Raw genomic sequence first — 144179 nt, 5'->3', positions numbered from 1 at the left:
AACCTTAGTATAAAATCCCAACAGAAACCATGCAAACTATTAAGTATGGACTGGATGCCAAAGGTTCTACAGCAATTTGTTGTTTGAAAGAATGTACCCATATAATTATAAAAGTCGCAACTAACCATCTGTTTCCATATCCTGGCATCATGTTGTTGGTCAGCATCATAAAAATGAACATCTTGTTGTTTTTGATGAGCTCCATTTAGGTTTATCCAAACATATGAAACACTAATGGTAATTTAATTCAACATTTATTGTGTGTTTAGAATGTGAACAGCATGGTAATAGACGGAGCAAGAAGGGGGTAGAGGGTGGGGGGAGGGAAGAGTTCCTATTCTCAAAGCCTTTGCGGGCCAGCAAAGGAGACAAAGAATGCATGTTGCATGCTCTCAGAGAAGCTGCAATGGGGTTAATTACCTAAGATGTTATTGAATGTCTGTGGTGGGAAGAGACAGGGCTTTGGACAGTTACAATGCATTGTTCTAAATACTATCACAGAGAAAAACTCAGGGGTATGCTGACTCACAGGGAAGGTGATCCTACCGTATCCTACTGTGGGAGCATCAGGAAAGGCCACCCAAAGAGTTGACAACTGGGCTGAGCTTTTGCTGCTTGCATGGCATGCAGAAATTCCTGGACCCAGGGGTTGAATCCATGCCACAATGGCGACCTGAGCAGCTGCAGTGACAATGCCAAATCCTTAACCCATTGAGTCACACAGTAATTCCTGGGCTGAGCTTTTTAACGTTGAGCATTTATTCACTGTTTCTTTGGACACATATGGATTGACTATCGCCCTCTTTTGGGCACTGTTCTAGGCACAGGGGATCTGGAACAAAAACACAGCTGAGGTCCCTGGTTTCATGGAGCCTATTTTCTAGGTGCGGGGAAGAAACAATATGTGAGAAAAATAAGCTATCAGCTGCTAAAACTGCTTGAAATGTTAAATTCTATGGGGACAAAACTGAGAAATGTATTTTAACACTGAATCATCTTAATAGTTGAAAAAAGTTAAATTCAAATATTTTCATTGATCTGCTGAGTTACAAACACACGGTCTCAAGACAGCAATGATCTGTTCAGAGTCAGTGTATCTAACTCATCTAGTTAGATGAGCCATAAAGGGGTAAGATGGGAGAGAGATATACCAGAACATTGAATACAAAATAATAGAACAAAATATCCCATTAGCAAGTCATAGACATAAAACAGTGTGATGTCCTCAAGAAAGTGCAAACATACTAATGGGACCAGTGTGCAGAGGAAGATGCAGCAAGAGATGGAATGGGAAAGTTGAGCATGGACCGGATCATGCAGCCCTGCCTGCCAGATGGAGGCACTTGGGTTTCATCCTCAAGGAAGATTTTAATTGTGTCACTGAGATAATCAAATGTTTCTATTAGAAAGAAATTTTGCAGTGGCGTAGAGAATAGTTGGAGAAAGGGCAAAGCTGGAGATGGGGGTTAATTAAAAGGTTGCTGTAATAATCCAGGAGAGAAAAGATGAGGGTCTGAGCTAAGGCAGAGTCAGTGTGGATAGATGCAAGCTAAATTGAGGGAGGCAGAATCCTTAGGATCTGGTCATGGATAGGGGAAATTGGCTCTGTCAGATGTGTCCATGGGAATAGTGCTCATCCCCAAGATGAGACCAGGAGAGATATTTAAGCAGTCAGATTATGAGCTTGGTCTTGAACCTGGAGCATTCGAGATATCTGAGGGACAGTTAAGCAGGTATGTCCAAGAGGCAGGTGAATATCTGAGTTGAGGGCTCAGCAGAGAGGCTGGGACTGGGGAAGAACTGAGTTAGGAGCAGTTTGGATGACTGAAGAAGTGATGGGGGTATCTGAGGGCACAGAGGTGGCCCCATGGGGAGAGAAGCAGGAACTGGTGAGAAAAGAGGGAGAAGAGACCACGCTGCCCACCCCCCCAAAGAAAACCCCCCAAAAAACCAAAGAAGGAGTTGCAGGGATGGAGAGAAAAGGGTGTCCTGGAGAACCAAGTGAGTTGTAAGCAAGAGAAAGTAGGTGACTGTCAGTCATAACAAAAGGTTGTGATATGGAGACTGAAAACTGTCAGCTATTTAGTGAAGATGAAGTGAGTGGCCAGTTTCACCAGAGATGTTTCAGTAGAATGTGTGGGGGATGGGGATGAGGGTGAGGGCCGTGTATGGGGATAAAGAAGTAGGAAATTACGTAGGATTAAAGAATAAATGAGAGGAGTTCCTGTTGTGGCTCGGTGGTTAATGAACCTGACTAGAACCCGGGAGGACGCAGGTTCAATCCCTGGCCTCGCTCGGTGGGTTAACGATCCAGCATTGTGGTGAGCTGTGGTGTAGGTCACAGATGCAGCTTGGATCCTGTGTTGCTGTGGCTGTGGCGTGGGCAGACGGCTATAGCTCTGATTGGACCCCTAGCCTGGGAACCTCCATATGCTGCGGGTACAGCCCTAAAATGCCGGGGAAAAAAAAAAAAGAGTAAATGAGGGATTCAAAGTGGAAAGAACTCTTTCAAGAACATTGACTCTGAAAAGAAGAGTGAGCAGAGTAGAGAGAGAATCCAGAAGGGTCCTCTCATCTATCAGTGTGAGAGGATTCAGGTTATTATTTTAAGAGAGGGAAAGAAGGTGGGATAGGGGAGAAATTTCAGAGAAAAGGGGACTCTGGATCCCAGAGGTGGGGGGCTGTGGATCCAAAGTGAGACGGGGTGGCTTTAAATTGAAGACAACAAGCTGTGCTATGGAAATGGAGTTAAGGACATATGGTAATTTCTTGTGTCAACTTGACCAGGCTAAGGGGTGCTCAGAGAGCTGGTAAAGGGCACGTGGCTGTAAGATGTCTCTGCAGGAGAAGAGCACCGAGTCAGGAGAGGAGTAAAGAAGATGGTCCTCACCAAGACTGGTGGGCATCATCTAATTTGTGAGGGATCCGACGCAAACAAAAAGGCCGAAAAAAGAATTTACTCTCAGCTTGAATGGAGACATCCATCTCTCCTGCCCTCAGACATCACTGCTCCGGGTGCTCAAGGTTGCTGACTCAGACTGGGGCTTACTTTGGCCCCATTCTCAGGCCTTCAGATGGGGACTGAATGATACTACTGGTTTTCCTGGTGCTCCAGACTTCAAAGGGAAGATCAGGGGACATCTCACACTCCATAACTGTGTGAGTTAGTTCCTACAACATCCATCCATCCATCCATCCATCCATCCATCCATCTATCTATCTATCTATCTATCTATCTATCTATCTATCATCTATCATCTATCTACATCGTATTGGCTCTCTGCCTCTGTGGAACACTGACTAATGCAGGAGGTCAGCTGAATTTCTTGCATCACAGATACAAAGTGTGTTTAGGGGCTGGGAAGCTTGATTCCAACAGAACTCAATGCTCATGGGTTCCATTTTCTCTATGAAATAAGTGGAAAGGCCAGATACTGAGTAAGGATAATATGTAATGTTAAGCTTGGAAGAGAAGGGGAAAAAAGTGAACAGCCAAAAAAGGGATGAAAGTAATTCTGCCTAATGGATAGGATAAAGTTTTGTGAAGGAGGTGGTATTGGATTTGGCCCTAATGTGGACAAGATTTAGGAAAATGGAGAGGGAGAAGTAAGTTCCAGGAAGAGGACTGGCCCAAGCAGAAGCAAAACAAACCGAAGAATGAAGGTCATATCAAGGTCACCAACTCACAAAAGGGAAACTGTTGGTTAGATAACACGAAATTAAACAGATATAATGATTCAAAAATGTGTATTTGTCTCTGCATCTCTAGGAGCAAACGTGATTCCTGGCACAAATAGGGATTCTCAATCAATATGTGTTACAGAATGAAAGCAACTTCATTTGATCTATAGCAAATTATAAAAATTAAAATAAACACCCAGGGGCAAGCATGAATAGGAATTTCTTTTTTTAAAAAATAGCAAAACATCATTACTTCTCACTTTTCATCCATATAGGTACTCCAGCCACTAGTGCTACATAACGAACTGTCCTTAAACTTAGTGGGTTAAAAGAGCAGGCTTTTTAAAAATTAAATGTCACAAACTCTGCAGGCAAGGAATTCAGACAGGGTTTGCATGGCTGGGTAATTCTTCTGCTTCTAGTGACATCGACTGAGATGACTCAGTGGTACTCAGCTGGCAGATGGACCGCACTGAGGGACCAGAATGGCTCCACTCACAAACCTAGCACCCTGGTGAGGGTGGTTGCCAGGCTGGGCTCTGACTGGTACTGTTCACTGGGGCACTTACATGTGACATCCCCTGCATGGTGGTCTTGAATAATTTGAGCTTCCTCAGCATTGACTGGCTTGCCATAGAACAAAGGTTCTGGGCAGGAGTTGAACATGCCCTCCCAGGGAACAGTTGGCAGTATGATCTGGAGATAATTTCAGTGTGACAACTGGGCTAGGAAGGTACTGCTCTCATCTAATGGGTGGAAGCCAGGGGTTTGTTAAGCAACCTGAATGTATAGACAAATATGTACCTGAATCTAGCCATTGCACAGAATCATGAACAAATATGTGGGTGACATTTTAAGTTACTAAGGTTGGGGACTGGTACATCAGTGGAAGACACGCCTATGACTATCTGAAATTAGATATGATATTTACTTATTTGTTGCCTTCCCTTCTAGGAATTAAGCCTCGTGAAGCTTAGACCTTTGTCTTGTTTGCACTGTGGTCACCAAGCCTGGAACAGAGTCTGGAAACTACCCACAGAAGCCCTCAGGAAATATTTATTGAATGAATAAACCATCTCTCAACAGACTTCATCTGTTCTTCATTTTTAGGGAAGGGCAGGAAAGAGGGAAAAAAGAGGGAAGAGAAGGAAGGATGTTAGGAGAAGTGAGAAGGTTATAAACCTAGGGTCTACAGTAAAGAACATTTGAAATTTTTTTTAAGAGCAGAAAATTTTGGAGTTCCTGCTGTGGTACAGTAAGTTAAGAATCTTACTGCAACGGCTTGGGTCATTGAAGAGGCATGAGTTGGATCCCCAAGCCAGAGCAGTGGATTAAAGGATCTAGCATTTGCTGTACCTGTGGCTCAGATTCAACCCCTGGTCTGGGAAATTCCATACACCATGGTGTAGCCATTAAAAAAAAATTGTGGCAAATTTCACCCTACGCAAAGGTAGAGAGACAGATTTAATGAACTTCTTCCAAAATTTAATTCTGGCTTCAATAATTATTTTTCATTTATTTTGACTTAAAATATTTCTGAGTTATCTGGACAGGCCCACTCCATTAAATATAATGTGTATGTGTGTTTTTTAACTCAACTGAGAGAGAAAAATGACTTGAAGGCCTTTAATTTTTTTCCTAAATACAATATTACAAAAGAAGCAGTCACTCATAAAACTCAATCCTGTCAAAATCTTGGCATATTATTCTAAAGACCACTATGGATTAACTGTACATTATGAACTCAGTCCAGCCATCTTAATAAAGAGAAAACTCCCACTTGGATGAAAAATGCAATAAATTTAACTGGCTAAAAGGAAGAACTGAAAGAAAATGCAAACTTAAGTACAAGACATATATATATATGTGTATGTGTGTATATATATATGTATATATACATACATACATACACACATATATATATATATATATATATATATATGGAATCATCAAGGTGAAATTATTTCAAAGATCAAAGGCCTCATAGTTGGCAAGGAAGCTAAAGAATGTTCCTTATGTGTCCTGCGGATCTACACATATGCCAACATGTGGGCCTACATCCTTCTGCCTGACAAGGTTTTTTAAAATGTTGTTTCCTCAAGTTCTGAATCAATATTAATTTCAAAGGACCAACATTTGAGCATTGGCTCTTATTCTTCAAAGCTATTTTACTATCTAATGAATTCACTGACAAGATAGCTCTGCAAATAATTTTGTCTCCATTATTTTTTTTTAAATTAGCCTTTATTTGGTTTATGAAATTGAATCTTAGGATCAAAAGTCGTATTATTCCTGCCTCAATTTTTACCGTTAAAATACACAAGCAGAAGAGTTGAAACATTAGTACTTAAAAAATGTTGGCAACAGTATTACGTAACCTCATAAAGACTTTATTATTATTTGAAATCATGTGTATGGTCTAATATCAAATGTTACAGAAGGTATAGAGTAAAAAGTAGCTCTATATCCCACCCTTGCTCACCTGTCCCACAGTGCAGTTTCTAAGAGTCAACCATATCATTTATTTCTTGTATCACTTTAGAGCTATTCTAATACATGTCTAGCATTTAGGTAGGTGCTTCCTTTTTATTTCTCTCAGGTGATAACTTGATATTAAAAATAACACAGGACTTTGTTTTCCTTCCTATTATTTCCAACATATCTTGGCAATTATTCTAGTTTTGAATGACCAGAGTTACCTCTGGTGTTTTCAGTGTTGCATAGTATTCCACTGTGCAATGTCCTATAATTTATCATTCACCTATTGATGAAAATTTCAGTTCTTTTAATCTTTCGCTGCTATAGAAACTGCCACAATTAATAGTCTAGAACATTTTCTTTAAGCATACAGGTAAGTGTACCTACAGGTACCAAGTGGAATTGCTGAGGTAAAAGTTGCGTGCATTGAAAAAAATTTTTTTCCTCCCTGTCATAGATGACTTCCAGGAGTGGGTTACAAAAGACTTACCTCCCAGAGTTTTCTGGTGGCTCAGTGGGTTAAGGACCCACTGTTGTCACTGCTGTGATGCAGTTTGATCCCTGTCCCTGGAACTTCTGCATGCCAAAAGAAAGAAAGAAAGAAAGAAAGAAAAAGAATGGCTTCCCTTTTGCTGAATTCTCTCTTTCTGGTTCTTCTCACTTGCTCAGTTGATGAAACAAGCTGCCCACCTGGCAAGAGACTGAACATACTCCAGGGCAGCAGCCAGGGAGGGATGGAGGCCCTCACATCAACATCCTTTGGAAAAATGGAATTGTGCCAACAACCCCATGAGTGAGCAGGTTCTTCTTCAGTGCAATCCTGAGGTAGTTTAATCCTGGCTGACACCCTGCATGCAGCCTGATTCTGAAGCAGGACATTCAGATGAGTCCTGCCCAATTTCCTGACTTAAATAAATGGTGAGATCTTATATGTCGTCATCCTAACCCACTAAGTTTTAGAAAATCTGTTATATAGTGATAGCCAAAAACAAAACCCAACATACTTCTTAATGATTAAGTCAAGAGTTAATCAAAACTAAAATTCTTTTTTTATATGTACTATTTGATCTTTATTTGTATTTGTATGTTTTTTATTACTCAATGAATTTATTACATTTATAGTTGTACAATGATCATCACAATCCAGTTTTATAGGATTTCCATCCCACAACCTCAGTGAATCCCCCCACTCCCAAATCGTCTCCTTTGGAAACCATAAATTTTTCAAAGTCTGTGAGACAGTATCTGTTCTGCAAAGAAGTTAATTGTGTCCTTTTTTCAGATTCCACATGTCAGTGAAAGCATTTGATGTTGGTGTCTCATTGTCTGACTGACTTCATTCAACATGATAATTTCTAGGTCCATCCATGTTGCTAAAAATACCAGTATTTCGTTCATTTTAATGGCTGAGTAGTATTCCACTGTGTATATGTACCACATATTCTTGATCCACTCCTCTGTTGATGGGCATTTAGGTTGTTTCTAGGTCTTGGCTATTGAAAATAGTGCTGCAATGAATATCAGAGTACATGTGTCTTTGCGAGTCATGGTTTTCTCTGGATAGATGCCCAGGAGTGGGATTGCCGGATCAAATGGTAGTTCTATTTTTAGTTTCCTGAGGAATCTCCATACTGTTTTCCACTAAACTAAAATTCTTAATTATTTAGGGGAAAATAGCACTGAGAAAAAAATCACAAATCAAAACATAGGTGAGCTTTCACTTATGACTTCAGTGGTATGGTTTGCAGTAATAAATGCCTCAGTGAGAACAACCAGAAAAGCTAGATATATTGACAAAAGGATTCTGTCTGAAGGCCTCAGGGACAGCTTAAGCAGCTTGGACTTGAGGGGCCGGAGTCCTGGAGATAAAGGAGTTTATCGGATTGGATTTCTTCCAAGGCTGGGAATTGGGGAGCTAATGTCCCCGAGAGAAAGCAGAAGATGGAAACTGGTGAAGTAGTTCCCCCTCCTCACCAAAGAATGTGCTGTTCTTCCCCATTCCTTTTACCCCCTTCTCAAGATGGTCTGGAGGTGCCATTGGCCTTGCTGCTCAGGGCTTGCTGCTCAGTGCTGGGCTTGGCATGAGCACAGTCCTTCCTGCTCCTGGGAATGGAAATTCCTAATAAGTAATAGCTCATAAGCCCTCTGTCTGAGGCTTTGTTCAGCAGTGAAACTAGATTCAAAGTAAATAAACAGAAACCAAAACATTTTTAAGACACCAGTGATGGCTAATTAGGAAGCATAATGGAAAAAGCATCCCCTTAAGTTTTATAAGGTTGTGTTTTCATTATCAATTCAAAATATTTTCTTGTTTCCATTGGGAGTTCTCCTTCTGAACCATAGATTAATATATGTGAAGTGCTTAAAAAGTACGTGGTAAGCGCTATATAAGTGCTAGCTTTTATTACTGCAAAGCATAAAGATACATTACACACACTCCTAAATCTACACACCAATAAACATACAGTATTCCAAGTAAAAGACAGCTTTTACAATATATTTAACAGAAAAATAATAACAGCAGCTAGCTCTTATAAAGTATCCTAAACAGGTTCTCTATTTGCAACTCTTAGTCCTACTATCCACATTTTGCAAATAAGGAAACCAAGGCACAGTAATTTGTCCAGTTCATACAGCTAAATGGAGCCTCATTTTGAGCACAGGGAAACTTATTACACAAAGAACTTTCAAATTCTGGTCAAGTTTACATAATGAGAGGAACAGTTATCACTTTACCTTCTCAAACCTTCTTAAAATATAATAAGGAACATCTAAGTAAATACGTAAGATATTGAAAAGCCAGTAGGGGTGCCAGTAGCTTAATAAAACCAAAAATTTTGTAACATACAAAGCAGATGGTAATTGATGGATAGCAAAGGCCAATGGAGCGGAGAAACAATATTACTACACTGTGGCTTGAGGTCCAAAGAATTAGCAGGACTGGGAGAAAGCGTAGGTACTGAAGAAAGCATGGGTAGCTGTCTCGGCCAGATGCTGAAAAGATGACAGCCTAGGGAGAGAGTTTTTTTTTTTTTCCTCCAGCTCTACCTATAGCAAGAAGCTGCCTCTGGACTTAATTCCCAGATCACTGCCTCTGGATTGTGAAAGAGAAGTTCTGACATGGGAAGCCTTGGGAATGGACCCAAGATGCAAGTTTCCTTAGAATTTCAGGCCCCAAAGGCATGAGGAGGAATGTGGGCTCTTGCATTCAGAAATATGGAATTTAGCTAATATTTTATAATAATTTTAAATGGAATATAATCTGTAAGAATGTCAAATTGCTATGTTATACACCTGAAACTAATATTGTAAATCATCTCTATTTCAATTAAAAGAAAGAAAGAATAAGTCTAGGGTGTGGGCTGGACCAAGGGACTTCTAACAAACAGAATATAATAAAAATGATGGACAGACTTGTGGTTGCCAAGGGGGAAGGGGGAGGGAGATGGATGGACCGGGAGTTTGGGGTTAGTAGCGGCAAACTATTCTATTTAGAATGGATAGGCAATGAGGTCTTACTATACAGCACAGGGGCTAAATCCAGTCTCTTGGGATAGACCTTGATGGAAGATAACATAAGAAAGGGAATGTATTTATATGTATAACCGGATCACTCTGCTATAGCAGAAATGGGCACAGCACTGTAAATCAACTATACTTTAATAAAAACAATTTAACTAAAAAAAAAATTAAAGTGATAGAATATCCCTTTCAACAGAAGTTTGCAAAAGACTGACTTCCCGCTTGCTGGATTCTCTCTCTGCCTCTTCTCACTTGGTCAGTGGATGAAGCAAGCTGCCATGTTGAGCTGTTCCACGTGGATCCAGCTTTAGATACCTACCTAGTCTGGGGGGAAGCCAAGATCAAGGACCTATCTCAACAAGCACAGCCAGCAGCTGCTGAGAATCTCAAAGTTCAAGGCAGAGCCGTCTGGAATGTTCAAGGAAAGTTCAGACTCCTGTTGCATGAGAGGAGAGTGAAGAGGAGGAAGTTAATGAAACAGATGTGGACCTTAAGGACATAATGGACCTGGTCATGTCACAGGCAAATGCGTTAAAAGTGGCCCGAGCCCTGCAGGGCAGCAGTAACGGCATTGTAAGTGCTATTATGGAACTAACAATGTAACTATCTGAAAATGAGATAGTTATTTATTTGGGTGTTTCCAAAAAGAAACTGCAGCTTGGCTTTGCATTTGTATTGTTTCCATCATTTACACCCTTATGGCTTCAGTTTTATACTGCTTGGCCCATAGGTTCTACTTTGGTGATTTTCTTTACAAAATAATCAGAAAAAACAAAGAAAAATTTCTGTACTCATATATATATACAAACGTTTTTGATAACAGCCCTTGCCTTTCCTTCTCCCATACAAACCAAAAACCAAACACAAAAGCAATCAAAAACTAAAAAAAAAGAGAAAAGAATAGGCAATTACCAAAATATCCTAGGAAGGAATAAATAAATGAGGTATTCATGTAATACATGGTGCCATCTCTCCTTCAAAAAGTATATTTTAGAAGGATATGAAAAAAAAATGATCAAAATATACTCTCTGTATAGTAGAATTCCTTTAGCTGAGCCATAATGTTTGGAAGGACTAGAGAGTTTAGTTAACTGAAGGAAATATTTTTGATAGTGTGCCTTCCCACAGACTAGCTTATAGAGACTTCTGCTATTAAGGGTGTTCTCATTATGTTAAGGGTATTCTTGGTCCTGGCCTCTCTCTCTGGGTCTCAACCCCCAACCCCACACCAAGGTCACTGAAGTCTTCAGCTAGTCAGTTGGTACCTTCCAGTTTTCCTCCCACCCTCCCCCACCCCCAGGTGGAACTGAGCAGAAAGATATCTCCGGGTCTTTCAGAGAGAAATCCTGATGAAACAGAAAGAAAGCCTTTGCATACTAACTTTCCCTCTGCTGCGTTATTATTTTAGAGGACACTGTGGCTCTTTTCCTCCTCCTACTAAAGACCTCCCTCCTAGAAAGCAGTTTCTAGAGTGAAGAGAAAGGACCCTTTGCTGCAAATGCACTTGTTTGTTATTCCTGGGTGGTAGGGATAGGAATGGAGTAGGACGTTTACACTGGTAGTTGTATTAGTCCCAGTAAGGGACCATTGTTAGAAGGGGGAGAGCTGGGGAACTTTGGGTGATAACCGCGTGTTAATAATTGCTCAAGAGGTCCATCACAATGGAGGCAGTCTCGCCTGACTAGTGGAAGCACGATATTTGCCTCGGGTCATTGGGTGGGGGATAGGGTGAGGCCTGCATTCAGGTTCAGACCAAGGGCAGGAGTTCAGACCAAGGGCAGCAGGACCACCCTTCTGCTGATTTGAATAAGCATGCTGACAGTCCCAGTTTAACCTTATAGGGTCAAATACTCTCTTACCGGATACTGAGACGGAGCTACTACTTAAAGAGCAAGCGGCAGTCTTTTCCCACCCCCACTCCCCTTGGATGGTAAAACCAGCCCAACTGATACTCAGGGCAGAGCCTCTTTGCCTGCCCACTTGGGTCTCTCACGAGCATCCTATCTTAATCTATTTCTTGCCTCTCATTTTATCTCTTGCTGAATTTCTTCTGCGCTGAGGCACAAAGAACCTGAACCTCAGTAAGTCCAGACACCTGGTGAGTGATTCTAATTTAAAACTGTGAGTTCAAGTCCCAATCTTGGTTTAGGCTGGATTCGAGTCCCAGGATGTGGGTTCAAGTCAAGTCATAAGTGCTGTCAGTTTCAGTAGCATTAGGAGTCATTGTTTTCTTTTTCTATTTGGTTTTCTGTGTTTTTCAAAATTTGAACAAATAACATATGTAGGGGAGAAAAGTAATTTTCTCTCTACCCTTTTAGGTTCTTGGCTGAGAACTGTTAGTAAAAGACAGATTAAAAGGAGAAGAACAAACAGTTTAATGACATGTATACCTCCTGTAGACATTTAAAATACCCAGGAAAACTCTGCAACTCCCTGAAATAGCCCAAGCCACTTAAATGCCATTTTCAACTAAAGAGAAAAGAGATGTGGGGGAGGGGTACAGTTATGAGAAGTGCCCAGGAAAAGCCCAGTAAACAAGGGTAAGGTTGTTTTGCTGACTTGGGGCTTTGCCTTCTCTAGTGACAAGAGTTTCTAGAGATTTAGAATCTTTCTTCTCTTCCTAGTTCAGAGAGGAAAACATGCTTGCAAGGACAGAATTTTTCCTATATGTGTAATCACATCTACAAGCTTAACTGAAAGTCTCTTTTTTATTTCCTTCCCCTTTTTAAAATAGGAGTTTTCTTTCTCTTTTCCTGATGGTTGTCTACAGGGGATGCTGGTGGTAATTATATTCACAGTTTAGGCTAAGAAGGCAGGATCCTGAGAAGCCTGCCCCCAAATGGGGAAACACTCTTACAAAGGGAGATTTCCCTCATAAATGTAAATAGCCCTTACAAACAGTAACTTCTTGGTTTTTCAGAGCTTTTCCTGAGTCTGCTGTTTCTTAACAATAATCAGCTCAAGATAATCCTTATGCCAAAGAGACATAAATTGGGGTGGCATGTTCTGCTCCTCTTCCTATATAAATGCTAAAATCTGAAAAAATGCAATTAATGTCATATTAAATATTTTCATTTTGTCCATTTAAGAGTTACTAACATGATCTCTTTAATGATTGAGGATTTCTTTTGTGTATTGGTTTTAAACTCACTTTATTAGGCTAACACTTTACTACTTGGGTTTTTTCTTAGTATCACTAACACCTCTCCTAGAAATACAGGCACCATCCCCATTGCTATTATCAAAATATTTATTGTTGTTTAGCAGCATGTCCTTTTTTAAATTTTATTTTAGGAGTTTCAAAAATCTAAACTACCAAGAGTCAAAATTTTTTCCAGTCTAATTTTTAGCTTTCATAAAGCTAATCTCAGAACCAAAATAGCCTTTGAAATCAGTGGGAAATCTGCTTACTGAGCATTGGAAAAGATGAAAAATAAGCTGAAAGAAAGTAACTCTCACCAGTTTGTGATGAGATACCTCATGCACATGCATTACTTTAATCTATTTTAAATTAGCATTTTACTTTAAGCATGTGTTCTTGTATTATGTGTAGCCTAGTCATAGTCTTTGGACATTGTCCTTTTCCCCTAATTGTTTCTACTTCTTTCAAGATTTAAAAAAATCTAATTTTAACTTCTCATTTTTTTATTCTGAAAAAAACTTTTTAGAGTATCCTCCTTTTACAGTTTATCATTTCCTTGTTAGCATCACTTTAAAAATTTTTAAGTGTTTCTCCTTTACTCAGACCTTGGGGACAATTCTGTTCTTATTCAGTGAGGGAGTTCTCTATCTTGTCACTAGTAAAGTTCGGGGCCAGATAATTTTTTGCTGTAGGAGTGGTTCCGGTTACTGCAGACTGTTCAGTTGCATCTCTGGCCTCCACCCAACTCCAGTCCAAAAGTAGTACCCCTCTAGTTGTGACAACCAAAAATGTCTCCGCTCATGGACAAAAGTTCCCTGGAGAAGGGGATGGGAGGGGGCAACACGGCTCCTTGTTGAGAAACAGGGTGTTTTAAGTTCGTGTTTCTACTTTCTACCATGATTTATAGACAAACGATTCACTGAAGCATTAAAGTGAATACCCCTTCTAGAGTAGGATTTTTTTTTTTTTCCTTTCAGTCAGTACACAGAGAGGGGTGTGTAAGTTAATAAAGGGAAACTTCATTAAAATGGAGTTTGGAGACCAGAAGGGAGAGCTATACCACTGGATATCAGTCAATATAGATCCCAATAGGTAGAGACGTACCTGCACCTTCCGCAAGAAGTGGCTCTACTACCAACTGCAGGAGGAAGAAAGATTTTCTCTTTGCGTCTCAACAGCTCAGCCAATGAGAGACTGCCACAACTCAGCCAATGAAAAGCTTCGATATTTCAAATTCCTAGTTTTCTCCAATGAACTATTTCTTTATAATTGCCCCTCCTAGCTTGTCTTTCTCTTCTATACAAGGATTTCCGTTCCTTTGCTTTATCAGACTTCACTTGCTTTCCCCTATTTGCATATCCTGAATTGCAATTCTTTGCTGCTCCCAAATAAACGCTGGTAAAATAACTGGTGGTTGACTTTACACCAGGAAATGTCATACTTATTCAACTCGATGTCCCTCCACTCTTGATATTTTCTCTCTGCCAGTAGCATAAAAATTTTTTTTTGAAAAACTTATGGCACTTTATGCCGTCATTCTTTAAAGGTCAGGTATATCACTTTCCCTGCTACTCAGGAGCAAAAACGTGAAAATGTAGATGAAAGTCAAGTTTACCTCTGTTAAAAGCAAGACAGCACTCTCAAGACAGTTACTTACACTAAGCACCATGTCACCAATTGGAGACAATTACAGCTCTTCCAGAAATGAAATTTTAAACCATCCATTCAGGAATCATCTGATTGGCACTGATTAGGTAATCTGCCTGAGAGCCTCCTGCTATCCACTAAAGAAAAATAAGCTTGCAGTAACCAACCCACTTTTTAAACTGCTATAACTTCATTGTTCCTGCTCCCTTCAGCTTATAAAATCTTTCATCTTGTACCGAATCTTAAAGCTTCTTTCTTTTCTGTCAGATTGGATACTGCCTCCTTTGAATCCATTTTTATTCAAACTCTTAAAAATTTCAATATGCTTCAGTTTTTCTTCTAACACTGCACTCTCATGTCCACTGCAGCATTATTCATAACAGCCAAAATATGTAAACCACCTAAGTGTCCGTCACTGGATGAATGGAATAAGACAATATCATTTACATTTAAAATGGAATATTATTTAGCCTTAAAAAAGAAATCCTGCCATCTGCAGCAACATGAATGAAGCTTTATGAAGTTATGTTAAATGAACAAAACAGTGAAAGATGAAAAATGTATGATCTCATTTATGTATGGAATCTAAAAAAGTTGAATTTTCAGAAGCAGAGGGTAGGAAAAAAAAAAAACTAAGGTTCCCCCTAACCCCTCTGCCTCAAACTGGTAAAGATTCATTGATGATCTTAGCCACCTCTAGAAGTACAGGTTTCTTTTTGGATCTGCAATAAATTAGGTACCACAGGAAGCATGTAACATTGGTTAAAGGCACAGAATTGGGAGACAGACTTCCTGGGTATGAAGCCCTCTCTCACCAGCTGCCTGAATGGCCACAACTCATTTTCCCTGCCTTCTCACTTTCCTCATCATGAGTGTAGTAGTACCTGTTTCAAAGACTGAGGTGAGGATGAAATAAATTAACACATTTGAAGTGCTTGGACCAGTGCCTGACCCAGTAAATGATGGATCAATTTTAGTTTTCACTGATTAAGTGCAAAAGAATTGTTCATGTAATTAATGGTTCATTTCTTTTTAATGCAAATCTTTTTGTTTGTTTGTTTGTTTTTGTTGTTTTTTTTTTTTGTTTGTTTGTTTTTTTAGGGCTGCCCCGGGGGCATATGAAAGTTCCCAAGCTAGGGGACCAATTGGAGCTGTAGCTGCCAGCCACATCCACAGCCACAGATCCAAGCGGAACCTACAACCTTCACCACAGTTCACAGCAACCAACGCAGGATCTTTAATGCACTGAGCAGGGCCGGGGATCGAACCCATGTCCTCATGGATAGTAGTGGGGTTTTTTTCCCACTGAGTCACAACGGGAACTCCTAATGTAAATCTTCTTTAAGAGTGTTACCAAAACTTCATTTTTCTCTTGTTCACTATATAAAGTATTTTGAATATTTGAGTATGCGTTAGGTACCAGTGCATTTGTATGAAGCGCTGGGGACAAACGGTACATTTCATATGAATATAAATTATCTGGCCTCAAATAACTTGCGATCCGCTGGTGGAGAGTTGGTGCGTAGCGGGGGCGAGGGTGAGGGTGAGTGGGGGGCGGAGGCATTCGCTGCTGGTGCATGCTCACAAGGCCACTGTATTGCCGGTGGAGGCGCAGAGGGCTGCCTTGAGAATAGAAAGGAAACTTTTTAATTCGGTTATTTTAAATGGTAAAATTTTGTAACTAGCCATATTGAAAGGGAATCTTATGAACACATGTTTCATCATGCTTTACAGATTAATCAACATACATGGCCCAGGCTGTAAACTTTTCATGGATATTCACACCCTCCATTAAAATTACCAGTGGTTGTTCAAGTCTAAAAGGCAAACAGACCTCCAGTGGCTTCCTACACGGTGTAGAGAGCTGTTTGATTTTAAGCAAACTCTTAACTGTGGAGAGTTTTAAATTACTGGGTCTACATTTTCCAGAGGAGGGCTGGCTTATTAGCTGTTGTTCCCTGAAGCTGCTACTCGCTTACATTTCCAAGAATATTTTTTTGTAATTTGCTGTAGACAGGGAAATTAGATGAGTGTATTTATTAGGAATATATTTAAAATCAAATAACAGATCTGGTAGTTTCACCTGACAGGAAAGTGGAAGCATTTGTAAATGAAGTTTTATGCAGTTGTGTGTGAGGTGAACTGGAGTGGCTTTTGGAGGCTGATTTGCTTATTTCCTGGTTCTTATAGGTGGTTCTGGTTCCATTTGATGGGATAGTGACTGCTTGGCAAAAAAGGGTCTAAATTCTGCTTATAGTGATATTTTTCCAACAGAAGGTGTGCTTCTCTTCTAATATTTTAATATGTAGCCTACTTATCACTGCCTTCATTTTTTATGACCTTGAATCATATCCTCTCTTATCCTTTCTTGTCTTTATAGTCCTCATGCTTAATATCTTTAGCGATTTCTTCATCCTCTTGAGTAAGTTACTGAGATGGAGCACACCTGGCACACTCCTATCAAGCTTTCAAAATCCAGTTCAAATTACCCACTCTGAGAAACTTTTTCTTAGGATGAATTGTCTTTCTCATGCAGAATTGCTTATATTTGTAGTTCCATAACACTTTTAACCCTATTATGACTCTTTATGTAACATGTTTATACCTATTTGCCTATCTCCTTTGATGGATTATGGATTTTTTGAGGTCAAGTCCATTCATCTCTCAGAGTGCATCACCAAAAAATTGTCACTTTTTAATTATTGATTGCACAAAAAGATGTTTTATGGTTTGCACTCAATTTCTTTCTGATGATACTCATTGTGAACCCCCTTACCCCATCATCCACTTGTCCACGTACCACATAGACTTGGGGGTGCATGCGAGCACGCGCACGCACACACACAGACACACACACACCCAACATGCTGAACTCAATGCTTATAATATCGAAGGTTATTTTTGTTTGTTTTGCTAGGTCCACTTATTTAAAACTTCTTGCATTTAATAAGCCTTGCTTAAAAGCTGCAATTTATAACACAGTTTTGCATTTCTTTATCTTTTGGAGGGCAGTTTGATATTGTTAGGTTAGCTGGGAGGGGTAGGTTCAGGAATTCAGCTGCAGGAGGAAGGAGCTGACAAGTACTGTAAATTGAATGGGCTAGATGTTAAATTCCACCATGTGGGGATAGTTGGCATCTACTTGTATCTGTCAAGCACTCATTCCCCTGGAAACATTTCGCTTCCTTTATGGAGTTGCTGTTTACCCATAACCTGTAATTCTGTAACTGGTCAGCAGCTCATCATCCAGACTGAGTCACTCATAGTCCTTTCCTGAAAACTGAAGTATGGAGAAGGGCTCGATAAAAGTAGAATTGCGGGGGGGGGGTATGAAATTTGTGACCTGGTATAAACATGGAATTGCCTCCTCTTCTTGTCTGAATAAGGATCTAAGACAGAGGGAACAGACCAGTGATCCCAGTCTAGGTGGAGGTTCTGTGAAAAAGGCAGAGACCCCAGGATTCCATGGGTAGAGAAACTAGGATTCGGGCCAGCACCCCATCAAAGCCAAGCTCCAGCATATCATCCTTACGTGTTTTTCTGCTTCATTTCAGCTCTTCTCAGAATAGTGATGAACCCAGTCAGGCCCTAGGTGAGTGAGCTAAGTATCCTGGGGCAAAGCGGGCAGGGGAAGGGAGAAGACAAGGGATAAACAAGTGTTTCACTTTACTTCTTCATCTTGGATTGATGCATATGGACCCTGAATTCTTTACGCATACAAATGTTTGTCTCTGTCTAGCAAATTCTCTGTTTATTATATTAACTAAGGTACTGCACTTCATCCAAACATCACAGAAGCATAGGTATCTTTAAGTTGTTATTTGTATGAAACTCTATCAGTAACTTTTAACAAGTAAGTAATTGTTCTTTTGAATTAAGATTTCTGTTAACATTTACTTATTTAGTGCACATTTATTGAGCTCCCACTAATGTCAGCCATCATGGAATATGCAGATTAGAAGTTCATTTAAATAGATAGGCTCAAACCCAAATTGCTTACAATCTAGCACACCAGGAAAAAAGAAAACACAGATAAGGCAAGGCAAAATACAATAGAGGTCATAAAAATCACATTTAAGGTGTGAATTTAGTAGAAAAATAGATGGTTTTTAGCTGAGGGGAGTTGGGACCAGATTTATTCAAGATCTTTGTAAAGCTTGGGTGGCCCTATTGGGTCATGCTGATTCAATTGCATTCCAGATGTCAGTGAGGTTTAGAATATCCAGTGTACAGAGTGATTCAACATATTTCTGTGCCTTCAACCTGTCAGGTAAAAAGCCCTTCTGCATATCTAAGTTTCAAGGTAGGGAGACAAAGGGAGAAAATAATTCTTGCTTATTTTTGGTCTTTACAAATCAAACATGCCTTTAAGATACTATTTGTTTAGAAGGTCTCAAAGCATTTTGAGGGAGCTTGAAGGAAGTGTTTTTGGTAGGAATTGGGAAGCTAATTATTCCACAGCTTTGATGGTACCTGTGTGCAGAGTTTAAATATGAGTGGGCTTTCAGAAAAGATACCAAGTTCTTGGAGAAACTCCAGGGCAAAGGAAGTTCATGAGGATCAAAGTACCCAGTAAAGATAGAGAGAAGACTGATTGGTTGGCTTAGCTTTGGAAGCCTTTATGAGTGGATGAGCTAAGCAGAGACAGGGAGCAATGGAGAAAGGCAAGAGGCAAAGATAGAAATATTGAAGAGAAGTATGGTATCAGACTTACTTGTAGAATTGACAAATGTTAGAGGCAGTGTAGTATAAAATCAAATGAGGAGCATGATGGAAAATCAATGAGATTGGTCAGACATGGAGACCATCCATCCACAATCTTCACTTTCCCTTAATACCAATGGTGTGCCTTTTCAAATTCCTGATGTATTCATTGAACATGACATCATGGCCAACCAAGGCTTTGACTTCACTTATACATGATGGCAAATGACAAATCAGGCAGCAAATATACATTACTAAGAGAATAGAATAATTTTAGGTTATTTGATTAAGCTATGAAAAAAAAATGGCATCACATGGTGTGGCCAAAATGCAATGACTACATCCTTCCTTGTCCTGCAGGTTGCATTTTCACCTGGAAACTGTAGTTTAACCAGCACAGAAGCTGATTAATAATTACCTGCTTGATTGCTTGAGTTCTTCATATAATTGTTCAAGTACTGGCTGAGCACTCCTCTGGCCAGGCACTGTACTAGGTACAGGGGTCAGAGCAGTGAAAAAAATAGTTTGCAATGGAGCCAGTATTCCAGTGGAAGAAGTCAGATGAGAGGGAAAAAAAAGCAAACAAAATGCACACAACATGTAAATATATAACATTGAGTAGTAAATTGATATGAAAAAGACTAAAACTGGGCAAAAGTTAAAGTTAAAATGGGAGTGGAGGATTCTATTTCAGATAGGAAGGTTAAGGATGGCCTTTTTGATGAGTTGACTCTGAAGTGAACCATGATAACTGGAGGAAGAGTGAGGAGGAAGTACATGGGAAGTAGCAAGGTCAGGGTGGTAGAAATGAATAATAGGGACCAGGAGAGGGTGGTGGAGAAGACATGGAGATGGATATCTTCAGAGCCATAGCCAGGAGCTGAGGATTTGCAGGGCATGCTAAGATTTTTGACTTGGCAAAAGTGTGATGGGAAGCCATTGGTGGGTCCTGAGCAGGGGGATGATATGTATGGATGCACATTTGAAGAGAATCATCCTGGCTGCTGTTGGGGACAGATTCAAGAATTAGAAGCAGGATGACAAGGAGCTATTTTGATAATCCTGGTGTACTACGATGATTTGAACTGGAATGGTGGAAGTGAGGGTGGAAAGCAGTAGTGAAATTTGAAGTGTATTTTGAAAGTACATCTGAAAGAATTTTTTGATACACTGAATATATGATGTGAACAATTAAAGTCAAGGGATGACTCCAAGGATTTTGGCTTTAGTAACTGGATGAATGAACAAATGGTTTACTGGCATAATGAAAATCAGGAAAAGAGCATGCTTGAGGGTATTGTTTCCTTTGGGACAGGTGAGTTTGAAACAGCTCTTAGGCATCTAAGTAGAGTAGTCATAGAAGTGATTTGACACAGAAGTCCGGAATTCAATAGAGGTTAGAAGAGGAGATATAAATTGTGGACTTTCATGCATGTGGCATTGTGTCATACAGTGCTGACACTGCTTCAGCTGTGGTGAAGCTATACTCAATACCAAGTACTCTACACCAAGTATACTCTACACAAAGTATACTCTATACAAAGCTATACTCTACACCAAGTACTCGCAATACACAGATTGTACTTCACCATTCTCTTTAAAAGTCACCCTCCCACTCACACAACATAACCTTGTTACTTGCTCTATAACACAGAGTTCTTAATTTTCTTGGTCTCAGATATTTGAAGATAATTGTGAATTTTGTGTTCTACTTAGTGAACACAGAGATAAACAAAGGCACTCCAAAAGTGGCAACTGAATAATTTGGAACATCTCTAATGATTAAACTTCAAGATAACTGAAAGTCAATTATTAATTTTTATTTTTTAATTGAAGTAGAGTCGATAATGCAGTTTTTCAGGTGTACAGCAAGGTGATTCAGTTATACATACATAATTATAGATCTTTTCAGGTTTTTTTCCACTATAGTTTATTACAAGTTTTTTTTTTTTTTTTTTTTTTTTGTCTTTTGGTGGCATATGGAGGTTCCCAGGCTAGGGGTCTAATCAGAGCTGTAGCTGCCGGCTTATGCCACAGCCACAGCAACTTGGGATCTGAGTTTCATCTGCAAACTACACCACAGGTCACGGCAATACCAGATCCATAACCTACTGTGCAAGGCCAGGGATTGAACCTGCAATGTCATGGTTCCTAGTTGGATTCGTTAACCACTGAGCCAAGACAGGAACTCCATTATTACAAGATATTGAATATAGTTCCCTGTGCTACACAGTAGCTTCCTGTTTATCTATTTTATATATAGTAGTTTGTATCTGTTAATCCAAAACTCCTAATTCATCACTCCATGCCCTCCTCTTCCCCCTTTGGTAACCATAAGTTTGTTTTGTCTGTGAGATTCTTTCTGTTTTGTAAGTAAATTCATTTGTATCTTGTTTTAAGATTCCACATATAAGTGGTATTATATGATATTTGTCTTTCTCTGACTGATTTACTTCACTTAGTATGATAATCTCTAAGTTCATCTGAAAGACAGTTTTAAAGAGCTCTCCAGGTTAACTCTCCTTTGTTAACCCTATTAGAGGACACATCAAGGTCATCACACCTAATCTAGCTTCAAGGTCATTCTGAAACAACTCTGAGCTAGTATAGAGTTGTTTTCTACCTAATATCTCGAGGTGACTTCAGGGGACACCTCTAGGATGTAGTCAATGAGGGAAGTTCAAAGAGAATAACACCAAATAAATTTAGGGGACATACTTGTCTGGGGCCCTTCTACCAACCCTCCATCCTTGGATTCAATTCAACAGACTCCTGATGTCAAAAGAGTTTTCATGTTCATAATGAAAGACTTCTTTTGGTGAAGGGTATGAGTGGTTGGAGTGGGGAGAAGAGACATAAGAATGGAGGCTTTTCAAGCATTTATTGTATTATTTATATCTTTCTCCTCATTGATAAAGTTTGAAACAGGTTGGATGTGCCTTTTAGCATTTGCTCAAATTGGTAGAATTGCCTCAACCCTCATCCATTTTTCAGTTGGTAGATACATGTTGACAACTGTGTGGCTTTCAGTGGCTGTGGGTGCCCTGTTGTTCTTTATGTCTGTGCCTCTCTGTCATTTCTTCCACTTGGGTGCCTACAGCTGAGCATGGTTCATCCTTTCCATGCTCCCAACTGTTTTATATTTTTAAGGCAGAGGATGCAGTCAAGGTTACAAAGGTGTTTTTCCTTGATCCACTGAAGACTCACTGAGTTAACTGAAGATCATGAGCAAGTTTCCCTTTTCAGGGAGAAGTCAGCTTTGGAAGTCATAGACGTTAGGAAATAATGTTTTTATGTGGCTACTCACCATATCAGGTAAGTTCATTTTCCCTTACTGCAGTTATTTTTTTGGAAATAATCAACTGAGAGGACACATCTCGCATTGTGGCCTTTTCCTCTTCTATCTGTATTACTTTGCTATCTGAGTCATTGCGCATTGTTTGTCCAAATGCACAGCCTTTATGCTGTCCTTCAAATAATAACTAACTTTATCATACTTGGTAGAAATGTATTAGTCCTAAATTGAATTATTTAGGGGATTATTAAAAACCCATTTAGACACTTTTTAATTCAGGAATTTAGGATCAAGGCTTATGATTATCTTAAGTCTTTGGCAAAATACAATCTTGTACAGTGTCATTTTGACAGGTGAAGACTGAAAATGAAACGTTATCTACAACCACATTTCTTCAGTGTGATAAGTTCCTAGGGCATTTAGGGATTATTATTTAAAAAAAAAAATGTGCCTGCTGCCTGCCACTCTGCTACCAAAAATAAGCTAGTCTGAGGGGGCTAAGTGTTAGAGGACATTCCTGGGAACTATTTCATCTGGGACCATTTGTGACAGAGCATTCTTGACTTCTTTTTTACTTTCCAATCAAACCAATATATGTTAAAAGAGCTGGACCTTTTTTTTTTTTAAACCAAATATCATTATTACCGCCAAAATGTACAGTGGAAAAATTAATTTAAGCTGATAGTTTATCTCAACCATTTAAGAACATTTAACTATTAGTGGGAGTCAGTGCCACCAAACATACCATGTGCAACAATATTGTTTTAGGAGGCAGGAGAGAGAATTGGGGAAAAAAATCACTCAGAATTTGAGCCGGAAAATCTGGAGTCACGGAGCTCAAAAGTTCTTTGTTAATAGTTCTGTGACCTTGAATAAGTTACTTTGCCTATCTGATCCTGGCTCTTCAGCTATGAAATGCAGCCAAAAATGACTGCCCGAAGAGTGGGAGAGTGAGTCCAACATCAAAGTGTTACTAGTGAATATCACCATGCTTTGGAGGGACACATTGCAGATCTAATGCTTTATGATTTCACACTACGAATTTGGAAACTACAGCATGTGCATGGTTTTCCGCCTAATTCCCTGCAGGTAAGGTAGTTTATTTTCAAAAAAGAACTGAGGGGACTCTTGCTCTGCCGGAAGATGGGTCCCAGAGAGGTTTTGCGGAGGGGAGTTACAGAGAAATTGGCCGTTTTCCGGCTGCGTAAAATCGATATCCAAGGTTACATTAACTTCTGCAGGAGAGGTGTCATTTGAGTTCTTTTTATGGCAAGGGTGAGAGACCACGCACCACAGATCGTGGCACCAGGTTTCACTAGGAGAAACTATTCCAGTAAGTGATATACACAATGTCACCAGAATATTTTCAAATCAACCCGGATACACTGCAAGAGGGAGAGGGCAAGGAGGGCAGAGGGAGGATGCTGATTCCAGAGACGTCTGTTTTTAGGGCTCTGGAGGATCAGTCAGAGCGCCCTTGAGAGAGAAGGCTCAGAGGGCTGGAAGCGTTTAACTGGGAGCGTCAGTTAGTCCCCAGGGCCCCACGCGCCCTTTCTCTCGCACCTGCTTAGCCGGCTCCGGGGCGCCTGGGGCATTCGACTCGCGAGCCCCGACTCCCACGCGGGTCTCAGGTTCGATCATCCTGGCCCCATCCAGTCCAGCGCCGCGGCATCCCACTTGCTCATCCGGTAACGGTTTCGGGACTTGCAGCTTCCGACCCCTCCCCCCACCCCATCTCCCAGTCCTGAGCCGCAGTGCCGCGCGGTTTGGAGAGGGGTAATCCGCCCCGGAACAGACGTGAGCGGCACAGGGGCGGGGTCGGCGGAGGCGACTGAGGGATTCTGCCCAGCCCCCCCTGCCCCCCAATTCCAGCTGGTCTTCTCTGCACTTCGTCTCTATATCCCCCTCCCCCTGCCCATCCCCTCCGTTGCGCTGTTCCTCCCCCATTCCTCCGTTTCCTAGTACGCCCCCACCGCCCCCGCCATCCCCCCTCCCCGGCGGCTCCGCTCTCACGCGCCGCCGAATTCGGCACCGCCTCCATCAGAGCCGAGCCCCGGCTCAGCGGAGCAGCAGCCGCCTCCGCCGCCGCCGCCGCCGCCGGGCCCTCCGCTTTCCCTCCCCGTCCCGCCCCTCAGCCCCTGGAGCCCCAGTCCCCACCCTCCCTCTCCCTCCTTCCCTCCCTCTTCCCCCCCGCCCCCTTCTCCCTTCTCCAGCAGCCTGAGCCCGGCCCGCTAGCCGGGCTGGCAGGAGGGCGGCGGCGGCACCACCATGAGCTCTGAGGGCGGCCACAGCGGCAGTCGGCGCCGCGGGGCGGAGAGCAGGGACGCCGAGCCTCCCCCGCCGCCGCCGCCGCCGCCGCCGCCGCCGCCGGGAGAGCCAGCCTCGGTCCCCGCGCCTCCGCGCTACCTGCCGCCGCTGCCTGCGCCGCCCTGGTCCCCCGAGCGCTCTGCGGGGCCCGACGAGCAGCCAGCGGAGGTGGTCCAGCGGCGCGAGGGCGCAGAAGAGCTGCCGCTGCCGCCGCCACTGGGGCCCCTGTCGCCCGCAGGGCAGGAGGTTTCGGTGGCTGGCGACTCCGGGGAAGGTCCGAGGCGCCCTCCGGAGGCGACGGTCCCTGAGGAGGCGGCTGGAAAGGGCGGCCCCGGGGAACCCGAGGCCGGCGCAGGTGGGGAGGGCGACCGGCGGGGAGCCGGGGACCAGCCCGAGACGCGCTCGGTCTGTAGCAGCCGCAGTAGCAGCAGTGGCGGCGGTGATCAGCGCGCCGGGCACCAGCACCAGCACCACCAGCCCATTTGCAAGATCTGCTTCCAGGGGGCCGAGCAGGTAAGGCCCGGCGGGACCCAGGGGCAGCTGGCGGTGGGCTCTGAAAGGGCTGGGCTGGCTCCCGCCCCTGGCGGCAGATCTTTCAGCACCACGGACAGCGCCCGCCCCTCGGTTCTCGGGCTGAGCGATTGAGTGGCGACTACTGTGTGTTCCCCTTTTTCTTAACTATGAAGGCAAAAACTGTCCCAATGGCGAATAAAATGTTTAATTTGTCTACACTTTCTTCCCACGTGGTGTTGCAGTTACAAATTCCTCAGGTGTTTTAATGATAATGCCATAAGTATCTCTTTTGTGAATTACTAAAGGGGTTTTAGTTTATCCAGAGAAACAAATCTATATTCCTTCAACTACAAGTAAGGCAGACGGTCTTAGAGTACAAACTGGGGGTGAATCAGGTCAAACCCAAAAAGAAAAGGGTCTTTCCGTACTGCAAATTTTTGTGATTGTCTCATTGATGTGAAAATCATGTTATAGTTTTTATAAGACAAAAATGTACTTTACCCTTGTTCAAGAAAGCCTATTTAACCAACAATGTACTTTATATTTTATTGGAAACACAATTCTAAAATTATAAACTCCATTAGAGATGCATGCAAACTTCTTTGTGGGTAATCATGGAGATAACAGAGTAATACAAAACGTGTGGCCTGAGAAAACATTAGGTTTAGTATTTTTTAAAGTAAGGAAATTGCATAAGAATATGCAGGCTTTCAGGAATATAGTGCCCTAAGTCAATATTTATGATGCTACATTTAGAAAAATAAAAGCATAATGCTATTGTAAGCTACTTTCTGGGATGGCATGCATTTCTTCTTTAGCAATGATTAAGAATAACTGCAGAGGAAATGCATCTGACCATCCACTTAAAAGTTATTAAAGAGATTTAATAGTACAGCTTTTCCCCAAGGGTAGTGGGAGCTATATCTTACAGACATTTTGTATGTTAGTAGAACATTTATGTCATAACTCTAAGTAATATCTTTGAAAAGGTTTTAAGACTTTAGTTTCATTCCCATCAGAGGTATAAAAATTTAATTCCATTTTCTAGAATAGAGTTTGATGCTTATATCCTTCTGGGTAAATGGCTTTGAAAGAAAAGAAAGCAAGTGTTGGATTTTTAAAACAGAGACACAAATATAAATATTCATTCTAAGTTGTTTTCTTTTTAGGGGGAGCTGTTAAACCCCTGCCGATGTGATGGGTCGGTTCGATATACACATCAGCTATGCTTGCTAAAGTGGATCAGTGAGAGGGGTTCCTGGACCTGTGAGCTCTGCTGTTACAGATACCATGTCATAGCCATTAAAATGAAACAACCTTGCCAGGTAAACATATGTGACATTTTTCCCCCCCTAGTTCATATTTTTGCTAAGTATGAGCACACTTGAGTTTAGTTATTGCTAAGGATATTTGCTTTGCTACTTAAGACATTTTATGTAAATCACAGTAAAACCAAGATTTAGAATTTGTAAAGATATGCTTTGAGAAGTCCGTGACATTTTTATCTGAGAAACTCAAAAGCCATTTTTATTCAAATGGTTTCCTTTTTTAATTTGCTGTTTATTGATAAAATTATACCCATCCTTGTTTCTAAAAGGGCGCTGTTGTAAAATGTCATACTCCAATTAAAACAATGTTATTAATTAGAAATGTTACACAAATTAGTGACATTGTGTTAATTTAAGCATTGAAGCCTTAAATGGGCTCCATTTATGGAAAGTAGATGCAAGTGAAACAAGACTTTACTAGTCTGGAAACTTTCGTTGAGCCAATTTTAATCTGAGCATTCTTTTCACTTAACCAAGCTTTCTTTTTTATGAGCTTTTTTTTTCCCCCCAGAGTTAAATTTTGGCTACTTACAGTTGTTGCTCTGTTCAACTAGATGGTAGATGCAAAAATATTCCCAACAGTTACTCCCAGTTATACTACTGAAGTTATATATATTCTTAAAACTTTTTGCATATAACCACATAATAACATGATGCCTATAACCCTACAAAAACCCTTGGAAAAATAGGCTTTTTTTTTTTGTATATTGGAACAGATTCAGATTTTTGGAATAAAACTGATGGGATGCAATAAACAAATATTGAAAATGGTATCTTAAAGCTGAGTAGTATGTAAATGATGAGATCTGATAGTGACACAGGGCTGAAATTTAGCAGATATAGAAGAATAGCATCAAAACACAGAGACAAAGGAGGTAATGGAAGGAAAAGGAAGTGAGGCTGAAAGTTAGGAAGGGAAGAAAGTAATAATGTCTAATATTCCTTGTTTCTCTTTAAATTACCAAGTTTAGTTTGCATTGCTCAATATAAAATAGGTGAAATTGTTAGTGATTGCAGGAAGAACCTGGAAGCTGAATTAATAATTTAAATTTCATAGTTTTGAATTTGTGCGTCCTTCATATAGTTTACAATTAATTTGTATTTGTGACATCTAATGATAGTCACCATTTAAGGCATGATTCGCTGGCATGAAGTGAAAGTATGACTTTTCTCAAGCTGACCTAAATAACTTGGAAGGAAGATGAATAACTAATGTGGATGCATGATGTTATCATGGTAAAGATAGGTACAAATCTGACCTTTTCTCAGAACCACTACTTGATTGTACTCCTTGGGTATCAGTTTATACTGATACCCATCATAGTGGTCTTGAAAAATAGAGGGAACCACGTCCAAACACCAGGATATGAGTAGTATAGTTGAATCTATAATAATTTTATAAATAGAAATATGTAGAGATGAGAAATGGAGAGCTTCAGGACTCCATTGAGGCTATGGTCAGATTTTCAAGAGCTGAAATAGGTTGCTAAGTATTTTTAAAAATTTATGTTATGGCCACTGTATATTAATTCACTTGGGATGGTTAATTCTGAAGTAAGTAGAAATTGATGAAATTTTAAAATAGAGAAGAGACAAAGCATTGGGGTAAAAAAGTACTGTTTACTAATTCTAACCCTATAGCAAAATGAATTGATTATTACTGTATTTTGCTTCATTTAAAAAAAGCAAATATTATTTTAGCAAAAGCAATTCTCTAAAGTGTGTATATGATATGACTGAAAAATCAGAGAAAACAAAAAATTAGCCCCAAACCAATAACTAACTTGGTATTTTATTATGACATATGTGTATACCGCCATAATCTGTACCCTGATCTGTTAGTTCCAGTGAACTACAAAATAATATTTAGAAACAAAATGTATGTGAGGGTAATGATGATAGTTCAGATCATCCCCGAGAACCTAACTTTCCATGACTACGTTATATATTTAGGATGCTCAATTCTCTTCATGAACAAAAATCAGTTTCAAACTTCCCAAAGTGGATTATTATACCTAGGAGTAGTTTATTCTCAGCTCAAGTTTGACCTTATGTCTACATTTCTGTTATTGACAACCCACAAACTGAGCATTTACTTTTATTTATTTATCTATTTATTTTTCCCTTGCTGGTGTGAGGCCAGATTTGTTTAGCACTTATCGCATTCATGCTTTTACAGTGTGGCAGAGGTCCATTTCCTCATGGTGCAGGGTTAAACAGGAACCTTGTCATGGTCCTCTCCTTCACTTTACATATCCCTTTGTCCTAAGCATAGAGCCCTCCCAGAGCTGTGAGCAGGCGGTTCCTTGGATGTAGGACTATTCTGTTCTAAAGACTAAATAATAATATTAAGAGAAAAATTTACTGAACAGTTACATTGTGCCAGGCACTGTTCTAAGTGCTTTACACATAGTGATACTGTTATTTAATCTTCAAAACAAATCTATGAGGTAGAGAATATTATTATCTCTATTTTATACAAAGGGAAACTGAGGCACAGAATAGTTATGTAACTTCTACTAGGTATATATTTAGAAAAAGGCAAAGTCAGGATTCAAACTTAGTCTGGCTCCAAGGTCCATAGTCTTAACCACTGTGGCCCATTTGGAAAGTGTTCTCAACTACATCATAGCCATCCTGGTGTTTCTGGGTCTATCATGACTTAACCCATGTTATGCTGAAACAAGCAGGAACTGGTTTCAGCCTGTCTTTATGATGGTCTAGAAAACTTTGATTATCTATTGCTGTATAACAATAGATAATCAAGCAGTATTTTAAACACAACCGTCATTTATTATCTCTTAAGAGTCTGTGGGTTGCCTGAGATCAGTTGAAAGGTTCTTTTCCACATGTGGCATCATTCTCAAGTTAAGATCCCTAGAGGTTTGATTGAATTAGAATATCGAGGATGGTTCACTCATTTGACTTGTTGTTTGTGCTGGCTGTTGGTTGGAAGCTCAGTTGGGGCTGTCAACTGGTGCCTCACTTCTCTTTCCTCACACTGTGATGACTGGATTCCCAGGGTATAAAAATGGAAATTGCAGATCTATTAAGGCTTAGTCTTGGAGGTGATATGCTTTTATGTCTGCTTGCAGTCCCTTGATCAAACAAATCGTAGGACCAATCAGATTTAAGAGAAGGAAAAACAGACCCCACCTCTGGAGTCTGGCCTTCTTTTAAAGAGAGTGGACATCTTTAATCCACCACAGGCGATAGCTTCTAAAACGGTGCTATCTACCTACCCTGGGCTTTGCATTTGGTCCTCATCAGGTCCAAATGGGTTAACAGGCACCACCATAACTTCCTTCTCAGGGCTCAGAAATAAAGAAGGTTTAAAAAATGCATGAGAGTTGGACTCTATCAGTGGTGCTTTATGCATACACTCAAGCACTTTCAGAAATGATTATTATCATGAGGTATTTCCTGGTGCTCAGAGGGACATGAGGACAGAGAAGGAAAAAACAGCTAACCAGGAAACAGGTGTGTGTGAATGAAACATGTAGCAATGAATCTAAAACCCTAGTTTTACTTGTTTTTCTCATTGTGGTAAGAATTCTTTGAGAATTTTGGTCTAAACCTCCCATTTTATGAGATTTTAGTGATGCTCAGCAACATGACCCAATAACAAACTGATATATCCTCTATGATATATTTAAACCTTAATTACTGTATCATTAGCAATAAGAGTTAATTAGGACATTAGAAGTAATTAACATGCATTTACATTCTACCTACCTGCAGAATCTCTTTTATTGATTAACATATTCAAGATGATGCATTGATGATATTTTAAGAGTAAAAACTAATTCTGTTTTGAATCTCATAGTATGGTATAAAATTAGTGCAATCTAAGAACGTACAAGATCAAATTTATTTTGAGATGTTGGTGATATTATAAACCAATTAAGCTAGTGTATTCAAGTTTATGAGTGCTTTCAGTACTTTTTAAAGAAATGAAAATTTATGAAGAGATCACATTTACTAGATAAAATGTTGTATGGGAAACTTTAAATTTGCTATAAGAGATGGACTATAAACATAGAAAATAATAGCTATCTTACCTTGTGAGAGTTACTTAACTATTAGTGCCTCAGTTAATTCATCTTTAAAACATAATAATGACACTATTTTACACATATTTTGAGAATTAAATACCTATATACCTGTAAAGTGCTTAGAGTAGCATTAGCACATAGTAGGTACCATTTCATTGTTGTTGATTATTTTTGCTTGTTCAGTCAGCTAACACAGGGGGCTCTTCATTTGCTCACAGCAACAGTGCTCCCAGGTCCTTGATGTTTCCTTCAATTTCTTGCCACCAAAATGAAGTTAATGACTCTTCTTTCTGTATCATTCTTTATCCCTGGATGTTTACTCCCTGCTTTTTCTAGGAGCTCCCACCTTGGTTTCTGATCAAACTTGTTATTGTGAATAAAGAAGCATTTAAAAATCAGATGTGAGATACAATGATCTCAGCATATGGGAGCCGATTTACTTTCCAGCTATTCCTTTCCATTGGTCTTAAATCAGAATTATGAGATGCTTTTACATGTGGCCAGGCATAGGGCAGTGCTCTTCATCATCGTTGGGCACCAGTGTGTGTTCATGCTTTGGAAAGGCCCATGTTGGTTGGGGTGTGTGTGAGTAAGTAGGAGGTTGAAGAAGCCCCAGAGATTCCGTGGGGGGAGTCACAAAGGGCGAAGGCAGGTGGCTCAGTGTCAGTCATACCCCATCGTGGTATCCATCACCTCTCCTTCCTCCTCAGTTACATGGAACACCAGAGCAAAGGACTGCCCAAGGACTTGCAGAGTAGAATTGAGACATGCACGTGGGCCATCTGCCTTTGTGGGTAATAGAGACCTGGCCGTCTTTACTGGCCTCTAACATTTGTATTAGCCTTCCTCTTGCTGCTCTTCCTTTCAACTCTTATAATGGGCTGTCAGCACAAGTCTTCTTAACAGCAGTGAGAATGGCTGGAGAGTCTCCTGGAAGGAGAGTATTTTTCATTTTTATCCACATTCTTATCATGATGGGATTCATTGTGATAGTTTTGAATTACGGAGGAAAGTGGAACCAGCTAGGTTCATCTTGGCTGCCATTCTAAGGTACAGCTTCTGGACTTGTCTGTAGAGCACTTATAGAACTTGAATGAACTTGAGGCCCCTGTGATCATTACTTTCCTAAATAGGGCTCTGTCATGAAAGGGGTATTTCCTCCTTTGGAAGTGATTAAGTTGCTCTCATGATGTGGCTGATGCACTAGGAGAAGCTGACAAGTTATCATTGAAAATGGAGTGTGATTCTGAAAATGCATTAAGAAAACGTCAGAGCATGAACTTCATCGGCGTTGCATGCTGTCATTTGAAATAATTCCAGGCATTTGCATTTTTATGGATTAAAAATGTCTGCATACATACAGTCTGGTGAAATGGTTAAGGCCCCACTTTTCTTTTACTTTTTCTCTGTTGCTCTTATTAACATTCTTTGTAGGTTTAATAGCAAATGACAAGCAGAGAGGAGGCTTTTTACTACCGTGCCTGAATAACTGAGAAACAGTGTTAAAATGTAATATTTAAATGCATGTACTGGCATATTTTTAGGTAATTTAAAATATCAAAATAAACACAGAACACATTTGAGTCAATTCCCTGGCCTTTGAAATGATTTTTGTTTCATTTGCTTCCTAAAACACTCGCATCTGCATTTGACTCACTAGAACAGATGAATGATCTTCTGGTGAATACAGTATGTAAATTATACTTTATGTACTACTGTAGCCATCTCATTTACTGCATAGGCCATGTGTACAGCACTTTTACATTTTTTTTTAAACTGGATGGTTCTGAGGCAGAAGTTAAAAAAAAGATGGAGACCATTTAGGGCATTGTGGACTGCTGTTTGCTTTTACCCTTTATGGATGGAAGATTGGGATGATGTGGTTCTGATGGGTGATGTTCTCCAGAACCTTCTTCTCCACACCTGTTTGCTCTTCTTCCTTCTTCCTAGTTCTTCTTAAGTGTATTTTCCTTTTGACACCATTTTCTTCTTTGCTCTCTTGGCCCCTCTATTCAGCCGCCTGTATGAGAAAGAACATTCTGAGTAGGACAGATTTTAGAAAAAATTATGTAACACTGCTCATTGTGGCTTGACAGTCATTTTCTTGGTCACTCTGTGGACATTTGGTGAATATTCGAGGTATGAATAAATGAATGAATACATGTGTGCATGTTTTAGGGAGGTAGAGAAAATCATGGGGTTATGGTCCTGCTTCTGCAGGGAAGATATGACTTAAGGAAGTCAAGCTGCATTTACAACTTACACATTAGCCATCCACTGGCTGTCAGTTTTTAACTTGCTCCTAAATTGATCTGATAATCCTATTCTGAATATGCCTGTGAAAATTGTTCAATCCTTCAGACCACAGGAAAATGTCCTTAGAGTAGGGTCTGTTTTTAAAAATCTAGAATAAAAAAAATGTTTCCAATGAGACATATCTGCTCTTTTCAAAAAATAAAATGTCATGAAAAAGGACTCAGCGAATGTGAAATTACCCATGTGTGGCACACTTGCTTTCTTGAGGTTGTCACTGGTTGAAGGATTTCATCCAGCATTTGTTCAGAGAATTTGAATAATTTGCTGGAAATTTTACTGTATGATCGTGGGTATAGATGAATTGCTAAGAATGTCTACTGGGTATAATATTTTTGGTGTGAAATCTGCCACCCGGCTGAAAACGAGATGACTTTTTGTTTTGTTTTTGTTTTTGTTTAATGAGCAGTTTGTACAGTTGTAACATAACTTCAGAAGTGATTTTCCACTGGTGAGTGCAATACTCCAATACAGGGAGATACAGCAAGAGAACAGACTATTTCTCCCTTACTCATTTCTTGCTTTGTCTTGGCCTGTGGCTTTGCTGTGATGTGACTGATGTTTGCTGAAGGGATTGGAACAAAGGAAACTCCGCTTCCTTCTATTTTCGGATCTTCTAAGGGTAGAGCAGGATGACTCTGAGGGCCAAGCTAGAGTGCTTCCGACCCTTTGGAGTGGCAGGGAGTAGACTAGATAATCGCCTACAATTACAAGTAAATGGATGGCAGACACTGAGGACTCAGCCAAGAAAAGCTGCCCTGTGGCTTTCTGTATCCTTGGCTATTTGACAGCATCTTCTCTGTGCCCATAACTCTTAATTCAACAGCTGTTCTTATGATTCAGCCAAATGAAGTCCCACAAAAGTAGAGGTGGGCTGGAAGCAGTCCTGTGGGGCGGTAGGGCAAGGAGCTGGGAGCATTTCCCTGTAGGTAAAGTCAGTAAAGGAACTTATTGGGGAGATAATTCTTGTTTGTTTAGGGCCGCACCCATGGCACATGAAAGCTCCCAGGCTAGGGGTCAAATTGGAGCTGTTGCTGCCGGCTTACATCACAGCCACAGCAACTTGGGATCCAAGCCACATCTGCGAACTACACCACAACTCACAGCAACACCGGATTCTTAACCCACTGAGCGAGGCCAGGGATTGAACCTGCATCCTCATGGGTACTAGTCAGGTTCATTACCACTGAGCCACAATGGGAACTCCAAAGGGAGCTATTTCTTATTCACCCCTTCCTTTAGGTGTATATGCTGTGAAAGCTACTGTCTGAAAAACCTGTTTTTTCCCCTGTTTCCATCTCTTTGACATAGTTCATTTTGATTGGTGACACCTGGGCAATGGATTCTCAACATAGTAACAGAGTTCCATTGCCCGCACGTGTCTGTTGGTTTTGATTCTCATTTTGGTATGCTGATTATGTGCAAGTGGCCGAGGCTTAATTTGGGCACAGGGGAATGAGTGGGGTGGGGACCCTCCCCATGTGCATCGAGCTCTTATTTCAGGAACCCTCTGGGCACTCCTTTGTTATATATGGACTTGCACTTGTGCCCTGACACTTAGGTGTCATGACTCTGAGGTACAAAGTTGTTCGAATAAACGAGGAACTATTTCAAGAAATTTGTACAGGCTCACTTTAGTTTTTTCAGCCTTTTTTTTGTTTGTTTGTTTTTTCTTTTAAGGATTTTAAGAAGGATGGCATCTCTCAGAAAAATTAGGTGACTTTCCTTATATTCTTGTGAAAGAATATTCCAGAAGCCACAGAAAATGCTTTTGCTCTTTTCTCCCCAACCCCAGTATTCATTTCTTTTCTGTGCTACACTTGCGGATTTTAATATAAGTATATATGTAAATGTCCTCTCTAATCATTTAAAGAAAAAAATCAAGAAAATAAGAAGCTTTACCATATTTTGGTGAAGTTAGTTGTAATCTTGAGAGTTGAATAGTAAAGAGCACAGGATTTGCCAGGCATGCATTGAGCATTTAGTAAATATTTCCCTTATCCCCCTTCCATCTCTTTCTTCCTTATCTTGACAACCTCTTACTTTGTCTTTTTAGTGGGAGCACATAGATGGGAAGTTCCCAGGGAAACCTCCAGTTCTTTGGAGAGAAAGACAGAGTGAGTAAGGGTGACAACCCTTGTCTGCATTGTGTTCTCTAGGACCAACCAGCACACCCACTCTCCAACCTGGAAGCTGAAAGAAAATCTTAAATGCAGAACCACCTTTCAGTCCTCTCCCAAGCTATCTTCCTTTAGCTTTCAAATCGCATTGGCTTCTATGAAAGGCATTTTCAGATCTAGACAAGACTTCTTAGCAGTTTGAGATGTGGTCGAAAGAAGTTGAAAAATGATAAGCCAACAAAATTCCAAATGTGTTGGGTAGCTTTGAGTGACACATGGTCCTTAGACTATGGGGAAGGACACTGAAAGCTCCTTGGGTTGTATGGTGAAACATGTAAAGATGAAAGAGGAATCTCCCTACCTCTTGTCTGCCCCCTCTCGCTGACCTATGCCCTACTAAGGCTGAAGGGAGTATATGTTACATAGAAGGAAATCTGAGCTAGAAATATGTTCCTTGCATTTTGGACATATTTTGGACATGATTAAACTACAGTCAGCTTCAGGGGAAAATCATCACACATTCCTTGAATTGCTTGTGGGGAAAAATTTCAATGTCAAATGATGATGAATGCATGGAGATTATTAATATAAAGGGCATAGCATTGAATTAATATGTGCTTATTTTTCCTTTAGAAGGGGATCTGACTCATGTCAAGGGATAGCCTCAAAATATTTCATCTTTTTTTCTACTGTTAATTACATAATCCATGCTTCCTTATTGATTATTTTTCACTCATTCAAGTAAGTAGCCATTTTGCAGGCACTGTTCTAGGTTCTAGAGCTACATAGTTTGTTAAAACAGGCAATACTTCTGCTTCTAAATTTAAATTCTCAATGATGAGGGACAAACAATAAACAATAGGTAAATAGGTAATTTTAGCATATGTTAATAATTACAATGGAAAAAAACTGGGTGATTAAAAAATGTTTGACTGCAACGAACCATGTGGTACTGGATTAAGAGTTGGAAACATTGGTATAAACTCAGGTTTTGCTTAATGTAGATTGATTACATATGGAAATATTTATAATATATGCTTATGCATGAGTTAGTATACACACATCCATTTCCTAGCTCTGTCTGTTGAGTGGGCCTAATAGTAACACCCTAGTAATACTAAGTTTATGTAGCACCAAACCTTGGTTTCCAATATCATTCCCCAATAAAGGGAATTAGTCTCATACAAGATGCTATTCTTATACAAGATGAGATTGGAGTATCTTTTTCTAGAAAGTAAAGTGCTCAAAAACAAACAAACGAAAGGATGGGGCATAGCAAAGGGACATAAGAACCAACCTGAAAGAGTCCCCAGTAGCTAAATCTGGAACAATTTGAACAATGAAATAAATAATATACTATTGGATTATAAGCTAAACTGCACTGTGAACATCCGTGAGTGCATATTGTTATAAATAAATGACTGAATGAATAAATGAATGGGGGGGGGAGACAAATCTCCCCTACTGAAGAATTCCAAATTATTGATTTATATATGGTCCCCTCCAGGAGATAGAGTTCAACTCCCCCCTCGCCCTTGAGGGTGGGTTGTACTTAGTAACTTGTTTCCGAAGAGCAGACTGGTTACAGAGTGGAACGGGGGAGAAGGGAAGTAACTTTACAGTGGAGAAACCTGGCAAGTGCTACCTAAGCCAGGTGGCCAAGTTGAACATGATCTGTTGATAACCTAAGCCCTTGATATGATGTAATGAGACTATTTTGCCTCTTGGTCTTCCTCCTCCTAAAAACCCATAATCCTAGTTTAACCATGAGAAAAACAGCAGACTTAATCAAACTGGGGGACAGTCTGCAAGAGGTCAGACCAGTACTCTTCAATGCTATGAAGAAAAAGGGAAAGTCTGAGAAACTGGAGGAAGCTGAGGAGATGTGATGACTAAATGTAAGGTGGTGTCTTGGATGGATTCCTGGAAGAGAAAAAGAACTTTAGGGAAGAACTAGTGAAATCCTAGTAAAGTATGGAACTTAGTTAATAGCAGTGTACCAGTGTTGGTTTACTAGCTGTGACAGATGTACCATAGTAATGTAAGATGTTGACAATAAGGGGAGTTCCTGGCGTGGCGCAGAGGATCCGACTAGGAACCATGAGGTTGTGGGTTCGATCCCTGGCCTTGCTCAGTGGGTTAAGGATCTAGCATTGTCATGAGCTTCGGTGTAGGTCTCAGACGTGGCTCAGATCTGGCATTGCTGTGGCTGTGACATAGGCTGGCAGCTATAGCTTTGAATGACTCCTAGCCTGGGAACCTCCATATGCTGTGGGTGGGGCCCTAAAAAGACAACAAATATAAGATGTTGACAATAAGGAAAACCATGCAGCATATATGGGAACTCTTTGTACTATCTTTGCAACTTTTATGTACATCTAGAGCTACTTATTTTTTTTTTTTAGGGCCACACCCTCATCATCTGGAGGTTCCCAGGCTAGGCATCCATTCAGAGCTAGAACTGCCTGCCTACCCCATAGCCACAGCAACTCGGGATCCAAGCCAGGATCCAAGCCATGTCTGTGACCTACACCACAGCTCATGGCAACACCAGATCCTTAACCCACTGAACAGTCCAGGGGTCGAACCCGTGTCGTCATGGATACTAGTTGGGTTCATTAACTACTGAGCCATGATGGGAACTCCCTAAAGCTACTTCAAAATTCATTTTTTTTTTTTAAGTATGGGGAAGGTTAACTGTATCTTGATAGAAGAGGTAGGGAAATTCTTTCTGAGGAGGTGACATCTTAGCCTACACCTAAAGATAGATGATGATGGTCTTCTTTGAAAAAACTCTTTGAAGAGCCTCTGGAAGGGGCAGAAGCTAGACCAAAGACTCTAAGTAGGAAAAAGCTTGCTGTGTTGGCAGAAATAAAGAGGACCATGAGTGAGGAGGAGTAGGTGTTGGGGGTGTAGGAATGCATTTTACTATGTAGGCCGTTGTGAGGAATTTGTGTTTCATTCTAAGAGCAGTGGGAAGACATTGTACCGTCCCAAGCAGAGGAGTAATATATAAGAGTTCAGAAGCTTTCAGCTGGTTTTAAAAGACTGGATTAGAGGGAACCTGGGCCGAGAGCAGGGATGCTATTACAATGCTCCCTGATGGATGGGAGGACATAACAGAGGCTCATATAGGATTATAGCAGCAGAGATGAAGAAAAGTGGATCCATATGAAAAATACTTTGAAAGTAGATGGAAGAATTAAATTTTCTTTTTCTTTTTCTGGTAATTTGGTGAGAAAACATCTTCCAAACTGACTTAAAACTGTGTATAGCCTTTATCTCAAGTAGTGTCAATTTTTTAATATTTTGCTATAGAAATATTGTGATTGGTTACAGAATGTTGACCTAGATCCTGCTGAGTATGTGGGAAATTACATTATATAATGAAAAGGCATCATATCGTATTTTAAAAATCTGGACAATTTGGAATTTTGAAACACATATAGCCCAATGTGTTCTGGGTGAGGATTTTGGTCTAACATATGGTCTATCCTGGAGAACATTCCACGTGCTCTTGAGAAAAGTGTATTCTACTGTTGTCAAGTGGTGAATTCCATAAGTTCTGTTTGATGTAGTTAATTTATGGTGTTGTTCATGTCTTTTATTTCCTTGTTGACCTTCTGTCTAGTTGAAAGTTGTATTGAAGTCTTCAAATATTATATTGAATTGTCTGTTTTTCTCTTAAAATCTCTCAGTTTTTGCATTGTGCATTTTGGGGACTCTGTTATTAAATACAGATATGTTTATAATTGTTACATTTTCTTGATGGATCAGCTTTTTTATCATGATAAAATGTCTTTGGTCTCTAGTAACAGTTTTTATTTTTAAGATATTGAGTAGCCACTCCAGCCCTCTTTTGGCTACTATTTGTGTGATGTATATACTTTTTCATTCTTTTGCTTTCAATCTATTTGGTTTTTGAGTCTAAAGTGTGTCCCTATAGACAGCATATAGTTGGATTATTGGGTAATGAGTTTGGACCTGTATATAGTGATGCTCAAAATAAAGGCTTATGGAAACCAACAAATATTGTTGAGATTGCTTTCTTTGTGAAGTTATCAGTTTAGGAGGGTCTGTTATTCTGCAATCATGGTGATTATGTGCTGTATGAAATTGTGTATTTTGCATTTCCAATTGAATATTCTGTTAACCTGAGTTTTTAATACAGTTGCCCTCTCCTACAATTTGTGGAGGAACTGTGTGATTTTTCTCTATCCCTTTCAACCCCGTCACCTGAGACTTGGTGTGAGTAATTGAGGAGTTGTGGAACCTTAGGCTTTCCTACTAAGTAGGATATTCTTATTGCCATTCATAACAGCTCAATTGCTTCTTACAAAGCTGCAAAGCCCCAGGTATTAGTGAGTGCATTTTGACCCATTTAGCCTTGGGAATTTAAGACCATTCTTTTGTGCATTTATTACATATCTTCTAGAGGGGTTGAGATTATAGTATAATGGAAAAAACATGGACTTTAGCAATATGCAGACCAGGTCTAAATTTTAGCTTAGCCACATACTAAATTGTGTGTATGATAGTAATACATACGTATTAATTCCTTAATGCTGTTGGGAAAGTTAAATCAAGTAATATTTTCAAAGTTCTTGGCATGTGATGATGTTTTATTAATTCAAGTCTCCTAACTTGTTCACAACAAAAGTTGGAACACATACAGGTCTGCCAGGTTTTGGATTTATTGTTTGCTGATTTATTTATTCTTCCATTTAATAACCCAACAAATATTTATTAGTTGTTTACTAGATGCCAGGCACTGTTCTAGAAACTGGAGATAAACAAAAGAGTAAACCAAAGAAATAAATTCCCTGCCTTCAGGGGGCATACATTCTAGACAGAGGGATTGATAATATACAAGTAAAAATTCTAAGTAAAAGGATTAATAATTTAATTAATGGCAAATGCTAAAGAGAAAACCTTGGACAAAGAAGGAGATATGAATGTTGAGAAGGGTGGTTAAAATTTTACATGAGGTGGTTGGAGAAGGTTACCAAGCATGATCTTTGACATTAATTGAAAGAAAATTTTCATATATATGGCTTTCTAGAACGATTATATACTAGTGAATGTTTACCATGATTAGTTTTCTTACTGAAGTACATTTCATTCTGCGTTTTAGTTTACCATGAGTGAACTGGAGATTTCAATATTTTACAACCTATAATTTTATAATTTGCATCAATATATTAAAAGCCTTGGGAGTTCCCATTGTGGCTCAGCGGAAAAGAATCTGACTAGCATCCATGAGGACGCAGGTTCCATCCCGAGCCTTGCTCAGTGGGTTAAGGATCCAGCATTACCATGAGCTGTGGTGTAGGTTGCAGACACGGCTTGGATCTGGCATTGCCGTGTCTGTGGTATAGGCCTGCAGCTATAGCTCCATTTCGACCCCTAGCCTGGGAACCTCCATAAGCCACGGGTGCAGCTCTAACATTAAATAAATAGATAGATAGATAGATAGATGTCTTAATAGTGGCCCGATTTCCTTGGTCCATTGTATTATCTTGGATATTGTAATGACTATTCGAGACATTGGTTTTAAAAGCAAGGAAAAAAAAAAGTACAATCAGAGTTTAAGTGTAAAAGAGTGGTGAAAAATGTATACTAGATTCTAAGAATCACAGATGCTCAATTTGCTCTTCCTGAGGCATTTAAAATATTTATTTATCTTGCCACATTCACTTTTCAATCTACAGAGTTATTGAGGGGTCAGGACCTTCATTAAAAGCCATTGGATGTAAGAAACACATGAGAAGTCCAGCCTATTTGGTTTATAATTATTTTTAATACTGATTTTTATAAATAAATTGTAGAAATATAGTAATACTAAAATACTCTTCTCGAATAAAAACATTTTTTTTTTTCTGTTGAAGAACACACATTTACTGATGTGGATTGTTTTGAAGCGAGCTCCCTCAGTTCATTGAATGCCATCTAGGAAACTTGGCTAGTTGGAGAATGAATGTGTGAGGCTGTAATTTTCAAGATAATATAATTGGGAACTGTTGATGTGTCTTGTACATGATTTGGCCACAGTGAAAGTCATATAGTGACTGAAGAACAGGAAATGACTCTTTATGCTGTTCCTGGAGCTCCAGAAGTTGACATTTGGGCTTCTAAAATTCACCTGAAATAAATGGCTTCCATTAATCAGTGCAATGGAACACTGGGCAGCCCTATCATTTTTGGACCTCTGCCATTGATGGAGAATGAATACAAAGGACTTTTAAAGGTTGAACACTCCTTGCTCCTCTTCAGAAAACTTTTGCTAATACGGAGACATTTTGTTTGAGCTTATGATACTTAGTCAACCAAAATGAAATAATCTGTTCCCCAAATTTGAAGGGATAGTCAGCTGTAACCTAACCCCCCCTAGCTTTCAAAGACATAAGCATAAGTGGGTTATTAACAATCTTTTATTCAGGAGAAAAGTGATGGTCATTTCATGGGCAGTGAGATGTTAATAGTTATGAACAAGTGCAGGGGGGAAGGTTGATCGTCCTCAGGACAAGTATCATCCATGGAGCTCCAGTCTGGGTTTGCTGTGTTTGACGTTAGTGGACTAGTGTAAAAGGTTTAAAAGCTTTCAAGATAAGTCAGTATCTTAAGGGTTTCTATATAAAGAGCCAGCTTCTCATTGTTGGTATCCCTTCCCCCAATAGATGTCAGAAGAGCTTCACTGTGCAACTCCGCCCTCTAGTGTTTCCTGATAACTACAGTCAGATTCTTGAAAATTGACTGCTGTCCAGAATTCCTTAGGTTCAAGAAAGGTCTACATTTTTTTCCCCCATCTTGTTTGAAAATAAATTTGGCCCAGGTTAGATTTACTGTTGCTCTTTACCTAATTTATTTCAGAAAAGGCACCCTACCCCCATTTTATTAGATTATGATTAAATCAAACATTTTTCTGTTCATTCCACTTTGTGGTTTCAGGGGTTAAATTTTAGTCTGTTCATAGATTTTTGGAATACCAAATTCTTAAACAGTTTAGGAATATAAAGCATGTGAACTCAAGCAGAATGTTAAATCCACTTAAAGTTATTTTAGGGAGTGTATTCACATTTGATAGCCCATTGAATATCTGGGTACATCAACTTTAAATAGAAGATAATTATGACATTTAGTACCTCTGCCAAAATATTGTAATATATTGAAAATCAAGTATTTTAAATATTTTTGCCAATAAGCAAAAAGAATATCCCTTATTTGGATGCATGTATCTAAGAACAACTATTGACTGAATATTGGGGCTGTTTTATGATTTGAAAGAGAAACTGATTGCATTTCAGCTTCTTTTGTTCAGCTTTAGTTTTTTTCTAAGAGGGCCTTTTATTTTGCTTAGGGCAACATTTTAAAAGAATTAGATGAGAAGCAGTTTTCATGATGTAAAACTTATGAACTATATGTGAAAATGAGGTTTTTAATTACTGCTGATCGTTTTACTAATGGTAAGCCATATTGCTTGAGGGAGAAAATTTATCCAAGAGCTTTCAGTTCTTAGTTAACACCAGTGGAACTTTAATTAAGCAGTTACTTTTGAGGCCCTGCCCATCTCCTGGGTCCAGCACTGGGAGGAGAAATTAGGATCACAGACAGTGAGTGTTTCTGTCTGGTTGTGAGTTCCCAGGAAAGCCTCTATACCCTGGAAATAAAAAGGAATAGAGGAAGGAAAAAGGAAAGATAAATAGAATTTGCTTTTCCTAAACGGGAAATACAATTTTAGAGAGTTCCCACTGTGGTGCTGTGGAAATGAAACTGACTAGTATCTATGAAGATGCGGGTTCAATCCCTGGCCTCGCTCAGTGGGTTGGGGATCTGGCATTATGATGAGCTATGGTGTAGGTCATGAATGTGGCTCAGATCCTGCATTGCTGTGGCTGTGGCTAGGCCAGCAGCTGTAGCTCCGATTCAACCCCTGGCCTGGAAACTTCCATATGCCATGGGCAAGGCCCTAAAAAGCCAAAAAAAAAAAAAAGGAAATACAATTTTTTTTTATTTTTTATGAAATTTTTTTATTTTTTACAGAATAAAATACATACATTTAAACACAATTACATTCACACAGATTATTAAATCATGGATCTTAAGAAACAGATTAAGTGACTCCCACTGGAGAAGTGGAATGGAAAATATGCTGAGACAAATAGGAAATTTATTCTATACTTTATCCCAATTTTATGGTTTTCATCTTTACTACTTAGTTTTATCTATTACATTTCAATTTTTCTTTAAAAATTAGCATTATATTAAAATTGTTATATTATGCAACTAAAATTTATAAAGAAGAAAGCCTTATATACCATTAAATATTTTACATAGCATAATAAAAAGAATGACTTAACTGGTAAGAATAACAAAAATAATACACCCTCTGAAAATAAGTAAAATATAAAATGCATAAATTGGTTAGAAAACAGTGTAACTATATAAATATGTCCTCACAATTTGTTACATCTTATTGATTCTTCAATATAGGCATTACACCATTCTAGGTGATGTGATAAACAAGACATTATAGACCTTACATTGTACCATGGAGAGAGATGGTTATTGATAATACAATTGTAGAACGTATTATTTAATTGTACAGTTGCATTAATTAATTATAATTATCATAAATTCTTTGATGGAGAGGAAATCAGAATCAGATCTAAGAAGACTTCAGTATTCCAAGAATGATGTCAAATGACCCCCTTTGTGGTGGATTATGCACTTATTTACTATGAGATATATTTCTTCTCCAGAGATTCCTTGTTTGTGTATCAATTGTAGATTTTTGGTTAGCAGTTATTCTGAAGTTTTGATGTAAGAGTCTATATGTATATGAGATTGTTTTAAGTTGTTGGTCTCTTAATTGAAAGTTCATCTCCAGTGTCCTGCATCTGTACCCACCTCTTCTCATGATTTCTGATTTTGGTGGTATAATTGTGCATGGATGATTTCGTACCTTTACTGTATATAAACCTTTACTGGTGAGCCTTGTCATTTGTGGCATCTTTGTTTCCTGTTGCTGTCTTTAGTTTCCTGCCTAGAGAAGTTCCTTTAGTGTTTGTTGTAAGGGTGGTTTAGTGTTGCTGAATTCTCTCAGCTTTTGCTTATCTGAGAAGGTTTTGATTTCTCCTTCAAATCTGAATGAGAGCCTTGCTGGGTAGAGTAATCTTGGTTGGAGGTTTTTTCCTTTCATCATGTTAAGTATATCATGCCACTCCTTTCTGGCCTGCAGAGTTTCTGCTGAAAAATCTGCCAGTAACCTTATTGGGGGTTCCCTTGTATGTTACTTGTTTCTTTTCCCTAGCTGCTTTCATGATTTTCTCTTTGTCTTTAATTTTGGTCAGTTTGATTAATATGTGTCTCAGTGTATTCCTCCTTGGGTTTATTTTATATGGTACTCGTTGTGCCTCCTGGATTTGAGTGAGTGGTTCCTTTCCCATGTTAGGGAAATTTTCGGCTATTATCTCTTGGAATATTTTTTCTGTCCCCTTCTCTCTCTCTTCTTCTGGCACCCCTATAATACGGATGTTGGTGAGTTTAACATTGTCCCAGAGTTTTTTGAGACTCTCTTCATTTGTTTTCAACCTTTTTTCTCTTTTTTGTTCTGCATCTGTAATTTCCACTAATCTGTCCTCCACCTTGTTTATTTGTTCTTCTGCCTCCTGTATTCTGCTGTTAGCTGCTTCTAGTGCATTTTTTTATTTCTGTTATTGTATTTTGCATCTCTTCTTGTTTAAGTTTTACATCTTGTATCTCTTTGCTCAGTGTTTCCTCTAAGTTATCCATCTTTGCCTCCAGTTTATTTCCAATGTCTTGCATCATCTTCAGCATCAACAATCTAAAGTCTTTTTCCTGGAGGCTGAGAATCTCCTTGTTGCTTAGCTGATTTTCTGGGGTTTTTCCTTTCTCCCTCATCTGAGCTATAGTTCTCATTTTTATAGGTTTTTGGTGTGGTGACCTTTTTATAGATAATAGAGCTGTAGCCTCTCTTACTTCTGATGTCTGCCCCCCTTGTGGCTGAAGTCAGTATGGGGGGCTTGCTGTAGGCTTCCTGATGGGAGGGGCTGATGCCTGCCCACTGGTAGGTGGAGCCAGTTCTAATCCCTCTGGTGGGTGGGGCTTAGTCTCTGGATGGGATTAGAGACAGCTGTGTGCCTGAGGGGTCTTTAGGTAGCCTGTTTACTGAGGGGTGGGGCTGTGATCCCACCTGGATTGTTGTTTGGCCTGGGGCTTCTCAGGGCCTGACTGACAGGTGGGGCCAGATTTTCCCAAAATGGCCACCTCCAGAGAAAGGCAACTGCTGAATATTCCTGAGAGCTTTGCCTTCAATGTTCCTCCCTCACAACAAGCCACATTCACCCTTGTTTTCCCAGGATGTCCTCCAAGAATTGCAGTCAGGTTTGACCTAGGTTCCTGTGGAGACCTCGCTCTGCACTGGGACCTAGTGCACATGAAAGTCTGTGTGCGCCTTTTAAGAAGGGGGTCTCTGTTTCCCCCAGTACTGTGGAGCTCCTTCGTACAAGCCCCGCTGGTCTTCAATGCCAGATGCTCCAGGGGCTCTTTCTCCCAGTTCTGGATCCCAGCATGTGAGGGTTTGATGTGGGGCTCAGAACTCTCACTCCTGTAGGTGAGTCTCTGTGAACCAGTTAGTTTTCAGTCTATGGAGCTTCCCACCCAGGAGGTATGGGGTTGTTTATATCGTGAAATCACCCCTCCTACATGTTGATGTGGCCTCCTCTTTTTCTTCTGGAGTAGGGTATCACAATTTTATTTTAGAGGTACAAAGCATTTCAAGAAATGTTAATAGTGGGTATCAGGTTAAGAACCTGACATGGAGTTGTGAGGATATGAGTTCGATCCCTCGCCTTGCTCGCTGGCTTAAGGATCTGGTGCTGCAAGCTGCACAGGTAGGGTGATTATGTGGCTCAGATCTGGTTTTACTGTGGCTGTGGCGTAGGCCTCAGCTGCAGCTCTAATTCGACCCCTAGCCCAGGAACTTTCATAAGCCACAGGTATGGCCTTAAAAAAGGAAAAGAAAAAATAATAGTGGGTATCAGACAAACAGATTATTTGTCTGGAAGCACATGCGTATCCTTTCCAGATACATGAGTGCACAGTCACTCCTGGCTTGATACTCAGAAAGTATGACCTGTTAATTACTGAAAATGGACAGTAGGCGACTAGCTCAAACAACTTGGTTTTTAGCATTGTCCCTGCCTTCTTGGTGGAGTAACTCATTTATCAAGAAGTACTGAAAAGCATGGTAAAAGATAGACAGAATGGCAGAGAAAACGCTGTGGTTTCCAGGGTCGTAGGCAAAGCTGAGGTTGTAGGATTATGAAGCTTCTGATTGATGATGACATTGGCATAACATTCATTAAACATATTTTAAATAGAGATAAAGTGAGGGGGATTTTAAGTGAGTAGATAAATATGTAAAACAAATACATTGCCTTTTACACAAAGATGCACCTGTAGTACTTTTGCCTTTTCAAACATTGAAAGGTATTTTGAGGCCAACATAGATTTCAGAGAATATTTAAAAAGCTAAACATGATAATAATTGCATAAATTAGCATCGTTAATTTATAGTGAGATATCTTGGTAGTGTGTTTGCACGACTAGAAAAATGTTCTTCATCTGATTTTCATACGGTAAGAAAAATGGCTTATGTTACTTAGTAAATGCCTCTTTCTCTGAGTAGCTAACCACAGGTGCTAAATGAAATGAAACATATAGTTAATTAAAATTATTTTGCAAGGATAATAACATGTTTTCAGCAGTTAAGTCTTTAGCAAAATGCAGAGTGTATTATTAATTTTTATGGTGCTATTACAGGAAAGTGTTGATAGAAAATTAGGAGTTTTCAATGAAATAGCATGAAGTTTCATTGAGAGTAAGGAGAGAGATTCTTATGTCTGTAACGTATCTGCATTACATATTCTGTATTAAAACTAATTCAGTTAGCCATTATCTAGCAGCTCTGTTGACATAAGCCTAGTATTTCCATAAAGAACTAAGAGAACATTGGCCTTTGTTGAAGGCAGTGTTAGTTTATAGTTTTAAGACAAGGGCCTTACTTCAGATAAGGTGCTAATTATGTATGGATGACAGTTCCATGATAGGAAAAGTAACATAGAACTCCTTATCAATTGTGAGTCAGAATTTGGCCAGCACTTTAGAAGTAAAGAGAGCTCATTCTCCTGTGGTATCAGAGTCTGATACTGGAATTTCTTCTAGATGTATGATCAAAACCAAACAGTGCCAGCAAAGTGACTTTACAGTGAATAAATTGTACATTTATTATCTTTTGAGTATCTTTAAATCCATTCAGAACTCAGTACAAAAAGTATATTGCCTTCTATGCTTAGCGATATTTATGAATTCAAAAGAACCTGATTGCCTAGCAAGCAGCAGTGGAAAGTGATGTTGATTAGACAAGCATTTACTTTAAGCAAATCCCAATATGTCATTTCCAGGACGGAAAATATTTCTTAAGTGTGGTTGAGAGCAATCTGGCGTAGGAGGATTAGAGTCTGTTTGGGCATCTCTCCTTGTACATGCTTTCTCAGGCTGACTGAGGCGTAGCCTTTGACGATGAGCTTGGAAAATAAACACATTTATTGTAAAGTTTGTGTCACTCTTCAAGGACTACAGATAGAGATTCTTACTGGTAATAATAATAGCTGCTCTTATGTGCCAGGCACCTTGCAAAGTGCTTCAGAGGCATTGCCTCATTTAACTCTCAAAAATGCTATAAGAACGAGCCTCTAGAAAAGTATCTTATTTAGAAGAGCTTCAGTTTAAGTTGTGTACGCATTTACAGGATCAATCAAATGCTCTGGAGTTCAGAAAAGTTTAAATCCATTTGGGAAAATGGAAAAATACTTTTGAATCAGTTAAGGAGCCTGAATACTAGTTATCACACATCACTATGGGTTTTTGGGTAAATCTAATAATTTACTGAACTGTTTTTAAATTATGCAAGTGATTCAGGAAAACAAATATTGTTAAAAAGTATGTTAAAATTTAAATAATTCAGATAACATAGAAATCAGCAAAAATGTATAATCCCTCTCTTTATTTACCTCTAAGGCCCCATCCAAATCCATTACCCCAGTCTGGGTAATCACTATTAAAACACTGGTTCATAACCTTCTAGTACCTTTTTTTTTTTTTTTTTTTTTGTCTTTTTGCTATTTCTAGGGCCGCTCCCGCGGCATATGGAGGTTCCCAGGCTAGGGGTCTAATCGGAGCTGTAGCCACCGGCCTACGCCAGAGCCACAGCAACGCGGGATCTGAACCATGTACCCACTGAGCAAGGGCAGGGACCGAACCCGCAACCTCATGGTTCCTAGTCGGATTCGTTAACCACTGCGCCACGACGGGAACTCCCCTTCTAGTACTTTTTGAAGAATGCATTTACATGTATATACATATATGCCTATGCTTTTAGTATTTCCCCTCATTTCCTGCCTTATTCTTTAGTCTCTTTCATTTGAAAGCAATGTCATTACATATGACTATTATTTTTTAGGCTAATACATTAACAATATTCTTCATGATGAATCTAACAGTTTATTTAACAGTTTTCCTATTGAGGGATACTCAGGTGGTCTATAATTTTTCACTGTTATAAAAATGCTACAGATAACTCTATACACACACTGGGTACATTACTGTAGTAATGGCTGAGCCAATTACTGTAGGTTTGGGTTGTGGAGTCTGTGCCATTAAATTTTTGATAGACACTTCCAAATTGACCACCATCAGGACGGGATGAATAAGATTTTCCATCAGTTGTGTAGGACAGTGGCCATTTCTCCTATCTTCACTGACAGTGGAAATCATCAATTATAAATTTTTGATAAGTTGAATTATTAATGCTTTGTAAAAGTAATACCTTGGTTATTTTAGGTTGCATTTTTAAAATTATTAGTGAGGTAGAAGACTGCTTTCCATGTTTACTGACCATTGGCATTTCCATGTGCGTGTGCAGATTACATGTTCATATCCTTTGCCTGTTTTTGATTGAGATAGAGTTTATTAATTTTAAAAATTTATGTTTACATCATCCCCAATTTTTTCCCCTTTTCTTGGCCAGCTTGATCTGTCAGTTCCCCTCATGTAACTTAGAATCTAATTGGAATATAGACATCAACATCATGCAATTAATTTTTAAACATGAGAATTATCTTTGTGTTACTGATTTCTAACTAAATAGCCTTGTGATTAGGAAACATACTCAATATGAATTCATTCTTTCAGTATTTGCTGAGACTTGAATTTTGGCCAAGTATATGGCTAATTTCTGTAAATGTGTAATATGTGTTTGAAAAGAATGTTTTCTTCTGTTATTGGAGGCAATTTCTCAAATTTAATTAGGTATTCCAGTATGGCTTGCTCCATGCCTTACAGAATTCTTGAGTTGCTAAGGTGAAGCTGGCACATTTGTTGGACATGTAGCTACAGAAATCCCCTTGCATCATTTTCCCAACCATGTCAGATAGATGGCAATGATGAATATCCAAAATATCTGAAGCTCAGAAAAGATCAGAATTACTCTCTTTCTTTCATAAAAGTGGCAGGTAAGGTACCCCAGGGCTGTGCAGGTGCTCCACGTGTCAGTGTCCATGCTCTTCCTCTCTTGTTCAGATACATGGGACCTCCATCCCAAGTTCATCTTTTTGCCAAAAATGGCTGCTTCTGCTCCAGACATTATATTTATGTTCCAGGAGGAAGCAAAAAGAAGGGAAAGCCATTTCCCAGAAGTGGTGCACAGCACTTGTATCTCCTGGGCTATGCCATAGTTGTACGATCTCATGTAACAGCAAAGCAATCTAGGAAGTGTTTGGTCTTTATTCTGGTTAGTCTTTGACTGGCCAAATTTTGGGAGTTCTTCAACAAAAGGGATGAATAAGTATTGAACAACAGTTAGCAGTCTCTGCACAACCAGTTCTATCAGTAGGCACATCTATCAATTAATAATTTATTGAATACAAGTGTCTTAAAGTGTAAAGAATACCAGACTTTGTGTGCAGTTTTGTTAAAATATTTATAATTCCACCTTTTCTACATCCTAAACACAATTCTGAGCATGCTGTACTCTTTCTTAAGAGCCTCTTCAGCAGCGCCCAGTTGCCTACAGAGTCTCTTGCATGTTGGTCAAAATCTTAATTGAGCTTGCCCTATTTGAAGTTACCAAACATTACGCCCACCTTCTGTGCTTCTTGTAGCTTGTTATCCTGTCAAACAATTCTTGTTTTCCCAGCACCCTGAATCATGAATGCTGCTTTAGTTCCTGTGCTGATGGCACTCCTTTGTCATCTAGGAATGTGCTTTCTCTATTTTCTATAAGGAGAAATCTCCTCTTGCTTTTCAAGTCCAATCCCAAAGCCACTTGTCCATTGAGACATCTCTGATCTCACTCTTCCTGAGAAATGTGCTTAATCTTCCTGTTGGAACCACCACGACACTTCATCTTTTCTGTGCTTCTTCAATTGCATACACATTTAGTCTCTCCACTACACCAGGAAGCACTCAAGGACAGAACTGGTGCCTGAGTTAGTTTTCCATCCTCTGTGCCCGACCATGCATATAGCATTGGACAATAATCCATCAATAAAGGAGGTTAAATAAAGTGAACGATTGATTGCTTGTAAAACATGTGTGTTTAGTGTGTCATAGTATTTATTTTATATAAATCTATAGTATTGTATTAGATTAACATAATTTATTTTCTGCATGGTCCAATGACATTGTTGGTGCTTGATCTCAGTAATAAGCAAAGAGATGCTTTTAGTTCAAAGACAGCATAACTAGCTGGAGGTGGTGAGAGAAAAGATGATAGCACTGACTGGTGTATCTTAATATTTTAACAGATTTGTTCTTAGCCAAATAGAAGAAGCAGGATTTAGGAACAATGCCATTTCCTGAAACTGGATTCTTCAGGGGGCACTTTATTTCATAAACTTGGGGGAAAGAGGGATGAAACTTGGGCTCCATTTGTGTGCCTGATTGAGGGGTAGAAATGGATGTTTGATTTTGCTGTGAAAGCTGTTCGTAGGTACTCTTTTCCTATGGTTTTATGTCTAGTCTCAAACAGGATTTCTGGATCGGCCCAAAATTTGGCTTACTTTCTCTAAGATAAATTAAAAAAGAGGACTTGATGTAGTTTGTGACATGGATCTTGATAAACTGCTATTACTTTTACATTGTACGTATTTTTAGGATGTGTGTTTTAACTACATTTTTGCAGGTTGTTCTGAAAACTTGGAACAATGCTCATGTTTGGACAGAAACTGGGAAAGTTCTTAGACAGATGGGTAGGCAGGTAGACACTGGTTTATATCACACCCTCGTAAGGATTCATCTTGATAGATACACAAGTGCATTTGGTAAAAGTCATTTAATCATAATAGAGCTGTGTGTGAAATATAAATAAAAATATAAAGCTCAACTGAAACCTTTTTCACGCTTAATGACTAAGATGCTAGAAATACAGCCACTAATGTCAGGATCAGAACTTGAGTGCCTGCTATCACCACAGCTGTTCAAAGTTGTTCTAGAAGTGCTAGCTAACATAATTATGAACGAAAAGCAAAAAATAGACATGTGTCTTTTCCCTACACTTGCATCAACAGAGAATATTACTCTTTACCTTCACCCCTAAATAACAGCAAAAACAAGAAAACAAAATTAGAACTGTCATTATTACTTTAAAACCAATCCTTTGGTTAGTGGAGAGACTGAGTATCTTTTTATGTTTATTGGCAATGTTAAGAGTGAGAGTTGAGATGTTTACTTGTGGCAATAACTAGAGATATGGAAGCAAGAATTCTGATTGACCTCATCTGTCAATAGCTCCTAACACACACACACACACACACATACACACACACACACACACTCTTAAGGCAAAGATGCAAGATTAAGCTGCCAGGTTTCTGTCCTTCTAGGAGACAGGATAATTATTCAGTCTCAAAGAGTGGGCTTTGTTGGAGGAGTGGTTCTGGGAAAAGGATTTGGTGCCTGTAAACTGATACTGTGTTTTTGGACAGTGATCTAGAAATGTTTATCTAAATATAAAATCGTTAACTCTTTTGACTCGGCAATCATACCTCAAGAGGTTTACTCTGAGGATATTCAAGTTCAACGTGATGTATGTACTAGGATATTGACTTCTGGCTTGTTTGTGATAGAGAAATATTGGAAAAGACCTGAATGCTCCTCCATAAGGGCTGGTGAATGCTTGTGTAAATGATGGCACCTCCATCCAGGGGAGTCCTATGAAGCCAACGAAATGTATTGACTTGGAGAGATTGCTACAACCTATTTTGAGGGCAAAAATGAGGTTCCAGACCACATGTACACTCTAATTCTACTTAGAAGTTGAATAGGTTGGTAGATTCATATTTATTTATCTAAACTTGCCTATGAATGTAGAGAGAGAGAGTTAGAAAAAACATTTGCTAAAGTATTGATATTAATCATTAGAATCTGTGAAGAGAGAGGCAAACTTGAAGCTGTTGGGAATAATTAGAAATACTTAAATTAATTCTTAAGGTCTTGGGGTGCCAGAGAAGGGGAAGTTCAGTGTCGCAAGAGAGGTCAAAGAGAGTCTCACACAGTGTGAAGCCCTTGAACTGATTCATTTTTCCGAGTTAGGGTTTAAATGGGTGGAGAGGCAGGCACAGCATCTAGTTTACCAAATGGTACAGTCATGCTTAACTTTGTGTAGCCTAGTGGAGAATAGAAATGCATAAATTACCATCCATTGTGGAAAATGTATCTCTAAAGATGTGCCCAGGGCACTGTGAGAGTACCTACCTAAGCCTAGGGTATGGTGAATGGGGTGGTGGAGGGGAAGGGGCCACACAGAGGAACTTTCCAGGAGAGGCAAGCGTGAGCTGAAACTCAGAAGGTGAGTTAGCTTTTTGGGGAGGAAATAACACCAGAAATAAACGTAAACGGTAACCTCATACCTGATCATTACAGGGATAGGAAAGACTGCCTTCAACTCACCAACAGGTAATTCGTGGAACTCTTGTGGAAAGAGCAGTGCTTTCTCTTTCTCCCTTGCAGACTCAGTGTAGCTTTGCAGGCTTGCCTGTGGTGGCCAGTCAGCCTGTATGTCCAGGAGTACCACATACTGTGCTTCTCAGGTGAAGTGGTTTCTGGATTTGAGGGGGCAGGAAACACATTTCTCCTCATCTCTACTCTTTCCAACTGTGTATGGAGAATCCTGGCCTAGAAAATCAAACTTCTCTCCCTCCTCTGGTTCTGAGCTGTGCAGCTTCCTTCCCTTGATGCAACAGGGATCAGTTCTCATAGCTTCCTGCTGTCCCCAAACACAAAAGCCCTCTAAAGTCTAAGAGTTATAAAATTTAGTTGTAATAATCTACTCTTTCATGGAAAAATGACTCATAGAGGATGAAGTGCACAAATCTGTGTACACCTGTGTAACCACCATCCAGATCAATCCCTGCTGGGCTGCCCTGGTCTCACTCCTGGCAGATAGTGCCTCAAAGGTAAGCATGATTCTAACATTTGTTAAACTAGATTGGTATTATCTGTTTATGGACTTCATAGATGTGAAATCTTTTGGCATTTACTGTTTGTCTTAGGCTTCTTTAGCTTATCATTACAACTGTGAGATTTGTGTGCTTCAGCAGCAGTTAACTCTTCTTTATGGCTGTATAGTATTCTGTCAGATGGCCATTCCACAGATGCACATCCATTGGTCATCTATGCTACTCTTTTTTTCCTTGGAGCACTGGACATATTGTTTTTAGGGACAGGAGACATGTTGGTTTAGGCACAAGAAAACATGACAAAGCATACTGATTATAGTTAGATGTTGGTGCCAGGGGTAGGAGAAGCTGGCCAAAATGTTAGAGTGTCTGTATAGGCCAGTGAGGAAAGAAGGAAAGAGGAGAGGCAAATTCCATGTAACCACTTGAATCCGGCCAATTTCTGGGTAGCCACTGTTTGGTAAGGGGTATGGAAAATGACCTGAACGTGGGACCATGAAGTAGTATTACATTTATAATATGTATGTACTTTGACCCATTGTATATATACCTATAATTTTTCCATAAATTTAATCTTACAGGTTGTTTTCCTTTTGAACAAAAAATAACTTCATGTCCTCTGCTTACTAATAGTATACTTACTTCATACTCTGAACATTCATTAAATGCATATGATGGTGAATGCAACTTCCCCACAATTTTTCTTTAAAGTTTCCTAAATCATGCAATATTTTAGGGGCAGAAGATGAAGAAAAACACACTTTATAGAAATTTCCTCATGACATATTAGTGCCACCAAGGGTGCACCCCAGGCAGGTGACATGACATTTCCTGTAATACACAGTTGTATGAACCATGAACCCTGTTCCTCCCTGGGTTCTGAAGCTTCTTCAGTCCATTGATTGTGCTCATTGAATATGAATCATAATCAAGACGCCAGGGAGACAGTGTGGAGGAGGGAAATGATGAATTACATTTCCTGCCTTCAAGAGTTTCTAGTGGGACATAGGAATGGACCCAAAAAACTGCAAACCTATGCTCAGGGCGTCAGGGAATTGCTATGTGTGCCATACAATATTGAGTTAGCGTAAATAGACCCGGTAGACTCCGCTGTCTAGGATGGGCTCCTCTGAGATAACTGGGAACAGATTCATGGTCATTCAAACATCTGGAAGATCCCAAGTTTAGATTTCCGCGGACACATTAAGGATCACTTAGACCAATACTCTTTGCTCGAAGAAGGGATGATGTAGCCAAGCTCCCCAAGGTAATTAATGGCTGAACTGTGTTTCTTCCCAGTGGCTTTGCAGGTGAAGGCATGGTTTAATAATCCCATGGCTCGAGTTTTAAGTCTCTCTGTGTTTACTTGCTTTGTCCCCTTGAGCCATTTTTTTAAAAACCTCTGGGCGTCCCAGTTTTCTCTGTTGTCAAGAGGGGATAATGATAATAGTAACTGTGTCCTAGGGTGTTGGGAAGGATTAAAAGAGATGATGCAATATGGGCATTTAGCAGAGTGGTGCATAAAGTAAGCACTCAGTGAATGTCAGCTGGATTAGCAAGGTTTTCTTTTATTTTTTTTTGTCTTTTTGCCATTTCTTGGGCCGCTCCCGCAGCATATGGAGGTTCCCAGGTTAGGGGTCGAATCGGAGCTATAGCCACCGGCCTACGCCAGAGCCACAGCAACGCGGGATCCGAGCCGCGTCTGCAACCTACACCACAGCTCACAGCAATGCCGGATAGTTAACCCACTGAGCAAGGGCAGGGACCGAACCCGCAACCTCATGGTTCCTAGTCGGATTCGTTAACCACTGCGCCACGACGGGAACTCCTATTTTTTTTTTTTTTTAATAAAGAGCTTTATAGATGAGAACAAAGAGAGATTGAGTACTGATGCAAGGTGTTCATAGAGGTACCTATGGCTAAACACGGTCATTTCAAACATGACATCTACTAGGAGAGCAAATGGGGATCTTTGAAATATTCCTTCTTTTCAGAGAATTGATCTGAGAACTATTGAGATGCGTCCAGTGATTCCACTTGAGTTGACTGAAAGCTGCTATCTCAGTGTTTTCTCTGTGTTTCTGTTTGCATTTTCAAAGATGTTTAGCTCAGAATAGCTAAGCTAGAATTTCAGGTGTTCCCCTTGATATCTAGTCTCCTTCAAAGTACTGTAATAGAAGGCAGGAGTTGAACTGCAAAATGTGGCTGCTGGAGCCTGTATTTTTGCTTCTGCCCTGGATGGACTGCTTTCAAATTGTGTCACAGCAGAAAGCTATATAGAGATGATTGATTATTCTCCACCTTAGCTCTTGCGCCACTGACTTAAAAACTTGGAAACAACAACCCCCCAGTTTCTCCTTCTTCTCTGAGCCTTTCAAATCAGAACTTTGAATTAGTTTCAGGTTTTTAGTTGGTGGAGTTGCAGGTGTGATAGACATCATAGATCCAAACCTTCAAGATCATAGAGCTGGTGGGGTGAGCCTGGAAGTCCTTGACCCTAAGTCTGGGGATTTTTTTCACTCATCTCCGAGTGGTGGTGACCCAGAAAGAATTCTGCAGTTTTGCGTGAGGTCTTCTTCTCTTAGCATGAATTCTCTTTTCGGAACTATTTCAACCATAAGAGCTAAAGAGAAAAAAATAGGATGCTTTTCAGCAAAGTGAAGACTAGTTTACCTTGTTTTGCTTTGTCGTTTTAACTGATGAGTAGCAGACATCAGTTTCCATGATTGGAATGATTTGGTGTGATACAAAGAGGGCCTCTGTGAGAGGCTCTAGTGACACTGCTTGCTCCTTTATTTTAATAGAATAGAAATATATTGGGTCTTGGAAATTAGCTGGGGAGATCAACAAGATCACCAGCCATTCGTGATTGAGGACCTTAAGTCCCAATTCTTTTAATTATTTACAAAATCAAATCTCCCCCGTTCTTGAAATTTATTATGAGCTTTGCATCCAAATATCCACTAACTGAATGTAACTGGATGATACACCCCAGTTATGAAAGTTGGGGGAGTATTAATTGAATTAGACATGACAGATTTGAAATACTTGCACACAGAACCCTCTTAAAGATCCAGTGCATAAAAATGGTAGTTTTTTTTTCCTTTTTAAAAGTTTTGGTGAAGTATAGTTGATTTACAGTACTGTGATAATTTCTGCTGTACAACAGAGTGATTCAGTTATACATATACACATATCCATTCTTTTTTAGGTTCTTTTCCTGTACAGGTTATCACAGAATGTTGAGTAGAGTTCCCTGTTCTATGCAGCAGATCCTTGCTGACCATCCATTCCATATACTATAGTGTGCATGTGCCAATCCTAACCCCCAATCCAAAAATGGTAAAATTTAATTTTTTGCTTGGATAAATATGGATAAACTTTATCTAGAAATGGAAGAAAATTTACTCTATTTAGGGTGCTCATCTGAGGGTCATGTGACACATGAGTATTGAAATATGGAGATAGTAATTCAGTGTCATTCATGAGGAAGAAAAACATCTTCATACATTTAATTGGATAAAGGCATGTTCTAGAATGAGAAATAAAAGGGACAGGGTTTATATTTTTTTTTTCCAAAATACACTCTGTCAGTACTGACAAACTGATCTTTTCAACATGTGTCATTTTTCTATTGAGTAGATATGTTTGGTTCCATATTCATGTGTGTGTGTGCATGTGTGTGCCTTTTTAGGGCTGCACCTGTGGCATATGGAAGTTCCCAGGCTAGCAGTCGAATCAGAGCTGCAGCTGCCAGCCTACACCATAGCCACAGCAATGTGGGATCTGCGCCTCGTCTGTGACCTATACCACAGCTCATGGCAACGCTGGATCCTCAACCCACTTGAGCAAGGCCAGGGATCAAAGCTCCATCCTCTTGGATACTGTTGGGTTCATTACTACTGAGCCACCATGGGCGCTTCCTGGTTCCATATTCTAAAACTGCTTTTTCTTTCATAAAGAACTATATTAATCAGCTTGAGCTGCTACGATGAAATAGCACAGACTGCGTGGCTTAAACAATAGAACTTTATTTCTTGACATTCCAAAGGCTGGGAGTCTAAGATCAAGACTCTGGCAATTCCAGGTGTGGCTTTCTTCCCGCTTGCAGACTGACACCTTCTTCCCATATCCTCATCTGGAAGACTCTCTTTTTATAAGGCCGCAGTTCTATCAGATTCTCCTATGACCTCATTTAACCTTCATTACTTCCTAAAGATCCTGTTTCTAGAAACAGCCACATTGGGGATTAGAGCTTGAACACAGAAATTTTGTGGGGGACTCCCCTAGTCCATAGCAAGAATTTACTTCTGGACTTAAGTAGATAACAGGGAAATGAAAGCAGTTTAGTTGTTGATTTTATTTAAAGTCTGAGTGGACACTGAGAATTATTTTACAAATTCCATCCAGCTGTCTCTGTGAAGAGTGGGCCCTCTAACATTCCCTGGGCATAATAGAAAAGTCCAAAAGAGCTTGATTTCCCCCCCCCCCATTTATGGTCCTTTCACATTAAATTCATTTTACTGTCTTTAGACATTACTCCAGATGACCTTTAGATTACTTAAGAGCTGTTGATGCATTAACATCAATGAATGGACCAGTTCCTCCCAGAGAACAGGGGTGGAGCTTGGGGCAGAGGTCAGGAAAGGGACTGAGTTTCAGGCCCTGTGAGGGGAGCTGGTAAGAGATGGAGGCCTGTCCTTGGCCATCTAGTGGTAGCAGAAAACATCCAGCACCAGGACACAAAGGGGGACAAGAAAAAGAGGAGAGACCTGATTTGAAAAATGAGCATGCAGAAACAACAATAAACATTCATCTTTTATTTATTCTAGTCCTACAGAATGCTAGCAGTTGAAGGTAATTAATGTGTTTAGCTTTTCTGGTTAGTGATATTTGGTATTTTGATACATTTTTTATTTTAGAATAATTTTACATTTATGAAAGAGATTTAAAGATAGTATAGAGCGTTCTTTTAAATTTATTTATTTATTTAGCCTTTTTGTATGTGGAAGTTCCCAGGCAAGGGGTGTAATCAGAGCTACAGCTGCCGGTCTATACCACAGCCATGGCAACACTGGAACTGAGCTGTGTCTGCAACCTACACCACAGCTCATGGCAATGCTGGATCCTTAACCCACTGAGCGAGGCCAGGGATCGAACCCATATCCTCCTGGATACTAGTCAGGTTTGTAACTTGCTGAGCCACAGTGGAAACTTCCCTAATGAACTCCCCTGATAAACTTGGGTCTAGTTCCAAGATCCTCTCCAGGACGCCACATTATGTTTAGTCACCATGTTTCTTTAGACTCCTCTTGGCTGTGATATTTTTAAGACTTTCCTTGTTTTAATAACTGGGACAGAATGTGAGGAATATTGGTCAGGTATCTTCTAGAATATTCCTCAATTTGATATTTTCCTCTTTTAAGTAGACTGAGATTATGATTATGGCTTTTGGGGAGGAAGTCCATATTAGGCGAAGTGCCATTCTTATCACATTGTGTTAAGGGTTTGTGCTGCCAACAGGATTCAGCACTGCTGATGCTGTCCTTGATCACCTGGCTTGAGGTAGTGTTTGTCAGGTTTCTCTACTGCAAAGGTCCTCCCTCCTCCCACTTCCTTCCACAATTTTCTCTTTGAAAACAAGTTAGTAAGTGCCTCCCACATTCAAAGAGTGGAAGATCTTTGACTTTATTAAATGAATGTGTTGAACTCTTTTCTATTACCCTGCAGTGTCCAAGTGAATCCCCATTTGTATCCTTGTCCCAACTTTAAAGGTTTTTTTTGCTTTTTAGGGCTGCACACATGGCATATGGAGTTCCAGGCTGGGGGTGGAATCGGAGCTGAAGCTGCCAGCCTATACCACAGCCACAGCAGTGGCAGGTCCAAGCCATGTCGGTGATCTACACCACAGCTCATAGCAATGCTGGATCCTTAACCCACTGAGTGATGCCAGGGATCAGACCCGCAACCTCTTGGTTCCTAGTCCGATTTGTTTCCGCTGTACCACAATATGAACTTAATGGGAAGACTTTTGTCTCGTAATTGTTCCACAATCTCCAGGTACTATCTTTTTTTTCTCATTTTGTCAGCTGTCATTCTTAATTTTGTTTTTTGGTTTTTTTTCCTATTGCGTGCACATGGAATATAAAATCCAGATTAAAATTGAAAAATTTTGTCAGCTCTCCTCATGTTTCCACTGAATTTAAATGTTTGCCTAATAGTCTAAAAATTCAGCTAACAAACTGAAAATTATTGTTTAATCACAAAAGTTGACACTGGCAGAGTGATATACTTACTCTGGCACCATGAATTTTCTCACTTTGCTGTTAAATTATGTATCATATCACTGGATGTTGAGCTATGTGACTCATATCCGGGCATTCCTTTGTGTGCTTGATAAACAGATGGCAATATGTTACTTTGATTAAGAAATCAGAGCGCTGCATGCTTTAACTAAAAGCAAAATCCCCCAAATCAATCAAATAGGCTAATAGAAAAACAAGAAGTAGGATTATGGGATAAAGAGAAGGTCAGTGAAGAAGGTAATAGTTAGTGCTAGAGAACGAAGAAAAGAGAAAATAGTAGTGTAGATTGGTGCCGTTAGAAAGTGTTCCATTATGGAGTGAGGACCCGCTGGTGATGCCTATGACTGAGATGATAATATACTATCTGGGCATCATGGAGCAATTTGAGAAATCTTGCTTTAAAGGGCAAGAAGTCATCTTAATGAATATTTAAAGAGTATATAAGAACATAGTCTTGACTTTTTCTTTACTAAACTCATTTTACAGTGTTAATTCTGAGGTTTTTTTGAGACACAATAATTAACATTTTCTTCTTTTTATAAGTATAAAGTGTGTTCACATGCATTAAATCAATAAGCGCTTATGATATAATGTTAATTCTATCATTAGTCTCAATTCATAGATGGATCCATTGATGCTTGGGGAAGTTAAGCCATTTATTCTAGACCACTCGTTCAGAGATAAAGAAGTAGGGATTTCAGTTAGACAATTCAATCAATTGGCTTTGGTTAACATGTGTGAGTAGGCTTCACTGCTCGGGATGGCTAAGCCAGAGGGGGTCCCGAGCAGGGGTTTCCAGACAGCAGCTCTTACCTTAGAATCTACTGAAATCCATTTAAATCAAACTACTTCTGAAGTCCTGCCAGTATTTTAAGGAGATTTTACTGTCAGGATGTCTAAGCCAGGTTTCTTTTTGGGGGAGGGCTCACCCAAACTCAAGCCTGGGGATTATAACTGTACCTCCTGCTCCACATCCACACTCTGCTGGACTTAGGAGAAGAAATTTTCTCAAATATCTGCTTTCCTTTTCCTTGGAACCCTACCTAGGGCTTGGCTCTTGCTTCAGATAGGTCTCTTCCACAGACACGTTCTCGTCCCCTGGCATTCAGATTAGCTGCTTGGGTGATCAACAGAACTCTAAAGACAAGTTCATTTCAGAAGGGGAGAACACCAACCAACATTCGGGGGCATGGTAAGCCAGCTCCTGGGACACAGTGAGAAGGTTCACTGTCCAGAGCAGCTGCATTGCCTTGGCCCAGGAGGCCATGCATCGCATTGTTAGAGAGACAGGGAATGACTTGGAAATAAGAGTAGAGAGCTGGTCAAGACGTGTCTCTGCATCACCTGTCCTCCCCTTCAGAGGCCCCTGTCTTTACCTCCCTGACTCCACACATTCATGTTTTCTTAACTCTCCACCTCCCTGTACTATCACAGGAGTCAGAAATAGGGACGGAATGAAGCAGTCATGTAGAAGAGCTTCAGATAGAGTAGAGAGCCCAGGACAGGTAAGAAACAGAAAGGGGAAGGGAGGAGATATGGGCACAGGGTGTTTCGTCCCTCTTAAGGTCTGATACTATTTGTTTTATACATTAGAAGGGAAAACACACAACGTGTAAACAGGGCTTTCCCTCTGAGTGGACTGACAAAGGAGAGCAAGGCAGGGGTAGTGGATCCAGTGACGGAGAACTTTCCCTGGTCCACCAGATGGCACAGCAGAATGCCGTACTCCACTGAAATTCTGGTCCCCGGAACTCACAGGCAGTTAGAACCTTCAGGGCAAAACCAGGCTGCATTGTGGTCTTTACTTCATAATTTTTTTTCTTAAAATCTGGTTGCCTTATGAGCCATCTACTTGGCGTAAGACACTGTTGGACTCAGAAGAGGGATTTTTGAAATCTGTCCCGATGGTCCTGGAGCAGAATCACCATGTTGCTTCATGTTGCTATTTTAATAGGGAAGAGCGTGAGTGGAGTAGATGATGACAGAGGTACCAGGTCACCCAGAAAACCCTGTTAAGTTCTTGGATGCTTTTGTCTCTTAAACATATCACCTAAGAAATAGCTTGCCCTTGTAAGATATAGTACAATTTAATGGCTTCCCCTCAATTTTAATGACTTGTCGATAACTATTTTGGTTTTGGAAATAGTGATGCTAGCTCTTCCAGTGAGGTTTTCAGTCATTTTGGCCTCAGATGATACTCTGTGAATAAGGTAGAATCTGCTGGTTTTCCTCTTAAAAATGATCACAAGGCTGGCTTCTGAATTTCTGGCAGTGAGTCATGAGGAAACCATGGAGAGGTTCTGACTTGCCTTTTAAAATCTTTGTATTAAAGTGATTTGCCAGGAAAAAGGGAAAGAAATCTCTTAAAAATCAGGCAACATCCTGGTTGCTGAAGGCCTTGAGGGGGTTCCTGTGCTTTGAGGTAATGAACGTAAAGTGCTTGGATGCTGGAAAGTACTTTCCACAGTGGAGATGTTTTGGAGGCAATACTGCTCTTTTTGCTCAAGGTCAGAATATATTGTTCTTCTTATGTGCTTCTTGGCTCTTGAGCTTCAATTCACATTTTCAAGGTGCGTGGAAAGAAAATTGTATTGGTTTTTTAAAATGTCAGTTTTCTTCAGAATATTAAAGTGATCCTGCTCTGTAGATACCACAGTGTTCCAGGTCACTATGTAGCTTCTAGTGGGTGTGTTTCTTGCCTGTTTCTGTTTATGACTTTCCAAGGACACCCTCCTTTGATTTTGCCAATAAGAACTGACTGAGGAAGTCACAGTTCCTGTTTCCTGTGGATGCTGTGGGCGCTTTAGGAAGGACCACGTTCTTGTTTTCATTTTACTTGGTGCTGGAGATTTGGGGAGTGTTTACTAATAAAGAGGACTTGCACTACTAAATTCTTAGTGCTTTTAGATTTAGGACCAGAATGTGAGATAGATGAAGACGGTTTATCTCTAGTGGTAAATCTCTAGCACCTAGAACAGTGCCTGGCATCCCGCAGGCACTCAGTAAATATGCGCATGCTCAATGAGTGTTTGCCATCTGATGGGTTATACATCAGTTGTTAGATAAAGCAGAGTGCTTTATACACAGTCCCTGAGATGTCCTGTTTAGTGGAAAAGAACTCTGGGAGGTAGGCTTGAGATGTTTCTTCCTCTGTTGGCTTGGCCACTAGATGATTCTTGCAACTTTCAGAATAAGTCAAGGGTCCTACAAGCTTAGAGTCTGCCTCCCTGCCCTTTATTCACACCGTCATTGCCTTACTTCACTACTACTTTAGGAAAAGAAAAAAGACTGATTCTAAGTAGATACACCTCCACTTAGAACAGTGCCAGGCACATAATAAGCATCATATAAATGTTAGCCATTATTGTGCTGTTAGTGATGTCACCATGGTTTTCTTATTTTAAATAAGAATTTTTTAAAAATCAAAAATGCATAGATTTTACGTTTTATTAAATGTCGTCCAATTCCTTCTCAGTGCTTTAGTGCAGGAGGTAGAATTTCCCTATTTACTTACTATTGTGAAGAATTACACTGTAATATGTTCTAATGTTGAACAGCTCTTGCACACTCATTCTTGTTGTGAGCCTCAGTGAGCTGCACATTCTGGCTTACACATATTTACTTTGAAATTTTTACCTTAAGAATGTACATGAAACTTGTCTGTAGTTTCTTTTCTTTTCTTTTTTTTTTTTTTTTTTTTTTTGTCTTTTTGCTATTTCTTGGGTCGCTCCCGTGGCATATGGAGGTTCCCAGGCTAGGGGTCTAATCGGAGCTGCAGCCACCGGCCTACGCCAGAGCCACAGCAATGCAGCAATGTGTGAAATTGATTAAGTCTGGTGCATTTTAGGAGGGGTTATTCTTTTAAAATGTACTGCAGTTCCATTTGTAGTAATTGATAATATACAAAATCATCCATTTAGATTTTTACATTTATTATAATATTTTGAGTCAAGTGGTTTTTATGATTCACATAGACCATGAACAATTTGTGGTTATTTCTATGTTCTCACTTCTATTTTTTTTTTTTTTCATCTTTATTTTTGTTAGTTGAAGGTTTATCTCATTTACTGGCTTTAGATTTCTTAACTTGAAAAAAAGACTCTGTTTCTTATTGATCTAAATAGTCTAGGCTGTGAATTTTCCTCTGAGCACATCACAGCTGTGTCTCAGAGATTCCAACAGAGAGCATTCAGTTTTCACTATTTTCTGTACAATTTTTGGTTTTGATTTTATTTAAAAAAATTTTTATTGGAATATAGTTGACTTACACAGTTGTGTTAATTTCAGGCATACAGAAAAGTAAATCATACATATTTCCATTCCTTTTCAGATTCTTTTCCCATATAGGTTATTACCCAGTGTTGAGTAAATTTCCCTGTGCTATACAGTAGGTCCTTGTCACCCATCTATTTTATATATAGTAGTGCGTATATATAAATCTCAACCCCCTAGTTTATCCCCCATTTTGATTTATTTTTTGATGCAAAATTTATTTTGGAGAATTAAATTTTTCCAGATGGTGGCATCCCTTGATTTTTTGGTTTTGTTATAGATTTTTATTTTGATTGTCCTATAAACAGAAATAATTTTTTTATTTCATTTCACTTTTTGTAATTGATTGAGGCTTTATTTTTGACCCAAGCAATGGTCAGATTATTCTTTGGAGATTTGTAAAGAAGTCGTATTCCCTGTTTTAAGATATGGAATTCCATTTATATATCAATCAAAATAGCTCTGTGGTTTTCTTCTTTCTTTTTTCCTTTTAGGCTGCACTGGCGGCACATGGAAGTTCCCAGGCTAGAGGTCTAATCAGAGCTATAGCTGCTGGCCTGCACCACAGCTACAGCAACATGGGATCCAAGCCGCATGTACCACCTACACCACAGCTCATGGCAATGCCGGATCCTTAACCCACTGAGTGAGGCCAGGGATCGAACCCTCAACCTCATGGTTCCTAGTTGGGTTCATTTCTGCTGTGCCACTCCATGATTTTATTTTTATTTCTTATTCATGTGATCATTCTTCAGCAGAAATAAACTTCAGTATCTCTGTATTTCTTATACTTTTATGTTTCATATAGGTTTTGCTGTGTAAACAGCGATGCCATATTTATAACTGCTCATTGTGTATTGTACTCTATAATTTTAAAGTAGCTTTTTCTTATTAGATGCTATTTGCTGTGAATTCAATGTGCCTGATACTAGGATCAAGATTTCTAATTTTTTGTTGGTACTTGTCTGCCATAACTTTGCCCAAACTTTTATTTTCAACTTTTTGGAGTCACTTCATTTAGGTATTTCTGACATAGAGCATACAATTTGTGTTTTCCTTTGGGAACCAGTCTGGGGGGTCTTTTTGTTTTGATTTTTGAGTGTAATGCAAATGTATTTCTTACTGTAATGGATGTGTTTTAGTCTTAATTCTGTAATCATACTCAAGTTATTCTTCATTTTACTTCTTACCATTTTATTATATGGTCTCAGTTTAATTGTATGTTTTTCTCTTGTTTTTGGAAAGTTCTTGCCTGTTATGTCATAACTCATAGTGATAACCTTTATATAACTATAGCTTCATAGTTATGTTTAATTAATTATAATCTTTTAATCATCATCTATTTATGCCTCCTAAGACTCATGAAGAAATTGGTATAATTCTACTTATTTCTACCTTCCATTCCTTCCAACTACCACCAAATTTTAGTTGATTATACTATATATTTTTAGCTATTTTACTATTACCCTTTATATGTTAAATATACTTAAATTTCTTTTCCTTTTCCTTTCCTAGATTTTAATTTTATGTTTCTCCCTGGCTATAAAAGATCAATCAACTAGTGTGTTCTACCACTGCTCAGCTTATCTTCCTGTGTGCTCCCCAATTTCTGTTAGTTAACTCATTTCTACATTTTCTACCCCATTTTCATTTTATTCTGTAGCCACAGTTCTCATGTGGCTTTAATTCTCATTCCTTGTTTAACTGCAGTTAGTGATCATTACTTGGCATTTTGTTGAAGTCTTTTGTCTCTTTGCTTTTTTTACCTGAGAACTTGGAGGTCTTCTACCATGTCTCAATAGTGAATGTTTCTGGGGAGAAGCCAAGGTTAGCTCATGCCTTTTCCTTCAAATAAATTTACCTCTTTATCCTATCTGGATCCTCAAAAGGTTTTTATCATTGAAGTCCACTAGTTTCATTTTTATTGTTACTTATCAATTTTTTTTTAGTATCCAATGTGCAGGTTCGGTCTGTTTCTTTTATTTCTAAACATTTTCTTGTGTTATTTACCTGCATGTATGTGTGTGTCTGTATATATGTATACATATATATGTATGGCCATATATTGTATAGATATGTGTGTATTTATCCATGTATGTACATATGCATCTATCTTTGCTTTTCCGTATTCTCGGATGCCATTTATGCAAATATAGCATCTCCTTGTCTAATTGCTGTCACTTTCTCCTTGAATTTTTAAAGGTCCTACTTCATTCATCATCGTCCTTGTAGATGAGAAACAAAGCATAGTGAGAAACGGGGCCGGTTGGGACTGAAACCCAGGTCTGCCTTCTGTCTGTCTTTTTAGAGAGGCACCAACCTTCCTATTGAAGATCTGTCTGAGTTTGTTCCTCCTTTCTCCCTTCTTTTCTCCATACCCGCTACCCAACAACACACCCTACTCTCTCCTTCCCTCCTCTCCTTCATTCTTTCGTATTGTTTTTTATATCTTTTCACTGAGGAACATGTTCCAGATCAAAATGTGGCTGTAACTCTGTATGTTGTTGGAACTAGGGGCGGAAGAGAGGGAGATGGCATGATTATCACATGATTTACGCCTACGTTTGGGTGGGGCTATTTTCCCAGTAGACATGGAGACCACCTGGTCACTGGCAGCTGTGTAATAATTACTTTTCCTCTGTTCTAAGACTGTTAAACTTTTCAATAGTGCTTCTTTGGGCTATATGATCTCATTTCTGATGAGATACAATTATACATATTTTCCTTTAAACTTTAGAACTCTGGATCCAAAAACTGTAGATGGTATTCACAAGAGACCATACACGGCCAGTAGGATGGGGAGGAATTAATCTCATGTTTTATTTGTCAGTATAGGTTTCAATAATGTACTTGGTTTTATACACAGCTTTTTTTATTTTATTTTTATTTTTGTCTTTTTGCAATTTCTTGGGCCCCCCCCGCGGCACATGGAGGCTCCCGGGCTAGGGGTCCAATCGGAGCCGCAGCTGCCAGCCTTCACCAGAGCCACAGCAACGCGGGATCCAAGCCACGTCTGCGATCCACACCACAGCTCACGGCAACGCCGGATCATTAACCCACTGAGCAAGGGCAGAGATCTAACCCGCAACCCCATGGTTCCCAGTCGAATTCGTTAAGCACTGCACCAACGACGGGAACTCCCTATACACAGCTTTTTAATTCACATTCATTCAGTTTCTGGTCCACTGACTCCTAATTCTATTTCGGACACACCTGCACTCATTCTTTCTATTGTATCGTGTAATTATTGTATCCTCTATAAATGATCCAGCAGACATCCCTTTTGGATCTCATCCTGTTTATTTCGGATCATTTCAGGATTTAACGGTGTCATTCTAAATCCATAAACTCTTCTGGTTTGGTAAAAAATCCAAAGCTATTAAGTTTATATACTATACCAACACAGAGTGACCAATGAAAAGGTTATAAAATATACTGAGCCAGGAATCGACTTTAAAAATTCATCCAAAGTTGTAAATAATTGTTTTTTCTTCCAGTTTTATTGAAATAGAATTGACACACAGAACTATGTGAATTTAAGGTGGACAGCATAATGATTTGACTTACATACATCATGAACTGATTGCCACTGTAAGTTTGGTGTACATCTATCATTTCATATAGATATAAAATTTTAAAAATAAAAAATATTTTTTGCTTGTGATGAGAACTCTTAGGATTTGCTTTCTTAACAACTTTCATTTACAACACACAGCCGTGTTAATTATATTTACCATGTGTTTTTTTTTGCTTTTTAGGGCTGCACCTGCGGCATATGGATGTTCCCAGGCTAGGGGTCGAATTGGAGCTGTAGCCACTGGCCTAGGCCACAGCCACAGCAACTCCAGATCCGAGCTGCCTCTGTCACTTATACCACGGCTCATGCCAACGCCGAATCCTTAACCCACTGAGTGAGGCCAGCGATCAAACCTTCATCCTCATGGATACTACTCAGATTCGTTTCTGCTGAGCCACGATGGGAATTGCATATATTTATCATGTTGTACATCACATCTCTAGTACTTACTTATCATATGACTGGAAATTTGTACCTTTGACTGCCTAATCTGCCTTCTGATTGCCTTCATTTTTCTCCTCTAAGCCCCCTCCTCTTTATCCATTCATCTGTTGGCACTTAGATTGCTACACAACTGATTGTTTAAAAGTGAATATATTGGTTGCATTTATAAAATGAATGTATGCTTAGTACAGGGGATTTGAAAACTGTGTGGGTGTGTGTTGAATGTCACCCATAATTGTGCTTCCTGCATAAGATGACTTAGCATGAGTTTATGTTTCCTTCTGGTCTGAAATATACACACACAGAGAATTTTATTAAATTTTACTTTTTTTTTTTTTTTTGCTTGTTAGGGCTGCACCCGCGGCATATGGAGGTTCCCAGGCTAGGGGTCCAGTCTTAGCTGTAGCCACAGGCCTACACCGCAGCCACAGCAACTCGAGATCCGAGCCTTGTCTGTGACCTACACCACAGCTCACGGCAATGCCAGATCCTTAACCCACCGAGTGAGGCCAGGGATCAAATCTGTGCCCTCATGGTTCCTAGTCGGATTTGTTTATGCTGCGCCACAGCGGGAACTCCTTTAGTCATATTTTAAACACCTAAAATTTAGTGTTAAGTTTTTCTTTTAGGATTCCTATGTTCTCATTTGGGTAAATATTCTTTATTTATGGTTTTTTTTTTTTGTAATGGCTACATAATTTTTAATTATGATGTTATACCAGAATTTAGTCACTCCTTATTTTTGAAGTTATTAAATTTTATCCATACTTATAACTGTTTTATTAAGATAATGTCCAAGACGTACAGTTATTAAGCAAAAGAGCCTGAAAATTTTTTTTGGTGCCAGTGTGTTTGTTTTTTAAGCGTTTTATTGTGAAATACTTCATGTATAGAAATACAACATAAGCATGAGCATTTTTCAGGCTCAAAGTAGATTGTTCATGAGAATGGCCATGACAATTTTACACTCTCAACAGGAGAGTGTTTGTGTGTTTGAGGAGTTGCTTTCCCATGCCAGCCTCACCACTTAGGCTTATGAGTTTTATTTATTTATTTACTGTCTTTTTATACCCATGGCATATGGAAGTTCACAGGCTAGGGGTTGAGTTGGCTGGCCTACAGCCCAGCCACAGCAATGCAGCATCTGAGCCACATCTCTGACCTACATCACAGCTCACTGCAATGCCGGATCCTTGACCCACTGAGTGAGGCCAGGGATAAAACCCACATCCTCATGGATACTAGTCAGATTCATTTCCTCTGCCCCACAATGGGAACTCCCTGGCCTTATGAATTTTATGTTTCGTTGTCAATTTAACACAGGGAAAATGACATATTTTTACTTTAATTTTTGTTTCTTTCATCTATGGAATTGTGTAGTTTGTGATGTTTATTAGCTATTTGCATTTTTTTCCATGAATTTTCTAAGGAGATTCTTGGCCCAATTGTCTATTGAAGTATATAGGCATTTTTTTTTTTAAAGGCATTTCAAATGTTTCAACATTTTCTCATTTTTACAAATATATGTGTGTGCATGTTACAATTTTTGGTTCCTGTCTAGGTAAACTGGTTAGCTAGTGCTGTGTAACAACAACAACAACAACAACAACAAACCTCCAAAAGTCAGTGTCTTACAACAATAATCCTTATTTGTTGTTTATTAGTCTTTGGGCAGCCTATGTAGTCTTCTGGTCTCAGCTGGATTCTCTCATGCCTATGCATTCAGCTGTTGGGTAGGGAGATGCTTCTGCCCATCTTAGCCGAGATCTCTTGCATTTTGGGCATTGGCAGGCTGGCTGAATTCTGATGGCCTGGGCCAGGGCAACTGGGTTCTCTTTCCTTCAGCAGGCTAGCTTGGCTTGTTCAAATGGTAGGATTCCAAAAAGGCTCGGAACTGATACACAGCTGTTCCTGGTAGCATTTGTTGGCAAAAATAAAAATAAAATAAATAAATAAATAAATAAATCACAGAACCACACCAGATTCAAGAAATGGAGAGATAGACTGCACCTCTCAATGGGAGGAACTGCAAAATGCATATCAAAAGGCATGGATAAAGGGAGGAGGGAGTAATTGCGGACATTCTTTCAATTTTCCACAGTAGGTAAAAATTGGTTTTTGTTTGTGTGTGGGTTTTGTTTTTATTTTTGTTTTTTCACAGAATCCTTTTAGGATATTTGCTCATCCTTTTGTTTCAAAGTTTTTTCCCAGGATGTATCTAAGGGACATTTTAAAAATTAATTTTGCTCTTTTTTTAAGTGCAAAAAGGTTTTCTTTAGTGTGTCTGATTATTTGCATCTCTTCCTACTGCCTGTGTTAATGTCAGCTGCTTACTCCAATGTGAATTTTGATTTGCCTATTATGTTTTATTATTTCCTTGCAATTATTTTCCCATATTTTAGTACCTTGCTTATAAAACTCTCTCCTTGTACAACTAAATTTCCATGTACTGTTGACTCTTGAACAACGTGGAAGTTGTTATTCATGACTCTTGGACAGCATACATCCACTTATACATGGATTTTTAAAAAATAAATGGTATAGTACTGCACATCCAAGGTTGGTTGAATGAACAGACGCAGAGCGTCAGCTATGGACGGCTGCCCATGGGACTTGACCATCCACAGATTTTGGTCCTGGAACCAATCCCCTGTGGATGCCAGGGACAACTGTACAAACTTTCCATCATTAACACATCATTGATTCAGGCAATCCAGATGCTATAGGGTGGTTATGAGGGCCTTATTTGGGAGGAAGAAGCCAAAGATGGATGCAAAATAGAAGCTATTAAACCAGTGTGGTATGAAACCCTGAAATAGGCACCAAGTTGGACTGCTAAAACGCACGTGACTGGCCTGAGGCTGATGAGATCAGACCAAAAGGAATATATTCACAAGAGTGCTCATTATTCTTTGTACATTCTCCTTCTCAGCTATATAATTATTTTGTCATGATCTTTGCTCTTAAGCCATTTAAACATCTTGAGAATTACTCATATTAGACTTGGTTCTGAACATGGTAGCAGATCTGCTTTATAGGAAAGAGGGAGCACTGCCCCTGCAAATTCTCCTGCATCACCTGTGCAGCTTCCCCAGCCACAGTTGGGGTGGCTTTGAGATCTTGCCCTGGAGCCACGGATCGGCAATGAAAGGCATCCTCTGTAGCCAGCTCTGGACTACACTCTTGAACCTAAGTCATTGGCTTCCTCTCTGCTTTTCTTTTCTGTTCTTTCTATGTGGGAGCCTTACCCTACCTCAGAGCATCAGTGACTTAATTATTATTGTGTCTCCCTTTTAAATGCTGCCACATCACTGCTATTCAATATCTCATATCAGAAGCTGGCAGAAAACAGAACTGGATAAGTATTTAGATTTAAAAAAGGACATGTATTCCAATTCCTAAGAACAAAGTAAAATGATCTTTCTGCTTAAGCTGTTCTTTGTGAAATGGCAATGTTCCCAGAATATTTGAGCTATACAGGATCTAAGAGATCATCAAGTTCAACTGGAAGAAATTGAGCCCCAGAGGAGTTAAGGCCGTTCATTCATGATTCCGGAATGGGAATTCAGATCCAAGTGCCATCAATCCGCTGCCTTTTTATTTTTTCCCATCCGGGTTCCTGCTCCCCTCCCCCCAGTTCTTCATACTTCTTCGCTGATAACATATTTTATTTTAGATTGTAGTTCTTTTTTTTGCCTACCAGGTCCAAATCTTTTTCTCCTTTGTCCTAGTATAATTATAATTTTGTTTATTTATTATATTTCAAAAGTGAAAATATTAGTAGAATCTATTTATCTTTGTCTAGAAAAATCACAGGTAACAAATCGCAATTTACTATTTTCTGCTTCCATTTCTCCATAAAAGGTAATTCTAATGGGACCATGTTACTGCTTGTGAACCAAACTACTTTATTGTCTGCTGTTTCTTTAGTAATGATTGTTTCTTTTTTTCTTACAAATTAATGAGGAGTTATTGCCCTTAGGATTAGAATTTTGAACTTTTTAAAGAAGAATTTTGTCTAACTGTTGTAGTACTTGCCTTAATATCACATGTGGGTCCCTGTTAGTCAAGCCGTTCCTTCTATTCTGCTTCTTCAGGCTGTTCTCTGTTAAGTGGAACCACCAAGGTCCCGCTGGCTTTAAAATGTGTCTCTAGGGCATGTGTAAATATTCACCATTATTTCATCTATTAAAAATGAAGGATTCTATCTGATATTTGCCTGGTAAATTAACATGAGCCCCCAGGCATATGGATTATTATAAGTTTTGTCTGGTGGGAAAAGATTTAGGAAGTGAACTAATTTCAGAAAGAATGGAAAATGTAGTGCCTCTTGTATAGACATAGCAGCTTATGGTTGGATCTCTGGCAGTGATACTGGGTTGATTTGTGTCTGATGACTCAAATTGATTGTGTCTTCTACCTCAATAATTACAAGTTGGGAGTATATTTTGAGCACTCTGACTTTCTTTAATAATGCCTTCTCAATTGTTTTTATCTATGAAATTGTTACTGCCTTTTGCACTTTCCTTTCATGTCTGTTTCTTTCATGTATACTATCATTGGATTTTTTTTTTTTTTTGTCTTTTGCCATTTGTTGGGCCGCTCCCACGGCATATGGAGGTTCCCAGGCTAGGGGTCGAATCAGAGCTGTTGACACCAGCCTACGCCAGAGCCACAGCAACGTGGGATCCGAGCCGCGTCTGCGACCTACACCACAGCTCACGGCAATGCCGGATCCTTAACCCACTGAGCAAGGGCAGGGATCGAACCCGCAACCTCATGGTTCCTAGTGGATTCGTTAACCACTGCGCCACGACGGTAACTCCGGATTTTTTTTTAAACCAGGACCAAGGATTTTTTTTTTTTCTAAAGTACCTAGTCCTCCATGGAGTAGCACCCTGCACTGATTTTGTTCTTTAATATCCTGTAGCTTTACAGAAGTCTGCAAAACAGCAAAACTATATGTATAATGCCCAAATCTCATCGGCACAACGTTTTGTGTCACAATGTCCTAATTTGTAAGCGTATTTGGCACAGCAGGAGTATTCAAGTTTAAGGTCTGTACACACTCAACTTTTTGAAGAGCTCATGATCTTCATTCAGTAGAAACATGTGCCAATGTTTAACAAATGGTTAATGAAAATATGAAGACACCTATTATATGTGTGGGGTTTGTCACTTAGAATTTATGGTGCTTCCATCAGCACAGCAGTTAATTTGAATCATTAGCTGAGAGGTGGACCAAAATTCCAAAACTGAGTATAATTATTGACTTTATTAAAGTGATATTTTTGTTTTGTCTTTTTTATTTTTATTTTTTGGTCTTTTTAGGGCTGCCTGCGCAGCCCGAAGGCTAGGGGTTCAATTGGAGCTGTAGATGCCAGCCTAGGCCAGAGCCACAGCACTGTGGGATCCAAGCCACGTCTGCGACCTACACCACAGCTCACAGTAACACCAGATCCTTGACCCACTGAGCAAGGCCAGGGATCGAACCTGCATCCTCATGGATGCTAGTCGGGTTTGTTAACCGCTGAGCCACGATGGGAACTCCTAAAGTGATATTTTACTTATATTTATATAACGCAGTTAGACAAAATCTTAAAGGCAATAGATAATTATCTCTCATTTTCTTCATAACTGATAAAATATTTTGTCTTTATTAATTTCCTAGGAAATGCATCTTGAAATGCTAAGAAAGGGAAGTCATGGAAATTTTGTCTTCTTTGTATTTCATAGTACAAATTTGACTGCATCCTTTTTTTTCATTTTGATTTATTTTTCTTTTCGTTTTTGTCTCACTGATGGGCATTCCTCACTCTGGTAACATATTGCCAGTGCTATGTAAAGATGAAATTAAGCTGAGACAGCTGGTATCAAATGATCTCAAACAAAATAATTATGTAACTCATTGGTATGAATATCAACTGGAAATTAGTATTTCTCTATTGAAGCACAAGAAGGGTATTAGAAATAATTTCGCAACTCACTTTTATAAAGTCTTTTCTGGAATTGCTGAAACTCAGTGTAGAAATAAAATATTGTTGATCCAGTAAATTTTTTGAAAAATAATTTACTTAAGTTTAACGATATAATGGTATTAAGGTATCATAGAAATGTAAAATAACCCTAAAGTAAATATTTTAAGTGTCTTTATCTGGAGTTTCTTTCTGTCATGGCTCCGCAGTAAAGAACCCAACTGGTATCCATGAGGAGGTGGGCTCGATCCCTGGCCTTGCTCAGTGGGTTAAGGATCTGACGTTGCCGTGCGCTGTTGTGTAGGTTGCAGACTTGGCTTGGATCCTGTGTTGCAGTGACTGTATCATAGGCTAGCAGCTGCAGCTCCAATTTGACCCCTAGCCTTGGAACTTTTAGGCCCTAAAGAGACAAAAAAACCCCCCACTTTATCTGGACATGTTTATACTACATTAAGTTTGGCATAGATATTTCATAAAAAACACCTGCCTTAAAAAATAAGGTGTTTTTTTCCATTATAAACTATGTCTAAAAATTGTTTGTTCTAGTACATTGCTTTATAGAAAAATGAATGGCACAAACTATATGCTAGAAAAATCTTTTCTGAACAATGCCAAGAAAATATTACTAAAAAAAATCAGCGAGAGTGTGAAGCTGAAAGAAAACATCCCCAACCATTCCACAACTTTAAATACCTCTAAATGTCTTTGGATGGCCTGATGTATACTGTTTTATTTGTAAGACATCTGGCTCTTCAGAAATGAAAAAAAAGTATTCGCTCAGGGTCAGCAGCAGCTACCAGTTCATGTCAATTTCATGTCAGTTGCACCAACAGCATGAACTGTGATGAAAAGTTGATGAGCTCTGGGTTGCCACATAAAGGACAGAAAGATGATGATGTCAAAATAGAGGCATTCCTCTGTAAGCTTGTCTTTGAATCAGCCCTTGCTGATCAAGGGTCCGTGGGACTTTGCATCAACATAATGTTGAAAGGGGAGTGGTCTTATGTTCAAAATAAAAGGAACACTTTTGAAAATGAAAACAGCTATGCGCAAAAGCGCAGAGTAGGTGAATATCTTTCTGAAATTGGTGTTTTATGAGTTAACTTACATGAAGATATGGCCAAGCTTGCTCATATTAGTTCCCCTAAATTTTGGAATATTGGATCAGTTTTCATTAACACACACAGACACACACAGACACACACAGACACACACACACACACACACACACACACACACACAGTTTAGTACTTGACTTATAGACTCTAAAATTCATTCCAAGGAGGTTATTTCTTTTGTTAGGGGACATTCTACACTCAGAGACATTTCCCACACCACCTCCTTTAAGAAAAATTATGTTCCCAGGCCAAGTCATTCTAGAATTACATAGGTGGTGACAGCAAGAGCACTAAATTTTATTTTTCTGGTTCTAGCCTCTCCTTCCTACAGAGGACTTGAACAGCTTCAAACCCTTTCCCAAGTATTTTTGGGTATCCCCAGGGGTCAATTCAGTGGGCTCGAGTATGCCTTGGCAGTTAGTAGTTGTTCAGCAATTTGCAAGGCTTCCCAGAAGTACCCAGCCACAGCCTCTTGGGCCCACATTTGAGCTGCCTTCGGACTGGCATGGTCCTTGTGGGTCCCTTTACATCAGAGCTCTGGGGCTACTGATTCACTCACTAGAGCCCCCATGTTCCAGTGCATGTCTGGGAGCCTGCAAATAGCCCAGCTGCATTGTGCCTTGAGTCAGAACAGGGAAAGTCAGGGAACACTTGATAATGCTGCTTTGCTGTCTCATAGTAATTTCAATGAAGATAGTTTTAGCCTTTTAAATTACATGTAGCCTGCATCGGCTCTGAGAGGAAAAAGATGGATCACTGGGCAGGTTTTGTGGGTGGTGTAAGCGGGTTAAGAGAACCTACAAGACATGGTGGACACCTAGGGAGTGAAGGGACAGGGGAGGGTTCCTTGAGACTGTCTGTCCACAGGTGTAGCTGTGGAAGAGGAGGTGAAATGACATTAGAAGAATGTAGCCACTGCTGTGTTCGTGGTCTGGTAAGGAGGGAACAGGGGGAGCAGAAAACCCAACTTCACTCTGCTCCTCCCTTCTGACCTCCTGCAGACTCCTCCCATGGCCCCATCCAACCAGAAGCTGGAGAGCAGAGGAGCTACTGTGACGGTGTCACAGAGAAGAGGGTGGAAAAAGACAAAATCAAGATATAGAAGGCCAAATTGAGTGTATTTGGCTTATAGGTTTTCCTTCCCCCTCTCCTCTCCCATGCTGCTCTAGACATGGGTCCTAGGAGCTGGGTTGGAGTAGAGATCTGCAAAGCAGATGCCTTGCCACGCTCAGAGCAATGACATTGTAATTGTGGTGCTCGAGTCCTTAACGGAAGGCTGGGTACTCATGCAAATGTACTTCTGCTGTGCCAACCCCGGCACTCACCAGAACTGCCCAGACATGCTTTATATTAGTCAAAGGAGGTTAGACTGTGATACAGGTCAAACCATGAACTCTCAGTGACTTCACTTACTTAATCCAAGGAGAATATGCCTGCCCACCTTCCAGTCCAAGATGGGCCCAGTGGCTTCTGTTTTGAGATAGATCATTTGTAACATGGGGCCTCTGGGATCCAGAGAAGAACAAAAAGAGGGAATCACATAAGATGATTTTATGACCAGGGTTGCTGGGGCTGACATCTGGCCACTCACAGGTTAGGGTTAGGGTTAGGGTTAGGGTTAGGGTTAGGGTTAGGGTTATCTATTGACCTCTTAGTTCATGGTTCCACCCTGAATGCAAAGAAAGGCAGGATTTTAAAGTGTTTGGTGAGTCTCTTTTCTGTGCCAGAATCCCAAAAATGAATGTCACTTAGAATGAGTCAGGATTCCTTAACTCATGAAAATTGACTACGCAGACCCCATAATAGCATATATCCACTAATTCCTGTTATCTTAGGGATTTCCACCATACCCTGTAAAACTGGAATATTTAACTAGTTACTCAATTCTTTAATGATTTAATCAATCAATTAATTCTATAATTAATTTACTTCTGATTATTTAATTACATGTGACTTTAATTATCTGTACCATTCATTTTTGGAATAACCATGGGAGATGCTTTTTATTTTTTCTGGTTAAGTTGAGATGATGTAAGCAGGTACATTTATGTTGTTATTAAAAATGTACCACTCTTCAAAAATAGTCTGCCAATTTTTAGTGCTTTAATCAAGTTATTTGACTCCTTATAAAAAGTCTGTCTATTAGAAGAAGATGCCAATCAAAACAGGACTTTTGAAGATGCCGTATCTTAAGGTTAGAACAATGAATTGTATAATGGAGAGAACTTAATATGATGACTTGATTTAATGTCAGTCATTAAATCTTAAATCTGGTGTTTCTGTTGTGGCACAGCAGAAATGAATCTGACTAGTAACCATGAGGTGGTGGGTTTGATCCCTGGCCTCGCTCAGTGGGTTAAGGATCTGGCATTGTTGTGAGCTGTGGTGCAGGTTGCAGTCTCAGCTCAGATCCTGCGTTGCTGTGGCTGTGGTGTAGGCCAGCAACTGTAGCTCTAATTCAGCCCCTAGCCTGGGAACCTCCATTTACCACAGGTGAGGCCCTAAAAAGCAAAAATAAATAAATAGACAAGTAAGTAAATAAATAAATCTTAAAACTTATTAGAATCTTAACTCTGCAGTTGGAATCTTAGCTCTATATGTCCCATTACATGAAACATTTTGAAATATTTGAAATCAAATATTTAAGACCAAAGAGAGGTCCAGAGGAAGAATATATCATTTAGCTTTTCTTGTCCTAGGAAATATAGGACCATCAGATAATGCTAATATTTTTCATTCTTATAAACATGTCTTACTTATAAACTGTCTCTGCAGGGTATTTAAAAGCTTGGCTATTATATCAGTAACAACAGTAACAGATTTTGCAGTAAAGAACGTAATTCCAGCTGCAAAGTATTATAATTTAAAATAAAGTACAAAGTGTTAAAAATTAGTCTGTCTGCCAGTGCTTTCTTGTAAAAGATTTAATTGTTAATTAACAGCATTTATATGCCACATTCTTGGCATGTGACTTCATGGAAGTGGTAAGCACAGTGCTGATAAGAAAATGATTTATTTTAATTCATGATTCTCCTTTCTTTAGATGTCAAGCGATCCCTGTGCCCCTTCCACCCACCATGCCAACTTAAAACCCTCCCTGGTTTATGTTAAAATGATGATGCCTTTATTTCTTCATTAACAATTTCTCCTTGACTGCACCAGGTTGCAATGCTTAATTTGCACAATAACTGTTAGCTGTTACTGTTACATGTTTTTAAAGAAACTTAAACTCAACTAAAACAGCTAAGGGAGTCATCTGAACTCTTTACAGTGAGCACATATTCTGATCAAAGATTTGCAAGTAAGAATTATGTTCGCAAATCAGAATGAGGAAATTCTTATCATATTGACTTAGTATGTACGGATTTCAGGGGCAATGTGTCTTTGCTGTGTATTTCTTTTCATGGAGAAAAGTAAAAAAATTGTAGGTTGCCTTGCCCGCTTCCTGGTGTTTGTCAAACTGAACCTGAAAGTGATATGTATTAAATTTCTTACGACTTATTTATGTAATTTTTCTGTCCCTCGCAGAACAAATGTAGTTAGATTTCCTCACAATCAGGTCACATATATTCGTGACATGGATCCCTTTGCTAGTGTAATGAAGCCAGGGTTCCCCAGCTGAGAGATGTCCATGGATAAAATGGTCCCAAGGTCTTGGTTGCTTTTACAAGCTCCCAATCCATCCTTAAGTGCCAACCATCGTCGCAGCCCAAGCATCGCTGGGAGTTATTCCATACTTTGAAAGCCAGCTGATAGGGGGCCGTTTGGGAGACTTTACAGCACTGAGGGCTCAAGGATCATGAGAGTAATAGGATTTATTGAGCTTGAACCACGTGCCGTACCAGGCCTAGGATAGTTACATGTATTATCCTCAATTTACACAACAGCAGCTTCACCGATGTTTAATATACCAGTTGGCTTTGGTGCTCGTGCTCAGTTCAAACGTCAGATGGTCATGAATATGCTATGAGCAGTGTTCCAAAGAAGGAGTGGTTGGCAGCATCAACCTCGCTGGAGCTGCATTTCAGCTTAATGTGACATATCACATTTATCGGGATCCTGTAGGGTTGATATTGCAGATTACAATACTTGGTTTAAACTCCAGTTTACCATCACATAGCTGACAAGAGGCTGAAAAATATTCTGGCAGAGAAACCTTAGATTGAAGGTAATTAAAGTAACTGCACACCTCATCAACCAATAAGAACATGGCCAGGCTGGCATGCCTAGTACCCGTACAAATCTAGCAGATTGGATGAAAATCTGCCAAAAACTTAAGAAATAGTTAACAGATTATTAGAAATGTGGACTTTTACCTTCCATTATTAATTATAAATCTTTCCCCTAAGTGTATTGTTGTGTTTGAGATATAAACTGATGCTTGTATAAATCTCTGTCTTGGAAATTTATGCCCTGAGTCTTCTGGGGAACCATTGGCTAGTATAAATTGTCAAGGAAAATACAGTGCCATCTGTTGGAAAGTGGGTGAATTACTAGCTCAAGGTAGTTCTGGTTTCAGGTTTCAAGGTTCCTTTTGAAGATATACTATGAAGTCAGATTTTCATGATTGCTGTGATATAATGAAAGTGTCCTGTGAAGATGGAGGTGGAACAAGGGATAAAAGTGTCAGTGTCTTCTCTCAGCAGGGTCACATGTTCTATTGCAAGTAACTGTGCTCATTTAATAATGACAATTATTAATTTTTTCAAAAGGCTACTAAGTTGCTAAGAAATAAATACTTATGAGATTGTCTAGATCTGACTACTTCATAAAGACTGTATTTCTTTAGGCCCAGAAGCAATGTGTGAAAATTCACAGTGACCCTAAGGGTTCTGTGAACCAAAAAAATTTGGGAACCTTGGCTGTAAACCCATCATCACCAAGACCTTTTCAGCAATTAATATGCAAAACAGAGAGATCATCTCATACATTGTTCACGTAAGGTAGTTTCAAGTCACATTTGAACAAGGCCAACTGTTTTTATTCATGTTCCTTGAATCTTTTTGAAGGTCTTATGAATTCAGATAGTTCTTACCCTGAAATTTTACAAATTTTACAAATTCTGTAAATTTGCATTAGGCCAACTTCAGTTCTCATCTTGAGACACTATTTTTTTTTCTGTTTTTGTCTTCCGTCTTTCCTTTGTGTCTTCCTTCCTTCCCTCCTTCTTTTCTTCCTTCCTTCCTTTCTTTTTCTTCCTTCCTTCCTTTCTTTCTTTCTTCCTTCCCTCCTTCCTTCCTTCCTTCCTTCCTTCCTTCCTTTCTTTCTTTCTTTCTTTCTTTCTTTCTTTCTTTCTTTCTTTCTTTCTTTCTTCCTTCCTTCCTTCCTTCCTTCCTTCCTTCCTTCTTTCTTTCTCTTTTTTTCTTTCTTTCTTTCTTTCTTTCTTTCTTTCTTTCTTTCTTTCTTTCTTTCTCTTTCCTTTTCGGGGGCCACCCCTATGGCATATGGAGGTTCCCAGGCCAGGGGTTGAATGGGAACTGCAGCTGCCCCCCTACACCACAGCCACAGCAATGTGGGATCTGAGCTGCTGAAACCCACACCGCAGTCCACAGCAACACCTGATCATTAACACACTGAAAGAGGCCAAGGATCAAACCCTCTTCCTCATGGGTACTAGTTGGGTTCATTATCGCTGACCCACAATGGGAACTCCCTGTTTGTTGTTGTTGTTGTTTTGTGAGACACTATTTATCCAGAATTGGTGACTGAATTTCTAAGAGTCATGGCTTGCCTTGGGTTTTAATTTGATTATGCAAATTTGATGAAAAGGCTGCCCGAACACCAAATTCCCTGTAGCTATCACTGGAGTGAATGGATGTGATGTTCCTTTGTAGGATAGCATGTTTCAGCCTTCCCTCTGGAAAGTAGCAATCTTTATTAATTGCTCATATAGGGAAAGAGGGCCAGCCTCCAGTTTTGACTCCACTTCTGAGAAACATTCTTTTGTATTCCTGGCACATCTATTTTCAGTCCATTTTGCTGGCCTCCAGGCCCAACTTTCCATCCCATATTGAACCATTTTACCCCCATTCATAGTTCTATCTTTTCCTGGATTAATGAAGAAGATGGATCGTTTTTGTCTGGATTACTGAATCTCAGCTTTGAATTCAGGTTGAATTAAACTCTTTGTCATTCTCACCACATTCTCGCAATACCAGGCAACTGAATCAAACCATAAAATAAAATCCTAGGCATTCAGTGACAAGGCAGCACAGGACATATCCTAAGACCATTTATCATGTATGAGTTTGCCAGGGCTGCTGTGACAGAGTGGTATATGCTGGCTGGCTTGAAAAACAGACGTTTATAATCTTACAGTTCTGGAGACTGCAAGTCCAAGGTTAAGGTGTCAGGAGGGATGGTTCCTTCTGAGAGCTTGGGGGAAAGGTCTGTTGCTACCTCTGTCCTTGGCTTGTAGATGCTTATCTTCTCCTGTGTGTTCACATGGTCTCCCCTTTGTATGTGTCTTTGTGTCCAAACCCCTGGTTCTTATCAGAACCCCTGCCATATTGGACCAGGGCCCACCCCAACGACTATTTTGTCTCGAATGCCTAGTATTATGGACTAAATGTATGTATACCTCTCAAATTAATGTGTTGAAATCCTAAGCCCCAAGGTCCTGGTATTTGGAGGATGGGCTTTGAGGAGTGATTAGGTCGTGAGAGCAGAGCCCCATGATGGGAAGAGGGAAGCTGGAAAGATGCCCAGTTCTCTTTCTGCCATGTGTGGATACTATAAGAAGGCAGTCTGCCACCCCAAGGAGGGTGCTTGCCAGAACCCAATCATGAAGGCACCCTGATCTCAGACTTCTGTCATTAAAAGCCACCTAATCTATGGTCCTTGGACATAATAGCCTGAACGGACTAAAATACCAGGTAATACCATATGGTACTGAGGGTTAGGACTTGACCGTAGGAATTTTTTAGGGGAGACACCATTCAGCCCACAAGGTATGGGCAATAAATGGAACAAACAAGAAGTGATGAGTTTGGAAGAGGGAAAGGTTGGCATTGGAGAAGGTGGCTTCTAAATTGAGTCTGGAGAATGGTGGCTTTTCTAAGAGGGCCGAGGCCGGTGGGTGAGAAAAGAGCCTCTGAATTGACAGGCTCACAGCGCTGACCCAGAAAGAATGACCCTTTGCAGGTGATACCTGCACAGCCGAGGTGGCATAACCTAGCTTTCCTGCTTAACAAAGCGTCTTACTGGTGTGGTTTTCTTCAGGGAACTTCTACGGAAGTGTGGTTTGATTTTTCTCAAACATCTGTGGTGATGTGCCTTCCATTCTGAAATGAGGCAAACTAGCCTCCATTGTACCTGGCTCCCTGCCTTACTGCCCCCGGTGGTTTAATCCACAGTGAGGAAGGAACAGGCAGGGTAACCACGGCAGAGGGAGGCCTGGGCCACTGCAGCATGCCATGAGAGAATGCTGGAGAGGAGGAAGAGAAGGCCACAGCGCCGCACAGAGCTTCCAGACTCAATAGAGCAAAATCGTCATGGCCACCACTTTGAGACAGAAGAGCAAGGGAGTTGTTGGGCGCTGTGAGAAGAAAGCCATTTTGTGAACTTTTAGAGTTTGCATCATTCTCCTTGTGCTAAAAATCTCTTTCTAAATGAGTCACGGGTATGAAATGTACATTGTGGGGTATATAGTCAATAACTATATAATATCTTTGGTGACATGTATGATCATTTTGAAATGTACAGAAACATCAAATCACTGTATTGTGTACCAGGAGCTAACATAGTATCGGAAGTCAGTTATGCTTCAAAACCCAACCAACCAACAACCAACTCATAGAAGAAGAGATGGTGGGAGTTTCCATTGTGGCTCAGTGGGCTATGAACCCACCTAGTACCCGTGGGGATGTGGGTTCAATCCCTGGCCTCGCTCAGTGGGTTGAGGATCTGGCATTGCTGTGAGTTTTGGCATAGGCTGGCAGCTGCAGCTCCGATTTGACCCCTAGCCTGGGAACTTCCATGTGCCGCAAGTGAGGACCTAAAAAGCAAAAAAAAAAAAAGAAAAAAAAAAAAGAATAGAAAGAAAAAAGAGGTTGTATTATCTTTGTACCCAGAGGCAGAGGGTGGGGGAAAAGGGGAATTGGTTGAAGGCAGTCAAGAGGTATAGACTTTCAGTTATAAGATAAATAAATACTAGGGATGTAATGTACAATGTAATAAATATAATTAAATGCCGTATGTTAATATGAAAATTAAGAGAGTAAATCCTGAGTTCTCATCACAAGGAAGATGATTTATTTTTTTTTTACTATTTCTTTAATTTTGTATCTATATGAGATGATGGATGTTCATTAAACTTATTTTGGCAATTATTTCATGATGTATATGTCATATCATTATGCTACCCACTTAAAACTTTATGCAGTGCTGTATGTCAATTATATCGCAGTAAAACAGGAAGATAAAGGAAAAAATTTTCCCTTCAAGTATTACTTATTTCTGCTGGGCTTTTAACAGATAAAACCCATAAATATCACGTGTGTGCTAAGCACAGGTATTTCAGGTTGCTGATTAGGAGTGGGTTGTGGAGCTTGGACAGTCAGTAGTTGGCACAACAAGGCTGGTTTTCACTGTGAAAGTGGAGAAGCTTTGCAATTCTCTCCTGGGATGCTCTGCCTCTTTGCTCCAGCCCCATGCCCTGGGCATGCTTCAAGGCTTCCCAGGGAAAACACGATGCTTGGATCCCAGGGACCAGAAAGTTTCTTGCTGTCAAAGTTCTGAACAAGGCATTGGGATCCATGTGAGGCAGTGTGGAGTGGATGTGAAGGGGTGGGGGCATCAGAGCCAAACTGCCTGTGTTTAAATTCAGTCCTACTGCTTTTTAGTGCTGAACCTTTGGACACAGTGCCTAAATTCTCTGTCTCCTCCTTTTTCTCTGTAGAACAAGGGTAACAATAGTACCAATGAGCTGAAACCCATGATGCGCCTTGGACAGTACCTGGAACACTACCGACACTTGGAACAGTTTGTGTTGTGATTATTGGCAGCTGTGATGGGGTAGCTGTAGTGATATTGATAGCATAATTGATGGAGAGGTCAGGAAAGACTACCTACTTTGGGACAGTTACGAAGCCTTACTTTTGGGTCTATCAATGGACACTGTCCTTTGGCCCTTGTAGCGGATTCAGCTGTGACTGGGAAAAGTGACATTATTGGTGTGACATTTACATGCAAACTGAACCTTGCGTAGTTAGAAGAACTTGAATTTATTCAGCTGTCCACTCAAATGTGACCACTTCAGTAATGCCTTCTGCCATCACTGAATCTAAAGGCTGCTCTTGGGCACCTGTTTGCCTATTACCTCATCACTCTATTTTAAATCTCTTTACAGCAGTTATTACTATCTTGTATTTCCTGGTTTGTTTCATTTATTCATCGGCTAACTCATTTAACCACTATGGGTCAAAACCTACCATGTGCCAAGCACTGTGTTAGTAACTGGAGACGTAGGGATGACAAAATGAGAAACTCCTGGTCCTCCTGGGACTTATATTCTAATGGGCAAGGTAGATTAAAAACAAATAGGTAAATATATAGTAAATTTCATGTTAAATAGTGAGAAACCCTCTGCAGAAAGACAAGGAAGCATTGGGCTAGAGTGGATAGGTGGGTTGGCATTTCTGTGTGGTGTACACAGGGAAGGCCTCACTGGTGGCTCACAGTTGGGCAGAGATCTGAAGAGAGTGATACATATGGATATCTGGATGAGGGGTGCCCTTTTGTATTGGGAATAGCAAGTGCAAAGGGTCTGAGGTGTAAAGTTGACTTGTATTCATGTAGCGGTAAGGAAGGGGTTGTGGCAGGGATGAAAGGGATACAGGGAGATGTATCAGCTAGCTTTTGCTGTGTCATAAGCCACCTCAAAGCTTAGTGGTTTTAAAAAAAAGACCCTTCATTTGGCTTTGTAACCTCTCTGTTGGTGGTTGGGTTGGGCCAGCCGCTGGGCGGTTCTTCCATTGGTCTTGATGGGCCTCATTCTTTGTCTCTAGCAGTCGGAAAGCTGAGCACTGATTGGCCTTGGGGACCCCAGGCAGGATGGCTTGTCTCTGGTTTACATGGCCCATCTTCCAACAGGTTATTGGATGCTTGTTCATATGGCAGGGCACTTCTGCCATGTTCTCTTGGTCAAAGCAAGTCTCATAGTCAGTCCCAGTTCAAGAGGTGAGGCATTGACTGTACTTCTTGATGGAACAAACTGCAAAGCATTGTAGCCATTGTTTGCAATCTGCCCTATGGAGAGCGGCAGGGCATGGGGTCAGAGAGGAGGAACGCCTCCCAAGTTGTAAATGTAAGTGTATATTTTATTCATAATGTAAGTTGTAAATGTAAGTTGGAAAGTCATCTGAGGGCATGGAGCAGAGCTTTGACATGATCTAAGTTAATAATTGAACAGTGTTTCTCTGGCTACTCTGTGTAGAAGCAACTGCAGAGGGGCAAAGTGGAAGTTGAACGTCCAGTCAGGAGGCTTTTGTGTTAATCTTAGGTGAGACCTGGTGGTGACTTGACCTGGGGTGGGAGCAGTGAAGGTGGTAAGAACTGACCACATTCTAGGTACACGTTGGAAGTCACCCCCTGCTTATTCTCACTTTCTATCATCTTGAGTGAAAATCCCTTGTGGGCAAGGAACATTTTATTTTCCAGTCTTCTCAGCACCTAGGACCATGGCTGGCACATAGGGAATGTTCCATACCTACTTGTTGAACGAGTGAATGAATAAATGGATCTGTTGGACGTTAGATATCCAAAATGAACTTACAGAAAGAAATAGAGTCCCCTTCTTGGAAACTCCTCAGGGGGCCCCACTGACTCTTGGCTTCTCACGGATGCTGCACAGGTGCAGGCGCCTGCTTTTTGTCCTTGGACCATCTGCTGGGAGGGGAGTGTCCTTGAGTTAAGCACTTAGTGGCATATGTATGGACATAAAGCCTAGGGTTATTTAGTACACAAGTGCATTTTAAGCTAGTTCATTTTAACTTCATTTCATTCTGCCTGTTTATTTGAATCTGTGCATTGAGTTTTTATTACTATAAATAGAAGTAATAAAACACAGAGCCTTGGGTTTTTTGCCTTAGAGGAATAATTGGTGGAATTAACTCAGAATTGGAGGGTTCTTAAATGGAATCGTCAGCAAGTCAGTAAACATAATTGTTTGGTTGTCTGGTAGGACTTCAGCATTCCAATAGTCTTCATGGGTAGGCATTCCATAACAGTTTAAAATCTCAAAGTTTCCCATCTTCACGACTCTGGTAATATGGATTAAAATAAATTTTTTCAAGTCTTGTGTGTAATGTCAGTAAGGCTTTCTCCATGATCTCTCCCCATCTTGTAACCAGAGAGGAAACAGCAGCTTCTTCAGGACTTATAGTTCTCTTCTTCCAGAGCTCAGCCTCCTAACAGCACAAGGCTTTTGTTCCTTGTTTTTTCTCTTTGCTGACTCTTCAATGTTTCCTCTTCAACTGGATTATTTCCAAGAGTAGTTGCATAGAGTGCTAGAGTCTCCCCCCGCCCCACCTCATTCTAAGAAACAGAACCAAAAAAGCAAAAAGCTAACAAATAAACCTTCCTTTGACCCACTCAGCTACTGCTCTTTTTCTTTCCCAGCCATATGCGTTAAAAGTATTGCCCATGGAGTTCCTGCTGTGGTACACTGGATTAAGAATCCCACTGAAGCAGCTTGGGTGACTGCAGAAGTGTGGGTTTGATCCCTGGCTGAGCACAATGGGGTAAAGGATCTGGCATTGCTGCAGCTGTGGCATAGGTCTCAGCTGTGGATAGGTTTCAATCCCTGGCCTGGGAATTTCCATATGCCATGGATGTGGGGAAAAAAGTATTACCCATGATTAACTGTTTCCACTTCTTCACTTCCCTGCCATTCTTCAACTCACTTTAAGTCAGGTTCTTCTATTACTTTCCTGAAACTGTGCTTGATAAAGCTAGTTGTGACCTGGAAGAGGGGTCTTCAGACGTCCCTGAATGTGACACTATGGGCAATGCCCTCCTCCTTTCTTCTGTTTCTCTTGATTCCTCTCGCCTGGCTTCTTATCTCTAAACTGCTCTGTTTCGTTTTGGATTTTATCCTGGTTCTTTCTTTTGCTATCACATATGGTAATTCATTCATGTTCATAAATCCAACTACTAACTTGCTATCTTCACTTGAATGTTTAATGGGTATTTTCAACTAAATGTCTGTAACAGAACTCTTGGTCTTTCTCCTCAAATCTTGTCTCCCTCCAGTCTCTCCATCTCCCATGTGTTGTGCCCTCATTCTTGCCTTCTGAAGCCACCATGACTCAAGTCATGGCCACCTCTTATTTGGACCAGTCGAATGACCTTTTAAGTGGATTTTCTACCTCTCTCCTGCTCAGATCCATTCTCTACCCATAGTGCAGTGAAGGAAACATCACCTCCTGCCTTAAAACCCCTTAGTGGTTGGTTTCCCTGTGAACTTGGAAGAAAATCTCAATCCTCAAAAGGACTCACAGACTCTGCGTGAACCAGGCTGTGCCTACATCTCTGAGCCCCTTTCATGTCACTTGTGTGTTTACATGCCATATCCCATCTGCAGTTCTGTGTATTCCTCAAAATCCCCCCAGGTTCTCAGTGCACTTCCTTTTGCCATGCACATCTGTCCCACTGCGCTTCTCCCAGTGATTTCTTCCCCACCTCTCAGATCTCAGGATAAAGAGCCTTTTGATTGAAGAGGCTTCCCTGAACCCCTAAACCTGAGACTGTCCCATTTTTTCCTCCTTCAGTGCAGGCTGTGATTTCTCATAGCACTTGGCCATTTATAGTTACATGCTAACTTCCCTTGTCTAGTTTTTGGTGTGATGTCTACATCTTCTGCTAGCCTGTAAGCATCAAATGGGCAGGAACTTGCTTGTCTTTTTACCAAAGCACCTCCACATCAGGCACAGAGTGAGCACTAACTTACAGAATGAACGAGTGAATGTATATTGTCTTTTCTGGATGGATAAACGGAAATTAGTTCAGGACTGCAAAGAAAGCAGCTAGCCCTGAAGCATGACGACCCAAATGAATCAGTTTAAGAGAAGTATGCATCATTTTATCAGATGACTTTAAAAGGTTAGTGAGTAAACATGCCGAATGGGTACAGAGTCAGGAATAAAAAATTCATAGCATCCCAAATGAGCCATATTACAGCGCAGCCAATTCAATCATATTTTATTTATCCTTGGATTGAAGAAAATCAATTTGAGAAGATTTCCAGAGCACTCCTGGTGTCCTGGTGCTCACCGACTCCCTGTCTTCTGCATGTTAAGTTAGGTGGTTCTTTTCAGAAGAGCAGCTGCAACACTCATCCTTTGTCTTGCTCCTATTACCTCCCTGGTAAAATCCCCACTGCAGATACTACTGCAGTGGTCGCACCTTTGTGCTTCTCAGTGTGTTTTGACTTATAATTTAAACAATTGCTCTGAGATTCTAATGACCAGAATGACATTTACGTTAGTGTTTAGTTTTTCTCCATTATCTCTGTCCTCCTTAAATGTCCTAGCTGGACAATGTCAGCTCTTCTCCTTGAGCTTTTATCCCTATGCCTGAAAAAAGTCTTTGCAATTCCTGCTGTTTGGCCCTTCAGGAGGTGATGGCACTATGCTGGGAAAGCAACTTCTATTAATAAGGGTGCTCTTTGGGAATTTTATCACATCCAGTTTCTTAATCATTTGTTCATAGGTTTAGATTATTTTGTCCAAATTCCTACAGCCATAAAGACTGGAAGCCTTGGGATTTTAAAGTTTTAAAGGCTGCCTATCCATGAATACTATATGTTTCAGGATGCTGAACTCCTGTTCATTGCATGAGGTTATACCTTTTAATTCTTTCCAAGAACTCCAAATGTGATGTCACTGTGCATGGTAGGATAGTTTGCTTGTTATTCCAGTAAGCTAAGATTCACTTTCTAAAGTCCTTATAGGATCTTTTCACTCTGTCAAAGGAGACAAAGTACCATCAGTAGCTCAGCATTGCTTTCTTTTGGAAGTTCATACAGTAGCAGAAATGATTTTCTAAATCGCCTGTAATAACAGCTCTCTGCAGTGTGAGGGTGGGGATTACAGTGAACTAAGCCATTTGTGGTACTCAGAGTTGTTTGCTGAAATCATAAGCATGGAAAAGTAGGCAATCCCAGCTCCCTATTAAATGGGGCACATATATTGAAGGAAGTGTAGTGGGTCAGTATACTCCCTGGTGAGAGGGAAACCCAGCTTTGGGCACTGGAGTGTGGTCAGTTTGATTTCTGAGAAATAGATGCAACTTTGTGGTGGCTGACAGACACAGATGGGACTGAGGGCATTAACTTCAAGACTAACTGTTCATGGACTTGATAAACATAAAGAGGATGACTTCCTTTGTTGCCTGCAGTGTCTCTTTTGATGTTCATTAGTAAGTATGTTTCTAAAGACAAGAATCATGCCCTTAAGCTTTTGCCACCTCACTGTCAATGATGCCCAGCCTCACAAAATGCATGTCAACCTATGCTTACAAGAGTATCTAGTTCCCACAGAGGGACCTGCAAAACCAATCTCACCTGACTGTTTATACTGAAATTTTCCCAGAAAAAAAGATAAAAGTTTTTTTTTTTTTTTTTGGTCTTTTTGTCTTTTTTGTTGTTGTGTTGTTGTTGTTGCTATTTCTTGGGCCGTTCCCGCAGCATATGGAGGTTCCCAGGCTAGGGGTCGAATCGGAGCTGTAGCCACCGGCCTACGCCAGAGCCACAGCAACGCGGGATCCGAGCCGCGTCTGCAACCTACACCACAGCTCACGGCAACGCCGGATCCTTAACCCACTGAGCAAGGGCAGGGACCGAACCTGCAACCTCATGGTTCCTAGTCGGATTCGTTAACCACTGCTCCACGACGGGAACTCCAAAAGTTTTTTTTAAAAAGTAAACAAGCTCCAAGTTTCAGTTTAATCAGCATGAAATTTTTTTTTGTCTGTGCCCAAGGCATGCAGAAGTTCCCAGACTAGGGATCAGATCTGCTTCACAGCAGTGACCCAAGCCACAGCAGTGACAAAGCCAGATTCTTAACCCATTGAGCCACCAGGGAACTCCCAAGTACAAATTTTTTTATATCAATCTTTTTATTCCTTCCCTCTTAGGCAGTTTGTTAAAAATTCTAGATGACTTCTAACTTGTGTGCTTCCTGCAAATGCTTCTTTAAGAAAGAATATTCTCTTGGCATGCTGTTGCTTCTGTCTTCTCTTCTACTTTCCTGGGCTCTTGATTCAGATTTGCTAATGAGTTCATTCTTCTCTCCTAAACCCATGAGGCTGTGACATCAAGCTGCTTGACGGTGCTCCTCTGCTGAGGAGAAAGCCAGCAACACAAAATACGAAATTCAGGAAGCACAGGAAGAGCATCTAAGTGCATATCCAGTGCAATTGTTATGACAGTAACGGAGGAATTAAGGAAGGAGAGGGCACTCATTACAAAACAGTGGCTTAAATTAGACTCACAAATTTTATTTTAATAAGTAGATTGGCTAAATATTTCATTTCAAGTTATGCTTACTGCAAAATGCCCTTTACAAAGTCCTATCTCAGCCTCCATTAAAAATGTTACTGCAGAGTCAAGACTCATAATCTTATTCATGAACGTCACTGACAGGAATTTATTCACTGCAAAAGGATGAAATAATAGCAGTGGAGTGAGCCGTGGTATGAGGGTAAATAGTATACATAAACACCATCAACTAGAAAAGCTTAGACTGGTGGCTTTGGACTCCACAAAACAGGTGTTTTTTTTTTGTTTTTGTTTTTTACTTCTTAAAAGAACAAATAATCCCAATTTCATCAAAGAAAAGAAAATGAGTCATATTGTGTTTAATTTTCACATTAATAATAAAGGTAACTCATGTCTTCTTGATAACAAAAGACTTCCAAGAATGTCAGCTCTTGTGTACATGCTAGAAAAATCTACTGGTTGGGCAATGCAACCTCTGGACCAAAGGAGGAGATTACCATTCAAGGGTAATGATGCTTTCTGGGAGACAGACAAGCTAGAAGTAAGAAGAAAGGGCATGCTGGCAATTGACCTGCAAACATAATCACTGCACAAATGAAACAGACAAAAAATCTTCTCCTGATTTTAGCCTCTTTCTGTGTTTTTTTTTTTTCCTCAAGTTGCCTAAATCTCAGTTCACATGTTCACATGTTAAAACCAGGGTTTCTGTTCATTTAATTCTTGCACTGTCAATCAACTCTTTAACTGGGTCACCATGCTATACAGTAGGAAAAAAAACTGTATTGGGGAAATAATTTAAAAATTAAAAATAAAAAATAAATCAGCTCTGTGAAGAACTAAAATAATAGTCTTTCTTTGAAAATAAAAATATACTATTTTTTTTCTTTTTATTACCACACCTGTAGCATATGGAAGTTTCCAGGCTGCAGGTCGAATTGGAGATGCAGCTGCCAGCCTATACTACAGCCACAGCAACACCCCAGATCTGAGCCACGTCTGTGACCTATGCTGCAGCTTGCAGCAACGCCAAATCCTCAACCCACTTAGCGAGTCCAGGGATCGAACCTTCATCCTCAGAGATACAAGGTTGAGTCCTTAACCTACTGAACTACAACAAGAACTCCAAAATATACTCTTGATATAAAGTATTGGTATTAGGCAGGAGGATTGTACTGTTAAAAATTTCTCAAAGACATTATAGGGTGTGTGTTTTTTTATTGAATATAGATAGCTAATGTACAATATTATATGTTATAGGTATATAATATAAGTGGTTCACAATTTTTAAATGTTACGTTCCATTTATAGTTATCATAAAATATTGGCTGTCTTCCTGTGTTGTACAATATATCCTTATAGTTTATTTTGTATGTAATAGTTTGTACCTCTTCATCCTCTACCCCTACACTGCCCTGCCCCACTTCTCACTCCCCCAACCCCACTTCTCACTCCCCACTGGCAGCTACTAGTTTGTTCTCTATATCTGGGAGTCCATTTCTGTTTTGTTATGTTCACTAGTTTGTTGTATGTTTTATATTCCACATATAGGTGATATCATACAGTATTTGTCTTTTTCTGTCTGACTTGGCATAATGCCCTCCAAGTCCATACATGTTTTTGCAAATGGCAAAATTCATTCTCTTCTGAGTAATATTCCATTGTGTGTGCTAGTGTGTGTGTGTGTGTGTGTGTGTGTGTGTGTGTGTGTGTGTAATTTTCTTTATCCATTCATCTGTGGATGGGCATTTAGATTGTGTCCATATCTTGCCAATTGTAAATGATGCTTCTGTGAACATTGGGGGAATGGTATCTTTTTGAATTAGTGTTTTCATTTTTATTTTAGATATATACCCAGGAGTGGAATTGCTGGATTTTATGGTAGTTCTACTTTTATTTTTTTGTGGAACCTCCATACCATTTCCCATACTGGCTGCACCAATTTCTATTCCTATCAAAAGTTTACCCGTGTTCCCTTTTCTCCACTTCCTGACTAACATTTGTTATGTGTTGTCTTTTTGTTGATAGCCATCCTTCAGGTGTGAGGTGATATTTTATTGTCATTTTGATTTGCATTTTCCTGATGAATTAACTATGTTGAGCATCTTCTCATGGACCTGTTGGCCATCTATATGTCCTCTTTGGAAAAATGTCTATTCAGATCTTCTGCCCATTTTTTAATCAGATTATGTGTTTTCTGGATGTTGTATTGTATGGGCTGCTTATATACATTGGATATGAACCTTTTATTGGTCATATCATTTGCAAATGTTTTCTCCCATTCAATAGGTTATCTTTTGTTTTGTTGATGGCTTCCTTTGCCATGCTTTTAACTTTAATTAGGTACCATTTGTTTATTTATTTATTTTTTGCTTTTATTTCCTTTGCTTTAGGAGTGGGATCCCAAAAAATATTGCTGAGCTTTAAGTCAAAGAGCTTTCTGCTTACGTTTTCCTTTAAGAGTTTTATGGTTTCTCGTCTTACATTTAGGTCTTTAATCCATTTTGAGCTTATTTTTGTATGTGGTGTGAGAAAATATTCTAATTTCATTCTTTTTAATGTAGCTGTCCATTTTTCCAAGCACAACTTATTGAAGAGACTATCTTTTTCCCTTGTATATTCTTACCTCATTTGTTGTAGATTGACTGATGTAAATATGTTGGTGTATTTCTAGGGTCTCTGTTCCGTTCCATTTATCTGTAGGTTTGTTTTTGTACCAGTACCATGCTATTTCAATTACTGTAGCTTTGTAGTATAATTTGAAGTCAAGGAGTATGATACCTATAGCTTTTTTCTTTTTTCTCAAGATTGCATTTGCAATTCAGGGTCCCTTGTGGTTCATCTAAATTTTAGGATTATTTGTTCTTGTTCTGTGAAAAATGTCATGGGTGTTTGATAGGAGTTATGTTAAACCTGCAGATTGCTTTGGGTAGTATGGACATTTGAACAATATTAATTTGTACAATCCAAAAATATACTATATCTTTCCATTTCTTTGATCATATTCAAAGTTCTTCATCGGTGTTTTCATAATTTTCATAGTATAGATTTTTTTTTTACCTCCTTGGTTAGGTTTATTCTAGGTATTCTTTCTGGTAAGATATCAGACATGATTATTTTCCTGCTTTCTCTTTCTGATAGTTCGTTATTAGGACATAGAAAAACAACTAATTTCTGTGTATTAATCTTGTATCCTTCAAGTTTACTGAATTCCTTTATTATTTCTAATAGTTTTGGGGTAGAGATTTTGGGGTTTTCTATATTGAGTATGTCATCTAAAAATAGGGGCACTTTTATTCTTCTCTTACACTTTGAATGCCTTTTATTCTTTATCTTTCTGATTGCTGTGGCTAAGACTTCCAGTACTATATTATGTAGAAATGATGAGAGTTGGCATCCTTGTCTTATTCTTGATTTTAGAGGAAGGGGTTTCAGTTTTTCACTGTGGAGTATAATATTAGCTATGGATTTACCACAGTCTTTATTATGTTGAGACATGGTTCCTCTATATCAACTTTGATGAGCATTTTTATCATGAATGGATGTTAAAGTTTGATCAATACTTTTTCTGCATCTGTTGAGATGATCTTGTGATTTATATCCTTTTTGTTCATGTGGTATATCACATTAATTGATTTGCAAATATCAAAACCTTCCTTGCACCCCTGGAATAAATCCCACTTGATCATAGTGTATGATCCTTTTTATATATTGCTGGATTTTGGTGAGGATTTTTGCATTTATATTCATCAGAGATATTGACCTGTAATTTTCTTTTATGTAGTGTCTGTGTCTTTGGTTTGTACTATCAAGGTAATGATTGCCTCATTGAGATTGTTTCATCCTCTTCAACATTTTATTTTTTATTTTATTTTATTTGTCCTTTTTTTTGGCCATTTCTTGGGCCACTCCCACAGCATATGGAGGTTCCCAGGCTAGGGGTCAAATCAGAGCTGCAGCTGCCGGCCTACACCACAGCCACAGCAATGCAGGATCTGAGCCATGTCTGCAGCCTACACCACAGTTCACAGCAATGCTGAATCCTTAACCCACTGAGCAAGGCCAGGTATCAAACCCGCAACCTTATGGTTCCTAGTCAGATTCGTTAACCACTGAGCCATGACAGGAACTCCTCTTCAACATTTTGGAATAGTTTTAAAAGGATAGGTATTAACTCTTCGTTAAATGTTTTGTATGATTCCCCTGTAAAACCATCTGGTCCTTGGCTTGTGTTTACTATGAGTTATTTTCATTACAAATTGAACGTCATTTCTAACGGTCAGTTTATTCAGATTATCTGTTTATTCCTGATTCAGTCTTGGAAGGTTTTTGCTTCTAGAAATTTGAACATTTCTTCTAGGTTGTCCAATTTGTTGGCATGTAACTGTTCATAGTATCCTTTTATGATTTTTTATATGTCTATGTGGTATTGGTGGTTGTTTCTCCTCTTTCATTTATTATTTTGTTTATTTAGGTCTTCTTTCTTCTTGATGAGCCTGACTAAAAGTTTATCAATTTTGTATATCTTTTCAAAAAATTGGCTCTTGATTTCATTGATCTTCTCTTTTTTTGGGGGGGGGAATCTCAATTTTATTTATTTCCTCTCTGATCTTTATTTTTTTTAAACCTTCATCTGACTTTGGGCTTTGTTGTTCTTCTTTTCCTAATTCCTTTAGATGGCAGGTTAGGTTGTTTATTTGAGTTTTTTTGGTTTCTTGAGGTAGGCCTTCTAAGTGCTTTTTTTTAAACACCTAATATTCTCTAGTTCAAATAAATATATATTTAATATTATATAGTTATATTTTATAGTTATACTTTATTATATTTATAGTTATATTTTATTATGTTGTATCATAATTGTGCATTCATATATGAAGATACTGCTCTTTACCCACAGCTAGTAACCCACATATATGCGGTGGAAGTAAGCAATAGATGGGCTAGGCCGTATCTTTTCTTCATTACATCTGGTCTCCTTTGAGTTCAGTGACGTGATCTAATGATGCATTTGTGTGAAACAGTCTCACGAGTACTGAAACTGAATTGTGTAATCTTGGTTTCAGTTAGTGTTATAAACAATATTCTTTATCATTTTTGTCTTCTAAAGGAGGCCTTTAAATTTTCATATACTGTAAAGTTTTATAAATTAAAAAATATATATGAATATATAATTTGCTTGGACTTTTAGGGATCTGGGAATGAAATATGTTCCCTAAATGAAACATCACTGCTATGTTACAGCAGTGGTCTGGGGAAAAAAGTGGAAATTGCAGTATTTGCCTGTTGGATTAAACATGCTTGGGCCTGCCTTCTCTCAGGGCTGGTGAATTTCTGGGAACTCTGTCCTCTTTACAGTTAATAGCTAGATGCAGCTCATGGAGCACTTCTGTTCCAGGGATGCAGCTAAATGTTTTGTGAAAATTATCTCCTGTGATGCTCACAACAATCCTATGAGGTAGGTCTTCTTATCCTGATTCAAAAATGAGGAAGCTAAGACTCTGGGAGGTCAAACAAATTTCCAAGTTGTACAGGAAACAGCAGAATTAAGGCTTTCATTGAGCCTGGACCACATAGAAGCAGGTGACTTTAATTATCATCAGTACCAGGCAGAGGACACAGGTACATGGTCATAAACGCACCTGTTTACACATGTGTGTCGACTGAAGGAAAACACACAACATACAAGTTGTGAGTTAAGTTTTATTTGCAGACTTTACTGAGAATTGTAGCCCAGGAGACACCTCTCACATAGCTCTGAGGAACAGTTCCAAAGAGGTAAGGGAAAAGCCAGGCTATATAGGAGGTTTTGCTGAGAAAAACAAACAAACAAACATACCATTGAACATCAAAAGGTTACTGCTAATCACAAAAAAGCAGACATCTCAAGTTAATGATTATTGTGCTTTTCTGTGCATGGGAAGATACAAGAGTCTGGGCATCTTGAATTTATTTCTCAGATATGTAGCTTAACTATCTAGGGCCAGTATCCAGAATACAAAATGTTTTCTGTTTTTCTTCATTCTGAATTCCCTGCAGGGCACACCATCAGGTGCAGGTGCAGATGCTGATGGCTTGATGGTGGACAACATTTGTAGCTGGAATGGATAGCAACTGTCCCTTTCACAGGCATGCGCACGTGCATGCATTCACACACTACACTGCACAAGTGTTTTTCCATAAAGCTCTTTATGCAGAGGTCTGCTTCAGCAGCTGCATGAGGAACACAGACCAGAGCATACTTTTTTCATGTGCCTCAGCTACCTGGAAATACATTGGCCTTGCTTTCTGTTGCTGGCTTTATGGGGCCACCTCAGTCATCCTCTGTGCTTTGCTTTCTCTCATGATTCTCTCACTTAGCAGCTCCCTCTTTGCCCTCCTTCCCCTGCCTGGGGCTTCTGGGAGTGAGCAGATTGGACCCTATGAGCTCCTCCTTTTCTCCACCCAGAGTTTGTCTTTTGTGGGGACATTTCTGCTGCCAGCAGGTCCTCTTTCTCTTCCTGAGAGATGTTAAGACAGGATCTTCAAGTTCTGTATCCACCACTGCACCCCTGTGCCTGCCCTCCCTCTCCCATCTATCAGCCTCTAACATGCCCAGGCTTAGCCTTAATTTCTTTTAGTGGGGGGCACATTTAATATTGCTGTAGTTATTTAATAATTTATTATTTAGACGTGCAGCTTTCCTCATTTCAGTTTGCAAAGTATGCTTAGTTTCAGTCCTGCATTCCTACTTCCAATTACAAAACCTTTGTCAAAGAAGTTTATTGAAGAATAAATTATCCTTTAATCGAGATATAACCTTCCAAAAAGCAATAATATGGTAATCTAATTTTTCCCCCAATCGATAGTGCTTCCCTCAAGCTCTTCTCTTTTCTCTAAACCACTTAGTTTATTTTTTTTCACTCTAAGCATCTCTTGGGGAAGAATAAACTTTAGAAAAGTTGCCTTCACATCTTCTATCAGATAAATCCTGTTCATAAGTACAGTGCCTTAAAAGCTAGTTCAGCTACCATATAAATAATTTCATATGCAGTCCTCCTGTAAGGTTCATTATTTTGGAATGCTTTTTAGGATAGACGGAGATTTCATAAGAAGAAATACAGGAGCTTTATGGAAACACCTGACCTGTAGCCTGCTCCCTGGTCAAGGTTAAGGGTCATGGGTCCTCCTGGAAATGCCTCTGACATTGTAGGTCATGGGCAGGTGGTTTCTGCCACTATCACAAGTAATGGGCAGGCTCTGCTTTTTTGAAAAATTGTAGTTGATTTACAATGTTCTGTCAATTTCTGCTGTACAACAAAGTGACCCAGTCAGACACACACACACACACACACACACACACACACACACACACACACACACATTCTTTTTCTCATATTATCTTCCATCATGTTCTATCAGAAGTGATTGGATGTAGTTCCCTGTGCTATATAGTTCCCTATCCTCTGTTGGATCCATTAGGAAGAATTAAGAGTAAATAGTGTATGAGTCCACAGGAGCAAGAAGATGCCCCAAGCTGAGAAAGGGAGAGGCTTCAGGGTGAGTTCAGAAGCATCATGGCAGAGCAATAGAATCGTTGGACCTTTGCCAGTGGCCATGTTGATGTTCCCCTAGACACCTTGGTGGCCTTGCCCACTAGGTTACTTCTCTGCTTGGTCCACTCTTTTCTCTTCCTTAAAACGAAGGGCCTCTGAAGAGCTTTCTGCTTTCTTCCAGATGTGTTTTTATGAGGACAGGTTCTCAGTTGTATATGTTCAGACCTGGAATAGGCTCATTTCTTTCCTCAGTTGACATGTTTTCATCTGTGCCCACCCTTTCTCTCAGAATCAGATAGTTTTTGCTTTTCTCTCTGGATCCGAGGGGCTATCCCTTCTGCAGAACAATGTATTTAGTTTGTAGGATGGTTTCCAGATATTAGTATTACCCTAATCTTTTTGAATAGCTTCTTCCAATTCCTAATAAAAAACAGAGAAAGCCAACTGTTTTGTTTTGCTTTTTTACTAATCTGGACTATTTCAGTCAATGGAGACACAGGGCAGGATGACCATACAGCATTATGAATGTTATAGTGACCTTGACCGTGGCTTTGGATGAGGGTAGCTTAGTCTGTCTGTCCATCTATCCATCTGCCCATCCATCCATCCATCCATTTATCTACCTATTAGCCATTCATCCATCCACCATCTCTCCTTCCTTCCTTTCTTCCTTCCTTCTTTCTTTCATTCATCCTTATCTATCCCATGTTATAAAGAAATCTTTCCTTAAGCAACACACTTTTCCTTCCTCTGTCATTGAATCATCAATCATTCATTTCAGAAATTAGCATGCTGTGTTAATATATACATGGAGCTTATTACATGCAGAATCATAAGGAATTTGAACTTGATTTGACTTAGGCACCTTGAATGTATCAGCACATTCGTCACCATCTGACATTGTCCTCCCTGCACTGTTTCTCATGCATTTTCTGGCTGAGTCACCATGTAATGCAGTTCACTGCCTGATGAGATGACCCATGGCACACTTTGGGCATCACTGCTGTTAGATTTCCCAGGAAACAAAGTGCAGTTATCTTGAAAAGAATCAGGCTATTTTCCCCCTCATTTAAAGGAAGAAAGATAAGCATGAATTTAAGTTTAAGCTAAATTACTTGGAATCCAAACACAGAACCTATTTTAGTCTTAAGTGTGATAGACTAGAATAGGGTTTCTTGACCTTGGCACTATTGACATTTGGAGTCAGATAATTTTTGTTGCAGGGGGCTGACTTGGACATTGTAGGATGTTTAGCAACATCTTTGGCTTATGCTCCCTCGCTTCCAGGAACACCATCTCCAGCAATGATAACCAAAAATATCTCCAACTCCTGTCAAATGTCCCCAGGGGAGTGGGTGGGACAAAATCATCTTTGGTTGAGAACCATCAGACTAGAACTGGAAAGTTACAGCGACTTTGAAATCTTTCCATGCTGTCAAAACACTTCACTCATATAAAGAGATAAAGCAAAACTAAATCTCCTTTCCTGACCCAGTGTGAGTTCTGATGATGTGCCAGGCCTTGTGCCAAGTGACAGGGACTCAGTCAGACATCTAAAAGGTCCCACCCCTGCCTGCTGACAGCTCAGAATGAGGTCAGGGAAGCAGATGTGTAAACAGATAATCATGTATTATCAGAACTGATAAGGAGAAAATTGGTCTTATTTATCGTTCTTTTCTTCATCTAACAGATTGTTGACCACACGTACCCCTTCTCAAATGATTCCTCTGGGGTCCTACAGACACATCCTTTATTTTATTCTATTTTTTATTTTTATTTATTTATTTTTTTTGTCTTTTTAGGGCCGCACCTGTGGCATATGGAAGTTCCCAGGCTAGGGGTCGAATCAGAGGTACAGCTGCTGGCCTACACCACAGCCACAGCAACACCAGATCCTTAACCCACTGAGAGAGGCCAGGGATCAAACCCACATCCTCATGGTTCCTAGTTGGATTCGTTACTGCTGAGCCATGATGGGAACTCCATTTAAAAAAAATTTTTTTGGAGTTCCCGTTGTGGCTCAGTGGTTAACGAATCCAACTAGGAACCATGAGGTTGCGGGTTCGATCCCTGGCCTTGCTCAGTGGGTTAAGGATCCGGCGTTGCCGTGAGATGTGGTGTAGGTCACAGATGTGGCTCGGATCCCGTGTTGCTGTGGCTCTGGTGTAGGCCAGCGGCTACAGCTCCGATTGGACCCCTAGCCTGAGAACCTCCATATGCTGCAGGAGCGGCCCAAGAAATTGCAAAAAGACAAAAAAAAATTTTTTTTTCAGAGCCTTATTTTAAATCAGAAGCATCCCTCATTTATTCTCCCACCTTGAATCATTGCTCAGGTTGCCCCTGACTGGAAAGTTTTATCTCAGACTTTTACATTTCCAAATTCTCACTGCCTTTCCCAGGCAGGCCAGTCTCATCCAGGAAGCCATCTGAATTGCTTTAGTTTTCATCGATGTCTGTCCACCAAATTCCTGTTATGACCCTCAAAGTCTCTTCTGCACAGTTTATGGCTTAATTACATGTCGTCATTGATTGATTCCCCTCTGTTTCCCATGCATTGGTCTCATACTCAAGTAGATTATGAGCTATTGGAAGTGGAAACCAGGTGTTATGCTGGCATATTCCTGTTAATTGGCTAAGAAGTCACTATTCAACTGCTGTTGGCTTGCAAAATTAGATGTGGGAATTGAACTCAGATCTATTAGAAAGATAAAATGAAATTAAAGCAAAACCTATAGCCAAAAAGTGAGAGCTGCTTGGTCTTTTGTCTGGCACATTCTTTTCTGCCTAATGAACCTCTACTGATGCTTCAAAACTCCAGAACACATTAGCTCCTTCTTTATGCTTATTGTGGCTTCCAGTTATGAAGTGTATCTCTGCTCTGCACTTTGAGAGCTCTGTGTGATTGCTGGGGAGTCCCCTGCGGTCACCTGTTATGTGCTTGGGTGTTCAGAGCAGGGGTGGGCGTGTCCCATTGAAAAGCTTGTTCTTCATTATTCTTATGAAACCCTTATGATGGGAAAACTATGAGATAGTGAAGAATTCCAGGAACTAGTGGGAATGTATTTGTTTTATTAAAATATTACTCAAAATACAGAATAAAATATGAAAAGATATCATAGCTATCCCTCCCACCCCACCCTATCCCTTCCTGAGGATTAATGAGTTGCCAAATCTTGCTTAAGAGAGTTATAGTTTCTTATGTCAGTGGAAAGGAGTTTTTGCACGCTAGCAAAGTCTTGTGCTAACCACAGAAGGATGTCAGGAAACGGGTCATGGTTTAGGCTGTAACTGGGAGGTGGGTCAGGTAACTATCTCCAGAGACACATTGCTAACCATTCTTCCATCAGACTTCTACTAGAAACTTCTAGAAGTGGAGGGCTCAGAGTTTCCCTGTCCCAGAGAAGTTTTCAATTAGGGCTCTTTTGGGTTTGGAATAATTACAGCTAACTGAGTACTGGCTAAGTGTTCAGGCACTGTGGTGTGTATGCCAGGACGAAGTGGCTTCCTGCCACATTCAGACCTGGGTTTTGTGATTATCTAGTAGTCATCTCCTGATAGGGTCCAATTTAACTCCATAGCTGATCCTCTCACCCTTTGCCAACATGGATTCTACTCTCCAGTGACAATTAAAAAAATCTCACCATTTCCCAAATCCACCAGCTCCTTTGCACGTGCTTCTTTCTGCCTGCCCTTATTATCTCTTGGCCAAGTCTTGAGCATACTTTCTTTCCACTGAGCCAGCTCTTTTTACCTGTCCTTTTCATCTCAGTTCACCTGTCCTGGAAGTCTTATGTTATTTATTTTCCTATTTGTGAGTGATCCCATAAGAATAGGAATTTTTCCTAAGCCTAGTGCCTTCTCTAGGATTTGACAATATCAGGCATCAGGTAAGCGTATGTTGAATAAGTAATTTATACATGTCAGAAATTTAAAGATGGCAGAATTACATACACCATTGCATTGGTGGTGCCATCCCACAGCGAGATTTCTCTAACCAAGACTGAGGCAAAGTCCAGTTTCAGGTAGACATGGAATGTTCAATGCACAGTTTGAAGGGCTCTGTCTTCCCTGTTACTGATTCAGCACGTTCATTGTGTTTTGGCTATTGGTTCAGTCTCCAGAACCCAATTAAATAAGGAGAACTAGGTATGGAGGTGTCAGCACACAATTATTCTGAAACAACTATGTCAGATGCCATTTTATAGTGAAGAACACTGAAGACCTTATTTGAAATATAACTCACTTGTAGAAGAGCCAGTTTACAGTTCTCTAAACCAACACATTATACTGCTTCCCCGTAACCAAGTAAAGATTCTACATAAATTACATGGAAAAGATGATCTTGACTCATGCTACAATCCTTAATTAGCAAGGGTGCTGTTCTGACCACCAGAAGAATATAAAATGTTTGGTCTTGTTGACAAAAATAATCCATATAATAGGAATATGATAGAATCTATAACAGAAAAGTTTTATGAGCCAAACTGAGGACTATAGCCTGGGAGACAGCCTCTCATATAACTTTGAGGAACTGCTTCAGAGAAGGATGGTTCTCAGCACAGTGTTATATCTTGTTAGAACAAAGAATATGAAACAAGTCAGGGATACATTTCTTCAAGGCTCCAGAAAAACAGACCAGAATGTACACAGTAAGTCAGCATGGCTGTCGCACCTGGGAAGGGAGTTTTATCAAAGGAGGACCAGCATTGGTGTCTCAGGAAGGGAGGCTTTTAATCTTTCTTTTTAATGTGGACATTCATTATTTCTGGTCATGCACCTTTTTCTTTAATAATTAAAGTAGATGTACCATGTGCATTTGAGGGCACAAATAGGCTGTTTTAGTTAGCATAAACTTCATATTAACTCATGTATAAGCCAGAATGACTTCCTCATACCTCAATAAGTGAAAATTTTCTGTTATCAGTCTGTGTGAACTGAAGTACTTAAAATGAGAAAGCAGTTGATTTCCATGAAAATTCTGTTCCAGAGGCAAGGTTGAAAACAGTAATAGCCCATTGAGAGTTTTAATAAGCTCCTTTAGCAGAGGTAGCTTTCTACCCCCTATGGAGAGAACAAGTAAATATGATTATGACCATCTACTAATTACTTAGAGATTCCCTGGGGAGCTTATGTTCAAACATCATTAATACCAAACACTGAGAAGAGTATTGAAACAAAAGTGCATTATATGTAGACATCCACTTTTAATTCATATGGGGCAAAATCTAGTTACTGAGATTAATGATATTAGACATTTGACACTTGGGGCAAATTTGCCTGATTTGAAATAATGGATAGCACCTGCTTTTGTTCAAGAAAGAATTAACACAGAGAGGGAAAATTCAGTATAAGCTCTTGAACACTGAAGAGCTCAAGTATGTTTTTATTTCAACATTTGGGCCAACCTGCCCATGACAATTATGGAAATATGTAACGGTCAAAACAATTGAACAAGAGATTACATTGAGATATGAAATATGAATGGTTCCGAAAGACAGGAAAAAATAGAGGAATAAAATTCCTCTTGGTATTTCTTATGTAGACTTTATAGTTGACTTGCTAAATTAATGTTTGCTTATTAGTTTAAAAAGCTATTGCTCCTGTTAATAGTCATTTGAGAGATTTTTCTCAGTGAAATGAAACCTTCCAACCATGAATATCATCCCTTAAAAGAAAACTTCGCACCATCTCCTCCTTTGATCTACCATCTTTCTATGAACCTGGAGACAGCCAGATAGGATGGTCTTCAGGACTTGGCCTCCTCTTTCCAAAGACTTGGCATTTGGATAAAGGACAACTTTTATTGGAAGGTTTTTTTTGGACAGACCTTTTTTGGAAGGCTTATCTCACATGAGTAATTGTCCTGGTCCATGGCTGTTCACAGGTGCTTCTCATATTTAGCATCCTTCCCTACTTAATGTCTGTGGTCTCTTATAGTCCTGCTTCTCACTTAGTAACCAAAATCTCATTTTGGAGTTTCCTCTCGTCCTGGAATTGAATTTTCAAACTTTCTAAGCTTATCTGATCACCCTGGCTTAGCCCTGAATTTTTGGTCCCTTTGGCCTCAGGTTCCAGGTCCTTTGGTCTTCTTGGTTCCACATGGCCTCAGGCTCTGATCGTGGCCCATGCTCTCATTCATCCATGACTTTATTCTCCTGGTCTTATAGTCAATAGACAGCCTTGCCTATTCATGTGTTCATCACATTTAAGCCCAATTATCAAGAGGAAAGGTGGGAGGACTCTCAATGTGAGTGAAGTCTTCTTGGAGGTCAACTTCTCTCAGAGGTTTCCCTTCCCCCTTTCTGGGGGAAGAAAATTTCTCTTCTACTTCATAACCCTAGGACCCAGGCATATAGTTCTGGACACTCACCCCAGGAAACCCCAAGGTGACTGTTACCTCAAGGTGCTTGTTTTCTTCTCCTTGAGCTGCAAACATACAGAACACATCTCCATGGTCTTGGGACATGGCTTGTCAAACCTCTTGAGATTTCCATGTTTCTGGAAGAAAACATTTTATTGATGTTCTGGGTTCTGTACAATAACACAAACCCCTCACAACATTCCCTAGTACACATGGGAAGCTGCCCACCAATCTTTCTGCTTTTCTATTAGCCATGTGATCTAGTTCCAGTCATTAAACAAAGCAATGATTACTGTCTAAGACACTATGTCTTGAAGGATATACACTAACAATAGCCAAGGGAGTGGTAGTAAAGATTGTTCCCCACAAGAAAGTGGTTCAGAGGGTTTGCTCCTGCCTAATTCTTATGGAAATTGCAACTAAATATTGGAGATATGCTTTTCTTTTTTAATCACTGTAAATTAAAATTAGAGTGATAATGTCAGCTGATTGATGATCATTGAAATAAGTATTTCTTTTTTTGAAAATGTAAATGAGAAATACTTCCTTTTCTGATGCATTTTTCTTCTGTTTTAACTTTAAAAGTTAAATCTTGGGAGAATGGTTATCTGAGAAATAGTGAGTCTTCTAATCCATAAATGTCATTTATCTAGGTCTTCCTGAATTTCTTCTAGCAATGCTTTGTAGATTATCCTTTAGAAATTTTCATCCTAATTAATTGCTGATCTGTGGTGTTTTATGTAGTAATATTTTTGTTACGTTATTTTCCAACTTTTTGCTGTTGCTGTTTAAATACAGTTGATATTTGTTTATTGACCTTGAGTTCTGAGACTTTGCTATGTTAACTTTGTAATTTTATTAGGTTTTCTTGTTGATTCCCTAGGATTTTCTACATAGATAATTATTTCATCTACAAATAGATCCAATATGAGACTTCTTCCTTTACAATGTTTATACCTTTCTTTCTTGCCTTATTCTGTTGCCTAGGACATCCACTTAAATACTGACTAGAAATATTAAGAGTAGACCTCTTCCCCTCATTCCTGATCTTCGTAGGGGGCAAGCATTCCAAATTAAATAAGATCCTAGTTTTGCATATTTTGTAGATACCCATTTCAGGTTAAAAATTTTTTTCTATTCCTGGTTTTCATCATGAGTGGGTATTTTTCATATAATTTTACCACATCCAGTTTTCTTTTTTAGTTTGTTGATATAATCAATTACATGATTGCTGTCTGAATGCTATGTCAACCTTACACTCCTAGGGTAAACTACCCTCACTGTGCTACATTATTATTTTAATATATTTGTGGATTTGACTTGCTAATATTTTGTAAAGAATTTTTTTTCATCTATACTCATAAGGAATATGGTCTGGAGTTATTTTTCTCTTGTAATTTTTTTTTGTCAGGTTTTGGTGGCTGGTTTATGCTGACTTCCTAAAATGAGTTGGTCAATGTTCTGTTAAATTTTATTTTCTGAAAAAGTATAGGTAAAATTGACATTATGTTTTCTAAATGTTTGATAAAATACTCCAGTGAAACTGGTCCTGGAGGTGTTTGTTTATTTGTTTGTAGAAGGCTTTTGATTAAAAATTCAATTTATTTTATATAAGGTTATTCTATTTCTATACATTCTATTTCTTCTTGAGTCAATTTTGCCAAGTTTTTCAGGGAACCTGTCTACTTCACATGTGTAATTGAATTAATTGAGCTATTTGTAATATTCTCTTACTACTCTTTTCATCTATCTGCAGGGCCAGTCATCATATCCCCTCTTTCATTTCTTGGTTAGCCTTGCTAAAGTTTTACCAATTTTATTAATATTTCAAAGAAGCATGTTTCCCTAATTATTTTCTCTAGGTTGTTTAGATTTCACCTTTCTAAGCCAAAGCAAATTTCTTTTGTCTGACTTTTATTTCAGCTCTAATAAGTTTATGAAAATGCTTTTTTCACAGAGAAGACTCATATTAAACCATGAAATCACTTTTAATATGCAGCCTATAAACGCAACACTACAAAGAATGGGCATATAATTAACTGAATGTTTTATCCGCATGTCAAACTGATTACACATCCAGATGCTTTCTGTCAGCAAATCCCAACTTTAGTGGTTCAATTTAAACACCTTCTAAAGATGATTGAAAATAGGTTTTAGCTAAATTCATTTTTCTGAAGAGGACACTTCTTAAGAGCAGATGTTCTCTCCTGTGACACTAGTAAGTAATCCCACCTGTCACACTGCATGCTATAAATCATTGTACTACAAATCTATTAGCTATGATTCATATCTGGCCTGCCTTGTAAAAACAAAGATGAAACAGTGCTTGAGACTCGATGATTTAATGCACACTGAAAGAATCTACTTTCTCTAAGTTCAGCCTCATTCCCTTTGAGCACATGTTATTTTCAGGGAGGAAACTGGGTTCTAAATTGAGAAGCTGCATTAACTCTTTCAGACAACGGAATGACAGGAACACCTTTCTAAATAGCTTCCTGGAGGCCTGATGGAGTGCATACCGTTCACTGGTTCTTATCTTACCAGCCAGAAGTGATATATACAAGGAAGAGATGTGGTCTTGCCTTAGCTTGGGCTCCTATCATTTCTTTGAAGAAAATTCTTAGCTTTTTCTAACATCCTTTCTTGCCTGAAGGCAGTAATAAACCTGTGATAATTAGTACAATTTCATTAGTAAAGGCAACAATTAGTGCCATAGTTTCAGAAGAGTCTATAGTAATTATTGGGGTACTTATCCAATTTCCTGCAAAAGGTGCAACACTGACGTGGACCCTCACACACAGTGATAACCAATTTGAGGCCACACACATTGTCTTTATCTTTCTAGGACTGATGGATCTTACGTGGGGCATTTCTGAACAGTTGTATATAAAGAGAATTTAAATAAGTTCCAATATGAGTTTAATTTCTTCCAAACTTCATTAAAATTAAAGAAGTATAACTCCTTGAGAGTGTCATCTTTATGTTAATATTCATTTAATACACTGAAGCTTTAAGACTCAAGTAGTGTGTGAGGATTCTGTTTGCCAAGCTATAGGTCAGATTTATTTGGTACTCTGCTGAGTCGCTTTTTGCATTTGTTGACTTTTTTCCCATCCCTGCAGCTACCTTTTAGGAAGGTATAATTGTGCCTTTTAGGGGTTTTACTTTCAGATGTAGGATGTGTCAGTTTAGGCAGAGAGAGGATGTGAGAGCAGACAATATACAGAGAGAGAGACACTTTAGAAATAACTTAGGCTTTGGAAACAGATCTAAGTTTAAATTCTCATTTCTTGGTGGTTTGGCCAGAGTTGGAACTTTGTCCTATAGGCAAGATGGAATGGATATGGAGAGAATGTTAATCTGGCAATCAGATGGATGATGGAAACTCATCGGGATATGGTATATTTAATGCACTAACTAGGTGCATTCAGCTGTTGGGTGAACAAAGGGGAGGTGAGACTCACTTCTGCTGTCATGACATCCAATCTGTGTATAACTGGGAGGTAGACAACTATTTGGGATCCCAGTAAGAAAGAAATCCACACTAAACAGAAGTATACATGGTGGACTGTGGGGTCCATAGACATTCTAGAAGAGGAGGGGCAGGAGGGGACAGCTTTTTAGAAGAGCTGGCATCACAGCCAGTTATGGATGAAAGAGAGATTTCATCAGGTGAGGAAGGTGGGAAGGGCATGGTATGCCTGCTGAGGAAGTAAGGTGCTCAAAGTCAAAGAGGGAGCAAAGTACACAGCATTTGGGAGAATGCAAAGAATCAGGTGAAGCCGAATTGAGGAGTGTGCCTCTTTCCCCCCCCCCCCCCGCCCCCCGCCGTCTTTCCCTCCCTCCCTTCTGTTTTTCCTTTCTTTCAACTTCCTTCTTTTCTTTCTTCTCTTCCTCATTATATTTTTCCATTCCTTTCATCCTTCCTGCAACAGCTACATGCCAGGCTCTGGGAATATGTGCTGAACCAAATATTTAGCCTCATTGATGGATCTTGGAGTCCAGCCCAGCGGGAACAGTTCTCCTTTTATTAGGAATGTCACCTTGGGAATTACATAGAGGATCAAGGAATGACTCACAGTTGGACATCCAGCAAGAAAGCTATTTCAGTAGAGCAGAGAAGACAGAGAAGCTTTTATCAGGAAAATTGCCGTGGCTCTGACATGATGAGGTGAAGGCAATTAATTGGTATCAGAGCTCGGTGGAATTATTATACCATATAGTTTGAGTTGAGAGCACGAACCTAGAAGCCAGACTATCAGGTTTATATCTCAGCTCCAGTCATTACTAGGTGTTTAACCTTGTGCAAATAGTTTAATCTCTCTCTGCCTGTTTAGATATCTGTAAAATGGGGATTATGATAGTACCTCCCTTCTAAGGTTGTGGTGGGAATTAAATGAGTTAATATGTATAACTTCTTATAAGAGTGCTTGGCAAATATTAACCCTAGGTAAATACAGGCTATGATGATTAAATTACTTCTTCTGGTACACTAAATTATGAGGAACTTCCCAGAGATAACAGGAGAAAGAGAGCATATATATATAAACTGGGTCACTTTGCTGTATAGCAGAAATGGAGAGAACATTGTAAATCAACTATAGTTAAATTTTTATTATAAAAAGGAATGAACTTCCAAAAGAGGAGCCAAGTGTCCCCACTTTTGCTAGAAACAATAAGTTCAATAGCTGTGTAGAAGTGAGCAGCTTTTTGGGGCTATAAGAGAGCCACACATTTCACATATTATGGAAAAAAGAAAATAATAACAATTATTTAGAGCCAGTCTTGTTCTTGTTATATTACTTTTCCTTTCCAAACTTAGGGAGATATTTAAATGAAAAAAAAAATATATATATACACATACTTATATATCAAGTTTTAGAGGAGAAAAGTATATTCAGCAGTTGACAAAATTTGTTCAAGATTCAGAAGTGCCTTGCACACTGAAATCCAGGCCTTGAATACCACTTGGGTAGAGAGAGTAGCCCCAGGACACTCATCTTCTGTTTTTATTGTCCAAGCTAATGGTCCATGAACACAGCGCCTTTAGGCTGAGCCTGGTGGATAACGTGTGCCTTCCAGGACAAGCATGCTAGGTGGGTATTTCCTAGTGTTAGGAAGCAGCATTATTTTTCCTAAGGGAAGATGTGAACAACCCCATTTTTTTTTTTTTTTTTTTTTTTTTTTTTGCATCTAAGAGAGCGGTACGTAGTGGACAAAGAAATGATCAGGATGACATCAGGGTTTAAAGGGAAACACTTATGTTCATAATTGGTTTAATAAATTTTGTTTCCATAATGGTTTGTCCTCATTAGCTATTCAGTGAAATGGTACTAATTTTAAGGTTCATCAGTATGTGACGAATTATCTGTGCACTTTCAGACACACTTGCACATTTGCGCTATTAGTGAAGTGACATGAAACCAAAAATTCTGGGGAGCTCTTTAAAGATTCTGAACAGTTTACCCTTCTTTAAAAAACAAGCTTCAAAAATCTCAAATTACATCTAATATTCACAACAAAAAATAATTTCTATAATAGTAAATAATTGAGCTTCCCAGTGTATTGTAATCAAGAGTTTGTTTTTTTTTTTCCCCCAGAGCTTCCTGACATAACTTTAGACACATTAATTTCAAATGGCCAGGTATTTTAATTTTTTCTTTCTTTTTATGGCCACACCTGCAGCACACAGAAATTCCCAGGCTAGGGGCCTAATTGGAGCTGCAGCTGCCGGCCTACGCTATAGGCACAGTAACACCAGATAAAAGCCATATCTGCTGCAGCTTGTGTCAACGCTAGATCCCTTCACCCACTCAGTGAGGCCAGGGATCAAATATGCATCCTCACAAATACTATGTCAGGTTCTTTACACACAGAGCCACAATGGGAACTCCAGGTATTTGAATTTTAAATCATTTTAAAATTTGATAACACCAAACAGACATGAGGCATCAATGTTTCTTATTCATAGTAAGTCTGTCTCTTTGCTCATTCACCTTCCTTATGAAGGTGAACAGCTGAGCCTCATGTGTGGGAAGCCTGCCATCTGAGCATGGCCTCCCAGTCCTGGCAGTCATACTGACTTGAGACCAAAGCCACTACAGTTTCCTGTGTCCCAGAACACACCACAGCAGCATAAAACCACCTGTAGCAGTTCCCCCAAATCCCATCGCCTAGTAGGGTCCATGACATTGTATCTATGGCCACCATGTTGTTACCGAATTGGCTTGGGCAGCCTGGATCAAATAATTAATAAACCTAACTGACACTAATTATAATTAATTATTCAATATTGAGCTGTCCAAAGTCAACTCCACTAAAATTACATAATAAGTCTAAAACATAAAGGATTTCAGGCAAAAGGAAAATAGATATCAATATGTAAAGCTCATTCTTGGTGAATTTTCTTGACTCACTTATGATTGCCTAATTCTTGTGTTTCAGTCATACGTATTTTGAAATGTGTAGCCCATCATGTAAAAATCAAACACACACACACAAGTTGGACACCTTTGCCTCATAGATCTAAAAGGATGCTTTGTTTTCATCTGTCTGATATGATTAATACGTTGATAAAAAGCAATACAGGGCATACAGACACGGTAGCATCCATCTAGGATAGATCTTAGTTGGAAGTAGGTTACTATATTGCTCACCATCTTGTTGTATTTAGTGCAAATTTCAATGAGCATTGAAACTAAACAAGACCACAGACATCAGCACTTCACACTTGTTTGGTGACACCAAATTTAAAATGGTTTAAAGTTCAGATGGCTAGCTGTTTGAAATTAATGTGTTTAAAATTATGTCAGGAAGCAAGTTGAAATCCTCAAATATGTGCTTGAAATTCATTGATTCATTTGTGATGATAAAATAATATTGACCAGCTCAGTTATTACTCATGCAAAATTGTAAAAGCAAGAACCACTTTTTAATACATGATTCTTCATATTAAAATAATTAGAAATACCTTTCTTCTAGATTACACAAACTTTGCCATTTGGTTCTTTTCTCTCTTTTTTTAAGAGAAACATAAAGTAAATGACTTTAGAGAGTGAAATATTTTGAATGCATTTTGATATTTAATCTTGAAGAAAATCAGAATTTATGGTACATATAAATATGCAAGTTTCAAAGCATATTTAAATTATTGTATGTAAATTATTTATGATGAGAGACAGAGGCAGTGAGGGAGAGAGGAAACTTAAGAGTAATGAGTGCCTTCTCTCTGGGGATCATGTGTTCAGGCTCCAGGTAAGTAAAGAGTATAAGGAAGTATCAGATTCACCGAAGGGACGCTGACTGTTCAAGTTCATTTGTTTTTAAGGGTTATTTAAACTGTCTAGGAATTCTTCTTATAAGCCATGTGTTGCAATAGCCATGACTCTTTCACATACAATGAGATCATTCAGGTAGTTTTGAGTTTGATAGTTTACTGGCAGACCAGAATACCAATTCCAATTTTGTTTCTGTCTCAATGAAGCAAAAGTGAAAACCTGACTAACTGATTCTTTCAAGCTGATAACATCCTTGAAATGTTTTTCATCATTTGTACTCTAAATCCTCTCAAATATTCATGCTTCAGACACCAAATTACTTTCCCCATTGGATAGTGTGTGCTTATACAGTTTGTGAGTTTCAAAGATACTCCTTCAACTACAAATTCTAAATCTTGACAAAAATGGCTTCATGGTTTCCTCATTAGATAATTAATAGTCAGTAATATCTGAGTATATAAAATGTACCAATCACAGATAATGCAGTTTTATAGTTCCTTATAATTATTTTAGTGTGTTAAGTGACTTTCATGGATGTTCTTTTATATAGCTTATTTATTTGTTTTTCATATTTTCTTCACAAAGAGATCTCCCCATCTGTGCAGTTAGCCAAATGTGTTAAGAGCAAAATAAATTTGCAAACAGTGGACTCCTCACTGTGTCTTGTCAGAGTGTATTTAATTTCATGCATGTGTGAAAGAAGATAATGTTATTTCCAGGCACTAAATATTCCCCAGCCATCCTCACTCACTACTGTTATATGAAATAAAACTAGATGAAACTTGCAGAATGGTGAATTACTGAAAATAATTGAAGTTGAGGCAATTCATTAATCCTTATCTGCTTGTCTATTTTTTTATAGCCTGGATGAAATGAAAAAATTCACGCGTGGGCCAGATTGAAAAGGGTCTAACATGGGGCTGAAAGTGTTTTTTATTCTTTTTAAATTATACACAGCACCTTTTTTCTTACATGCCTCTGTTTTTCTTTTAGTGGCAAAGCATTTCTATAACACTGGTTGAGAAAGTTCAGATGATTGCTGTAATCCTAGGATCCCTGTTCTTAATAGCAAGTGTGACCTGGCTCCTCTGGTCAGCCTTCAGCCCCTATGCAATGTGGCAGAGGAAGGACATCCTTTTTCAGATCTGCTATGGAATGTATGGTTTTATGGATCTAGTGTGCATAGGTAAGATCATGACCTTCAACCTTAACGACCTGTCAGTAATCCATTTCTTGCAGCTCTTATGCGTTCTCTTCAGTCGGATCTAATAGAGGAGGTGGTGGCTCGCGTGATCTTGGGTTTTCCAGCTCATTAACTCTCTGGGGTGTCACAATCTGGCCACTTTTTTCCCAAAGCAGAGCATCTCTATTCCCAAGTAGTCTGAAAATGAACAGGATAATGCCCATTTCAAGTGCTAGATTTTGCAACATGAAGAAGGAGTTGAAGAAATTGGAGTAGGTGATGGAAGGACAGCGATTTATTTCTAAGGAATAAGAGCAAATAAGTACCCCAAACAAAGCTGGGAAAGCATGGACTAATGACAGTGGCAATGCTGTGCGTCTGGGGAGGGCACTGGTACCTGGAGGAGGTCTTACATCATGGCATGGCGACTCAGATTCCCTGTGGACATAAAGGGCTCCTTGGAAGGGTAAGGGCTTGGGGATGATTGTTCTTGCTGTCCTGTGCCTCTTTGTTTCACTTCTTAAATTCAGTGGCTTAGAAGAGAAAAAGGATGGAACATTTTAGCTTAAATAGACCCTACGAAAAATATTACTTACATGTTTCACTTGACCAATCTCTTGTTTCTCTTATACCATGAGAAAACTGAAGCCAATTCATGTAGCATTTACCCAGTTTGTGGGAGGTGCCACAGGCATGGTGATGGTGACCAGTTGGCAGTAGGGGGCGGGGATGGAGAAAGGCCACACCCCGTATCCAGGAGACTCCATGCTCTGCATGGTATATAGCTTAAGGGTCATACAAAAGGGCTAAGGGGGGCAGCCATGATTTTCAGAGTATGGTCTGAGGACTGCTCATGGCAGCAGCAGCAGCATCTGCAGCGCCTTTTTTAGAAATGCACGTTCTCAGGACCAGCCCCAGACCTGCCAAATCAGAAATGTCAGGGTGCCTCCCCCCTCAGCCACCCGCATTTACAAGCTCACCAAGATGCTGATGCACATTGCAGCATGAGAGCCACTGACCTCAGCAGGGAGGATTCTCAGCCTGGGGTCAAGTGCCTTGGTTTCTAACCCTGACCTCTGCTTGGCCAGATCAACTTGTCTCTCCATATTCCTGTTTTCTCACCTATAAAAATGGGATAAGCATCTCTAGCATATGGGCTTAAAGGAAATAATTATTATAAAGTATACTATTAACTGGAAGTTGTAGATTAAGAGTACTTGAAGAAGGTACAAACATTGAAATACTTTAAATCACTTATATTAATGCCTTTACTCACTAAAACCTTAATTTAACTAGCAATTTTAATATTCTCAGTCATTTTTTCCCCCAAAACGACTCTACACATTTAAAAATACAATCAGGGAGTTCCCATCGTGGCTCAGTGATTAGCGAACCTGACTAGCATCCATGAGGATCCAGGTTCTATCCCTGGCCTCACTCAGTGGGTTAAGGATCCAGTGTTGCTGTGATCTGTGGTGTAAGGTCACAGATGAAGCTCGGATCCTGTGTTGCTGTGGCTGAGGTGTAGACGGGCAACTGCAGCTCTGATTGGACCACTAACCTGAGAACCTCCATATGCTGTGGGTGCGGCCCTAAAAAGACAAAAAAAAAAAAATTAGCTTGAACGTCACCTTTTTTTCTTTCTTTCCTTATTACTAATACAAGACTAGTAAATAAGAAAATTATAAAATTTCAGGCCAGGAAGGAAAAAAAGAAGGGAGGGAAATGTCATGAATAATAGGTAAACTGAGCAGTTGCCTCAATAATTCGGCTAATCATCTATATGACCGTTTGCATTCAATGTGATAAAGCACATGTAAGCATTTGGAAATTCTGAATCTCTATACAGATATAACCTCTAGGGATTGGTCTAAATAAAGAAGAATTATGAATTGTTCTACAAATGTCTCAACAAATTCAGAAATTGTGTTTATTCTGTTTTTCAACATAAATGTTATAAAATGTGGTATTCCATTGATATTAAAAGAGGAGATGAAAAACAAAAGAACCATTAGGCTCCTAATCCAACTTGATGGGAAAAATTCCAGCTGACTTTCTTGATATTACAGCACTGAAAAGGACCATATATTTCTCAGTTAGGAAAACATTTTCTTGAATTTCATGTTTCACATTCTTGCATTTAGTGCTGAGTTATTATCTATTAAATTTTGATTGCTAATTCCAGTCTCTTAATCAAGATGATTAGAATTGTGGTTTAAAGAGCACATAAGTATGAGCTAATGATCTTTTTGACAATATATGACATTTTTTAATGGCCACACCTGAGGCATAGGGAAGCTCCCGGGCCAGGGATTGAATCTGAGCCACAGCTGTGACCTACACAGCAGCTGTGGTTATACCAGATCCTTCAACCCACTGCACAGGGCTGGTGATCAAAGCCCTACCTCCACAGTGACCTAAGCTGTTGCAGTCAGATTCTTAGCCCACTGCACCACAGCAGGAACTCTTACCACATACGATGTAACTGGGCTTCCCTTTTGACATGTGGGACTTTGCCTGTTTTATAAAGTCAAGTTTCTTAGGAACAAAAACCAATTGACATTTTTCTGAAGAAACTTTGGAATGGAATTTTGTCTAAGTTTTACATATTGACAACACTTTTCATTGTCTTTTGGCTAATGGAATCAAAATCCCATCAGTCAGTGATTTCTTTGTATTTTTTTTAAAGTATTAAAGAATTCAGATTGATCAACGGTATTTATTTCACTTGGCAAACTCATTAATTAGTCTGTTGAGACCTAGAGAAAATCTTATTTTTTCCCCCAAGAAATAGGGAAGATACTATTGTCAGAAAGCAAACACATAGGCTGCCAGTAGCCAACTGAATTATAGCAGGTCCTGCTAACATTTTTAATTAATTAAAATGTCTGCTAATTAAATGTAGACAGTAACACAGTCTACACATTGATTATACCTCCAAAACCCCTGACTGCAAGACCAGAGTCAGAGTTAATGTGAAAAGCAGGCTTACAACTTTGAGTCCAATTTGCTCAACTCGGTTCAATAACTGTTCTGTGTATGAGACACAGTGCTGAGTCCTGGGAATGCAAATGACACTCAGTCACTTTTCTGTCCTCCAGGGGCCCCCAGCCACGTGGGCGGGACAGACATGCGAGTAGGTAATTAGAATTCAGCAGGATGTACACAGTGATAGAAATATGCACAGGAAGTGGTAGTTGGACAAAGCAGAGAGGGAATGGCTTCAGGCAGATTTTATGGGGAAGTGGTAGCCAAGCAAGCCAATGATGAAGAGATGCTGGGCAAATGGGGGCAATGATTCCCTTGTCATCATTGGAGGATGGAAAGTTGGCTCCCTGCTCAGAGTGCTTTAAAGTGGTTGGAAACATTCCCATATTCCTGTTCATCCAAGCTTTTCAAACTTGTTTATACCTAAATGAGAAAGAACAAGTTGACAGCTTCGTAAATGTTCTTCTTAAAAAAATAGTTCTGCAAATCTAAAGATCAATTCTAGAATCAAAAAATATTGCAGTCCAACCAGTGTATGTAATGTTTAGGGAGAGATTTTATTGGATTGTTAAATAGGCAAGTAAAGATTTTTTGAAAATTTATTTACTTGGGGAAATTTACTTATTCCCAAAGTAATTTTGTTTGTTGCTTTTATTTACTTATATATTTATTTATTCATTCATTTAAAGTTTTATTGAAGTAGAGTTGATTCACCCTGTTGTGATAATTTCTGCCATACATCCAATGATTCAGTTATATACACATACACACAACCATTCTTTTTCAGATTCTTTTCCCATATAGATTATGACAGAATATTGGGTAGGGTTCCCTGTGCTCTACAGCAGGTTTTTATTTATCATTAACTAATACATGTTCTGCTTTCACAAGATCCAATTTCTTCTTGCTGTTAAAGTTTTGAATTCTCCCAAGGGTTATTATTGCTATTATTATGTTATTACTGTTATTATTGTTCAAATACCCAGATCAGGGCTGTCCAACAGAACTTTCTACAGTGATGAAAGTGTTCTTGAAATGTTGTGAGTGAGAATGAGAAACTGAATTTTAAATTTAATTTTATTTAAATCAATTTAAATTTAACTTAACCACATGTGGCTAGTGGCTACCATATTGAACAGATTTCTAGATGATAGAATGGTAAATTTGTAAGAGTTTGATTAACAAGTTTCACTTTGTCTGTATAAACAGATTGTATTTGCTAAGTGACAAAGTAACTCTGTTCCATGAGAAATGAGTAAAATGAAAATGAATTCTAGAGGATTAAGAGGAAAGGTATTAAAGGGGAGAGGGTGGTGGTTGAGAGGTAGACAGAGAGCCATAGACAGAGAGCCATAAAAGGGAAATGTCGTTAAGGAAATGGAATTACAAAGATATCACTTTCTATTCTATTTGGGGAGCTCTTTTAAATATTTAAATAGATGGCATTCAGATGGTGATTGTGCACTAGGAAAACTAATATAAGGGATTTAAATCACCTAGATGTTGTAGCCCAGTGGCAGCAATTGAGGGAGAAGTAGGAATCACAGCAGGTTTGCACTGGCTCCCTCCTAAGAAGACTTGCACAGTGGACAAAGAAAGATTAGCAAACTCAGAGATGAAAAGCAAATGCGTGGTGGAAGGCTCTGGGCCCAGGCCTCATTCTCAGCTCCACACTTTGCACATAGAGAAAATAGAAGACGGCCCCATTGATCAGCCATGCAATTTAAAGGAAGCTTGGGCCGCAAGAGGAATACTTCTGTGAATGGCTAACAGAAAGGAGGGACTAAGACGTAGCCATAAGGAGGGGGGGGTCATTTAATTAAATTGCATCTGGAAAGTGAAGGCAGTTACTGAGTCCCATCAGTGTCTGGAAGAACCTGATGAGGTGGGTTCAGACTCTTAGGGAAGCAACAAACTAAAACGGAAACTCTGTTGTTATGTTGGTGGGATTCCCAAAACAGAAGTAGCAGGGCTTATATTATAGTTAATCTCATTCACACTAGAAGATCCTGCCAAATGCTGGTCTGAAAAATATTGATCTTTCCTGAGATACTGTGGAAAGGAACTGGTTATGGTTACAGAATTTAAAAACTTGAATTACTTTTGTTCTTTTAAAAATATTTTCTTGGGCGTTCCCGTTGTGGCTGAGCAGTTAACAGTACCGACTGGTGTCCATGTGGACGTGGATTCTATCCCTGGCCTCGTTCAGTGGGTTGAGGATCCGTCATTGCCATGGGCTGTGCAGCTTGCAGATGTGGCTCAGATCCCTCATTGCTGTGGGTGTGGTGCAGGCAGGTGGCTCCAGCTCCCATTCAGTCCCTAGCCTGGGAACTTTATATGTCACAGGTGCAGTCCTAAAAAGACAATAAAAAATAAAATAAAATAAAAGATTCTCTTAACCATCCACATAATATAAATATTCAAATAAACACATTTTGTGTTTATAGTCGTGAAACATGTAAATTTTTTCAAAAGACCATTTCCCTCACGCTGTCCTTTTGTTATGTCACTCCCTTTGCAGAAATGTCTCCTCTCTACATTTTGATGTATATCCAGATCCTTTTCACAGATTGCTTTTTGACATTGTCCATGGCAGTTTGGACTAGATTTAGCACCTTTTGAGTAGTTTTTTAAAAATGCATTCTATGACTCTTTAGGTTTGTGGGGCAATTATACAAAGAAAGTAAGAGTTGCCACACGAGGCCTTGTTCGTATGTAGCTTGTCCTGCCTGGTGTCTTCTGGGGACACCAGGAAAGTGATATGTGATGTACTACTTTTTTTTTTTGCTTTTTAGAGCCACACTCACAGTATATGGAGGTTCCCAAGCAAGGGTCCAATTGGAGCTACAGCTGCTGGCCTACGCCACAGCCACAGCAACATCAAATCCAAGCCATGTCTGTGACCTAAGGATCATGGCAACGCTGGATCCTTAACCCACTGAGCAAGGCCAGGGATTGAACTGGCAACCTTATGGTTCCTAGTCAGATTCGTTTCTGCTGCGTCAAGACAGGAACTCCTTTGCTGTACCACTTTCAAAAGCAAGACAGCATGAACAATCATCCTGTATTTTATCTCATGATTTTATTTTAAAAAATGCCCTGAAAGGTTGCTGTGGCTGTGGCGTAGGCCAGCAGCTACAGCTCCACTTTGGCCCCTAGACTGGGAACCTCCATATGCTGAGGGTGCAGCCCTAAAAAGACGAAAAAAAGAAAACTATTTTAGTTTTAGTTGGGTTATCAGTTGGTAACTTGCATTCATGTTTCATTAGAGAACTTTAGAGCAATAAATACATAAGTACAATAGATTCCTGTGGTTTGGGAAGGATAATAGAACTACATGTATTTTTTAAAAAACAAAGTAATTCTCTCTTACTTTCGGTCTTGCTTTACTTTACTATTTTTTTCTCTAGTTAAAAGTAACCCATGATTCAACATTTTATTGATGTGAAATCTAAAATGTACATTTTCTTCTTTTTTGGATATTCAATGAGGAAAGGTGAGGAAATTTTATAAAACATTTCCGGATAATCAGAGTCTTGGTTACCACAGATGAGTCCTTGCCGTTGAGGGTGACAGCTACTTAATGACAGAGTTGTTTCCACCTAAAATGGGGCTTTTCGTTCATCTTCCTTCCTGTGGCTCACTTTCAACATGTACAACCCAATTAGCATAAGCAAAGCATACGTAATTAAGAAAGTGAATCAATTAAGGGAAGAAAATTCTAATGTATTCCAAGCAAAATAGAGATGACGCTGAGACTACCCCTGTTTAAAATGTTTGTGCTCTCTGGCACTCTCCTGAATGATTCAAAAGTTGACAATATTTCTTACAGTATTTTAGGTGAAAAACATATTTACCAAAAGAAATTAGCAGTGAAATTGAAACATGCCATAATTTAGAGCAGAAGAAAACCGAATTTGTTGGAAAGCGCCCCCCAGGAGGGTCTCCGGGTCTTACCTTGCTTGTCACACAGGGTCATCACCATACAGACGAGTGTGCTTAGAAGTTCAGCTGTGGGTGAGGTTTGTAGCAAGTGCAGCCCCCAAGTCACTGTGGAGAGATAGCTTCTCTTTTTTTTTTTTTTTTTTTTTTTAAGCAGCCAAGCATTTATGGCTAAGTATAAAATTTACCAAATAGTTCCAGGTGAAACATGTAAAATTACCAAAGAACACTCAAGTTCACCACCCTCTGTAGGTCCTGCACAGGGGGTTGTGGTTCTCTGACAGAGTCAGCCCTTTCCTGGCTCTCCCACAGACAGCCTGGGCCATGGTCCAGTGTGACCTGACGTGGGTCGTTTCCACACTGAACATACTTCTCTATGGGGAATGAGGACAAGGACCATCAGCCCCTAACACCCACCTTCCACCACCATTTCTTCTCAGAGCCACACAAAGCCTGCAGTCAGTCCCACTTCATTTCAAATTGTCAGCAAACAGGAGCATAGGATTTCAGATATACGTATATATATCTTGCACCGCCCCCCTCCTGCCGCAATCTTTGTCGTCGCCACCCACCAAGTCTGGGATCTGCGCCGCAGAGATCACTCAGGAAAACAAAGATTTGCTGGTCAGTAGGTCAGCCTGCAGCCACAGGATGGGGCTGCAGAAGGCTGCTTGGCGTCCTGGCTGGCACTCTAGGATACAGCAGAGGGTGGACGGTGGGAGGTGTCGCTGCCATTGTCTTACTCTGAATTTCTTAGGAAGCATGAATGTGGAGAAGTCTGCATGAATCAGAAGGCCTGTGAAAAAAAGAAGCTCAATTTAAACCTGGTTTGGCAAAATAACTAAGAATGTCAATTAGCCCAGTGTTTCCTTTTTGAACCTTCCTATCCCAATTTTCCCTCCACACACGAGAAGACTGTCAGCCTCCTCTGCTCCCTTTCCTGCTTCTGTTTTCTGATCTGTAATTTGATTGGGGACCAGCATCCCTCCAGGGCCTCAACTTGGCAATTTGGGAGACCGCCACCCAGCTGCTATGTAGGCAGACAGAACCCTTCTACCTTAACCCCTCTAGGTCCCTTCAAACTCCCTCCCAGGCCAGGACTGGGCTGTGAGCTTGGCGGCACTGGCTGGTCCCTTACCCCTACAGCTCAGTGCCCTGGTCCCTTCCCCTTACAGCCATGACTGTTAGCAGATTTGAGTACTCTCCTGGCTTATTTGGAATCACTTCTTAGGGTGGAATTCCTTGACAAGCATAGGTCATTATTCTCTGATTTCAGAGTATTTTAGCACATTTTCTGCCTCCAGGAAATGTCCCAACTTCACTTAGAAAGCATCTGACACAGGGTAGTCAGCCTGAAACATAGAAGTCCGTCTTCCAACTCTTGTCTCACTCAGCCCAGGACCCTTGAGCCGCATCTTCTCAAGGCCCATTGGAGGGAGAGACAGAGCGACCCCCTGTAATTCAAAATTGTTAGAGGAAAAACAAATCCTTACCCTTTATATGCTTTGAGAGGTAGGCTGTTATTATCTCTTTACTCTGGAGGTACAAATTATAGGCCTTCCCATGCCTTAATCATACTCATGTTTACCGTTTTTCTAAAGATTATTATCATAGTTGGTTATTAGTGGTATTGCTGCCTTTAAAACCCCAGGAGAGAAAATGGAAGGGAACTTGCATTAGCAACATGAATTAACTCTTTAAGCTTCCTCCTGGGGGGAGAAAACCCAACCACAACCTTCATCTCCTGTGACCCAGTACAGTTCAAGGTCTTTTGGAGAAACATTGACATAGGCAGCAGAGCAGCAGACTAAATATATAATTGTTGACTTTTGTTTCCTCCACAGGAAAGAGTGAGCCTCTTTCTCTCAACTGGGGGCAGTTTAGCAAAAGAAGGTTTAGTCATCTATTGGGCCAGCATTCACTGAGCATTTACTGTGTCCTAAATTTGGAGTGCAGGATAAAGGTATAAAGAGAACAGGGCTTGCTGCCTGTTTTTGTATAGCCCCTGATGTACGAGGGATTTTTACATTTTGAAATGGTTGAATAAACATTAAAAGAAGAGTATTATTTCATGACACATGAAAATTATATCACATATAAATTTCAGTGCCCATAAAAAAAATTTTGCAGGAAAGCTGTCACATCCATCTATTTATGTGTTGTCCATGAGTGATTGCAACCTCATGAAAGAGAGGCTGTGATGTTTGCATAACCTGCAACATTTACTGTCTGGCCTTTACAGAAAAGCTTTTGGAATCTAGCCTCCCCTCTGCTCTTCAGCTGCTGGCAAGAGACAGGGAAATAAGCAATTAAAACACAACATGGAAAGTGCCAGGAGAGAAATATATGTGAGAGCAGACAGGGGAAGGTTAAACATGCTTAGGGTCGGAAATCTGAGCTGGAGATTTATATCTGGTGGTTGGAACCATCGTCTGCAAGGGCAAGATGAATGACAGTTTGAGGAACACTGTGAGACACAGAGAGGGGCAGGGTCAGAGAAGGAGAGAGTGGGGTCAGGCAAGATGAGGAGGGGATTTGAGGGCAGAGGAGCTAGTGGCCAACAGTGCCAGATACCTTATCAAGAGTAGGTGAGAGTTCCTATTGTTGCACAGCAGAAACGATCCAACTAGGAACCATGAGGTTGCAGGTTCAATTCCTGGCCTTGCTCAGTGTGTTAAGGATCCGGCGTTGCCATGAGCTGTGGTGTAGGTCGCATATGCGGCTCCTATCCTGCATTGCTGTGGCTCTGGTGTAGGCTGGAAGCTGCAGCTCTGATTAGACCCCCTAGCCTTGGAACCTCCATATGCCATGGGTGCAGCCCTAAAAAGACAAAACAAAAAAAAGTGTAGGTGAAATATTGATGCTGTATTTTAGATTGCACTTCTAAGTGATATCATATGGTATTTGTCTTTCTCTTTCTGACTTACTTCACTTAGTATTAGAATCTCTGGTTGCATCAACTGTACTTTAACTTAAAAAAAAAACCATGCCATTTAAGATTAGAGAAACTGGATGTTCCATTAATTTTAATATACCTTTTTTAAAAAGCATAGGTGAAATAAAGCCAAAACAATATCACTGGATTTGGTCATATGGAGTTTGAATGGATCGGCAAGATAGCAGTAGGCTGAGGATGGCTGGGATAGGCATAGGGGGCTCAAAATGTGAGTTTATAAATCTTGGTTGAAAAAGGACAGTTAAATGAGGCCAGGATCTTGGGAAGGGCATATGGAATTGAGAAAGATTCCTGTTTATTTGTTTTAATGGTAGAGTGAGGTCCGAGCCAATGCTAAGAAAACAGACCTGGAAGAAACTGGAAGAAAGACTGGAGATCCAGTGGGGAGGAATAGCTTGATGCCCCTGAGGTGCAGACTTGGAGCCCGGAATGCAGGGGAGGAGTCTGTCTTTCACAGGAAGAGTTTCCATCCTCCTGAGATGGGCAGGCAGGAGGAAAGGGTGGGCGCACCTAGAGATAGCCACACATGGTGCTCTGGGAGAGTGAAGTGAAGGCCTCAGGCAAGTAGGTAGTATGGTCGTGGGCAGAGACAGGAAGGGCACAGTGTGGGGAAAGGAGTCTGTGGAGAGCATTAAAAACAACCATCGGCATGCATATATCCAGACAAAACTTTCATTCAAAAAGATATATGCGCCCCTATGTTCATTGCAGCACTATTTATAATTGCCAAGGCATGGAAACAACCTAAATGTCCATCAACGGATGAATGGATTAAGAAGATGTGGTACCTATACACAATGGAATACTACTCAGCCATAAAAAAGGAACAAAACAATGCCATTTACAGCAACATGGATGGAACTAGAGATTCTCATTCTAAGTGAAATAAGTCAGAAAAAGACAGACACCAAATGCTATCACTTGTCTGTGGAATCTAAAATATGGCACAAAGGAACCTATCTACAGAATAGAAATAGATTCATATATACAGAGAACAGACTTGTGGTTGCCAAGGGGGAGAGGGAGGCAGTGGGATGGACTGGGAGTTTGGTGTTAATAGATGCAAGTTGTTACATTAAGAATGGATAGGTAAGGAGTTTCCATCATGGCTAGCAGTCCTAGTATTCGTGAGGACACGGGTTCAATCCCTGGCCTTGCTCAGTGCATCAAGGATCTGGTGTTGCTGTGAGCTGTGGTGTAAGTTGCAGATATGGCTTAGATCCTGCATTGCTGTTGCTGTGGTATAGACTGGCAGCTCCAATTTGACCTCTAGCCTGGGAACTTCCTTATGCCATGGGTGTTGCCCTAAAAAGACAAAAAAAAAAAAAAAAAGAATGGATAGACAATGTGGTCCTGTTATATGGGGAACTATGTCCAATCACCAGTGATGGAACATAAGGAAAGATAATATGAGAAAAAGAATATATAGATATAGATACATATAGGAATAACTGGGTCACTTTGCTATATAGCAGAAATTGACAGAACAGTGTAAATCAACTATAATAAAAATTAAAACAGGATGACGCTCAGCCGCAGAGCACTTTAGGGAGAGGAGGCTGAGCCAGCAGTCATTAAGAACCACTGAGCATGGTAGAGCACTCTCATGAGGCTGAGGCAAGGGTGGCCCCAACCTCCAGGGCTCTGTGGCTGCATTTTTACCCATTCATGCTGAGGAGTGGGTGCAGAGCAGTGAAATGATGACACTGGACTAGGACATGGTCTATATACAGAGTTGATGGAAGACTGGCAGTGGGATCAACCTCACCTTTCACCTCGTGGGCTGGGAGAGTGGTTACAGGAAGGTTGAGGTTGCTTACTCCGAGGCTGGGGAAGGCAAGAGAGCCAGAAAGAAGCTGCCGTATTGGGGAGAGATTGCCCCAGAGAGGGGCTCAAAGTCTTCAGGAGGTAGAAGGGAGTGCATTTATTGAGGTGAAGAAAGTGGATGGGTGAGAAACACTGGAGGTGGTAGTTGTCAGCAGTGCTGCTAGGGTCAGAGCTTGCAGAGGGACCGGTTTCTGGAAGGGAAAGGCCCAGCCTGGAGTAAAGGAGGGACAGTGAAGGGGGCAAGTGTTATGAAGGGTCTGGGTCTGTGGGGCTCAAGGAACTCCAGGAGCCAGGGGACATGTCATCAAGATAGTGGGGAGCCTGAGAGGTCAGGAGGGGACATCCCTTGTGGCTTCGCTGTATGCGAGCATGCTCGTGTGTGTGTGTGTGTGTGTGTGTGTGTGTGTGTGTGTGTACATGCACATCTTGTGCAACTTCACTCTTTCCTTTCTTTGACTCGACTGTTTTCTAGAAGGGTGGTTGTGTGATTTCTAAACACATGAGGCTCAGAACAATTATGACAACTTTAGAGGGATCTGAGCACATCCCCAGGCTACTCTGAAAGGAGGTCATTAGGGGCCAACTCAACTTGGGAATGGGGTGCTTTCCTTGGAAGAGAAAGCAAAGTAGACTGGGAACCATGATGAGAAGAGGCAACCTCCTTAAGCTAAGAACCTGGAGACTGTTTTCTAGAACTGGCACCCACCATTTTGGGGACCTCCTGATCCCAGACTATTTTGCAGCATAGGACTTTCTCACCGAGGAGAAACATAATGACTTTTGTATATGATGAGCCTGCATAGAACACAGAGGATACCAGACTGAGGGTGCGCTGGCAGGGTTCCTCTGGGGTCATGAGAAACCCCATAGATGAGCATAGACGTGGAACCCATATATGGTTTCAGCTGCTTCCAAGCATGTGGAAAGAAGGTTTAAAAACCCAAATGTCCAGTGAGGGCTTAGATCATGTTTACTGTGGTCAAGGCAACATTCTAAGCCCTTTACCTCAGTTTTCACACTCAGTCCTCACAACAGCCCTGTCCGATGTAGATAGTGTTCTTCTACCTCAGACGTGAGAAAACTAAGTATCTGGAGACCACACAGGTTGGAAGAGGGACCCACGATGGGACTGTGGACATTGTCACTCCAGAGCCTGTGTTTACAGATTTATGTAGTTCAGTTAATTCTGTTTATTCATTGGTAAAAATAACTCTTCTCATATGCTGAGCTTCGATGGCTAATTTTCAAAAAGTTGTCTATTCATTAACATGAAACTATTCTTCAGTTACTGTCTCAGACATCTAAGGCATGGTATCAGCAATAAATATTTTCTGTAATGTTAGATCAGAAGAAAAGAAATGTTTTTCCTAAAACCCCAAAATACTGTAGCTATTTTGTGGAGTGGGAGTCTTTATTTATCACAGATTAATAGAGCCAAAACCATACGGAAACATTAGTAAAGAGAAAGAAAAAAATTAATGTACCATACAAAAAGTAATCTCTCTTTCTGTTGTTCTGAGTGAAACTCTTTTTTGATAACAGCTATTTACGTAAAGCATCATATCTCAACCTCGAAATTTCTTGCTATATCACAGAAGATTAAGGAAAGTTAAAGACTGAACATTTTTGTATTCAGGTTAAAATTTCACTGATTTTTTTTTTTTTTTTTTTTTTTTTAGGGCCACATCTGCGGCATATGGAGGTTCCCAGGCTAGGGGTCAAATTGGAGCTTTCGCTGCCAGCCTACACCACAGCCACATCAACACAGGATTCGAGCTGCATCTACGACTTACACCACATCTTATGGCAATGCCGGATCCTTAACCTACTGAGCAAGGCCAGGGATCAAACCCACAACCTCATGATTACTAGTCGGATTCATTTCCGCTGCTCCACAGCAGGAACTCCATTCATTGATATTTTTGATTTAAAAGAGTTAGAAATTCTGCTTATGCTTAGATGGCAGCTTAGGTTTGGAATTTTTACCCACCACAGCCTGTATGATTTAAGAGAAATGAAAAGCAAAGCCAACAAAAGTGAAATAGCCTTTTTCAGGTCACAAAGATAAACAGTTTTAATTAGATATTTCAATTAAATCTTTTAAAATATTCTTCTCACCCTATGAAATAGAACAATCAAAACATATATTGTTTACCCTGCAGATTAATAAAATCATGATCTGCAAGTTTGCGGTAGACAGTGTATCCACTGGAAAGGAAAAGGAAAATTAGTTGTACATGTTTCAACTTGCCAGGAGGAAAAGTCCACTAGCAGCTTCCTTCTAAGAATTGGCTTTGGCCCGGCCTGGGAAACAAATGGAAATCTAGCAAAGAAGATTCCTGAAGCATTAACTAACACGGAGGGTAGACACTGATAAGCTTTTTAAGCAAATACTGTTTCTTCAAGGTCTGCAGAATTATTCATTTTGTAAATTGTGAGGGTCGCTACCATCCTCCCATCTTCTATCTCGATGCTGCAGCGCAGACTTAGGATAAAGGCCGGAGGAGAGCTGACCCTCTTAGCGTCTAGTGGTACTGAAAAGAGATTTTGATTCTGTCTACTTCATAGTCAATGTAATATCCTTTGGGCCAAAGAGACCCTCTTGAAGACCAACTCTGGCCAAGGGTGGCTGCTCAGGTCAGGCGTTCTTGCGGAGCGAGTGCACTGGACCAGGCGTTAAGGGTCTGGCTCTGGTTCTGGGCTTGGACACTTAACTGCAGCGCATTGGTCAAGCCATGCCGCTTTGCTGAGCTTCAGAGCCCTCATCCCCTCACAAATGAACGGGTTGGTAAATCATACCCAGCATTTCTGGATTTTGAAACTCAGTGACTCTGTTCATCCACTTCTCATCTCTGTGATACAATGCTACTCTTTGCTAGCAAGTGTTCCATCCATCCATGAATTGAACAGAATTGGAGCTGCATTTGACTGAAATTAAATGGATTCTAATCCACACTCCAGCTGTAGGAGAACTCTAGGGTATTTATTATTTATGAAAGTATTGGACTCATTCCTTTTTTGCTTTCATTAAAATACTCATCTCCATAGATCTTTTTTTCTCAAGTGCTTTTGGGTGGAATCTTGGATAATATAACAGTTCTTCTCTCTGGCAAATTCTTTTAATCCTTTTTTCAAAAATTAACATATCATGTATTTTACAATATATAACAAGTTTGCAACTTTTGAGGAATAATTCTGTGAATATATTTAAATATGTGCTCCAGGGCTAGTATTGAAAGATCAGGAGAGGAGTTCCCATGTGGTCCAGTGGGTTAAGAATTGGCATTGTCACTACAGTGGCTCGGGTCACTGCTGTGGTGCAGGTTTGATCCCTGGTCCAGAAACTTTGGCGTGCTGCAGGCGTGGCCAATAAAAAGGAGAAAAATCAGGAGAATCTCCTCTCTACTAAGGAGGAAAAGAAATCATTAAAATGATTGACGGATGGATCAGCTTCTTAGAAGAGCAGGTGGTCAGATGAATCATTAGCAGTTATTTTATTCTCTTGTTTTGCCTGGAAACAGCAGAGAGGAACCCATGCCTGCTTCTTAGGCTCTTGGCATGGCACAGACATTCTGTAACTGTCGAGTTCATGATTTTTCATTCAGGCAAGACAGTGGGGGAAGCTGCTACAATTTACTGAGGCTGAAAACAAATCCTTGTAAAGAATTTTAGCTCTTCTTCTTCTGCCAGGCTCTCTGTATGTGTGTCTGTGTGTATTTTGGAGGGGGTGGGGCAAACCCCACTGTTATGAAATATGGGCCCAGATATCCCTAAACCCTTTTTATTTCTAGGCTTGGAGTACATGTTTCAGTTTGTCTTTGGTGTGTCCAGTTATTACTCTAGTTTTTGAAAGAACAATACACGAGACTTTTTGTGTTTTAACAGCATGGTTACACCAGGATGGAGTCTACCTTGTCATCCTTTAGATTCCAGTGATGGTTACTGCTCTCTTACTCACTCCCTCTCATTTAGCAAAGATTTATTGAGTTTCTACCATGTATCAGTCTCTGAAGTAGGAATAGGGTTCCTGTCTTCAAGGACCATCTGACTGATTGGGGTCACAGATTCTCTGTTTTATGGTTTTATCTTAGATTTGCTAAGAAGACAGAACTAATAGAATTTAGTGCAAGAGGATAGAAGACAGAATAGAATTTAGTGCAAGAGGATAGATAGGTGATTCTCAGGTTTCAGCTTAACTGACTTAGAGGATGGTCATTAACTGAAATCAGAATGGCAGATGGAGAAGCAAATTCAGCTTAGGTCAGGACCTTCTAGAATAGGGTGTGCTTACCTCACTGTTAGCTGGTGAGAGATTATACTCTGTGTTAAAACTTGCCTTTGGAGTTCCCATCGTGGCGCAGTGGTTAACGAATCCGACTAGGAACCATGAGGTTGCGGGTTCGGTCCCTGCCCTTGCTCAGTGGGTTAACGATCCGGCGTTGCCGTGAGCTGTGGTGTAGGTTGCAGATGCGGCTCGGATCCCACGTTGCTGTGGCTCTGGTGTAGGCTGGTGGCTGCAGCTCTGATTCAACCCCTAGCCTGGGAATCTCCATATGCCGCGGGAGCGGCCCAAGAAATAGCAAAAAAAAAACTTGCCTTTGCTATCTGTCTTATTTGCAGACCTGTTGAGGTCATCAGCAGTGAAGGTGCAGCATGCTCTTTGCATCCAAGCTGATGGCTGCAGATTTCATTGAGCAGAGAGGAAGACATAGGGGGTGGCAGTCTCGTAAAACAGACAACATGAATTTTCTTCCGTGTTCTCTCAGAGAAACAATAATTAGGGTTTTCGCTGCTGTTGTCATCATTTCTTCATGTGTGCTGTTCTTTGCTTTAAAGGTGGGGTAGGTTAGATCATCCACATTTGGACATTAGCCAGCCACTGGTGTCCAGGATTTTCATGTTGTGGGAAGTTCCTTAATAATTTGTTGTCATGTTCCCTGCAGAAATTTTTTTATTAGCGCAAACGATGAATTTATTTTTGAACCCTCAAGCTTTAAACTCTCATGACCAGCCTCCCATTTTCAACTTGGTATTAGGGGTGGGGAAATATATACATAACGTTCAGCAATAGAAAAATCACTGTTGGTTTATATGAGTGATAAAATGCACTCATATCTGTAAAAAAACTATCTTTTTATAGATATGAGTGCATTTTAACGTAGGATACTTCTTTTCATTATTTATTCTGATGGACAACATTGGAAATGTATATTCACAAAAAATCCCCACTTATAATAAAGATGCTGTAGTTCCCAGAAGGCTGGATTTTAGGATATCAGCTGATGATAGCTTTCTTCTGTGAACTTTGATTTCTGTGATAGAATATGTATTGTCTTTCAATCTTTGTATCTCTAAGTTTTATATTTTTGCATTGCTTTGTTTTTCTGGTTTTTTGTTGGTTTTACTATATAGTTTCCTATATAGTTGAGTCCAACAAAAAATGCTCAGTATACGTAGAAATGACTGGTGGTTATTTCTTCAAGATTCATAGTAACAAGATTCAACAATGGGCGAGTGACTTTTAAAGTGATTACTTTTACACTTATATCTAAGTTAAACTTTGTACACTGAGTGTTAATAAAATTTTCCACACTTTCTTCTCCATCTACCAAACCCCCCAAAACTAGCATTTAAATTTCCATAACTGTTGGGCATCTAAATGTAGGGTACCTTAGGAAAATGTGCCACCAAGATGAATGCATTTTATTACATTCTAGCAAAGATTATTCCAACAAAGGAAATCTCGGGGATCGTCTCATTTAGTTAACCCTTTCTGGTGCAGCCACACTGTGGTTTTCCCCAAGAAGCAGTGTGAAATAAGGGGTGAAGAATGGAGCCACTTTATGAGGTTGACTTGAATCCTCTCTAACCTGTTCTCCTTAAATAGAGTTAGAAGAGGCCCAAAATCACCATTCTGCTTTTGGTCCACATGGACTTTTCAGAATGACACAGGGTATATTTACAGAGTTTGGATATATGGAAAGTCCAGAGAGAGGGACAGAAGGGAGAAGGAATCTTGGCTGGGGAAAATGGTTACATTTAACTAAGAAATCTTGGACATTTTCACAATGAAGAGCCTTTTCTGGCCACATATCTGCTGCAAGCTGTGGATTCTGTCACTTTCCCAAGGTCTGATGTGATTGACCAGCACTGGTGTTACCAGGATCTTGCATTTCTTGGGAAAGATCAGGGTGAGTGCAGCTCACCAGCCATCCATCAAGTGCTCACCAATCGCAGTGCTACCTTCATATAAGGGATGGAAGGGCTTGTTTTATTGGCACTCCTAGAGATAAAACAGTGTCAGTGACACACAAGGATATTAAAAACGTCAACTAATTATATAACATTGCCCACATCATTCTCTGGGACATAATTTACTCATCTTTTAAATGAGGGTGATGTAATTTATTATATACCAGGTCCATCTTAGTCTGTCTGAGCCTCTGTAACAAAAATACCACAGCCCTGGGTGACTTAAACAATAAACATTTATCTTCTTGTTATGACCTCATGGGGCCTTTCTGTGGTGTGAAAACTTGTGTCTCTTCCTGTTTTTTTAAGGGTGTTAATCACCCTCATGAATTAATATAACTCTAATTACTCCCCAAAGGCCTCACCTCCAAATACCATCATGTTGGGGATAAAGGCTTCAAAATATAAATCTGGGGGAGGTACAAACGTTCGGTCCATAGCAAGATCTCTTTGAGTTGATCATTCTATGACTAGAAGAAATGGTCGTCCATTGGAAATTTAGCAAAAGTAGGATTATAGAACTCAAGGTTTATATATAGAGAAGTTTTGGGCTTTCGTCTCAGAGTTGATGTCTTCACAATGTTGATGTCTTCATAATGTTGGATGATTGACTCAATCTCTCTAGGTCTCAATTTTCCCTGACTGTGAAGCTATTCAATAATATATCTATTTGGAGAGTTGCAGTCAAGGTTAAATGAAAATTGTGCACGTAAAACCACTTAGCACAGTGCTTGGCACAGAACAGGCACTTGATAAATAATTTTTTTTTTGGTCTTTTTAGGGCTGGACCCTAAAAAGCATATGAAGCATATGAAGTCTCCCAGGTTAGAGGTCAAATTAGAACTATAGCCACCAGCCTACACCACAGCCACAGCAATGTGGGATCCAAGCCACGTCTGTGAGCTACACCACCATTCACGGCAACACTGGATCCTTAACCGAATGAGCAAGGCCAGGGCTCGATACCGTGTCCTCATGGATGCTAGTTGGGTTCGTTAACCACTGAGCCATAACAGGAATTCCTAAAAATTTATTTTTTAATCATGAAAAATAACCAAATCAATTCAAAAAAGCTGAGACAAACAGCAGATGAAATGATTAGATTGGTGGTTTGGTAGTTAATATTAAAATCTGTATTTGACTAATAATTTTACAAATCTCTATGAATTGTGACACACCATTTGTCTGCATTGAAGTAAACATAGACAAGTGGTGTTTATTTATGAGTGTGTACACACAGGCACCCCTGTGAGCATTATATGTACCTTGATAATCTTCCCGTTATTTTTTTGGTAATCCGCTGATTTTCTACAAGAATTTTAGCTCATGCACCACTCCCAAACTTGGGATATACTGGAGTTCCTCTCGTGGCTCAGTGGTTAACGGACCTGGCTAGGATCCATGAGGATTTGGGTTCGATCCCTGGCCTCGCTTAGTGGGTTAAGGAGCTGGCGTTGCTGTGAACTGTGGTGTAGGTTGCAGATGCGGCTCAGATCCTGTGTTGCTGTGGCATAGGCTGGCAGCTACAGCTCCAATTTGGCTCCTAGCCTGGGAACCTCCATGTGCCACCGGTGTGGCCCTAAAAGACAAAAAAAAAAAAAAAAAAAAAAAAACCTTGGGATATATTTTACTTACATAAACACTGTGCTTTTATTTCAATGACGCTAGAAACTATTTAAATCTGCTCTGCTGTTAAAGATTATTCCCTAACGAAAAGGATTCTTTTGCATCAATAAGAGGCTGCTCAAATTAAATATTTCTTCCAAGAGAATAAGAAACAACCAACCACACACACCAGGACACACATACCCACACTTTCCTCAAGTCTCAAAACCCCAAGTTCCCATGAATCACACCTTGTTGACATCATTGCCGTTAATAATGTAGCAAATCTCAGTTTATAGAAATTATCATTGCTTTTCCAATGATAAAGTAAATCCAAGCCTTTTGTCCTACGACCTGAAGTGTCAAGGTGGCAAATTCTTCTTAAGGCTTAAATCGAGGTATTCCCGAGAGTGAAGGTACCAGCGGAAGTGAACTCATCAGTTATGAAACAAGAGGGCAACTGATCAATAGTAGGGAAGGGGAGCCTTTCAATTTTTAATAGCTGGATTCTCAACATATGCACTAGAGTTAATGAATCCTTACCTCTGGATTTCAGTGATGATAATAGTCACAGCTTCTTACAACCACTGGGCACGTGCCACCGCTCCAGAAAGTCTAAAAGAGAAAAGGGGAAAGTGTACATTACAGAGGCAGTCTTGTGCGAGGATGGGGTTCCTCATATTCAAGTAAAACCTAAGCCTCTAGAGGGCTAGGATTAATTCTAAATATCCATGGGGAATAAAGCAAAGTCTAAACATCGTTTATAACTTGAATGCAATTAAACAGCAGCACAGGAGACTGGAAATTCAAGAGGGCTGTGTCTTCATGAAAACTTCAAGTAGTTGTCTGTCTTTAAATTTGGTTCAAAATGTACTATAAAGACCTGTGGGGTTTATTTCTGCACATTGGGTTGATTTATGTATTTAGAGATAAGGCTACCAGGAATATAGTCACAGAAAATGACTTTAAGCTCAAGTAAATGATCTGATTTCTGGCCTTTCAAGGGAAATCAATCAAAAAAAGAATAGGATCTTGTGAAATGAGTGGTTTCCCCTGGTGAAGGAGCCCCACCCCCAGCCCATCACCGCACTTATCCAGAATGAACCTGTCGCAGACTGTAATGGTTCTATGATTAGTGTGAATGAATGCTTCTCACCACCTAGATTCACTATTGACTTTTTAATTAATAATAATGTCTTGTGTTTATATAGCTACCACCTCCAAGGAAATCTGAGTGCTTTACAGTTGATGAATTCCAATTTATCTTCGTACTGTTCCTGAATATATAGATCGGGTATTCCAATTGAATTTTAAGGAGGAAAAACAGAACTGGGAAAGTTAAATCATTGGTCATGGAGATTTCAGAAAGCTCATATTAGAATGATCAATGAAAATCTGGTAGTGTTGACTTATAATTCTGACTGTTTCTTAAAAACATCTAGTCAGGTCAACTCTGCTTATTCCTCAGGAAAAACGAATCAAGCAATTATTTGAACTGCTGTGATTAACAGAAGTTTACATTTCTTCTAATTATTTCGGTGATGTACAATAATTGGGCTTAAGATATTTTTATTTATTAGATCATGTGCATTTTTTTTGCTTTTATTTTTTGCCTTTATGTCTATTTAGGGTCACACCCATGGCCTATGGAAGTTCCCAAGCTACAGGTAGAATCAGAGCTGTAGCCGCTGGCCTATACCACAGCTACAGCAACGCCAGATCTGAGCCATGTCTTCGACTTACACCGTAGTTAACGGCAATGTCAGATCTTTAACCCACAAAATGAGGCCAGGGACCAAACCTGCATGCGTCCTCAAAGATGCTAGTCAGATTCATTTCTGCTGAGCCACGACAGGAACTCTAGACCACATGCATTTTTAATGGCCTATGTTAATATCTTTGGAATGACCTTAATGCATGTGCAGTAGGAGTTTATCTTCTGGTGAGGGCGAGATGTAAAATTTAAATTCTAGTATCAGGTAGGTGTGATTTTTCAAAGACTGGGTACTTTCATTACCCATCTAGAATTGTTTTTTGTTGTTGTTGTTGTTGTTGTTAGAATTGTTTTAGCTGACAAAAAAAAAAAAGAAAGAATATTCTCCCCAACAAAAGCTTAGTCAAAACCCTTACTGATTGTGCCTGTAGGGAGATTACCATCCTTTCAATCACTTAGTCCTCCCTCCAGCCTGAAAAATGTGAGATTCTGATTTTGTTTTTTCCCTTCTTACATTTACCATTTCTGTCAGTTTCTCCTCTGACAAGTTTATTACTTAGTTTCTCTGTGTTATTCTTACTGCTAAACACTCTGCTCTTAACATAAAACATGGTAACCTCCTCATTTGTGTCATCTGCTTCTGTTATCTATTCCTCAACCCATTGAGATCAATTTTCCTAAATTTTTTTCTGTAATTTTTGAAATAATGAATTATTTGGGTACATGAAAAGTATATACAATAACATGTTGAACATTCATATACCCACCTCCCAGGTTAAAAAAAAATGTGACATTAAGAGATATAATAGAAAGCCCCCCTTGGAGTTCTCCTTGTGACTCAATGATAACAAACCCAACTAGTATCCATGAAAAAACAGGTTTGATCCCTGGCCTTGCTCAGTGGGCTAAGGATCCGGTGTTGCTGCTGTGAGCTGTGGTGTAGGTCGCAGACTCAGCTAGGATTCTGCGTTGCTGTGGTTATGGTGTAGGACTGTGGCTACAGCTCCAATTCAACCCCTAGCCTGGGAACTTCTATATCCTGCGAGTGCAGCCCTAAAAACCAACCAACCAACCAACAAACAGAAAGCCTTCCTTGAAACCTCTCCCAATTTCATACTCTTACCACTAATTTAATGGTTACTTGTCTCGTCTCACACACATTTCTTTTTTTTTATTTTTTTTTATTTTTTTTCACACACATTTCTACATTTTTGCCATATATATCTGTATCCATAAAAACGTATAGTATTTCCTCACTCCAATTATGTATTTATTTATTTTGTCTTTTTGCCTTTTCTAGGGCTGCTCCTGCAGCATATGGAGGTTCCCAGGCTGGGTCTTATCAGAGCTGTAGCTGCCGGCCTACATCACAGCCACAGCAATGCGGGATCCAAGCCCTGTCTGTGACCTATACCACGGCTCATGGCAACGCTGGATCCCTAACCCACTGAGCTAGGCCAGGGATCAAACCTGCAACCTCATGGTTCCTAGTCAGATTCGTTAACCCCTGAGCCACGACGGGAACTCTGGGAATTGGTTTTGAGACTTCCGCTATTATTTTTTAAAAGTTTTTATTAGAGTATAGTCAACTTACAGTATTGTGTCAATTTCTGCTGTATAGCATAGTGACCCAGTCATGCATATATTTGCATTCTTTTCTTATACTATCTTCCATCATGTTCTACCCCCAGAGACTGGACATAGTTCCCTGTGCTGTGCAGTAGGTAAGACCCAATTGGTTATCCATTCTAAATATAAAAGATTTCCACTATTATTTTAAAGTTTATCTACATTAAGTCCATGCCATTGTGTTCCTTTCTCTTTCGTTGCTATAGTCTTTTTGATCCACACACTGCAGTGTATCCATTCTTCTCAGGAGGGACATTGAGAATGCTTGCAATTTTTTTTCTCAAATACAGATAAATATTTAATAAACATTTTTGAACATGCTTCCTTTTTCATATTTCTCTAGGGCATACATTCAAGATTCTAAGTGCTAGGAGGTAGTAGGGGCTTCTCATTTTCAAATTTTGGTTAAAAAGTGATTGTGTCAACCGACACACCCTATGTTTGTGCCATACATAATCCATCTTAAGAGAGACGTCACTGGTTTTTTCCACCAATTTTCAATGGAATTTCAAATTCCTGAAAGAGAAGCTCTTCCTCACTTTTCTATCTGAAGGGACCTACCCACCAGGAACTCCTTTTTGGGATTCAAAAGCTTTTGGACTACATATAAATGAGATATAAATGTGTAGAAAATGCAGAGTATGGAGGGATCTGGGGTGGGAGGTGGAGTTGGAGCCATGTATCAATGTACCACAGCCAGCCTATGGATGGCCAGCTTGTGGTGTCCAAGCTTCCTTTATTATCTTGTTTATCCCCTGAGAGTCTGTCTCAAAAATGTGTAATCATCAATTCACTGTATAGCAGCAAAGAGCAAGGTCTCTGGAGCCAGAGTGCCTGGGTTTCTGGAGCCATCCCTGCCCCACTGCCACCAGCTGTCTGCTCTTGAGCGAGAATGGCGGCCATGCCGGTACTTACTTTGAAAGGAGGTGGTGAGAACTAAATGAGATAATATACATAAAGCTCTCAGGAAGGTACTTGATAAATTTTTGTTGAATTGTTGACGAGAGGAAAAATAACACAAGGTTAGATCATACCTCCTGTGTGTCAAAGATTGTTTTAGAAGCTGGCGAGGAGTTCTTGTTGTGGCTCAGTGGTTAACGAATCCGACTAGGAACCATGAGGTTGCAGGTTTGATCCCTGGCCTAGCTCAGTGGGTTAAGGATCCAGCATTGCTGTGACCTATGGTGTAGATCACAGACATGGCTCTGATCCTGAGTTGCTGTGGCTCTGGAGTAGGCTGGCGGCTACAGCTCCGACTGGACCCCTAGCCTGGGAACCTCCATATGCTTCTGGTGCAGCCCTAGAAAAGACAAAGAGACAAAAAACAAAACAAAACAAAGCAAAAACAAAACAAAAAACAAACAAACAAAAAACCTGTATTTAGAAGCTGGGGAGATGGCAGTGACCTTGATATCTATCTCTTTCATAAATTAAGTTGCCAGCTGGGACCAAGCCCCTAACACACTGCTTGGCTCACAGTGGACACTCAGGAAATATCTGCCAAATGAATAAATCAACCTAATGGTTCTCTGAAGGCATCATAAATACCTAAATCATGTTCTCAGCCATAATGGAGAAAATCAGTTATACTCATGATAACTTTACTATCTGCACGGTAGTGGATTCTTGTTTTTGAATATTGACTACTTTGTAATATGTATAGTCGCTTGCCATTGGACATAATATTTGAATAGCCAGGATTACACATTTTTTGATAATTATGAGTAACAGAGAAATGACTATTTCTTTAATCTCTTGATTATATACAAAACAGCATTCCCAACTTTTGATGATGACCAATCTTCCCTTTTTTTTCACCTTGAATTGTAGGTCTCATCGTCCATGAAGGAGCTGCAGTTTACAGAGTGTTTAAGCGCTGGCGAGCTGTTAATTTACACTGGGATGTATTAAATTACGACAAAGCCTCGGACATCGAAGAAAGTAGCCGGGGAGAGTCTTCCACAAGCAGGACTTTATGGTTGCCATTGACGGCGCTGCGGAACAGGAACTTGGTCCACCCAACACAGTTGACCTCCCCAAGGTTTCAGTGTGGCTACGTGTTACTACATCTGTTCAATCGAATGAGGCCCCATGAAGATTTGTCAGAAGACAACAGCTCAGGGGAGGTTGTGATGAGAGTAACTTCAGTGTGACAAAGTTAAGAAGGTGCAGTGTGGACCACCCTGTGCATCTTGGAATGTAATTGCAATCAATGAAAGGCAAAACCATAGCACTTCTAAAAACACACATCTATGAACTTTTTAAAATTTATGCTTTTTATATGAACATTTGAATTGCAAATACATTTTTCTGAAAAAAAAAAAAGTTCTCCTGTTCTTTGCTTTCTGATTTACCATATCTTTTATAAGTTGGTACTTGAAACCGTTATCCATATTATTTAACTCTACTTGGTTAAAAGAATGATGAAAGTTATCCTTAAGGTCAAAACTATTTTTTCTTGCTTGTTTTAAATATATTTTTTATCAAATGTTTTGCTCCATGTGTAATTTTTTAGGCATGCTACAAATGGGGAAGAGTTTAGAATAATACTGCAGGCAAGTTCCCAAGTGCCTATCAACTACCTGGCATAGAGATGCTTCTATGACCTGCTGCACTGGTTTCCCTCATGCCTCATGCTGGTTGGCAAATTTGAGCATGACTTTCTTTGTGGGATAAAACAACCTGTCACCATAAGAGCAAGTTCCAGGAATTATGGCTTGTTCTCTAACTTCTGAAACAGTTACAGAGATCTTACGAAGAGATAATAACGGTTGGAATAAAATAGTGTTACAGGCATATTTTGAAGATATTGCTGATTCAGTTCCAGACCTGGCAAGAAAGCAAAAATCTCAATAAAGTAAGTTACTCGAATTTTTGGTTTCCCAGAGCATATAAAAGTTATGTTTATACTCTACTGCAGTGTATTAAGTGTACAATAGCATTCTTAATATATATATATATATATATTAAAACAACTTTATTGAGGAGTTTCCACCATGGCTCAGTGGTAACAAACCCGACCGTTATCCACAAGGACACAGGTTTAATCCCTGGCCTGGCTCAGTGGATTAAGGACCCAGCATTACTGTGAGCTGTGGTGTAGGCCAGCAGCTGCAGCTTCAATTCGACCCCTAGCCTGGGACCTTCTATATGCCATGGGTGCAGCCCTAAAAATAAATACATAAATAAGATAAAAAGAAAAGCCCTTTAGGATTAAAAAATACTAACCATCATCTGAGCCTTCAAGTCCTAGTAATAATATCAAAGATCACAGATCATCATAACAATTCAGTAATAAAAAATTTGAAATATTGCAAGAATTACCAAAATGTGACACAGAGACAGGAAGTGAGCAAAAGCTATTGAAAAAAACGGTGCCGATGGACTTGCTCGACACGGAGTTGCCCTAAACCTTCAATTTGTCAAAAATGCAGTGTCTGCGAAGCACAATGCAATGAAGAGCTATGAAACGAGGTGTGCCCGTCTTCCAGTGCACATTACACAGGCAGGGCACCCTGCATACTCACAACCCCAAAGGCTCACCAGAATGTCGCATCCTTGCATGTGTAATTGTAACACGGCCTCACATTCGCATAGCCCTCTTTTAGAAGTATCGAGATTGTTTTGGTTAATTATTAGTGTCTTGATTTCTATGAGTATCATGTTAATTAGATTTTCTTTTTGTGAAAGCTTATATACCTGCTTAATCATTTAAACACTGATTCTATTACTTGGTTTAATGAAGTCCTGGGAAATTTATTTTCCAGCAGTAAGAAGCATTTCTCTTTTACTAGAAAATTATTCTTTCAAATGAAAAGAGGGAAAAGAAAAATGAGGCTATTGACTCCCCAGGAACAGGCTGCTAAGTAGTGATACCTGGGGATTTTCCACCTTTTTCTCCTCCTGATGGAGGTAAATGCACATTTTAATGGGTAACAACAGAATAGATGAGACAGCCAGTCATGCCTTCCTTGGAAACAGGAGTTGAACATATAGGTCATTTTTGAGAAGTAATTGATGATGAGATTTTAAAGCACAGGAAATCAAACCCTTCACATTCTCTTTTCTAAAAATCACCTTTAAATGATTCATAATAGAATAGTTAACATTACAGGTAGCACTGTGATTCCTATATAGCAAATGCTACCAAACCTTGAAATAATACTCTCTCAGTTGAAAAAAAACTGTGTCACAAAGAAGTTAATGCTGTGACCACTTGCAGAAATGTGAAGAACAAAGCAGGAAGTCATGAAAGAAGGAAAATTCAACCACTCTTTTGGGGGCAGATCTAAGAAATGAGGGTGCTGCAATTTGTTTGAATCTGGAGGTACCTGAGCACAATCCTGGGGAGTCCCATCAACCTTGCCTCTGCCCTTGGCCTTGCCACCTGGGACAGGAAGGCAAACTATTAAATAGTTTGCTGTCATTTTATTATTTGTTTATTTGGTGGCATATGGAAGTTTCCAGGCTAGGGGTCTAATCGGAGCTGCAGCTGCCAGCCTACACCACAGCCCCAGCACCGTGGGATCTAAGCCACATCTGCGACTTAACACCACAGCTCACGGCATCAAACCTGTGTCCTCATGGATACTAGTCAGGTTTGTTTCTGCTGTGCCACAACAGGAACAATCTGATGTGTCATTTTAAACAGAGGTCAGGAGTTCCTATTGTGGCTCAGCAGAAACAAATCTGACTAGCATCCATGAGGACGCAAGTTCAATCCCTGGCCTCGCTCAGTGGGTTAAGGATCTGACATTGCCATGAGCTATGATGTAGGTTGAAGATGTGGCTCGGATCTGGCGTTGCGGTGGCTGAGGTGAAGGCCAAGTGACTACACCTCTGATTTGACTCCTAGCCTGGGAACCTCTATATGCCATGGGTGTGGCCCTAAAATGACAAGTAAAATAAAAATAAACGGTGGTCATATTTGTCCACACTTTCCTTTAAAACTTATTTTTTTTGACTTACAAATTTTAATGACAGTAGATTACAAATATCAGATATTCTAATTTTTTCTTCCCAAGAGCATCCTTTATCAAACTTCGGTGGTGACGTTTCATTCATTCTTGTTTTCAATCTATATGTTCATAAAAATAAAGTCATTTATATAAACATAAATCTATGTTTGGTATATTTAGAAATAATTGTGTAACGATCTTAAGAAGATATATTAGGCAATTAGTTTAGTTCTGGTTTATCAATTCAGAAAAAAAATTTCCATCAAGTGTGTATGATACAGAACTGCAGTAGGAGCCATAATTTATAACAAAACCTAAATTTCCAGGTACCAGTGTAATCTAGAGAATCATCCACTATCTTCATAAAGATGCCATCTTTATACACAGTGAATTTATCTAGTAAATTAGTCAAAGACTAGAAACAAAGTTATTTTAAAGCATTCTCCCCCAGGAGCCAGCGGGAGAATGAAGACAATGAACGATTTCCTGTAAAATTTTGGTGTTTTTTTTTTTAAAGGACATCAATTATGGACCACAGAAGGACATCACTTATGGGTGAGAGGAACCAGGGGACAAAGGTTCTCTTAATAGGGCTACATTGAGCTCCTCGTCACAGCTGTACAAGAGCTTTGGCAAATCAGGGGATTTGCCCAGTGGCTGCAGTGTCAATGAGGACAGTGTGGATGGAGGCTAAGGATGCTCTGTGGGACACTTGTCCCGTAATACTCTTGGGAAGGTCTGGGTTTAATCAGACTGATGCTGAGACAAGGAGAAGAGAAAGGAGTGCCGTGGAAGTGTGCCATTCACAACGTGATTGGTTTTGTTAGTTGAAGCTCTCAGGATGCTCCCTTCTGTACTTTCTCTTTCTTATTCTTTGATCTTGCCTTAAGCAAATGAAGTGGCTTCATCCCTATTATTCCACTGATAAAAGTATTGTGACCCAGGAGTTCCCTTTGTGGTACAGTGGGTTAAGAATCTGACTGCAGGAGTTCCCACTGTGGGTCAGAAGGTTAAGAACCCAATGCTATCTCTGTGAGGATGCGGGTTTGATCCCTGGCCTCTGTCAATAGTAAGGATCCAGTCTTGCGCAGGCTTTGGCATAGGTCACAGATGTGGCTTGGATCTGGTATTGCAGTGGCTGTGGTGTAGGCCTGCAGCTGCAGCCCCAATTCAACCCCTAGCCCAGGAACTTCCATAATTTGTGGGTGTGACCATAAAACAAAACAAAACAAAACAATAAGTGTGACTGCAGTGGCTCAGGTCACTGTGAAAGCATGAGTTCAATCCCAGCACCATTCAGTGTGTTAATGGATCTGGTGTTGCCATGGCAGCTGAGGTGTTAGGTTGCATCTGCAGCTTAGATTCAATCCCTGACCAGGAACTTCCATATGCCCCAGGTGTGGTCAAAAAAAAAAAAAAAAGGATTGTGACCCAGGCACACCACAGGCTTCTCCTAGTGGGCATATTACTAAGGACCAGGTTCCCAGACAGGCTGGCCAGACCCCCTTTCATAGAGAGGGTAGGAAGAGGTCAGAAGAGGCAGCCACAATGGTGGGTCCCACTGTGGCCCAGCGGTAATGACCCCAACTAGGGTAATGAACCCAACTAGGAACCATGAGGTTGTGGGTTTGATCCCTGGCCTCATTCAGTGGGTTAAGGATCCAGCGTTGCCATGAACTCTGACGTAGGTCACAGATGAGGCTTGATCCTGCCTGTGATGTAGGCTGCAGCTCTGATTCAACCCCTAGCCTGGGAACATCCATGTGCCATAGGTGTGACCATAAAAAAATTTAAAAAAGAAGTGAGTCACAGTGGCAACAACCCAAGAGACTTCCCATGAGGTGCCAAGGAGGGAAGTCCACCTGGAAGTGGGGCTATGAGACAGGCTCATTTCAAGAAGTTTGTGGGCGTTCCTGTCATGGCTCAGCAGAAACAAATCAGCATCCATGAAGACCCAGGTTCAATCCCTGGCCTTGCTCCGTGGGTTAAGGATCTGACATTGCTGTGAGCTGTGGTGTAGGCCAGCAGCTACAGCTCTGATTTGACCCCAACCCTGGCCACTAGTGTGGCCCTAAAAAGAGAGAAAAAAAAAGAGAGAGAAGAAGAGGTTTGTGGTTTGGGGGAGAATGAACCCAAGTAAATTGGCAATTCAGCTCAGTGGTTTAAGTGCTTCTATACCAAAAATAAGAATTAAAGAAAGGAATGAGTAAGAAGGACAAACAAGCACAAAAAACAAGAACTTTTTTGGAGAAAGTTTGATAAAAGAGGTAGCCCCCAAATTGAGAATCTGAAGAAGCAGGAAGCAGAGAGAGGGTTCACAGGAAGCCAGTATATCCTGAGCAGAGCAGAAAGACTTGAGTGGAGGGAGAGACACTGAGAGCTGTCCAGGATGGCTCCCGGGGTCTGCAGAGCAGAGGTGCCATGCTCCAGCCTGAGATAAGAGAGCAGAGGGAGCACAGGGCAGGAGGAGATGCAGAATGATTCCATGTTCTGTTATGGATTCACCAAGGTTGCATGTCTGTGAGATGGCATCATGGAGACATCCGAGAGGCATTTGGGTGGGTGAATCCAGAGCTCAAACACAAGGTCTCTGCGGGATGTTCGCATGGGAGTGATTGGCATAGAGATGGACCAGTGCCTGGGAGACAAGATGAGAGGAGCAGCAGAATGTGGAGAGAAACCAAGGGACTTAAATGTTTAGAAGCCAAGGGGAAAGACTGCTTCAAAAGGAAAGAGGCAGCCAAGAGTATCGATTGAAACTAAAAGGTCAGCTTGGGACTATGAAGCATCAGTGACACTTAGCAAGGAGACTTTGGTGCTCTTGGCAGAGGTGGTATTCAGTGAATTTGTTGGTGGAGAAGAAACTGCGATCCACTTATGAGTGTCAGTGAAAGGACAAGACGGCTGTGTTCTCAGAGCAGAGTTTTCTTTTCCTCTTCCCTTTAAAAAACGTTTTCTTCTGTTTTTCTTTCTCTCCTCTCCAATGAGCATGTATAAATGGTGTTGGAAAGAAGCTGGGAGGGGGTGGGGTACAATGAGAATAAGTAAATAAAGAAACTAATAAGTAGGGAAGGAAATGATCCTTACAAGCTCCTGGGGGTGGGGGGGTGGGGGGACGACAGTG

The 144179-nt window shown here is 39.9% G+C and overlaps 1 protein-coding gene across 1 annotated transcript; it reads left to right on the top strand.

Moving 5' to 3' along the window:
- On the top strand, positions 24649-139052 carry MARCH11 (membrane associated ring-CH-type finger 11). The gene is made up of 4 exons (XM_021076811.1): positions 24649-25289; positions 26459-26614; positions 112995-113187; positions 137928-139052. The coding sequence occupies exons 1-4, from the start codon at positions 24738-24740 to the stop codon at positions 138248-138250; spliced, it is 1224 nt and encodes a 407-aa protein (XP_020932470.1). The 5' UTR covers positions 24649-24737; the 3' UTR covers positions 138251-139052.

Source organism: Sus scrofa, chromosome 16 (genome assembly GCF_000003025.6).
Source record: "Sus scrofa isolate TJ Tabasco breed Duroc chromosome 16, Sscrofa11.1, whole genome shotgun sequence".
Taxonomy (NCBI): domain Eukaryota; kingdom Metazoa; phylum Chordata; class Mammalia; order Artiodactyla; family Suidae; genus Sus; species Sus scrofa.
Note: the sequence above shows the minus strand (reverse complement) of the source record. Positions and strands in the feature narration are given on the sequence as shown.

Excerpts from the sequence above, each read along its gene's own strand:
- MARCH11 (XM_021076811.1), top strand. The coding sequence starts at position 24,738 with ATGAGCTCTGAGGGCGGCCACAGCGGCAGTCGGCGCCGCGGGGCGGAG. Across the intron at positions 25,290-26,458 it reads GCTTCCAGGGGGCCGAGCAG|GGGGAGCTGTTAAACCCCTG; the intron begins GTAAGGCCCGGC and ends TTTTCTTTTTAG. Across the intron at positions 26,615-112,994 it reads AAATGAAACAACCTTGCCAG|TGGCAAAGCATTTCTATAAC; the intron begins GTAAACATATGT and ends TTTTTCTTTTAG.